Here is a 144,179-nt window from a genome sequence, read left to right on the forward strand (position 1 = left end):
TGAGGCTGCAGTGAACCATGATAGCACCACTGTACTAATGGTGCATTGTGCCTGAGTGACAGAACAAGAACCACCACCCCCCCCACCACACACAGAAAGTATCAATACATGTAGAGGCCAGTTCTGCTGGGACCACCTGTTAAGGCTACTCTGGGCCTCACGGTTTTAGAAGGGTCTGTTCCGTGGGCGAAAGGGAGTGGCTTGAGGGCCTAGAAGCCAGTTCTTGTGGTTCAGCGTGACTGCGGATGTGGAGATGGGGGCAGGGCTCTCTAGGGCATGAGTGGGCAAACGGATGGGCTTCCAGGATGAGTCCCTGTGCTTTTGCCTGGTTTACATCTGTCCAATAGAAATCCAGTTTCTTACTCTAGAAGCTTCTGCTGGGGCTGATGGACTGGCCTGGGGAGAGAGGGTACCCTCAGAGCCTCAGGGTGCCATCTGGTTTAGGCAGAGCACTTAGTCACCTAGATCTAGGATTTATGGCACTACAGGGGACTCATCACACTCGGAGCAGCAGCCATCTGCATTCTAGACTTGGTTCTAGGCGAAGTACTTTGGAGTCTGTTGGTATCCTGTGTTCTGTTTATCTGTAAAACAAGTTAGAGTTATAACTAGTTACAACCTATGATTAAAATTTTACTACAGAAAATGGCAGTTGTGGTTGAGCCTGGCCAGAGACCCCCACTCTCGTACGCTGCCGCGTGCTGGGGTTGCAGGCGTTGCCTTCATCAGCTGCCCCTCCTGGCGTGTCTGTGTTCTTGACACTGGTGCCCATCGAGGCTCGGCCTGTGGGACTCGTGCAGCCATTTGTCTCTGTGTTCCTCTGAGGTTTCGCAGACTTCACCGTCCCGTGGCAGAGAGTACAGTATCTGCTTGCATCCTGATCTCCCCAAACCCCAGGACAGGCCAAGAGTTCCTTACACACAATTGCAGAGGGCCCCGTGGTGTGGATTTGCGGGTGACACAACCTTTCCCCAGTTCGGCCTTCATCTCCAGAGTTGGCTTTAGGGTGATAGAAGCTTCCTTCAGACTGGGGGGCCCTGAAGCTTTGGTGCTAGGAATTAGGTGACCGGCACGGATGATACCTCGTTTCTCTGCATTTGTAGCAATAGTTATTAACATGACCACGAGATGTACAGAGGAAGGAAAAAGGAGGTTTTATTTTCAGAGTAACACTCTGTGCTTTGGGAAATGTGGTCTCGGGGGAGCTGTAAGCACGTTCCCCTCAGGAGGGGAGGAGGCCGCGGCGTTACACGTTCCGGGGTTTGTTGGCTGTGTGTGTTCATCGGGCTCATGGAATGTCGGAATGTTTACAGGGAAAGTGGGGTTTGTTCATCTGGTTCGTGCAATGTCTGAACACTTACAGGGAAAGTCTAGCACACATGCAGTGAGTTAACTTGTAACATCCCTGTTCACCTTGGGGCAAGCGTAACATTTGAAATGAGGTTGACTGGGCGTGTCATGTACACAGGTGAGCTGTTGGGCGCAGACGTTTATGCACAGCCTCAGTCACAGCCAGGACTGGCTCAGGGTCTGCAGGTTGTGGCAGGAAAGGACATTCACGAGGCCATTCTGTCCAGTTGGGGCTGCCGGCAGGGTCCCAGGGTGGGGCTTCTTATTGTGGAGGAGACTTCATGCTGGTTAACAGACTGTATAGGAGTAGCGCCGTGGAGCTTTGGGGTCCACCTTCCCTATGATGCCAGTTACATTTCTCTCCGGACCTCATCGTAGTCACAGAGAGTGCACCTCGTCTGACAGCAGGGGTTGCCATGTTGCTATAGTAATTTATTGTATTAACCTTTTTATTACTATTTTAATAACTTTTTTTCTTTTTAAAGAGATAGGATATTGCTGTGTTACTCAAGCCAGTCTTGAACTCGTGGCCTCAAGCAAACCTCCCACCTCAGCCTCCCAAAGTGCTGGGCTTATATACATGAGGCAGTGTACCCAGCCTACAGCCATGTTTTTAAAACTCAGCACTTTAAAAATCCTACTCCTTTCACCCCCTCAAGCACGCTGGTTAGCCTTGTGCAAACTGGGGTGTCAAGATCTTGGCCCCCCTTTTATTTTACCCTTTGACCTCAAGTTCTGATGAGAACAGCAGTTACAAAATGGGCATTAGGTGATTCTTCCGTTACTAAACCCAGAATTCTCACCAGTTAGAGATGTTTGTCCCCAGGATCCCAGAAAGCTGTTTTGAATCAAGCTCATAGCAAATAAGTAAGGAACTAAACTCTTGGTCCTCTGCTTAGTACCTGGGGATTGGGTTAGTTGCTGATACCCTTTGATCTGTACTCATATGCTGCATCTTGTCACAGGAAGCAGAGTTACCCTGTGGAATAAAGCCTAGCCCACGGTGGCACGTCAAGACGCTCTGGGCTGTCAGTCCCTTATACCTCACCTCCTCCACCACCTCGTCCTCCATGCAGAGCGGGGGGCAGCGGGGCTGCCCACAAGCTGGCGGAGGTCATGGTCCAGACCGACATAGGTGAGCACGCTTCACAATGTCTTTCTGTGCCTGTTGTCTAAATGCCTTTGTGGGTGCAGGTTTTCCTCTGTTTTATCATGGCTGTGGAATCCCTTGGTGGAAAGAGTGCAGAGCCCCTCTGGCCCCTGGGGTGCTTTGGTTGGATTGTTTCTGGAAGCTCCTTTACTGCTTCTCATGCCCAGGTCCCTCCCACAGCTGGAATTGCAGGGGCCTTGCTACTGGGGAATCCTGCAGCCATATCCGCTCCCATCTTTTCTTCTCACTTATGCTCCTTTGTGAAACCTTAACAGTCCCAGTCAACAGGACAGGGTTTTAAAGTGTGCTCCTCCTGACCACGGGAGTCATTTATGGAAACGAGGGCTTTAACCACGGCTGCTTTACGCTGCTGTCTGCCACAGGTGTTCAGATTTCTTGGGCGTGGCGCACTGTTTTGTGTAGGTTCTATGACAAGGGAGATCCTCTGTGTTAGGAAAAGAACGAAATTAGGATCACTGCCATACAACGTTTGAAGATGCCGTGGAAAAGGAGTGAAGTGAGAATTACTAGAGGTAGAGCCGGCACGTGGAGGAGCGGTGATGAGCCTTCTGTCGCTCTGCCTTTGAATGGTTCAGGACTACGTGTTTTCCATCAAGTATGGGACTTGGGTTGAAAAGGATTTGGTGTGTGTCTCTATTAAAGCAGTAATCGGAGATGACTGTGTACCATGTTGCCGATAATGGAGCACAAGACACAGGCTCAGACTCTCCCGGCATCAGCTACCACAGGAAAGCCTGATCTCTGCAAATCCCTCAGTGGGAAGCAGGTGGATGTCATGTGTGATCAGATAGCCCACAGACACCCCAGAACCCCAGAATGTTCACTTCTAGATCACTGACTCCTTGACACCCAGAGGCGTTTGGGATTGACTTGGGTCCCAGCTCCTTCGGTGCTCACTGACACTGAAAACGTCAGCTGTTTTCTGTCTGGAACAGGAGTTTGCTGTCAGGAGAGCTGGGTCTGTCTCACTTTTCCCAATAACTGCTGCTGGGATCTGGAAGTTCCTTCTCCTGCTTTAGGCTTTGAGTGAGGGAAAAAAAATTGAAAAAGATAATTTTTCTCTCTCAACTGTTGTCAGTATAAAGGAGAAAGCAGAAATACTCTTTACAAGTTTGCAAAGTAGTACTCAAATGCAAAGCAGTATTACACTTCAGTTTGACACAGTTTCAGGAACATGTACACTCATTTATGTGAATTAATAACCTATACTTGAAATCACAGTAGGTTAAACATTGAACAGAAATGTGTGACTGTTACATATTTTTCCATAATAAAATTCCATGTGTATATTGGATGCCAGGATAGTGGTCGAGGCTCTGCTAGACCTGACGGGGAGGCCAGACACCACCTCTGCCACTTGGTGGAAGCATTTGTATCCTCGGATTGTATTCAATTTTAAGGAAGTGCACAGAATCTTACCCGGAAAACACATATTTTGAACAAATGAAGCACTGCACTTGGGCCTCCCTTTGTGGGTTTACCCTTGCAATACTGGAGGAAGTTTTAGTACAAAGACTTAATTTATCCAAACTGTGAGGGGCTCCTAACTCATGTACATCAGGGCTCAGTGTGACCCAAATGTAACTCTCAGGTGATCACGTTCCAGTAATTTCTAATTGGGCACAAAGGTAATCCTCGTAGACTATCTGGACATTTTCTATAATTTTGGTATTTTTTGGAAAAGCCATGGCAAAATAATGAAACTTGAATAGGAGAAATATTTTCTGTAGCAAAACAAGAGAAGTAAAAAGTCAGATGTGCATGTGACCTTCTGAGATCATCAGAAGCCTGTGAACGAGAACTTAGCGTGTGTGATCGTGTGTGCGCATGCGTGTGAGAGTTCTAAGGAGTCCAGGCACAACATAGTCACACTGGCCAACCCCTCCAAGGGATGGAAGGGGAGGCCACAGAGGCTGCTTTCATCGAAGGGGAGAAAAGCCCAGGGCTGCAGACTCCAGGTCACCCAGTCTCACAGAGCTGGCCGCGCTTCTACTTGTTGTTGAAGCGAAATCTCAAGTCCTTTGTGGATTTTTTTTCCACCAATTTATGCCAGCAGTTAAGTAGGAACATCTCACATGTATCTTCGCAGTCAAGCCAGTTTGGCATAAGATAGGCAATCGCATTCTACTTTTCTTTTTCTACTGCTTTACCCGCTGTCCATCTAGAAGCTGTCTGCAGCGCTTTCACACCTCGGAGCTGAGAGGAGGCCTCCGAGACGCTACCATCCAAGTCCGCTGAGGATTGAGGGTTGGTTCTGCAGGAAGTCGGGCGGCCTGCCTGCCGGTGGAAAGTTGTGGCACTGACGGACGGTGTGGCGGACCCTCCCCTTAGTGAGAGCCGATCATTCTTCTCTTCTCAGTCACGGGTTCCAAGTGAGTGGCGTTGCCAAATCGACTTATGATGCCAGACTGACACCCTCAGGAGGGGCTGACGCGGTGCCCAGGCGGCTCAGCACCCCCACCCCGCCCGGTTCTCGGATCCTAAAGGAGCATCGTTTCACGGCCTGTTTTGTGCCTCGATTTTCTGTGTGCTGTTTTTGTGCGTTCAGTTGATTTCGCCATCTAAATGGCCTCCAGGTGCGGTGCTGACACGGGCAGTGTGCGGTGAAGAAAGGCTTTTGAGAATGAGCACCACTTTCAGCAGCACAGAACATCACGCTTCTGTGCCTTCTGTGGCTTCTGTTGCGTGGGACGGTGGTGGGTGATCCTGAAAAGCTTCTGTCAAAGGAGGATTCAGAATCCAGATCCGCACTGTGGCGCCCATCCTCAAGATTCTAGGTGTGACGGGCGTCGTCAGTGGGCTGCTTGGAGCATCTTCCTCAACGTTTTATTCATTAACTAGCAAAGCATGCTTTTCCCCATTTAGCCGCTTACGGCTTGACTTTCTCTCCACGGGGTGCTGTAAGAGAAAGAGCTCCATGCGCTCATTGGCCTTAGGCAGTCCTGAGTACACATTGGGGTGTAAAGGTGGTTTTTTGAATGACTAGTATTGTTTGTACTAAGACAAATAATAGTAGTTCTTGATGTCTCCCCCTTTTGTAAGGAAAATCCTATGAACTGTATATGTGCTAACTCATGTAATCCACCCAACTACCCTAAATGGTCATAGTCATTACTGTTCCCATTTGATGAAGAAACTGAGGCACGGAGAGCTTAAGGGACATCCCCAAATCTCCAGAAGTTTCCAGAGCCGGGTTTCCATTTCCAGGCCCTGGGCTCCAAAGCGCCAGTAAAGCCCCAGGCTGTGTCGACGGTGGCCGACAGGAAACGGGACCCTTTCATGAACACACACACGGTTCCTGGTGCCCGGCCATCGCCAGTCTAACGTTATTGTAGTTAAAACGCCACTGACGTGGCTCTTCTTAGGAAATTGAGGTTTCACCGAACTCTACTCCATTTTCGGCAACATGAGTTATGCTGGGGTCCCCCTTTGTGCCGGATGTGTGTGGCAGACATGGCTGAGATCGGCTTTGACTTCTCACAACACCCCCAGGGTGAGCGCCTGCGCTCGTCTCTTCCTAAGTTATGGCTTGCTCAACCTGCAGAGCAAACGCCACAACCACCAGAAACACTCATGATGTGCTTCTTTACAGAAAATCATTCTGCACCTCCTGACGTAACCACGTACACCTCAGAGCACTCCATACAGATGGAGCGACCACAGGGTTCCACGGGGTCCCGGACAGCGCCCAAGTATGGCAACACCGAGCTCATGGAGACCGGCGATGGTACTTTCCAAAGCAGAGATGCGTTTTTTTCTGGTAAGTGGTTTGTGCTGATATCCCATTCTGTGCACGTGACTGGGTGTGTTCCTGGGGTGCAATCTGCTGCCATTTTATCTGCTGAATAACTAACACTGGTTCAGTAACTGAGAAATTCTTGTACAGGTGTTAAGACCATGAACAGTCACTTAGAAGAGCAAGATGAAGTTAAATGTACAACAGAATTACTGTCAGATGGGCCGATATGTTGCTTTAGACTTAGGAGGAAAAAGGGTCTTTTTATCCATGTTGGACAGAGATGTCAGCGACTTGGTAAAAGGTTGTGGCAGAGGGCTTCTCCTTCCTTCCTTGTGGCCTGGTCTTGGTATGTTCTGATTACAGCGGCCGTTTGTATCACCTAGCCCCTATTCTATGTAAGTCTCAGTCCTTCCTGGGGTCATAAAAGTGAGTGTAGAGCCTAGCAGTGAATGAAATACAATGCCCCTGTGTGAAGCCTCATGGAGCAGTTTTGGCATAGCATCGTCTTGCAGTGCATGGGACTCATAGGTGGACAGGGAGGCCTATCCCAGCCCCAACAAGTAGACAGGGAGGACTATCGGAGTCCCGACACTCACAGTGGACAGGGAGGTCTATGCCCTGGGCTTAGATAATGGTGCGTCAGGGTAGCCTTCCACCCTTTAGCACAGAGCTTGGTGTTCCAAAGGCCACGAGGAGTTTCAGACCCTGGACCCCGGACATGTTCCAAGACTCTTACGTTATGTCAGATATGGAAGCCCTGCCTCAGCTTCTCCCAACACTCAGCTTCTCGGAACACTCAGCTTCTCCCAACACTCAACTTCTCTGCCAACATAGAAGAAGCATCTTGATTCTGCTTTTCTTTAAAAAAGCAATGTATTGCTGTACATACATATTTTACACTTAACTGCATATCTTAGAGTATAAACTTTGACATATAAAAATCTCCATAGTGGTTATCTGTGGGGCACAGGATTGGCGCAGAAACAGGCACTTTCCCTTTGAACTGTGATGTTTGCCTTGTTCATACTAAGAATGTGCTCGCGTTGGTTGTACTGTTTGCTTCTAAGTTTCTATAAAAAGAGAGCAGTAGACTGATGCACTCAGTGCCCTGGGAATAGAGACTGTGCTCTGGATCTGAGTGCTGCCAAGCCCCAGCACTCACTTGGGCGGTGAAGTCAACATTTCCGTGCCCGAGTCTTCTCATCTCAAATTGGGGAATAATAACCATAGGCTTGTGGTGAGTTTTGAGTCCCTATGCATGACTCAGAACCATCTGGCACATGGAGGGTACCACTAGGGCATTGGTTTGCCATCTGTAGGGGGAGGCATCAGCACCACCAGGTCAGAAGTTAAGGGGTGACCCTGGACACCACGTCTGTGGCAAGGTGGGGCTGTGAGGCTGCCTGTGTGTCAGGAGCAGCGCGCTTCTGTGCCCAGCTGTGTGTGCCGGGAGCACCACGCTTCTGTGCCGGCCTGTGTGTGTGTTGGGAGCACCGCGCTTCTGTGCCGGCCTGTGCGTGTGTTGGGAGCACCGCGCTTCTGTGCCGGCCTGTGTGTGTGTTGGGAGCACCATGCTTCTGTGCCGGCCTCTATGTTGGGAGCACCACGCTTCTGTGCCTGGCTGTGTGTCGGAAGCACGGCACTTCTGTGCCTGCCTGTGTGTGTGTGTGTGGGGGGGAACACCACGCTTCTGTGCCTGCCTGTGCCTGCGTTCTGTGCCTGTGTTGTGTGCCTGTGTTGTGTGCCTGTGTTGTGTGCCTGCGTTCTGTGCCTGTGTTGTGTGCCTGTGTTGTGTGCTTGTGTTGTGTGCCTGTGTTGTGTGCCTGTGTTCTGTGCCTGCCTGTGTTCTGTGCCTGCCCGAACACCACGCTTCTGTGTGCGCCCTTGCACTCCAGCCTGAGTGACAGAGTGAAACCGTGTCTCAGATAAAAAGGGGGGGATTTTGTAATGGAGATAACAAAACATACGTGATTTGGGCCCTAAGATGACTTTTCCTCCCAGCCTCTTGCCCGGCAGGCCAGTGTTCGGAATCTTGGCTAGCCCAGCGTTTTGCTTTCATGTGGCTTTTAAAAACAAAACTAAGTATACCTTAAATTTTTATCACTAAGATAGTGTATTCGGCCTCTTGTAACAAAGTACCACACAGTGGGTGATTTAAACAACAGACACTTGTCTCAGTTCTGGAGGGTGGAGTCGGAGACCCCGAGGTGTCATAGGGCAGGGCCTCTGGAGGTGCTGAGGGAACCCGCCCCAGGCCTCACCCCGGCCTTGGGTGCTCAGCGATCCTGGATGGGGTACCTGTCACTCCAGTCCCTGCCTCCATCATCATGTGAGCTTCTCCCTGTGTCTGGGCCTCTCTCTCCTCTTTCAAGGACAGAGTCATTGGATTTAGGGTCCATTCTAACGCAGTATGACCTCATCTTCACCTGGTCATAAGATGGCCCTGGCTTAAGGTGGTTCAACTTGCGATTTTCACCTTTACAATGGGTTTATCAGGTTGTAACCCCATTGTAAGTCCAGGGGTATCTGTCTCTGCACAGGCCCGGCTTCCAAATAAGGTCACAGATACGAGGGGTGATCTTTTGCACGGACACGATTCAACCCACGGCAGATACTGAAGCTCACAGTTCCTGACTCCCCACATCGATCTTTGTAGAGGACTGTTAGGGTGAGGGAATGGTGGCAGGACCACTGACAACACTGTGTTTTCATTTTGAAGTTTTAGTTTTTTTGAGGTCTCTGGGAAGTAAAGGCCAGGAGAATAATGTGTAAAGCCCAGTGATTTGAGCTTACGCCATCTAGGCGGTTCCTTGTGGGTTTTCTTATTTGGGCAGACTTTGCTTTTCTATCTGATTAGCTTTATCCTTTTTGATTCTTACATCTAGAATAGTTCTGTTTCAGGAGTCTTTCATGCTTTTTTCAGTACACCAGTTAATTCATTCCAATGAGATCTCCTCTTGCAAATTTTAACTTTTATGTTGCCTCATTTATGTCTTCAGCTTCATTATAAACCATAATATTTTAAAGTTAAACAGCAAGCTTAGGTCCAGCTTTTAAGTGTAAAGTGCATTAAAGGTTTACATATGGAAAATTACAGAAACAAATGTGATGTGTACCTAAATTGTGGTGACTCCCTTAGATAACCATTGAGGAATTGTTAGTTTTCAGGAATATAATCCATGATCTTAGATTTTAACTTATTTGTTCACAAATTCAGTCAGCAGATATCTATTGCTAGACATTTTCCAGGGCTGGGATGCAGCAGTGAGCAAAACAAACTGGAGAGTTGGGTCTGAGGGAGGAGGTCGCAGAGGTAGTCAGAGATGTGTGCTATGGGGTGGACACACTGGGTGGGGAGTGTTTTCTGAGGGGATGAGAAGTCTCAAATTTGAGCCAAACTCTGGAGACGCGGAGGGAGAGGGCCGTGCGGAGGTCTGCCGGAGGAACGTCCTGAGTAGCAGCGAGAACCAGCACAGAAGCCTCAAAGCGTGAGCAAGCTGGGGTGTCCGGCAGAGGAGGTGGGGCAGACCCCAGAGTGGTGCCACAGTTCATTCTACAGCTTGCCTGCCACCCAAATAATTTTCCTTAGAACTTGGCAGCCAGAATGGCACAGCATAAATCTTATTTTAGATTCTTATGTATAAAATTGGGCGTACGCCCAGACCGCCTGCGTCTGAATTGAGGCTGAACAGTCAGGATTTCCATCATTTCTGTTCAGTGGTTTTGTCTGCATTCTTGGAGTGGATGCACCCCCTTCCAGACGTTTGGAAACTGGAAGAGCAGACCATGCAGTGAGCAGGAGCTGGGAGGACAGAGAGAGCCGGTCTGTGCAGGACCTGCATAGAGAGGTCAGGAGAGGAGCTGCCTTCGTAGTTTTCAGGTATTCTTGAGATTTCCTGAGAACGTAGAGGCGGAAGCAGTAGACTCGCCAGCAGCCGTTCATAAACAGAAGGAGCACCCCCTAATGCGGCCACGTGGGTGGCCGGCACTGTTCCCAGGGGTGCCCAGCCTGCCGCGTGTGTGCTGACTGCACAGCTGTGGTTGTGATGGCTTGTCTGCCCCTGCATATTCAAGTTAAAAACTGTCGTTACAGGCCCACGGATGACAGTAACCAGCCCCCGGGCCGGGGCATCCTCTCCACGCATGGGCTGACCTATGGAGTCATTCGTTTGGACTCGGAAGAGAAGCTCTCCGTGCTCACCATGTAGGATGTCGGCCTCGTGATGCCTGGAGGTGAGTGTGCGTTGCAAGCCCCACAGATTAACCGGTTATTAAATGCTTTTCTAACACACATCACCAAAGCCAACATTCCCGTGTTCCCATGTTCCTGCGTTCCTGTGGACTACGCTCGCAGTCCTCTGGCTGCGAGCCTCACTCCCAGTCTTCTGAAACCCTTGTCAGGCTTCAGACATTTGAGGCAGCGTTCCCTCTCCTGGGAAGTGATCGAAAAGATGGGGAAGAGCAGCTTTGCACAGTGGGGCCTCAGGCTCCTCTTCCCTGAAGGCTTCTGAGCCAGTGCAGTGTCCACACTGGTGCTTGGGCAGCTTCCCTTCTCTGCCCCAGAGGACGTGCCCGTCCATCACCTTAAGGCACCAGTCAGAGTGGGAACAGCCAAGCTTGGCTGCCCCCATGGCAGATACGTGTGAAAACCAAGGAATGTGAGTCTGTGTGACCGTGAAGCCTGTTTTCAGCAGTAGAGCCCTTTTTCCAAGTCTCAGAAGCCTTTTCCACAGATGCGTGAGGAAGCACCCAGCTGCAGGGCCCACCGTGCCTCCCACCAGCCCCACAAGGAGTGCCCAGGCACCTCCCAGGAGCCACTTTACCATTCTCAGGGTGCACACACCTGGCGTTCAACTTAGGGGGTCACAGGCAGCATCAGCCCCTGGCTCTCTGGACCCTGAAAGGGAACCTGGCTCTTTTCTCAGTTGGGGACCCCAGAGCCTGTGTCTCCTGCTGAGCCCTCCAGGCATGGGGTGTGGGCTCAAGCCCAGCAGGGTAGCCATGCCCGTGCGAGCAGTGCTGCCACCATCAGCAGCGGGTGCAGGACGCCAGGTCAGGTGGGTCTCAGCAGGGACGCCCTCCCCGTGGAGTCTCACACAGGCAGACCCCTCATGCCCCTTCATGGTGAGCTGCACTGGGGCCAGGCACTCCAGAAACTCTTGCCTTTCTGTTCGCCCGGTTTGGCATAAAAGAAATGAAGGCAGTCCTGGGCTTCCCTCAGCCTCACTAACCCGATTCCCTGTGGACGCCCTCCAGCCCCTGTGTCCAGCCCACTCCCTGCCCCCCAGCTGTGGCCAGGCCCCCTGGGCTCCTTTTCTTTAATATTTAGTTTTCAAATAAATGGAGCTTCATGGTAAAATCTTCAAAAAGTTCTGAAGGACACAATGGAAACGCTCCTTTGTGACTGTGAGAGCAACCGCGAGCTTCCTATGCTCCCTGTCAGAGGCACCTGGGGCTGTGGGACAGAAGCGTGCGCCCTCCCCCCTGTGTGTATTCTCTGCCTGGGTTTGGGGGTTTTCTCACATCATGATAGATGTGAGAAACTGATAGAAACATGACAGATGTGATAGACTGCCTACACACGCATATTTTATATCTTGGTGTCCTTTGTCAGCACGTAACGAGCTCCGTGCTGTTCTCGAGGTGGCACAGTGCTACGTTGTGGGAGCACTAGGGTTATTTGAGCCTGCCCTGTTTGGTGATTTTCCCTCTTTTGCTGCTGCGGTGAGTGACCCCTTCGTGGCAAATGGAAACAGTTCTCGAAGTGGGAGTTCTGTTTCAAAGAGAACTACCGATGTGGCTTTTATGATGATTGTCTTTTTGAAGCCTGTGAGGCTATACACCCCGCTGAGCGGTAAACAGCAGCACTTCTTTTTCCACTCCCTTATCTGCCCTATTACCTGACTTTTATTTTTACCAATATGATGGGTGAAGAATCTTTCAGTGTAATTTTAATGTGAATTTTTCTTCCTGTGAGTTTAGCTTATGTTTCCGCTGTTGCACTATTTAGGCACCTGTACTCCAGCCCCGGGGGTGCCGGCTGTTTCAGGCTCTTTCTAAACAGTTCAACTGTCACTAATGCACACTCCACCCCTCTGAAGCGTGAGGCTCTTGGCTCGCTAATCAGATCTGTAGCTTGCAGTTGGAGGGGGATATAGGACGTTGTTGTTCAAAGCATCAAAGTGTTGGTGGCACAGATCATTGAGAACTGATCAGCACTGAACCATGTGCGAAGTGCTCCAGGGGTGTTCACGGAAGGACTCACCTTGCACGGGGCATGAAATCGAAGGTTCAGATTCCCCTAAGACATTAGCGGCTTGATTTGCAGAGTTCAAGTTGCACCACAGTGCTGATGTACATGTGGCAGGTGGCCCGGAAGTTGGTTCTGAGGGTCCTCCCCAAATCTAAATGGCAGATGTTACACCCCTAAGTACAACTTGCACATTAACGTTAAAGCAGTTGAAATATTGATGTTTCAGCTATGAAATTGGACATAGTGCTGCACCAGGAAAAATCACGGTCAAGGTCTCAGTCCCATGAGACTGCCCCCGCTTCGCCAATGACAACTTTCAGGTCTCCCTTGCTTCTGTCTGACCACCTAAAAATCGGAGTTGCCCTGTCCTTCTACTTAGTCAGTAACTTGCCAGACTGGCTCATGGCACCCAGGGCAACACCTTTACCTACTGTCACCAGTTCGTTATGAAGGAACTGTGAACAGCCAGATGAAGAGGTGCATTGCTCCAGGCCTGGTGGGCGGGGGCGGGTTCCAAGTGCAAGTGCTTCTGTCCCTGGGGAGTGGGAATGCTGCCCTCCCAGAATGTCAAGGTTTTCCCCAAGCTGCAAGCTCTCCAAGCCCCACGCTCTCCAACCCCACCATTTAGGGTTTTCTAGAGGTGTCACTGTAGACATGGTTGATGACATCTTTGGCTAGTGGGGATTGACTCATCTCCAGCCCTCTCCCTCCAGGTCAAAGGTTGGCTTGGAGACTGACAGCTCCAGCCCTCTAGTCCTGCCTTGGTCTTCCTGAACCCCAGACCCACCCTGAAACTGCCTAGGGGCCACCAGCTCCCAGGCCTGTCCCGACTACACAAAGGCACTCTGACCACTCGAAAGATTCCAAGGGTCTTAGACGCTCTGTGCCCAGAACCAGCTGAAGACCAAATAGCTACGTCTCCTTGGATGGCACAATCACAAGCTCTCATCAGCTGACGGTCCGGGGCAGGTGTGCTGAGAGAGCTTTGCTATGGCCCTGTTGCTGGCAATCTGTTTTCAATCCTTGCTGGGCCAACAGGCGCTCTCTGGTTATTCCCCAAGCTGATTGAATTTCCAGTCTTTTCCGTTTGATTCCACTGTTCTGGCCCAGTTCTTCTGAAGCCTCTTTCAACATCATTGCCTCACCTGGGCGCTGAGATCCTGTGACCCTCACCCAGCAGGAGATACGGATGCCAGGATCCGGCTACCCTACCTTCAGTTGGATTGTGAAGAAGCCGGCCCTAAGCCTTCCCTTCCTGGGTCTCTTTAATGCCAGAAATGGGATGTTTTAGAGTTTATTATTTTAATTTCATTTTAGGTCGATACGAGCGACATACAAATTGGAGTTGGGCAGTTCACTGGCCAGGCACCTGACTCTTCTGGATAAGAAGAGTCTGGGTAAGTCTGGATAAGAAACAGGCCCCAGGCCACACTGTCAGGACACAGAAGGGCAGCCCCTGAACCCACAAGGTCGTGACAGAAAACCCCAGCTCCCGCAACCGCAGGAATTCTACAGATTTTCACTTAGAAGAAAATGCCACCCAGGAGTACCCACCCCGATTTTCTCAAAAGTGGTTTTGCAGAGGCTCAGAAGAAAAGTCAGGACACAGGGCGCCACCCAGCCCCATCTTCCCAAAGTCACTTGCCCTGGGGCCACCCACCTGCAATCAAACTGTTAGAGATGGCTTTTTATTCTCAGCTATTACCAGAGCAAATATTCCTGGAGAAGCACGCATTCGAGTAGGGTGTCTCTTTCCAGAGGTCCTGGAGAGGGAGGCTTCAGCAAGTCACTGGCCAGGGACCCCGGGAACTTCACGGTTCAGGGGCTGGAGGGTAGAGGGGGCAGAACCCTAATGGTGGGTGAGTTGAGAATGGAAGAGCTTTCTTCACCTCAGTCTCCTGGGGTCTTTCCCTTCAGGAACTGAAGAGGTGAGGAGGGCTGTGCAGTCTGAGACAGGTGCTACCTGGCTTCGAAAGATGACGCATCTGTCCCCAGAGCTGGGGAGCCACCAGCCCAACCCACCCTGTAATAACTGAAGTCCTTTTTCCCCACCTAGAGCCAGTCCGGGGGTCGGGTGCACACTGTACTTGATCAACACATGCCATACAGGAAGTGCTGATGTCACTTTCCTACTTCAACTGCCCCCTCCCCAGAGTACTCCTTCGGGACATTGGAAAAAAGACACCCCTTAATGTACCCCCAAGCCCTCTGCTCTCCATGAACCTCCTGAGGGCGACTGCAGCATGGCGAGCAGGGAGCCACGGGCTTCTTGATAGAAGTGTAAAATGAAGCTCTGTCTGAAAGGACCCCCATCTGTTAGATTTGGAAAACATCTAAAGGCCGTTTGCTTTTCACAATGAGTAGACTCAGGAATGTATTCTAAGGAAAGGCAGAAGATATGGAGAAACAAATTCAACAAGAATATTCTTTGGAGCAATAGCAAGGGAGGGAGGGATGGAGAGAGAAGAGAGGAAAAGGCGAACAGATTAACAGGGAGATGGGCCAGACACAAACAAGAGAAAGAGAAACAGAGTGACAGAGGCAGAGAGAGCACCTAGCTCGTTTTCAACTTGACCTCCTGGAAAAATCTAGCAGGATCATAGAATCCTCAGCACATCCTTGTACTGGGGCAGCCAAGTTTCAAGCCAAAGTTTCCCAAACTACAAGGTAACAAATACTAAGACTGGAGAAGCTGTGCACGTTCTTTTCCAGATCCTTTTTGCAGCATCAGCAGAATGGGGCAGGTTGCTGCGTTCATTCTAAAAATCAAAAATGCAAGAGGACTCAGCTGCGGAGATGGGGGTGGGAGGGCAGATGTTCTCTTGCTCACTGAGCTCACACCCCGGAGCCGGCCAGCGCCTAACGCTGCCTCCACAGGTTCCATGGAGGACACGGGAGAGGCTACGGCCATGTGAAGAGCAGATTCACATTTCTGTGGCTCCCTCCCGGGGGAGCTAAAAGCTGTATCCCACGAGTCCTGCTCGCTCCCGTTGATCCCGATGCCCTAGCCGTCGGCATCTCTGCCAGTCGTCATGAAAGAGCCTGTTGCACCGCAGTCCAGCAGGGCCACAATATTCAAAATGAAAATTGTAATCACTTTTCTGACTGCAAAATCTCAAGTCAGAGAACTTCTCTCACTAAAGAAGCGGGGCGGGGGGAGCTGGACAGAGAAGCCCCCCTGGCTGTCGGGTGCTAAAAACTGTGACACCGCCTGGCACCAGCGATGAAGGACTCACGCTTGACCCCAGAGAGAACAAGAAGGGGCCACCGCGGGTCTCCCCCAAGCTTCCAGCTGTGGGGAAATCTTGTCCAATCACCCACCTCGCCATGCCACCTGCTTACCTGCATCCTGTAGAAGTACTAACGCATCATTCACGTCCCAGCAGGCCAAGTGGGCAGGAAAATGGGGCCAAAAAGTAGAAAACCATGACCGTAGAAGGCAACGGCCCGTGATTGAGCTTTCTGGGTTGTGCGCCCCTGTGGTGATAAACACAGTCCCGAGCTGAACACAGAATGAAAAGGAACCTTCCTCCGTGCTGAAGTCGGAAGAGATGTGCTTGGCTATCCGCAGTGCCTGCCTGTTTGGGCGGTGATTACTGCAGGTCACACGTGCTGTACAGGAGGAGGGTAGGGAACTCTGGAGCCAGGCTGGCCGGGTGTAAGTCCCAGCTCCGTGGCCAGCTCTGTGATCTGGGACAATTCGCCTATGTCCTCTGCCTCTCGATTTCCTTCTCTGTAAAATGGGGGTAATAGTCGCATCTATCTGAAAGGGCTATGTGAGAATTAAACGACCTTGTAAAGGTAAGGGGCTGAGAACAGTATCTGTTCTTGGTGAGCAGAAGGATGACCAGGAGGTGACCAGCAAAATACCCTTTTCGAAGCCTCAATACTATTCCGTAGTGAGCAAAGACACAGCTCCTCTACGGACGAAGCCATTAATAGTCGATCCTGGCAGGCAGAGTGCAGATTCCTTCGAATCAGAAATTTGAACTCTGGCCAACGACTCCTGTACTGATTGAGTAAATGTTAGGATTTGTTGTTAATGGTAAAGTAGTCTACAAAAACAAACAGTCTGAAGGAGTTTGAGAGGGTGTGGGCTCAGCTGCAACCTCTCCTCCCAAGGCCGTTGGTCAACATCTCCAGCCTTGTGGAAAGACAGAAGCAGTGAAGAAAATGTCAAACATTTGGTGTGTTTGTACACTTCTCCCAGAAATCCTAAATGCTTTGCATGTTTCAGCTAATAATTCATTAAAATGGATTATGCTGACCATTTTATAACCTACTTCACTGCTCGCTCTCCTGTCTAAATCCATCCCTTTGTGACAAATTTTTACACTTGGCTCATTTTTTCAATTGTGTTTGCTGTCTTACTCCCATGTAAAGGATAAATGTACATGTTAATGTTGATTTGACTGAGACAGCTAATGCTAAATCTGTCTCTGTTCCTTGAATGTTGACTTGTGATGGAGTATTTAAGTCTCTTCTTTTTCCCCTTGAGTCAGCAAAATATTCCATGTTACTTTGAGCAAAACTTGCTCGCTAGTGTTATGGAGGATATAAAAGCAAATGGAATAAGTTTCCTGCCTTCAGGAGGATTGAAATCTCAAAGTCGGTATGACAGCATGGATGGGAGTCAGCTCAGTTTGCAGCTTTTAAAACATATTGGAATCTTTCCTCTGCAACTTTTGATGGTGAGACCCTGAGCAAATCATTTCCACAAGCATCAGGCTCGCCATCTATGACATGGAAGTAAAAAGAGTAATCTTGACAAAATTGTGATGACTATAGACGTGTACCTATCCTCTTATTTACCTCCTCCCGATAGAAGATATTGTAACTCATCCCATTTGAGAGCTGGTGGTGATCACCCCCATCTTGTGCGATTCAAATATAATTATCTGGAATCCCCCATCTTCGGATGATGAAGACCCAGCAGCCCTCACAGTGTTTTCTAGAAACTGGATTTTGTTTGAAGGGTGAACTGACTCCAAGTTTCTTCTATTTTCACCTATTGTCCTTCCTACGTGTCTCCTGGGGTTTTTCCCTTCCTCCCAATCTACATTAACCTGATAACAGCCAGCTATGTTTTCTACAATTCCCCTAAATTGACTCATGCCAAATACTGAATACAGTAGATTGGGAGGGTTCATTAAATCACGATAGAGCAACCTACAGCAGGAAAGTAGACACCTTTTTTCTTAAAGGGCCTTCAGCCATCCCACCCTGGAGAAGGTTGCTGATTGCCTCTTCTCCTCACGCAGTCTTTTTACTATGATTTTTTTTTTTTTTTTTTTGAGATGAAGTCTCACTGTCACTCAGGCTGGAGTGCAGTGTCATGATCTTGGCTCACTGCAAGCTCCATCTCCCAGGTTCAAGTGATTCTCCTGCCTCAGCCTCCTGAGTAGCTGGACTACAGGTCCGTGCCACCACACACAGCTAATTTTCGTATTTTTGGTAGAGACAGAGTTTCACAATATTGGTCAGACTGGTCTTGAACCCTTGACCTCGTGATCCATCCACGTTGGCTTCCGAAAGTGCTGGGATTACAGGCGTGAATCACCGCATCCGGCCTGCATCACTTTTTATGCCTCGTCTTCATCCTTATAGCTTCTCCTTCCTAGTGGCCTCAACTCCCAACCCCGGAGTAAGGGTCACAACTGTCCGTCTTCATGCAACACAGCTTAGTTCCCCTTCTTCTCCTCCCCACCATGCCCTATGGGTTGCTTTTCTACAACCAGAATGGAGACCCAGAGAGATCTGCTAAACTAAGACAGTTCTCACCCCTGGGAGAAAAATGTACTTCCCAGTTCTCAGTCCCGCTAAACTATTGTTAAGATAAAGGACCATGATAAATCCTATTGGCTAAGAGAAGAACGTTCTCCAGGTTGCCGTAGGATAAGAGAGGAGGTGACAGAATCTGCAGCCATTTGGTAGAATATGTGATATGTGAATCATTCTGAGGAATATGTTAAAATTCTGTAGTCACATCTTGGAAAATGGTATTTGCAGCAGAGGGAATAATGTAACAAAAAACCCAGGCAGAAAACAAATGAGTGTGTGTGGAGAACAACAATAATGTGATGTGAATGAAGGATTCGGTGTCATGAGTGAGAAATGGCTGACCGAAAGTAGGGAGATGCAGATAGGAAAATACCACGGGAAGACTGAACATCACATTAAGTGATTTAGGTGATTCTGCCTGCAGTGCAAATATTTTGGGCTCTGAAGTGAAGTCATCAAAAGGTTTACGTCTGTAATGGAGGATTGGTCTAGATAGCCTTTCAGATCCCACTCGGCTTTGAGATCCTTGATTCCGGGTCACACCTGCGGGTCTGGAGGGCAGTTCTGCAGAGTCATGAAGGAAGGATTCCAGGAGGCTGGAACACGAAGGACATTCAGGTGACTGCATCAAGAGATCAAGTGGGGTAACAAGAACCTGAACTAAAAGGAATGCAGTGTAAATATGAAGGAGAAAGAGGAAATGGGAAACTGATTAGAAACGATAAGTAGAGAAAAAGGAGAATATGTGATTCCAAGGTTTAGAACAGTATTTCTAAGTTATAGTCCCATAACTTCTTGCATAAACAGTATCTAAGAGTCATTTTAAAAAGAAGAGCAAACCTCCAAGTTCCACTGAAAGACATCAGCATCTCTGTGGAGTGAATTGGGGAAAGAGAATGAAGAGGTCTGTTCAACTTTTAGACACGCAAAATGTGAATTGAATTGCGTGAGTGACACCAACAATGTGAAGATATTTAGCAGGAGCTCTTTTTTCTCTTTTTGGCCTATGGTATTTAATCCTTCTATCATCATTATCGTCCTTTCTCTAATTTAATGTCTTTGAACCTTTATTCAAAAATCCACTACGTATATGTAACATGTTTGTGAGATTATTACTAGACCCTCTAGGAGGTTTCATTAACCCAGTTTTCTCTTATTATACCAATACCACACTATCTTGATAGTTCAGGTAAGTCCTCCACCTTTTTTTCCAAGTTGTCTTAGCTCTTTGGGGTCCTTTAAATTTCCGGACACATTTTGGAATCCGCTAGTTCATTTCTACTGGAAAAAAAATAAAAATAAAATGATGCTGGGATTTTGATTGGAATTGCATTAAACCTCTGATCCACAAGAGCAGAACTCACATCTTAACAATATTGAGCCTGCTGATCCATGAACACAGTATATCACTTCATTTATTTCTTTATCTCAGCATCACTGCCTGCTTTTCAGTGTATAGATCTTACACATCTTTTGTCAGATTTAGTCTGAAGTATTTCATGTTTTGATGTGCTATAAATAATATTGCTTTGTAAATTTCCATTTCCAATTATTTCTTTGCCAGTGTATAAAGAGATAAATATTGCTTGTGTGTTTAGCTTGTATCTTGCAAACTTTCCAAACTCACTTATTAGGAAGTAATTTATTATTATCAGTTTTAGTGTCTTTTTGTGATTTCAGGACATTTTCCACACAGGTGATCACATCACCTGAAGGTACAGATAGTTTTAAATCTTATTTTCTAATAAGCGTGCATTTTATATATTTCAACTTGCCTTATTGCATTGACTAGACTCCAAAAAAATGCTGAAAAGCAGTGAGAAAAAAATCAGGTGGGATGGTGAATACAGCCCTTGTTCTTCCGTTTTGACCTGAAGCACCCAGTGTGATCATTTTCTCATTTGATTTTTGTGAGGACTTTTTGTTTCCTTTTTTTCCTTTGTTTTTTAAAAATACACTTTATCTTTTAGGCAGTTTCACGTTCACAGAAAAATTGAGGGAAAGGTGCAGAGAGGCCTTCTATATGCCTTCCCTTCCCCCACGTGCACAGCCTCCCCCACTAACAACACTCCTGCCCCGAAGGACCATTTGTAGTAATTGAAGAACCTACGTTGACATATTGTCACCCAGAGTCCACAGTTTACATGAGGGCTCCGTCTTGGTGCTGGTTCTATGGGTTTGAACAAATATGTCATGACATGTATCCACCATGATAGCATCGTACAGAGCAGTTGCACTAAAATCCTAAAAATCTCCGTGTTTCACCTCATCTCTCCCTCTTCCCAACACCTGGGAACCACGGATATTTTCACTCCATAGTCTGGCCTTTTTCGCAATGTCCTTTAGTTGGAAGCTGACAGTATTTAGTCTTTTCCGATGGGCCTCTTTTGTGTAGCCGTGCATGTTTAAAGTTCCTACGTGTCTTTTCAGGGCTTGACAGCTCACTTCCTTTCAGTGCTAAAGAATATTCCATTGTCTGGATATATCACAGGTTATTTATCCACTCACCTAGTGAAGAACATTTTGGTTTCTTCGTTGCCTCCAAGTTTGAGCAATTATGAATAAAGCTGGAATAAAATTAGCAATTATCATTAAAGCTTCTATAAATGTCCATGTGCAGGTTTTTCTGTGAACACAAGTTTTCAACTCTTTTGGATAAATACCGAAGAGTGCAATTGCTGGATCACATGTTAAGAGGATATCTCATGCCCATGATACAGTGGGTATACAAAATGTGGCACGTATATACCACGGAATACTATGCAACCATAAAAACGAATGGGTTCCTGTCCTTTGCAGGGACATGGATGAAGCTGGAAGCCATCATTCTCAGCAAACTAAAAGAGGAACAGAAAACCAAACACCGCATGTTCTCACTCATAAGTGGGAGCTGAACAATGAGATCACATGGACACAGGGAAGGGAACGAGACACACGGAGGCCTGTTGGGGGGTGGGGACAAGAGGAGGGAGAGCATTAGGACAAATACTTCATGCAAGCAGGGCTTAAACCGTAAATGATGGGTTGACAGGTGCAGCAAACCACCATGGCACATGTATCCAAGAACTTAAAATTTAAAAATAAAAAAGAGTAGAGTTGGGTAAGACAATGTGATAATTTTACAAACACTAAACACTTCATACCCACTTCCCCACCTCCCTCAAGTACTTTCAACAGCATGCCATTGCTGTTATTAAGGGAATAAAGCATCTACCATCATCTCCCAGCCCCTGCCTGCCTTCATTCTTGTCTTGTGCCACTTTCTCCCGTGCTTCCTTCCTTGCACGAGCCTGTTTCCTGCTGCAAGAGGCATTCTGCACGCACCCTCATCTCTGTTTAGACCGTGGTGTCCCTACACTCCACCCCCCTCAACAATCAACCTCTACTTCTCTCCAGACTGCAAGGGGATCATACCTTCCAGAATGCATCGGTTTTCTACCTCTTATCCCAAGATACACCAGGTTCTTTTACAGCATAAATTTAGAGAATCCCGCTTCCCTTTCTTTGGTGCACTTTCCTCAATTCTTCATCAGAAACCCATTAGAGTGATTGTCATATTAGTGTCCATTCTCCCCATCAGGCTGCAGGTTCGTGAGAGCAGGGGCCACGGTCATGTTGGTGAACCATGGTATTCTCAGTGACTATCCATGTGCTTACAAAGTATTTGCTGAAGGAGTCAATGGGTCTGCAGTTCCAACCAAAGCTAGAAGCTTGACTTTGGAAGAATGAAAGTAGGTAACATCTCCAAAGCAGACCCTATAGCATGAGAAAAGAAGGGAAGAACGGAGGCAGAGCTGAAGGATGAATATCGGCACAGGAGTAGGTGAGAGTTCCAGAAATGCTGGGTTTTCACGTGTTTTTATTTACTTCATATCTGTGTTTCCGTCCCTGTGTAGCGTGACTCTCATATCCCTCAATTACTACATTTCTTTACTGACAAGGACAGAGGTGGTGCATTAGACACACTACTAACCAGCATACTCTCTCGGACTTGCAAGAAAATGTAGGAAAACAATCTAGAAATGGTATCTCAGAAAAAAAAAAATATGAGAGTAAATGTGGGAAAAAAAAAATCAATGTTTAAAGACAACTTCCCAACATATTTAGGAATCTCTGGGACCTAAAATTTCATCAGGACTCCCCACACTTCTTTCTTTTTACATTGCTGTGTCTGCGTGTGTGTGTGTGTGTGTGTGTGTGTGTGTGTGTGTGTGTGTGTGTGTGTGTGTGTGTGTGTGTGTGTGTGTATTCAACAGAAATCTACAAAAAAAAATGCTATTGCTAGAATAATGCTACTACAGGGGAGAAAAATGTAATCTTTTCTTCCACCCATCTTAGCTTCATTGGCTGGGGTTCCTATAACAAAACCAGATGAACCCCAAAAAAAGCAAACGGAGGCTTATTAGCATGTATATTTCATATATACATGGGAGATACACAGGGAATGAGGGAATCTCAAAGAGACAGCTCAGAGTTTTCTTTTATATAACATCTTCAACAAGGATAATAAATGTTTATAGAAGAGCCAAGACAAAGTAAACGGACTTTGGGTCATTGGGGGCAACAAATTGTGGGAAGGCCAATAAATGATAGATTTTTGTGTAAATTCCTCTGGTGCTGTTTCCCGAACGATAAGGGTCTGAAGTTGTCTGCAGAGATTGACCTGCGTCCTTTCTGGCAGAGAGGGGAGAAAGGGCACTTTTGTCTTTGTATAATATTATGTTGTGTGCTTTTCAGAAACTAGAGGGAAGGCCAGAGCACTTCTTAATGGCCTTCAGCTCAAAATATTTTAGCATAGAGTGTTTTTTTCTCTGCACTATTTCTGCTGCAGATATCTTTAAAGGCATCAGTCGCATCCTAAACACTACTTGTGGGGAAATATTGAGCAGAACGAGATCAAATGTATAATTCAGCCCCACAGAGTGTCTGAGCCACAGGACAGAGAACGGCCTGGGAGTCAAAGCAGACACTGAGCAGCTGACATTCTAAGAGGCTCCTTCCAGTAGATCGGCGCATAAACTCAAGTTCTTTTTACAGATTTGTCTGTGTTTCTTTTGTGCAAAAAAAAAAAAAAAAAAAGAATATATACATGTATATATATCCATATATATATATATATATATATATATATATATATATATATATATATCCCTGTAGCTAAAATACCTACTTCATAGTGCAAGAAAAACAACATCTGGAGCCTTAGCCAGAAACAGCAAAGACCCAGGCAGCCTGGTGGTGTCCGGCGGGGACAGCCCACGAGATCCATCAGCATGTGGCCCTGCGAGCCACCACCAGTAACATATGTTTACATGCTCATGAATGTCAGGCTCATTTAGAACAAATTAGCATCCATCAAATTCAAACAGCGAGCAGAGCAGCACATTTTCCTGTGTGTCAGTGGCCCCTGAGATACCAGGGAGAACTTGAATTGCCTGACTCCTTCAACTTCCAAGCATCCCAGAGGGAAAAGGCAGACCCCAGGAAAGGACTGTGCTGGAAACTATTTGTTCTTACAGATGTCCGGAGTAGTCTTGTGACTGACCCAAAGACTCCCCTCTGAGGGTGGGGGATACCTAGGGTAGGGGAAGGTGAATGTGCTGCCTTCTAAGACCTTCCTTCTAAGGGAGGGTGGGGAAACCCAGAGTAGGTGGAGGTAAGCCATGCTGGCAGGAGCTTCCCTCTAAGGGAGGGTGGGGGAGACCTAGGGTAGGTGGAGGTGAGCCGTGCGGGCAGGATCTTTCTTCTAAGGGAGGACGAAGTGTGCTTTGCTAGACTCTACGCTTGAGTCTCAGCTTGGCCGACCCAGATGGGAGCAAGTCACTTCTATCCTGATTCTGGGTGTCCTCATCTGTCATGGAAGCTTTGGTTCGATGAGCTTAAAGTCACTCCAGTTGCAAAGCTGTGTGACTTGTAGATACATGCCAGTGTGAATGACTCACTTCACTTTAACAAGTTGCACAGATAGCCAGGCTTCTCCTTAGATCAGTCAGGAGGCCCCAGAAGACTTTGTCACAGGCAAAGGGGTGATTAAAAGGAGTCACTGACGGGATTCTTTGGAGTTCGGTGGGCAGGGCCCAAGGGAAGTGAGAATAGCACTCCCCGGATCATGGGCAAGGGATGCCTGGGGAGGGGCTGCTAACGTGGACAGGCATGAGTAAGAGAGGAGGGAGGACAGCTCCTCTCCCTCCTCCACCTTCTACCTGCTGCCAGCAATGAATCCAACCAGCAGCCCTAGGCCAGGCCTCCAGAGTCAGAGCCAAGAAGAAGCCAGGCACATGGTGAAGCCACTAGTCCCCATCAACACCAAGGGTGCAGTAAGAATTTTGATGGAAATATTTAAAAACTCATTCAACAACTTCCTATCTCCCCAACCAGCCTCTGCATATGATTCCACCTTTTCCAACTACTGAGCGGTCATCAGGGGTTTCACAGGGGTGGGGCTGCCTGCTCTGCCCAGGGGCCCGAGACCCTCCAAACTTCGAAGGCCTGGGGTCCCCTCTCCCCTCCCTGGCGGCAACTGTCTTCTCTGCTGTCAAATTATCACTTCCATCCTCCCACAACACATGAGAATTTAAGACGGGATTTTGGTGGGGACACAGCTAAACCATATCAAAGGGGGGACATGGGGCTCCCTCATGGGGCTCTGGCATGATCTTGGGTGACACAGGTTCATAAGACCCCATCTGCTTCAAGTTTAGTTGCATACCCCAAGATTCCCAGGTTGTAGTCCTAACCCAGGACCTCAGAATGCGTCTGTATGTGGAGATAGACCTTTTAAAGAGGTGATTAAGGTAACAAAGTCATTAGGATTGATGACCTTGTAAGAAGAGATCAGGACACAGACATCTATAGAGTGACAACCGCACGAGGACACAAGAGAAGATGCCATCTGAAAGTCAAGGAGAGAGGCCTTAGGAGGAGCCAGCCCTGAACTCACCTTGACCTTAGACCTCCAGACTCCAGAACTGTGGGAAATACATCTCTGTTTTTTCACAAAACTGCCTGTGGCAGCCCAACCAGAACCGTGCGCCATCTTTGGTTCTCAGAAATTCCACTTGTTTTTATGCTGCTGGATTTTAGGAGGCCCCTGGATGACCAGTATGTGACTACAGTTAGAGAAGGAATTACTGGTGTAAGAGAGCCCCACACATCTCTGAGCGGACACCGTACAGCCCATGAGATATTGGGTGTAGTATCACCCTCTCTTCCCTAGGATATTAAGAACAATATCACAGGAGGGGTGTACAGCCGCAGCCCCTGCGTTACTGGGAGCAATAGCATCTTCTCCCCCTCTCGATATAAGAAACAATATCCCAGGGTGGGTGTACATCCCCTGTGATATTGGGCGTAATGTCATCGTCTCCCAATGCGGATATTGAGCATAGTGTCACAGGGGGTTGTATACCTTCTTTGCTATCGGGAATAATATCCTCTCCCCTCAGGATTGTAGGCAAAATATCGAAGGGATTTTACAACTCGTGCGATATGGGCAGTAATATCATCCTCTCCCCACCTAGATGTTAGGAACTCTATCACAGGCAGCCGTACACTTCTTGTGATTTTGGGAGTCATATCATCCTCTCCCATCATGGATATTAAGAACAATATTACAAAGGAGGTGTACACCCCCTGCCATATTGAGAGTAATATGCTCTCCCCCTTCGGGATATTAGGAACAATGTCGCAGGAGGTGTGTACAACCCCTGCGATATTGGGAGTAATATCATCCTCTCCCCCTGCATATAGGAAACAATATCACAGGAGGATGTACACCCCCTGCTATATTGGGAGTTGTATCATCCTCTCCCACCCAGGATATAAGGAACAAGACGACCGAACGGATGTACACCCACTGCCATAGTTTCAATAATGACATCCTCTACCCCCTGGCTGTAAGGAATAACATCATACAGGGGTGTACACTTTCTTCGATATTGGGAGTAATATCCTCTCCCCGCCGGATATCAGGAACAAGTCTATTATTATTAATATGAGAAAAATTAAGAGTAATCATCGATATTAATAATTAGTAAAATACTAAAAATGTTAACATTAGCATTAATAATCAATAGTAATATCACTATTAATAAAATAATATCAGCAATTAATGTTACTTAAATCAATACTAAGTGATGCTGGTAATAAAATAACAATATTAACAATTAATTTTAAGCATGCATAATCATATATTTAAAATAATTATCCATAATAACAGTATCCTATTAAAAATATCATTGATAATTGTTAATATCGATCATGGATGTTTAATAATTGATCATATTATTACTCCTAATACCGCAGGGGGTGTACACCTACCTGTGATGATGTTCCTAATATCCAGGGATAGGGAGCATGGGATTTTGTTCCTAATTATCAAAGGGGGGAGAGCGTAATATTACTCCCATAATGGCAGGGTGTGTACATTCCCCCCAAGGGATTGTTCTTGCTATTCAAAATGAGAGAGGATGACATGACTCCAGATATCGAAGGAAGTGCAAACCCACGTGTGATATTCTTTCTAATATCCAGAAAGGAAGAAGAGCATAGTAATCCTCATATGGCAGGAGGGGTACACTCACTCTGATATTTTTCCAAACATGCAAGGGGGAATGAGGATAATTGCATTCCCAATATCGCACCAAGGGTTGCACACCCCATGTGAGATGGTCCTTCATCATGTTTCAAGGCGGGAGGGATGATATTACATATATGGCAGAACGTGTACACCCCCCAGGGATATTGTTCCCATGATCCTGGAGGGAAGCGGATGATATTACTTTAAATATTACAGAAGGTGTACACGCCCCCAGTGATATTGTTTCTAATTTCCATGTCGGAGAGGAGGATATGACACCCAATAATTCAGGGAGTAGAAGCAATCCCGGGATATTCTTAACATTCAGGGAGGAAGAGGATGATATTACTCCCAATACAGACGGGTGTACACCCTCTGATAGTGTACACACTGAGGGTATACAGCCATCTGTGAAAGAGTTCATAATTTCCAGAGGGGGAGATGATATTACTCACAATATCGTAAACTGGCTATGAGTCCACCATGGCCCCTAATAGCCAGCGGGAGGAGAAGGGGTGGCTATTAGTCCCCACCTTGTGGGGGGTGCCTCACTAGGCTCCTCAAATCTGCCAAGCCTCCACCTGTCGAGTCTGGCCTGGATTCTCACACGCCTGCACAGCCTTCATCTGGTTCATAACTCAGCTCACAAAGGCCCTAGTACCGCGGCAAGGATGGCGGTGGTCACACCTGTGGCCATTTATCCTCTCTGCATCTAGCTCCTCTCCCTGAGGCAACAGCACCTCTGAAGTCACAGTCTGGCCTCCCAACTCTCCCCTCCCGAGCTTCTTGGCGTGTTGCTCTGCTACACACACCTCAGCAAATACTGCTGATTAGCCAGAATCACCCAGAAATCTCTTAACCTTGATTCTGACTGCTTTTGTAATTTGTAATATTTGTACTTCTGGTGTGATTTGAGGAACAACACATTTTAAAATTAGAGAAGATGTGGTTTTTATTCTCTCCTTTCTACTTGCAACCTTGAAAATTCAAGTAGCAGCAAGGGTTTGTTGAAAGTAACTTCCACCAAATAGAACCTATTACAAAGGTACTACAGAGTGTCAAATAACCACATAGATGTAAAATAGAGATGCAGACACAGATATAGAATCCAATGGTTAAACCAAATTGAGAAATGCTTGCCAGTTTGATAGGACTTCTAAAACTTGACAAAAATGTTGGCTAAGGGATACAAGACGTTATGAGATGAGTGAGATGCTTGGCCTAGAACCACAGGCTCTCTCCTCTTTACAGCAGAAAATCCATAAGGAAGTCAAATCTGAAAGAATCAGGTACCATTGAACGGCATACTCAGCCATGCTTCCCCATCCCTGGGCCAGCTGCGGTGAGTGCAACCAGTCGTTCACCAACATCCATCATCCATCCTCCAGGCCATGGCTACACTTCACTCCCAGACTCCCTGTCATTATGCAGATTAGGTAAATCATGGCCACTCTCACCTTAAGCCTCCCCCACAGCCACCGTGGCAATCACCCAGTCCCAACCACAGGAAGGACGGCAGTGTCCTTGGGAACGCAGAGCAGGGGTCTGAAACGAACCTGGATCCCTGAATACCTCATGGAGCAGTCACCAGCCTGGAACATCCTCCCTCATGAGTTTACAAGAGAGAAAAACTCCTTGGTTCCTCAAACTACAATACTGCAGAGTCTCAGGTCACAGCATCCTTACCTATCCTTGTCAGGAACCGTTCATGCTCATCAAGACATGAGAACAAAACTGCAGTGGCACAGTCACACACACCCAGAACGCAGACCACCAGCTGCTCACATTCATCGTATTAACACCAAAAAGCCACCGTGGTGGATATCCTGGATGTGGACACTCGACGGCTTTTTGCTGGAGATGCACTTTGTGCATTTATCGCACGACCATCTTGGCGTCAGGAGGGGCTGTGCAGATGGCAGTTGTGCACGTCACAGGGAGTCTCACTCACTGGACTCTCAGCCAGCTCCCACTATCAGTGCCCGCAGAGTCCTCTCCTCCGGGAGCACATGCTCGGATGCCACAGTGGCCTGTGGATCCACACAACAGCACTGTGTGCCCCAGGAGCTTAGAAAGTACCACTGCATCAATGCCTCCACAGGTGAGGCTGGGCGCAGAAGCCACCCTCAAACAGTTATGGTCCTCGGTGGGGCTGGTGTCCAGGCAGGAAGGCGGCTCAGCGGCTCTCCTCTCACTGTGGAACTTCCTAGGTCCCCACATGGACAGAACCAAAATAACACGCAACAAACAACAGGAACGAGAACACGACCAGCAGCTTCTGAGATGAACAAGCTGGGCTGATCATGAGACACCTCATAGGGACGGTGCCAAAGCCCCTCCCAGTGACCTGTGAGGACAGCGCTACCAGCATCTCCCTAAAACCAGCCCAAGTCGAGTTAGACTCCAGGCTTCCCAGGAGTGGGCAGATCTATTCAATCCCACAGTCTGAACCTTCTAGGCCGTGTGTCATGGCCCCCATCTCACATATGGGAACGCGGACACTGCACCATAGACCCGGCCCCAAGCCCTGGTTTCTTCTTCGACGCCACACACCAGTACAGTGAGCACTTAGGATCTGGGCATTCACAGAAAATACTGCTTAACTAAAACTTCTGATTTAGAACATGTTGAATTCCTACTCACAAAGCTCAAAGTGTTCTGTCCTAGGAGGCGGCAGTTGTAACTAAGCATGAGAGAAGAAGAGGTCAGAGTGGTGCCAAGTATTAAATATTCCTCTAAATCTATTCACCAGGTCGCCATGCTATTGTCACCTGCTTCATTTTCTGTCCTTAAAAGACATAATAGTTACTTTTCAAAATAGACAACCTGTTTTACTGATGCTTAGCTATAAAGTAGCGAGCTACATATCCAAAAGGGAGATATGGGAAAACAGAAAAAGTCCACAAGCGATCGGGTGGGAGGGCAGCTGCAGCAGCATCTTGCTCTGTTGCGTTGTGAGCCAGCCACATGGGCTGGACAGCTCACTTAGCCACTGAAATTATATCATCTAAGATTTTGTTGCAGTTACTTTGATAAATTCTCCTTCCTGCTATGAAGAGTAAGGTTTGGGGTTTTTTTTTTTTGGTGTTTTTTTTTTTTTTTTTTTTTTTTTGCGTCAGAGTCTCCTGTGTCACCCAGGCCAGAGTGCAGTATTACAATCACAGCTCATTGCGGCCTTGACCTTCTGGCTCAAGCAATCCTCCCACCTCAGCCTTCCAAGCAGCTGGGACCCACAGGCGAGTTTGATTTCTTTGCTAACGAATTCCTAATTCACCTCACAGCGGGCCTGTCAGGGCCATATGCTTGGAGGTCCACCTTGCCGACAGTCCGTGTGGTCTCTAAGGTGGATGCACTCCGGTTGCCCGGGCTCTGCACGTGATGTTGAGTCTCCACGCCTGCCGTTGTATAAGGGACTGACAGCCCAGAGTGTCTCGACGTGCCATCGTGAGCTGGGCTTTATTCCACAGGGCAACTCTGCTTCCCATGACGAGATGTAGCATGTGAGCACAGATCAAAGGGTATCAGCAACTAACCCAATCCCCAGGTACTAAGCAGAGGACCGAGAGTTTAGTTCCTTACTTATTTGCTACGGGCTTGATTCAAAAGAGCTTTCTGGGATCCTAGGGACAAACATCTCTAACTGGTAAGAATTCTGGCTTTAGTAATGGAAGAATCACCTAAGGCCCATTTTGTAACTGCTGTTCTCATCAGAACTTGAGGCCAAAGGGAAAAATAAAAGGGGTGCCAAGATCGTGACACCCCAGTTTGCACAAGGCCAATCAGCCTGCTTGAGGGGGTGAAAGGAGTAGGATTTTTAAACTGCTGAGTTTTAAAAACATGGCTGTAGGCTCGGCACACTGGCTCATGTCTATAAGACGAGCACTTTGGGAAGCCGAGGTGGGAGGATTGCTTGAGGCCAGGAGTTCAAGACTGGCTTGAATAACACAGCAATACCCTATCTCTTTAAAAAGAGAAAAAAAAAGGTTATTAAAATAGTAACAAAAAGGTTAATACAATAAATTACTATATCAACATGGCACCCCCCTGCTGTCAGATGAGGTACAATCTCTGTGTCTACGATGAGGTCTGGAGAGAAATGTAACCAGCATCATAGGGAAGGTCGACCCCAAAGCCCCACAACACTACTCCTGTACAGTTTGTTAACCAGCATGAAGTCTCCTCCACAATCAGAAGCCTGGTTTAGAGGAAAGCTGCCCACGGGACCTGGGTGGACTCCAGACGCCGGCCGACCAGACAGCCCCACCCTGGGACCCTGCCGGCAGCCCCGACTGGACAGAATGGCCTCGTGAGTGTCCTTTCCCGCCACAAGCTGCAGACCCTGAGCCAGTCCTGGCTGTGACTGAGGCTGCGCATAAACGTCTGCGCCCAACAGCTCACCTTTGTACATGACACGCCCAGTCCACTTCATTTCAAATGTTACACTCGCCCCAAGGCGAACATGGATGTTACAGGTTAACTCACTGCATGTGTGCTAGACTTTCCCTGTAAGTGTTCAGACATTGCACGAACCGGATGAGCAAACCCCACTTTCCTTGTAAACTTTCAGACATTCCATGAGCCCGATGAACACACACAGCCAACAAACCCTGGAATGTGTAGCGCCGCGGCCTCCTCCCCTCCTGAGGGGCGTGTGTTTACAGCTCCCCCGAGACCACATTTCCCAAAGCACAGAGTGTTACTCTGAAAATAAAACCTCCTTTTTCCTTCCTCTGTACATCTCGTGGTCGTGTTAACAACTATTGCTACAAATGCAGAGAAACGGGGTATCATCCGTGCTGGTCACCGAATTCCTACCACCAAAGCTTCAGGGCCCCCCAGTCTGAAGGAAGCTTCTATCGACCTAAAGCCAACTCTGGAGACGAAGGCCGAGCTGGGGAAAGGCTGTGTCACCGCAAATCCACACCACGGGGCCCTCTGCAGTTGTGTGTAAGGAACTCTTGGCCTGTCCTGGGGTTTGGGGAGATCAGGATGCAAGCAGATACCTTACGCTCTGCCACAGGACTGAGAAGTCTGCGGAACCTCAGAGGAACACGGAGACAAATGGCTGCATGAATCCCACAGGCCGAGCCTTGATGGGCGCCCCTGTCAAGAACACAGACACGCCGGGAGGGGCAGCCGATACAGGCAACGCCTGCAACCCCAGCACGCGGCAGCGTCCAAGTGTGGGGGTCTCTGGCCAGGCTCCACCGCAACTGCCATATTCTGTGACAAAATTTTAAAAATAGGTTTTAACTAGTTATAACTCTAACTTGCTTTACATATAAACAGAACACAGGGTACCAACAGACTCCAAAATACTTCACCTAGAACCAAGTGTAGAATGCAGATGGCTGCTGCTCCGAGTGTGACGAGTCCCCCTGTAATGCCATAAGTCCTAGATCTAGGTGACTAAGTGCTCTTCCTAAACCAGATGGCACCTTGAGGCTCTGAGGGCACCCTCTGTCCCCAGGCCAGTCCATCAGCCCCGGCAGAAGCTTCTAGAATAACAGCCTCTGGATTTGTATTGGACGGATGTAAACCAGGCAAAGTCACAGGGGCTCATCCTAGAAGCCCATCCGTTTACCCACTCATGCCCTGGAGAGCCCTGCCCCCAGCTCCACACTTGCAGTCACACTGAACCACAGGAACTGGCTTCTAGGCCCTCAAGCCACTCCCTCTCGCCCCTGGACAGAACCTTCTCAAACCGTGAGACCCAGAGTAGCCTTAACAGGTGGTCCCAGCAGAACTGGCCACTGCGTGATTTGATATTTTGTGTGTGTGTGTGGGGGGGTGGTTCTTGTTCTGTTACTCAGGCACAGTGCACCATAAACACAGTGGTGCTATCATGGTTCACTGCAGCCTCAACCTGCCAGGCTTGGGTGATCCTCCAGCCTCAGCTTCCCGAGTAGCTGGGCCCATAGGTGCACATCACCACTCCTATTTAATTTTTTGTAGAGTCAGGATCTTGCTATGTTGCCCAGGCTGGTCTCGAATTCCTGGGCTCAAAAGTGAACTGCCCACCTCAGCTTCCCAAGGTGCTGGGATGACAGGTGTGAGCCACTATGCCCAGCCTAGAATTGGTTTTTCTTAAACCTGAGTTTGACACATGAACCCCACTTACATAGATATCAACACACTCACAGCTCAAGAGTTTTTCTGAATCTCGATTCTGTCTGTTCAAGGTCAATATCTAAGAAAGGGTCAGAACTGACCCTCCCCCCTCAATGAAGCCTAAGGGCAAATGCAGCAGCATCTCAGGATATGAGGAGACAAAGTAAGAAGGGTGGAAAATACACACTGAAATTCTAGTGCTAGAATCGTAATCACCAACACTTTAAGTGGCAATCTGCTTTCCAAAACATGCAGTAGCTGGATTAACTTCAAAGTCACCAGATTCCACAGGCAGGAGATCAGAGGGGCACAGCTTTCTAAGGCCGCACAGCCCGGGGCAGTGTAACAGCCTCGGGGCAAAGTAAACTAAACAAAGGCTTGCTTCTCTCAAGGATGAAGGTGCTCAAGTCCTTCCAAATAGATTCTTCTTCTAAGTAAGTTAGATGCCTCCTACAACACTGTTTAGAGTGCCAGTGTGTTCAGAAACATGCAGTGGAAAATACATCTCAGAACCCCAAAATCACTAAGCTAAAGGGATGTCAACGTGAGGAACAGCTTAGGGCAAACCTACCTCCCATGCTCTTCCGAACAGAAACAGCTACTGGGGTGGGGGGGGGGAAGCCATGTACCTCCCTCACAACCGATCCACAAGGAAATTCCTCATGACAGAGGAGAGAACTCAAAGTTACCATCTGCACACGGAGATAAATGCGGATCTGACTGCTTCCTCTGGAAAGGTTCACTAGAATTGCATTTGTCAGATCTACCTGTGACCTGGAAACCCCTCCCCACTTCGAGCCGTCCCTCCCTTCCTAGACCAAACCAATGTACATCTCACATATATTGTTGTCTCACATCTCTCTAAAATGTGTAAGACCAAGTTGTGCCCCAAACACCTTGGGCACATGTCCAGGACCTCCTGAGGCTGTCGCAGTGTGTCCTCAACCCCTCCTGAGGCTGTGTCTTTAACCTTGGGAAAAGGAACTCTCTATGGGCCGAGAACCGTCTCAGAGATCCTTCTGGTTTACAGGAAGCATTCTCTCCTGCGAGTATAACGATGAAATCATGTGGAATTACAAAGTGCCACTTTAGTAAAGGCCAAAGGAATTAGGGTTCGATGTGCTTAAAAAACAAACAAAATCAAGTAACGTTCTGTCAATGGACCATGAAGCCCACAACCCCTTTTGCAGTGAAGATGTCAACTGGGACGAGAGGCCCCTCCTGCGGATGCAGCAAAGGCTACCCTCTGACCCCACTTCCCAGAGTCCAGGTTCCCATTGCTCAGGGAAAAGCAATCCCAGCTTCACGGGGCTCAGGCCTCCAAACCCAACTCCCACCCATGCTGGAGAATCACCCCAGGGACTAGCGAAATGGCAGGTGCAACTCTCACCTCATCCCCTTAAAGGGGAAAAGGCACCTTCCCGCTCCTCTTCCTGCTGGTGGGAACAGGGGCAGGAGCTGGAGGCGCAGGAGCTAGAGGGGCAGGAGCTGGAGGGGCAGGAGGGAAGCAGCCTGGGTCCCTGCTAGTCACAGATGGCAAATGCCAACCATCCCCGACCTTCACTTTGAAAAGAAATCCTTCTCTTTTGTCAGGTCCCTGGTTAGAAGTTTGCACCCATTCCTTAAAAACAAAACAAAAACAAAAACAAACATGAAAAAAAACTCAGATACAAAATGGGTGTTTTGCTGACAATATTTCAATTACCTAGAGGCCTTGGGTCAAATGACGGCAAAACAGGAATCTGAACACTGTTATTCAGGAAACTATCTTCCACAGCCCCATCTACCCTCCCAGGCTCTCACCTTATGCTGTTTGTCTGCTAGATGATTAACAATAATTGGTTTTAAAAACTAGGTGTACAGAACAGACAAAAGTCAGCTCGGGTGGAGGGGAAGCAGGATAAGATCCCCTTCCCCGCAGGATGGTGGAGGAGGAACCTTCAGCACCTGGGTTTTCAGGATGCTGGATCTCTGAGAGCATCTCTCACAGCTCAAGTACGGCCAGACCCTCCTCTGACACAGCCTATTCAGGCGACGGTGGCACCTGCCCTAGAGATCCACAGCCCTGCGCGAGGCTCAATTGGAGCTGAACTTTCCTCCCTTGGTAAGAGTCAGGGCCAGGGGTGGGGAGAGGAGAGAAGCAGCAGGCCTGAGGGGCACTGTGGAAACTCCATGCCACGCTAACTCTCGTCTGACGTGCTCCGGCCAAAGCCACAGCTTCTCGGAGGGCATTTCCCTTCACACATCCGGAAATCATCAACGTCTAGTCTCCCCACAGAACAGATCGTTCCCCAGGAGGCAGACACTTGGCTGTAACACGGGGTAATGAGGGGCGCGCCTTCGTGCCCATTCTGTAATGTTTCCTGTTACCTATTTTACCTTAAGCTACAAATGATTCCCGTTTACACGGGACACAGTGACACAGACAGCAAAACACATGAGATTCAGTGTGATCCCACACCCGTCACTGCTGACCTCAAGTTCTTTGTTCGTTTTGCTTCTAGAGTTTGTACTCTCTCCCGGGGTTCCAGGCCTGTGGATTCAACCAATCATATATCAAGAATATTTTTTAATGTGTTTGTATTAAGAATTAGAATTTATTATTCATTAAACAACTACTCGCATGGCATGTCCATAGTATAGCTGTTACGAGCAACCCTGACATGACTGTCTGCAGGAGGATGTGCGTATGTCATATGCAAACACCATGCCATTTTAGGGCAGGGACCTCAACACCCACAGACCTCGGATTCCATAGGCAGTCCTGCAGCCCACCCCCAAGGGCACTGTGGAATGCCTATAATAGAAAATGTGGAGATTTTAAATAGTTATGTACTAAATCTAATCTTTTGTTAAGAAATTACTGTGTATCATGTGTATTATTTGGAAGTCCTTCATGGCCCAGAGACTTGACATGTTCTTATATTTTTGTCCACTGATCTAGTCATTTCAGTAAGCTTATTGAACACAAATCAATTTTACAATTAAATTCTTACAGGAATCACACTCAATCTGTAAGCTGCTTTGGTTTTTAAAGGGAAATAACCAATAGTTTTGCAAACCAGGTATATCATAGAATAACAGGACAAAGCAGCCCCATGACATGCAAAAACATGAGGTTTCAAAGCTAACCACTGTAAAACATGTTACAAACCCCTAAATATGAAAACGTTTTACACCACAACAGATATTCTAGAAAAAACAAGATATTCAAAAAAGGCCTTTACAGAAAAGCACTTTCCCCTTCATTTTTCACACGGTTTCCAGAAGCTTGTGTTTGGCAATGACTATGAAGCAGAAGTAGCGTCCGCTGCAACTACTGCTACCGCAACACAGAATATTAAGGCAAAAAAAAGAACACATTGATGAGAACAGGTAGAGTGTTATACAAATGAGTGTGTTCTAAAGTCAACAATGTTCAAATTCTAGGTCTCCCGCAGACACTAGACGGTAACCGCCAAAGCTTATGTACTTGACAACGTTCAAGGAGACCAAGTTCAGAGCTGTCACAAGGCAGCACCATCCTCATGCAATTATCTCAGGCAGGTTTGAGGACAAGTGCCCCCATCACAGCAGGAAAGCTGCCCAGTCCAGCACTTCCTGAGGTCACAGACTTTCGCCTTCCCATGTCTTCAATAGTTCCTTTACACTGGGAACCAGACAGCAAAACCTAAAGCACTTCCTCAAATCTCAAGACAGTCTTTAGAGCTCTTTTCGTTGCCCCTTCTCTTACGGAAAAAGCCTATTTTGTACGCAATCTGTAGTGCTTACCAGAGCTGCCGCGGAAAGAGAGCTAGTGTTTGGTAGATCGAGTTTCAAGCGTGGGGAGACCAGGAAGTTCTGGAGACGGATGGCGGTGATCGCGGCACAGCAGTGTGAACACACTTAATGCCACCAAACCACACACTTAAAAATACAGTGCTATGTAATTTTACCACAATCAAAAGACTAACTGAGAAAAGCCATCTATAATTAGTCACTTCTAATATCTTACATCCTGTAAGTTTCATTTGCTTTTGGAAATCCTCAGAGCAATCATGAAAAACTAATACCCTGTCTTCTCTGAAACGCAGGCAAAGTCGTTCAAGGGTTTTGATTATAGGAAAGTAGCTGGAAAGCAAAGCGTCCGTTAGACACGGCAGCCGTGGTAAGACAAACACATGGTAGGAAGGTGGTGGTCATGCTACACACAGATGGGAAGGGTTTGGGGAGCCACAGCACCCGAAGCTCGGGAGGCACCTGGGCAGGAGCTGAGAATGAACCAAACACGTTCGATCACGCAACATTCACGGACCCTGAATCCAGCCACCGCCGCTGACATCCACTGTGGCCGGGGTGTCCTCTGCCACAGAGATACACACCCTGCCGAGGATACTGTACAGATTAAATGTTGAAACACAGACACGCTCAGGTACAGCTGTTCAGATAGAAGCAAACACAACACATTTCCCAGACCCCAGCAGCAAGACTCTCCACCTGACTGCGTTCAGAATAACGGTCGCCTTGCCAGGGCTGAGTCATGCTTCCCTCTTGCCTGTCCTCTGCCTTCACCAGCTTCGTGCGCGTTTCCGGACAAGTGTTTGTGCAGGTGCTATCACTTTTTTCCACAGCAAGAATATACACAGACACCACACAGAAATGGGCAACCTCGTTAGGAGCTGTGCAGGGACATCTAACTCTTCAGATGTGCCAAATTCCTGTTGCCATGGCAATTAAACTAGCTAAACTAACGTTGCTATGACCTCATCTCTTACTGTGCCACTAAAGATCATCCGGGTAAGAGGAATGTGCCTCTGCATAGCATTCAGCTCACGTTTACATGTCGGTTTTCCCTGAATATGATTATGTGAGATAGAAATCAGTAAGATGGGGTGTAACATCTAATATAGGATCGTTGTGTCTCCTAGGCTCAAACACTTCCTTTAAGATCCTCAGAAAATGAAGTTTAACTCTGGGGACGTGAGTTACATAGTAACTTGTTTTGGATACTGTCTCTTTCACAATGCAAATATCAACACCAAAGTAGTTCTTGAGTTCCTTTTGAAATTGAAAGGAATTTACAAACCACAAAAGCACCCAATATTAAAGGATACAATTCAGTCTTTTTAGCATATTCTGAAAGCTGTACATCAACCACTAGTATGTAATTCCGGGACTTTTTCACCACGGGCCAAAGAAACCTTGAACCCATTAAGAGTCAGCACCTGCTCCTTCCTTCCACCAGCACCTGGCAATCGCCAGCCGACTTCCGTTTCTCTGGATTTGCCCATTCTGGACACCTGTTGTGAGGAGAATCGTACAGTGTGTGACTTTCGGTGCTGACATCTTTCACGTCCAAGGTGAGTGGAATCTCACAGTGAGTGACCTGTTGACAGATACCTGGACTGTTTCTACTACTACGAATAATGCTGCTATGAAGACTCTTGCATAAGATTTTTTTGGCAAAAATATTTTCAATTTACATGGGCGTATGCCTAGGAGTGAAATTGCTGGGTTGTACGGTGATTTCATGCTTAACTTTTCTGAGAAACTGCCAGACTTTTCCAAATCAACTGTACCATTTTACTTCCCCATACATCAAGATATCAGTTTTCCCAAATTCACCACCATGTTACTGTCCAATACTGGAGTTTTACCCATCCCGGTGGTTATGAAGTGGTATCTCACGGTAGTTTTGATTTCCATTTCTAAGATGATGAATTCTGCTAAACATCTCATGTGCTTTTTAAGGCATTTATATGTCTTTCTTTGGAGAATGTCTATTCAAATCCTTTGTCCATTTTTAAATTGGATTTTTACTAAGAGCTTTTAAATATATTCATGATATCAGGTCATTATCATGATAATGTATCCTGTTCTGTGGGTTGTCTTTTTACTTTAAGAGTGTCCTGGGAAATGAACATTTTTAATTTTGATACCGTCTTTTTCCCTTCAGTTGCTTGTTACAGCTTTAGACGTCTCAGCCAAGGAAACATTGCCTAATCCAACGTAGCAGTTTCACCAGGATTCTTCCGTAAAGGTGTCATGGGCTGAATGTCCCCCCTCTCAAGATTCCCATGTTAAAATCACAACCCCGGAAACTCAAAATGTCACTGTACTTAGATACAGGGCCTTTAACTTGGAAATTTAGGTCACATAAGATCTTAAGAGTAGGCCCTGATCCAGTATGACTGGTATTCTTCTGAGAGAATTTAGACACAGTCCTCAGTGCTGCACGCACATAAGAGAAACCTGTGAGGACACAGAGCGGACACCGTCTACACAGCACGGGGTGAGGTCCCAGAGAATCCAACACTGCACGTACCTTCATCCCAGGTTTCCAGTCTCCAGAAAAAAGGAAATAAGATGCTGTTGTTTAAGCCACACGGTCTGTGGTGTCCGTTATGGTACCCAGCAGACGGACAGAATGGGTCTCACAGTCGACTCCTTACGCTGGATCCATTTTGAGCTTTGCGTGTAGGGTGAGGAAGGGTCCGGTCCATCCTTTTCCATGTGGATACCCCAGTTGTCCCAGCACCATTGAGTTGTGAAAGGAAAAAAGTAAAGCAACCCTTACCGTCCTTTCTCCATCAACAGATTAGAAGATACACTGAAGAATCGTGGACAATTTTCTCAGTTTAAGCCAGTGGTTTTCAAATTTTGGGGTCTCAGGAACCCTTTGCACTTTATTCAAGATCACAAAAAAAGCTTTCTCATCAGGCCGGGAGTGGTGGCTGCTCATGCCTGTAATCCCAGCACTTTGGGAGGCAGAGGCAGGTGGATCACTTGAGGTCAGGAGTTCGAGACTGGGCTGGCCAACATGGCGAAACCCCATCTCTACTAAAATACAAAAATTAACCTGGCATGGTGGCGAACACCTGTAGTACCAGCTACTAGGGAGGCTGAGGCAGGAGAATCACTTGAACTCAGGAGGCAGAGGTTGAAGTGAGCTAAGGTCACACCACTACACTCCTGCCTGGGTAGCAGAGTAAGAATCCGTCTCAAAAAAAAAGAAAAAAAGATAACAATTTAGTTTATTTTACAACGATAAAGTCGTTACATCTTAATACAGTCTTCAAGAAGAAACCATTTTCCAAAATAAGTAGCAGCGTGGCAACAGTTTGTACTGCTGTGAAAAAACCTAACATCTCTGCACCTCAGACAGCAGGGTTCTCATGCCTACATCTGCATTCAGTGGGCTACAGAGCCGTGGCTGAAGTTTATGAAAGAAGTCCGACCCCACGCTGATATACAAGTAGGAAGCAGTATTTTCATTGTGTTTTCAGATCATTTTAGGTATTCTCTGCTGCCAAATGTAACAAGTGGCACTTCCGTACAGGCTGTCTGCAACGCAGAGTCTGCGCTCTGGTCGACGGGCCTTTCTGTCCCAATTCCTTCTGAGTCAATTGGTCCGTCCTGCACTTGAATGGCTTTTACCAGCACACGATTTTGTAATCATACATTGGTTAGAAAACACTGGTTCAGAACTATGAGCAAGTTCCTCATTTCATTCTATATCAAAAAACAAACAAACAAAAACACATCAATATCACCATTGATCACATGAGAAAGTGGTGGACACAAGATTTTTATATTTTAATACTCATTGGAAAGCTCAAATGTCTATCCTTGGGAATAATGTAAGGTACTTTCCTTGAGATGAAAGTCATTTTGTTCATTTTTCAGGCCACACCTGCAAATACCTCCATCTGAAGTGGCATCGTTTGTAAGTCATTCTTTCTATAAAGGCGGCCGTTAGTGGAAGAAGTGGTTCTGCAGGTTCATAGCTCAGAGGCACCCGTGCTCTCTCAAGATAACCATAAAATCCCCAGAAGACCCACCTGTGCACACTTCCTGCTTCCACTCAGAACATTCCAGAAGGAACCCTGAATCCCGATGCCACAGTAGGACTGAAGTTTGCTCTCACCCACACAATAAACCCAGGGAGCTCCCCCAGCCCCCACCCCGAGGCCACAGCCTTGGTCCTCTGTCTGGTCTAGGAGGGCTCCTGCAGCTCCAGCCTAACAGGGAAAAGCAGGCACCCACATGTCAGAAAGCCCTCCCAAAGCCCGGCAAGCACTTCTACTTATGTGCCAGCGAAGTGCGTTTGAGAAGGATACAGCCAGCTGTACGGCAGGCAGCGAGGTACCCAGCAAATACTCAGGGTTCATGTTACTGAGGAAGGAAGGTGAACAGCGAGATACCCAGCAAGTACTCAGGGCTCACGTTATGGATGAGGAAGCCAGGCAGATAATGAGGTACCCAGCAGGGTTCACGTTTCCCTGGAGGAAAGGAGGGTGAAGACAAGGGGGATGGAACAGCCTGTCATAAGCTTTAGCTTTTAAATGGCTCACTGAAGATTATCCGATTTGATCTTAACAGCTCACAAGATAGGCAGAGGCACGACTCTTTCACTTCATAAAGAGATCCCGAGAACTGATGATGACCACGTACTCTTCCCACAGGCTCCCAGAAATCATTCTCAAATCATCTCTCAGTTGTATACATGTGATAATATCTCAGTCATGTCCCCTCTCTGCCGCGAAATTTTAATGCCGCCCTGCTGTTCCTTCGCACCCCTGCCCTCTCCTGCATTTCAGGCATGCCCACCATTCATGGGGTATCCACACCACCCCACCCCCCGCTGCTGATGGCTTGGATCACCCTTATCTTTCATTTCCACCTACAGGGACCTGTTCTTCCTTCAAATGCAACTCAAACTCACTCATTGTGTGAAGCCTTTTCCAGCCATCACAACCGTCATGTGTAAAATCAGTCTGTGGAATGCTTCATTCAGGAGGTGCTTATGTTGACTCATCGGCTGTGATCAGGACCAAATACTGAGCAAACCAGGTGGTCCCCGCTCCCCATCTCTGCTCCAGTTCACTTAAAACAAGGATTCCTGGAAGCACCTTTTTAGCCCAATTCACGCATGAGTCTGCCCCACACCCTACAGAAAAGCCCTGGTGGTCGGCGGTCAGGGCTCGGGGCCCCCAGGTGGGTAAGGAGAGCTTAGTGCCCTCTCTGGACTTGTCGCTCAGAGACCTGTGGCTGGAAGGGAAGAAACTTGTATCCTGTGAAACATCCAGGCCCCGAGACCCACTCAGGAGCAGAAAATGGGGAAAGAGCCTCGAACACACCCACGGGAGGGCAGACAGCAGAAGCCACGGAGGCCACCAGGAGGGAGGGAGGCAGGCAGTGAGGCCAGAGGTGATGTGGCCAGGAGGGAGTTGATGTGGCCAGAGGTGACGTGCTGTGGGGATAACACGGTGTAGTGTGGGGAGGAGATGTGGCCAGAGGCAACGTGGCCAGGGAAGGAGACACGGCTGGAAGTGACAAGAGGGGTCTCCAGGCCTCAGATTGTGCCTGATTTTTAGATGACATTTTAATTAAGATGTTATATCTAACTTTAATGAAAAGTAGCAATTTAGAACCATTGTGTACATTTAAAGCACGATACAAATAGACCACATTTCCCAAACCAAAGAACAGTGCATTAAAGGGAAAAAATAGCAGCTCACCAAAAAAAAAAAAAAAAAAAAAAAAAAAAAAAAAAGGTGAGTAAAGAAAAAATTCATTTAAGATCAGATATAAAGAGATCCTACAGCTCTTCTAGTCCAATCCCCACCCTAACGTGAATGGGGGGAAAAAGAAAGTAGATCCTAGTCAGTCCGAATTAAAGACAAAACCGATCCAATTTACCTTCCACTTGACAGAAAACAAGAAGCTCATCAAGGAATCCCTACAAACAGTAGCTTTACTAGTTCCCAAAATACAAAATTCACCTACAAATTAAATCAACTGCTAAGTGTGTATAGAGTAATTTTTTTCATGATTGCCTTCCTCATCCCCCGGGGCTTTTTAAGACCTTTTTTTCCCAATTGCCTCCAACACCCAGGAAATTTAAACCCCACAAGTAAACCGTGTCTCGATTCATCCACAGTGTCCTTTAGAGCAGACAGTCCGTTGCTCTAAGACGTTCTTGTCACCTAAACACCGATTACAGCCTGAGAACGCACAACACGTACTCACACGAACTCTGACAGACAATAGGTGAGATACGGCACATGAGGAGGAAGACAAGATAAATGAGCTTCACCGACACCCCAGATCCGAGAAGTGAAACCGGCAGCCTGCTCGGGTGCAGGTGATTCCTGGAAAACAGCCAAGGGCAGCATTCGGAGAAGCAGCACCGCAGGCCAGGAGGGTCTGGGGGCTTTAGAAGGGAGGGGCGCCCCGACCAGCTACTGGGGGATTCAGAAGGGAGGGGCGCCCCGACCAGGTTCTGGGGCCTCAGAGGGGAGTGATGCCCCGATCACTTGCTGGGGGCTTCAGAGGGGAGGGCTACCCTGACCTCGTGCTGGGACTACAGACGAGAAGGCTCCCCGACCGGGTCCTGGGGGTGGCAAGACAAGCCCAGGGTTCCATCGTCACTTTTCACTCCCGAATCTCGCCCTGAAGTTGCAGCCAATCCAGGTATTCATTTACCCATAAAATTAAGTATCTGTGAGTAACACAAGTCACTAATCCACACAGATCTGAGTCCACAGACACCTCCCAGAGATGCCACCATCCCTTCTGGTAAAAGAGCAGCCCAGGGGCCCACGCTGCTAGGAAGGCAGACTGTCTCCAGCCTGACGCTGCAGAGTCCTCAACACAAAGTCTACCTTCGGGAACCATGCCGTCTCCTACAGAAGCAACTAGGGGCATGTAGGGTTTTTTAAAATCTTTTTTTTTCTTAACACAGAGTCTCCCTTTGTCACCCAGGCTGGAGTGCAGTGGCTCGATCTCGGCTTGCTGCAACCTCTGCCTCTCGAGTCCAAGTGATTCTTCTGCCTCGGCCTCCCGAGGAGCTGGGATTACATGTGCCTGTCACCACGCCCAATTAATTTTTTATATTTTTAAGTACAGATGGGATTTCACCTTGTTGGTCAGGCTAGTCTTGAACACCTCACCTGACCAGCAGTGAGAGTGGAAGGGGTGCCATGTGAGTGCCCCTAAAAACACACACAAGCCTGGCTGCTTAAAAGCAATGAATATAGCTCAACACTCCTATGTGAACATTGATGTGTCTACTGCCTTACAGAATCCTCCTAGCTGAGCTGCAGGAATCTTCCTTGGAGCCTTTTCTCACCTACACTGCCTACAGGTGCCCAATGGGCTCCCTGGGCGGTATCGTGTCCTTGTTTAGAATATCACAGTATTTGGAGGCCTGTTTAATCCCAAGTCAGAGCCTTATCATAACTCAGACACCATCCCTTAGGGCTTGTGGGCCAACTTCGGCTAATGCAGGCTGCTCCACAGTGTCCTGCACATGGGCTTGGTGCATCCACACGATTTTAAGATTTCGGGCTGCCGTTTTCTGCAGTCACAGATGCGGACTTACATATTCATCATGACTGAAGGCAGCACGTGTCTTTATGTTCCTTCTGTAATGGTAATAATCATGGCAACATTTCCTTGATCCTTAAAAAAGCCTCCTAACAGCAGTTGCATTCCACCCCCTTCCTTAAAATTAATAGAATTTACCAAACTAGGTGAAATCAGTCTTCATGAGAAAGTGACAAATCAGTGTTCACACAATGGCATAGTAGCTGGGCATAGAGGGTACGTCAACATCCCAAACTAAGCACCCATCACAATTATTCCCAACTCGCAGGAAAGCTAGAAAAATTAGAAGGCTTAAAACATACTTATAAATGAAAATAACAAGAAACCAACGTTTCTGAGGAGCATTTGTTAGCCCAGCAAGGAAAGCCATTAACCAGTGCTGATTATATTGCATTTGATTACAGCAGCCAAAGACGTGTCCAGAGGAAGAGAGTTTTAAAGATTAGTCTTTCGGTAAGAATGGTTGCTTAACAAGTTCACACTACTGGGCTACACCAATCGTCAATTAAAAAGCAAGGCAAACGAGTGTGAGTCATTTTCCTTAATCCTTAATGCGTCAAAAATTACCACATTGGCCAAGCTGGTGTCCAACTCCTGATCTCAGGTGATCCGCCCGCCCCGGCCTACAAAAGCGCTGGGATTACAGGCATGAGCCATCACGCCTGGCTGAGAAGTGTTTGACAAAGGCTGAGGGGAGCCTCCTGTCTCTTCCTGGGACATCCACATCCCACCCAGTTTCCCATATCGACTATGACACTCGAAGCATCACAGCAAGGGCAGCTGCATCCCCGCAGTTCTCTGCACTAATGCCACAGCTGCGTGAGCAGCCACAGCCCTGGAGCTGCCACTCAGCCTTATCGTGCTGGCACAAGCACAGCAGAAACTACCAAGCCCCCAAGGGGGAGGAGTGGGGACCCAGGGGAGTGAACCAGGAGGGAGGAATGCGGCCCAGGAGAGGAGGGAGGCGTGGGGGCCCAGGGCAGTGAACCAGGAGGGAGGTGTGGGGGCCCAGGGCAGTGAACCACGAGGGAGGCGTGGGGGCCCAGGGCAGTGAACCAGGAGGGAGGCGTGGGGGCCCAGGGCAGTGAACCAGGAGGGAGGAGGGTGGAGTTCGGCCCAGGGAGTGAACCAGGAGGGAGGAGTGTGGTCCAGGGAGTGAACCAGGAGGGAGGAGTGTGGTCCAGGGAGTGAACCAGGAGGGAGGAGTGTGGTCCAGGGGAGTGAGCCAGGAAGGAACAGGGAGGAATGCGGTCCGGGGAATGAACCAGGAGGGAGGAGTGCAGTCCATGGGAGTAGGGAGGAGTATGATCCAGGGGAGTGAGCAAGGAGCCTCTAGGGGTAGCAAGTTCACACACCACAAATACCTCCCAATCCATCCACGTGCAGGGAGGGGACGGAAACCATGCAGGACCTGCAGCGCTTTCTCCTCGCAGAAGAGGAGTGAGGATACCGACTCATGCATGAAATCAGAGCTAAAGTTCTACCACGGTGGGGGAGACGCTTCACAGCCCAAATGGGTGCAAAAAGAAACCAATCATACAAGAGAAGTGGATGGAAAGGGATCAGAAATTTAAGCCTGTAACAAGCTTTCAGAAAAAACTTCACTTGATCTGCAAGATGACTGCAGCTCTGCTTGATCATTTCTGCAAATGTCTAACTCGCGATGAGCCATCTCAGAGCCGTTCAAGAGTAACAAAATCAAAACGCCAAGGCATGCTCTGTATTTTAGATAGCCTGCAACCGTATGGAAATGAGCAGCGGTGCCAGAGCTTTCAAGTTTGTTTGAAGTAAATTCCAGCATGAGGGCAGCATCTTCCTGGCTGAAGCAATGAGGTGGGCTCCTGCTCACCGCATGGGAGACCAGCTTTCAGCTCAGCTGCTGTCAAGGGTCTGCAAACCATGATCCCTGACTGAGCCGCGGCCAGGGATCCAGAAGTGGTTTTTACACTTTGAAGTTTTCACAAAAGAAATATATGCAGAGACTTCTGTGACCCACAAAACATAACACGTTGCCTACCCTGCCCTTTACAGGAGCTTCTAGTTTTGGTGTCAGTTACAAAGTGTTTCTATAAAATAATGTCACTGATTCTCAAGCATGCCAGCAAAAGTCACACTTCTCAACAACCCTCAATGGACATGCACCATCCTGTGTGTTTCACACAGATTTTAGTTTTTTAAAAGGCAAACTAAGGGAGGTAATTCAGCTAAGTATTATAGTAACACAATTTGGGATACTTAATGATGTGTGACAACAGAATAATTGGCATTCCTGTGACGCAATAAACTAGCTCAAACACAAAATAACAAATCAAAGCATGTTTTGGCATCTCAAAGTGATCAGTGAAATTGGGAATAACATTCAGTTAAATAATACTTTAAAAAAAAAGCAAAAACAAAACAAATACCACTAAACCATCACTCTTTAAATTTATTTAACTACTGCTGCAAAATAAAGTGGAGAGACTTCTTAGTGCAGGGTAATAATCGGCCATCGTCACCATGAAATAGACCACTGTGCAGGCTCAGCCCCTCCAGCCCACAAAGGCAGGGGGAGGGAGCAGAAACGATGGCCAGAAAGAAAGGGACAGGGCAACCATGACCTACTCAGCAATTGTACCCTCCCACCTTTCTTCTGGACTTGAAATTTTGGAGCCATCTGGGTTTACCTTCCTATGTACATAAATCAGCAAGTTCTCGAAGCCAGAAATCTACAATGCTTCTGGCAGCCAAGTCCTCTCGGCCTTCCCCCATGTTTTAGGGCCCCATCAGCTCACCCCTGAATAGTATCAATGGCCTCGGGGATCCAGTCAACCTTGCAGTCCACAGACTGAAGTATGACAAGAGCCACTCAAGGCTGCCACTGCCATGATCAAAGGCTTTCAGAGACAGTCACCAGCACTGCACAAATCCATGTGGCTTCACCAGGCGCAAAGAGGCTCCAGCATTCCATCCAGTCTGTCGCTGCTACCATAGCTGTGAGTCTACGATGTATCAGGAAGGGAAGGAAGACACCATGTACATCATCTCATTTAAGCTTCAGTGTCACAAGGTGGATTTTGTCATGCCCGTTTTATAGATCGGGAAAGCTTTAAGGAGGGCAAGCACAAGGCCCTGCTGACACAGCAGCAAGCTCCGCAGAGGCCTGGGCATGACCCCCACCCCATGCTCCCTGGGTCCTGATGTCCACTCCTCCCCCGTGGGACCCTGATCCTGGGTCTGCCTGAATTGCTACCATTCCTAAGACACGACTCATGTGTGCCCACTTCCTCCTTTATCTGTTTCCTGTAGCCCAGAGGCGTGTGCTTTTCCATCCAGCCAGACATCACACTTCAGCACCTGCACCTGACACCACTTTAGCCAAAAGCTTCTCTCAAACCTCCCCCTACAACTGCCAGTCACACAGATCTGCACCCATCACTTTTCTCACACGAATTCTCACGTATTCCTATGTAGCACCATCCAATTGATTATAGTCTGAGACGAGGAAGCTTTGTAGAGAAGTCCACATTCTACTTTGCTCCCAGCATTCCGTCTTGCATGAGGCAACCGATTAACAGCAAATTCATTTCAACACAACATTTCCATTTGAAGAAATGCAGGGCATAGAGCTCTGGTCATAATTAAAAGCTTGTTTCATTCGTCATTTGAAATTCCATGTACTGCTGCAACAGCAGCACCCCCTCCTCACCAGGCTCTGCCTAAAGGACATCTTTCTTCCAGTGTACGACTCCCATCAGAACCCCGGCAGCAAGAGCCATGCAGGTTTCCCAGTGCCTCGGGCTGCGTCTTCCATGCTGGGCCAGCACCGACATGACGGCAGTGGTGCCCTCAACAACTACAGGATCGGAAGCTGGCCGACTGCTCTGTAGAATGGAGACATGTTAGTAATCCCCGACATTTCCACTGACAGGCTGCTCAGCTAAACTGGGAAAAATCCACAAAATAGAAAGAACCCATGGGGAGCACTTCTCTCTCCAACCTGGCAGCAAATGGTGGCAGTGCAGACGACCTCTTCGGGATAACCATCGACTGCATCTCTGGTCAGCAACAGCCCCGCTGAGGGCCAAAAAATCAGCTCCCCCCAGCCCTCACTTCCTAAAGGTCAGCCCTCCCAGGCCACCTCTCCTGGAAGATCAGCTCTGACGCACCCACGACGGTCAGGAACCGGCTCTGGGACTCATTTCCCAGGCTCCTGCCCACCGCCCTCTCTCTTCTTCCTCCTCTATCTCCCTCTTTATTCCCATCCTCCCTCCCCCTTTCACTTCCTTTCTCTCCTTTCCTCTCCCTCCCTCATTTCCTTTCAGTCCTCACCTTCCTCACTGCACTTTCCCATCCAACTCAGCGGACGCATTCTCAGGTCAGTAGAGGGTTTTCTTTCACTCTATGTTTTTATTGCAATGATCATTCTTAATGAACAGAAACCTGTTTCGGACCATGTGGATGCCACCTCATGACCAACTGCTGCCCCGCCGCTCCGTGTCCACTCAGTGTCCTCACGGCACAGGTGCCCAGTAGTATGGCTGTGACCAGGAGTAGCAACATGGGACATGGGAGAGGTATCCCAGCCAAGAGGCCCTGCAAAGCCTGCCCAGCAAATCGGAGCAAGGCCCAGGCGTTAGGGAGAGCGCTGTGCTCATGCTGTAGGCAGTTCAGCTTCCGCAAACTGTCCATCGACTGCAAATTACTTTGTTTCCATGGTTACAAAAGGACCATAAGCATTCTGAAATATGTTCTTGGTTTCATGTTTGCAAAATCTAAGCAACATTATAAGAAAAATCACTGAATTCTGCCCGAGGCTCTAGGGGTGTTTTCCTCTCTGAAAGGACTCCCTTCCGGGACTTGGGATTGAGTGACAGCCTTCAATCACGGTTCTCCTGGTGGTAACAGGGAACTCCTCAGCCTGCCGGGATCTGGGGCCCTCGACAGCTTCACGGCTCCACACGCCAGTGTTCTAAGGATCACACATGTGCAGATAGCAAAGCTTGCTGCACACACGCCAGGTGCTAACAAGCCCCAAACGTCTCACTCATACTTGCTAACCACATCGCTTCTCTCAGCCTCCACGGCGTTTCACACTCTGCCTTTATATAGAGATGAACCATGCGTCCTGAGCGCCACAAAGATTCAACTCCTTCCGGGCAGAGGGGTGCATCTTTCCATCACGGGGTCTTCACGCGAGCCAGCCCAGGATTTGCAGAGTGGGTGAGTCTAACGTTGATGATACTTTCTCAATATTCCCTTCACACCCCTCCAAAAACAAGAGTGCTGCCAGCTTCTTACCGACGTTGTAATGAGCAAAATATTTTTCTCTTATTTGTCACTTTTTAACGTAATACTAGTGAAGAATGTGACTCTACATGTACACTGTAAGCACCCACACCGTGAACATTCTGCTCTCCTGTGACTGTATTCACAGGTCACAAGGACAAAACTTCTCCAGAGTAGCCAAAATATATATGTATATATACATATTTTTTAACATGACTTCCACTCATCTGAAAGTCACAGATGTGGCTTTTCCTTCATAAAAAGATCCAAATGATCCACAAGCCAGGTTTAATAAACACGTTGGTCCAGGTAGGAAAATGACCCCTCAGTCTCCCTCCCCTCAAAGACCAGGGCAGCCAGGAAACTGCGCTCTCCCGTCAATGACAGCCAGCAGGATTCCCTAAGTAAGCAACCGGAAGATTCCCATCTCGCAGAGCGCGCCTTTCAAGACAAAGAACATACTACCCAACTGAGGACTGAGGCAGTAAAGAAACATGTTTTCGGCCGGGTGCGGCGGCTCACGCTTGTAATCACAGCACTTTGGGAGGAGGAGGTAGACGGATCACAAGGTCAGGCGATCGAGACCATCCCGGCTAACACGGTGAAAGCCCCATCTCTACCAAAAATACAAAAAATTAGCCAGGCGTGGTAGCGGGCACCTGTAGTCCCAGCTACTCAGGAGACTGAGGCAGAAGAAAGGAGTGAAGCTGGGAGGCAGAGTTTGCAGTGAGCCGAGATCACGCCACTGCACTCCAGCCTGGGCGACAGAGCGAGACTCCGTCTCAAAAAAAAATGAAAAAAAAAAATTAAAAATGTGTCCTCATGTTTTGGCCTTTGAGACAAAGCCTCTTATTTAATCGAGTTCTGACTGAATTTGACTCACAGTACTCTGGCAGATTCTTCATTTTCTGGTGAGATAGATGAATGTCGCAGGGTGAGGGCAATGCCAGCCCTTTCAAGGTCAGCTTTTTGAGGAGTGATGTCTGGCAGAACACAACCCAACACCATAGTAGGATCCCCCACCCATCCACTTAGACACTTTCTGGTACTTACTCTGTCTGCTTTTTTCCCTTTCTTGAATTCACCTTGGCGGGGGGGGGGGGGGGGGGGGACAAAAAATTCAAAACCAAAAACAAACAGCCCATGTGTTTTTGTGTCTGAAAAGTTAATACATCCACATCCAACTTTCTAAATGAGACACGGCAGGTATGATGGTCACCGAACAGTGGCCACTGTTGACAAAATGCAAAGTCTTCTGCAAACATGAACGAGTTTCTAGGAATACAAAGTCAAGGGAATTTACTTCACATACTAAAGCTGTCAAGGGTGCTCATCAAAAATGTACTTAGAGGTTTTCCTTTAAAGTTATTTTTGAAGATTTTTAAGTTGCAATACTTAAAAGCCTCTGGGAAAAGAAAGGATACAGGTATCTGGAAGATTTATACTAAATGATTTTCTTGTCTTTTTCATAAAGTTAAATAAGATCAGCCTTGAAGTAATGGGTTCCACTACTCTGAGGCTGTGGATGGAATCCACACCACCACCAGACAATTGAATAAACAGCAAGGCTGCACACACAGGACGCAGGCAGTGAGCCAGCCTGACTAGTTGTCAGCTTCTGGGTCAGTTCTGCCCAGTTCTGCCCAGGCCCCACTGGAGATGAAAACCTGCCCTTTAGAAGCCTTCAAACCCCACCTTTCAAAATCTAATCCTCTTCAACTGAGGCCCAAGTCCAAAAATCTACTGACATCTTAGCCCGCGTTAGACCAGCTGTCCCGCAGCCTTTTTGGCACCAGGAATGGGTTTCATGGAAGAAAATTTTTCTAGGGGCTGGTTTTGAATTGCAACTGTCCCACCTCAGGTCAGGTATGGGATCCTCATAAGGAGCACCTCCGAGATCCCTCACATACAGTTTACAATAGGGTCCCAGCGCCTAGGAGAACATGCGGCTTACAAGAGGGTCCCAGTGCCTAGGAGAACATGCGGCTTCTGATAGGGCCCCGGCACCTAGGAAAACATGCGGCTATGAACAGGTATTATATCTAGGAGAACAGGTATGAAATGAGTTGGTAAAGCCAAAATCCACCCGATCTACCACTCCAGAACAAACATACACCACTGTCCAATATTGATGTGAGCCAAAAACATGGAAGTCCTGAGGGCCCACACTGACCACAGCCAGACACCATTTCTGCAAGAAGCAAGCACGCGCCTAGAGATCACCCGTGATGACCCAGGAGAGCAGTTTGAGCAGAGACAAATGTGAAAGAAGGCACATGGGCCAGGGTGCTGGGTGTGCCCGTCTTTGTGACCTCACTGAGATTGCTGACCTCTAGCCCTTGGTGTCTGTCCTACGGAAGAGGTAGCCCCCAAATCCCTGCCACCCTTCAGCACTGACTGAGGCGGCTCTGAAGTCTCCCCAGGACTGAGACTGTTTCTAAATCCTGTTAACTGCACACCCACATAAAAAATAAAAACAAAAAAAAATATATCAAGTACACAGACGGGAAAAGAAAAATATGTGAATCCTCCCTTATTCAACAGGCATTTAAAAAGTAACAGGAAAATTGTGATAGTCTTTAAACAACCACCAGCTATCACATCCTGTTGAAATGTTTTAACTAACCAGGAACATCTTTACCAAGCACCTGTGTGTTCAGGAAATCAGTTGACAGATTCCAAATAACCTCGGAAACTGCGACCTGACCCCCACTCACACGCATCACCTCTCCAGAGGAACGAGCCCTGGACACCTTTCAAATGGTGAGGAACAGGAACGAGGGTAGCTTTCACTCAACACCACAAAACAAGCTCGACCCCGAGGAGCCCGCAGAACAGCGACGTTTGTTTAGATGCTTTCCCACTGACCTTGTCAGAGGGAACGTTCTCATCCCACAGGGCCCAGTGTTTAACTCTCCCTGGGATACCAGCAGCCGTCAACTCTCAACAAGCTGGAAACAAAGGCCAAGCTGACAGGAGGCCTCTCTCCATTCCCTACTGAATTCACTCAGGACACGGATGTTCCCAAACACACACGGCCCCGAGTATTCCACACCTGGAGAACATTCAAACAACAGACGCTGCAAAGACGTTCCCCTAAAGAGAAACTCAGTTTCTAACTTCCCTTAGGGAAAAATATGAGACCCAGAACTTTCCAAAAAATCAAGTGTGGGATGAAGCCACTCACCTCTGGCACTTCCTAAACCTGCCTTCCCGCAGGTGCTCAGGGATGACCCCGCGACAGCCCTGTCCACCCAGGATGGCAGCAGGCCTCAGGCAGCCAGCACCTGGGCAGCTGGTGAAGAAACCCCAGGGTGAAAACGCCATCCCAGGCACCACTTCCCGGAGCCCCTCAGCAAGAAAAACAGAGGTGGGACAGAACCGAGGGCTGACTTGAGGCTGGGGAGCCACAGACTCGCACAGCTCAATCATCGGACATGCTCTTCTGTGGACAGAGCCCAGGGTAAGGCCAGCACAGAGACCCTCGTGCCGGCTCCATGAACCAGCGTCCTCCAGGGCTGCAAGTTTGTCATCACAACTTCAGAATTTGGTTCCGGAATCTTCCGGAATCAAAGACACACAAAACTCTAAAGCTACCAGGACAGCAGGGCCCAGGAGCAGGCTAAGGGGAGGACCACGTAGAAACCCCACACACAGCATACACGTGTGCATGCTTACTCCACACACGCCACCCCTTCACCCAATACTATACACGCAAACGCATGTATGCACTCCATACACACCCTCAAATACACTCACCAAATATGATGCATGTACACACTCCACACACCCTCAAATACATACGACACACATGAACATGCTCACTCCACCCACACCTGCTAAATACACTCACCACACACGCAAAAAGATGACACACGTGCACACTCATTCCAGGCATCACACCCCTCACCAAGTACACAGGTGCACACACCCCCAAGTCCAGAACCTGCAGACGCTACAAGCTTTGGTTTCCCCCACTGTTTCTCTCATCACATGAGATCCACACACAGGTGTCATTTACTGACATCTAACACCCGGGGAAGCCCTTAGACAGAACTGCAGTCACAAGTCGGCTTCATTCAGGCATTCATCACCAGCCTCCTGAAGCCACCTCCTGTCCCCACGGGGAGCGGGGGCCGAGACCAGAGACGTCACTGGACTTACAGATCCCCAGGCTGGCAACCCAGCGAAATCAGTAGGGCTCGGCCACGGTCCTGGAGGGAGAAGGGTACTGGCTCAGGTATGCGGAACATGAGTCCACATTTCCATACAGTGTCACCTACGACAGCGTCAGGTGAAAGCCACTGGTTTGGCATTCCTGGGATAGACAGTCCTGGAATTACAAGGGAAGCTTTTTACTCCTCCCCTCTGAACACATGAGGTCCATGGTCCCCTCACGTCTAACACTGGGAATCCGAATCAGTGACTCGTTGTCCACCTGAGGACCACCCAAGAGGATCCACACACCTGCTACAACAGCAGCACCGCACCTGGTCTGCAGGGGAGCAAAGCAAATCCCACCTTTATGACTAAAACTGGATTACCCCGACACTGGCAGCCTGCAGTGTGTATATCGTCAAGCCCCCACATCTGCGCCACCTGCAAGAGGAACACAAGCCCTTAGTCGCGGGTTCTCAGGATGGCCTGTGAGGTGGATGCTGGCACCCTTCTCATCTCCCAGTGGAGAGGAGAGAAGGCCAGGGTCAGGACTGGTGTATCAGGAGGGGTCGGGGTTCAAACCCCATCTGCCTCACAAAGCAGCCCTTCACGTTCAAGTGACTTCTATCATCAGCCTTAAAAGGTACCACAGTTACCAGCAATTCTGAGTGTTGTTCCTTGGGACGTCATAAGCAAACATTTTGTTAGAAAGATTTTGCCAAATCTGCTTTCAAAGTCCTGTGTTATGTAATGACTAATGAAAATTTGAGCTATGAAATAAAGCACATAGTTAAATGAATCCCAAAATGACTATCGCGAAGGAAGTTTTAACTTGAAGTGAAAAATATCCTCTAAATGACATCAGCCAGAATTATCTTCAATCATTACTGATCCCATATGCTTCATGAATTATACAGCATCCTCTCAGATATGAACTTAAAACCATTAGCTGAATGCACATTTCAGCACAACCAAAGTTCTGCTGTAATAAACAGCACAGACGTCTCTGGAGAGGATTTTAATTGAGACTACAAACAATGGCACACGATCGTGGTAAGAGGTTTCATGCTGGCTGTTCTCCAAGGTGCGACACAGAGAAACACCACTAACCTCAAAGATACCTGCTGCTCTGTAATGAGATGAGAGATGATGTGGATGGACTACTGTAAATATTTGAAAAGGAGAAACAATCGTATCACTTTCCTTTTACATTCTTAGAAAAAACCGATTTTTCTTTTGGGATGATTTAAAAAGAAAATGACATTTCTGGATTTTTTTTTTTTTAACTTTTCTTTCTGAGACTGGGTCTTGGCTCTGCCGCCAAGATTACAGTGGAGCAATCACAGCTCACTGTAGCCTTAAGTGATCTTCCCATCTCAGCCTCGAGAGTAGCAGGGACCACAGGCACACACCACCACACTCAGCTAACTTTTCTGTTAATACAGATGGAGTCTTGCTATGTTGTCCAGGCTGGTCTTCAACCCCTTGGCCTCAAGTGATCCTCCTGCCTTGACCTCCCAAAGATTTAGCCTAAGCGACCATGTCTTATCGGAAAATAGACATTAGAACAAATGCATTTCTGTAAGATTTTCTACCTCTTTTCACTGGGGAAAAAGGTAACTTGCCTCCAAGGGTCGGAGACAAAGCCATTACTGCAGACAAGAGTGCTGTGCATCCCGGGAACCGCTACACCACGAGGCACGGCCGTACACCCTGGACGCAGGAGTAACACAGGAGGCTAGCAGAGGTCGATGCTGGCCCTCTCCAGAAGCAGGCCTATCCTTCCCTCCTCTCCTCAGCCCCCTCTCCCTTCAGGCCTCAGTGGCTGCTGACAGGGGAGAGGCCACAACTAGAGGAGGCTCTCAACTCCACCAGGGACAGGAGCCCCGGACACTGGGGACTCAACTGCTGCCCTCCGTGCCCACCTCCTTCTGGTTCAGACTTCTCAGGAGTCAGGCGTGGCCACTTTAACCCCCTTTCCCTTCTGTGGCTCCTACAAAAACCAGTCCAGCGAGCCCAGGCCGCCTCACACTCCAGGGACACCCGGCACAGGCCCCCTCCCATGTCCTTATTCAAGCTCCTGGGGCCAGAAGGGTCTTGCAATATTTCACTTTCCAGTTGAGCATCCCCCACCTCAAATCCAAAGTGCTCCAAAAAGCATTTCCTTCAAGTGTCATGAGGAAGCTCGGAATGTTTCAGGTTTCAGAGCATTTTGGAGTAGGGACTCTCAGCCTTAATTTGAACCTCTTCAAGGAAGCCACACACTGAAGCCCCCGATGTCCACCCTACACAATCCCAGCACACCCTCTGAAGTCCTCAGCAACAGATTTTCTTTCTTCAAAAATAACAAGTCAAAAACTCACACGCAACCACAGAAGGGGGTTGTGGACACCCGCAGAGACGATGAAATTTAACTGTCACATTTTTACCTGGGTAATTTAAAGTCATTCCTCAAAACACACCTGTTTTACTGAGTTGCATTTTAAGGTGAACACACACAAATCCTTTCAGGGAAACAAACGTCTCTTTGGGCTGCGTGTGGTTTCTTGACTCCCGTGAATAACTCAGCGTTCACCCTCACTTCTGGATAAGGGAGAAGATGCAAAGAAATCTGTTAAAACAAAGACATGAAAACAAGTTTAAGAAGGGTTTGAAAGATTCCTCCTGTCCCCCTGGAGGGGAGATGAGGAAGCCTGGAAAAATCACGGGGGACAGGAGCACAGCCTCCTCGGTGTGCCATGGACGCCACCTCACCAAGGGGAGAGGATGATGCCTGGAAGGCTCACAGGGGTGGGAGCACAGCCTCCTCAGTGCTTTCTACACTCAGCAGCTTCAGAAATTCCCGTAGAAGCAGAACACATGAGAACTGAGACTGGAACACCCCAAATAAAGGGGACGAGGGGTTAAAAAAAGCATTCGATCATTACCAAGGAGGGCGGGCATGAAGCCGCTGCAAAGACCGTGTGAGAAGTCACTCATAGGCGTTTCAGAAAATAAGGGTAGCGCGAGATTGCTCCATCAGCTCAAACAGGCTGCTGTCCCTCAGGCCATGAAGTCCCTGAGATGAGCCTCTCAGTGAGCAAAAGTCACTCGCATCTCTGCCAGAGAAAGTACTACAAGCCGACACATAACCTCATGAAACCTGGGCTTCAGCCCATCGACAAGAGTCAGTCTGACATGGTCAATCCCTCCAGATGGTTAAAAACCCCAGGGGTTCATCAGACAACCTCGAAGGGCTGTGTCTGTCCAGCCCCTTTTCCAAGTTCTGGATGATTTTTCCTAATGTACTATAAGCAGCATGTTCCAGTAGAGACGTCATTAACTGACTCTGGGTCCTCTTAACTTTGAAATTAGAAACACACTTGGCCAGGCACGGTGGCTCATGCCTGTGATCTCAGTACATTGGGAGGCTGAGGCAGCTGCACTGCTTAAGTCCAGGAGTTCGAGTCCAGCCTGGGCAACATTGCAAAACTCCATCTCTACAAAAAATACAAAATAAGTCAGGCATGGGGACACGTGGAACATGTGCCTGTGGGTCCTGGCTACTCAGGAGACTGAGGCAGGAGGATCGCTTGAGCCTGGGAGGTTGAGGCTGTAGTAAGCAGTGCTCACACCACTGCCTGGGCAACAAAAAGGGTTTTTTTTGCCTGTCTCAAAAAAACCAAACAGAAAAAGAATTATATACCTGACTAACCCAAAATAAAAGAAGACTTGTTGGATGACCTGAAACACACCTGCGAATTCTGGCAGGGCCTCCCCGACTTGATTTGTGGTGAGTGTAGGACCACTCTGAAGGATAGGACCTCAGGCATCTTCCGAGACTAGACCTTACAGTACAACTTCCCTTCGCTGGACCGAACACTGGCTTTGGAGCGTGGGACACCCTGGGGCAGTGCCACCATCCCGAGGCCGCCATGGCACAAGGAGGCCCTACCATCATGAACCCTGTGACGTCCATCAGAGCAGTGCAACGCACCTGAGGCCTCCATGCCAGGGGAGCCTGGACATCATGAAGCCTGGGACATCCTGGGGCAGTGCCAGCAACCCGAGGCCGCTGTGACACAAGGGGGCCCTGGTGCCACTGAGACTCTGCACAGCAGGTCCAAGCCCAGGCCAGGAGTGAAGAGGCTCCATATCCTTTCTATCCCTCCAGCTGCATCCACACACGTCTTGGAGCAGAAATGCATCACCCTCAATGTCCACGTGTAAGTTTTTGGCCACAGAATCTGGAAACATAAAAGATGGTTCTGGGCTGTTTGGTTGCCGGCTCAGACCTGTCCTCTTTCCACACAAAACCTGGCTCACACCAAGCAGCGTCTAAGTCCTGGAAGACCTGCTAAACACAAGTGCAATTACAAAGCAGAGAAACTGGAGGGGGCCGGGCCGTGTTCCAGGGGCACCAGCATTTCTCAGGAAGACCCCGGGCATTACAGGGTCCAGGGCAAGGACTTCCTGGCATCCAGGACATGGAACAAGAACCCATTCCCCGGTCCTGTTGAATATGAATCGGCTAAGGGCCGATTCCCCCCCTCGGAGGACTGAGCACCGCCCCACAACACCTTGGTATGTGTATGTTATTACATATGTTGGTATGGATATGTTATTACATACGTTGGTATGGGTATGTTATTACATACGTTGGTATAGGTATGTTATTACATACGTTGGTATGGTTTGTTATTACATACGTTGGTATGGGTATGTTATTACATACGTTGGTATGGGTATGTTATTACAAATATACCCATACCAAGGTAATAACAAGCCCGTTACGAGCAGGAGGCTGGTGATGAAGACATGAGGACCAGATGAGCACGAGGGATCCTGACGGATCATCCCTGGCACCGAGCAAGGGGCGGACAGTACCCCCTGTTCCTGACGCATCAGCCGTGGCACTGAGCGAGGGGTGCAGCACGGCCTGTGCCCCTGCAGATGCAGAGGCATGTGAGGGCGGTGCAGGCTGGGCTTGGAGGCTAACTCAACTACCTGCACTTGCACTTCCATTCCTCATGGCAGGGAGGTGAGGCACAGACAGCATTAGGGCTCACCTTGCCCCCGGGCTGCACTTTTTTCTGCTTATGAGTCGTGCTCGCTTTACATGGACAGGCATAGCTATAATAACGATTCCCTGATTATTTCGCTGCCTACATAAAGGGCTTTCAGAATTCACTTCCATCCTTAGGAAACAGGGCCAACACCAGGCTATCTCCCTTAAGATTCCATGTCTCATATGGGGAAAAAAAATCAAGAGAAATCAAATAAAGGCCATAAAATACATCAGTTTCAACTCTAAAATTTAATAGTATCCTTAAAATTGAAGATGAGTTAAGTCACATTTCCAAACCTCTGAAAGCACGGTTACTGGGAGGAAGTGGTTTGCAACACATAAAGGCAGCTCTGTAGAAGGGCCCAGGCTGGATGAAGGCTCAAACGTCAGTGCAAGGAGAAACTATGAACAAACTCTCTCCTGCCCTGCTACTGTCCTCTTCCAAAACACACTGGTTATCTGTCAGTTTAGAACAAGGCCTAGGGAGGTGGGAGGCAGGCCTGGGAGGGTCACCTAGCAACCAAGCTCCTCACCCACACAACCGCACCAGGCTGAGCTGAGCAGCACAAACACGACTGATTCTCCCCAAAAAGAAGACGGAAGGCAGCACACTGCCACGCCAGGCGCCCTGCAGGCGAGAAGATTGAGGGGAGCTAGAGGTACCTTTAGTCTTGCTTGCATGGTGGAGGGAGAGGAATAATGCCACTCACTTGAGTGTTGCACAATTCTTTCTAGCACTGAGTGGCACAAAACCAAAGTTATAGATGCTTCCTCAGATAAAAGTTTCTGAAGAACTGAACATAAGTTATGTTCAGGAAATAGCATTACGAATGCCTCAAGTGCTTCTGTTTTCAATCATCTCAGAGTAATTCTATAAACCCGGGAATCAGTCTCACCCAACTCCAGGATCACAGCCCAGGTGACGTGGGCACACACATCCTGAAGCTCCAATGCTCAACTAAAGTGGGACGAGTGAAAATGATCCTGGGTATAATTTACACGGACACAGGAAGGTGGCTGAGCCTAAACCCCTAAACCAGGAAGACCAGCGTCCTTCAGGGGCCTCACCTCTGTCCTTTCCCAGCCTCTGGGAACCACCACTCTTCTCTCTACTGACAAAAATGCCCCTCCAAGGTACAACCAGGAAGATCATCATTCAAAACTGAGGAACGTGGCAGAACAAAGCTGTCAGGAGATTTTAATCACCAACACCACTTGTTACATGATCCAAAGATGATTAAAATCCCAGGCCCTTGAAGACTGAATGTTATCTATACTTAAATGCATTTAATCACCATATTGGGGGGTTATTCCTCTGTTTTGCTGCAAATATATCCAACTGCTGTAAAAGGAAAAGGAAACTTGTTAGCGAAGCTTCTTGGAGTGTCTCAACAGGCCTCGAGGTAGGATAAAAGGCAGGACCTCCTGGCAGAAACACTCAGCTCTGAGGTCAGGTGGAGTTCTTGAGCACCAACAAAAGCAAAAGAAGGTCCAAGACCACACCACACTTTCCTCAATCACATCTTCATTCCATGTTTCCTTCTATTTCTCGCGACTTCACTGGGAGAGAGAAATTGTACTGAAAGAAAATGGAAACACACACATACATAGGAGACCCTACACATGCTGAGAGTGGGTGTAGCCGTCACAGTCCAAATGTCCTTTCAGGTCCATCTGACCTGGCTGGGATCCAAGTATCCAAGTGCAGGATTGTACGTCAGACCGGGATTACAGCCAGGATTACAGCCACTAAACGGCAGTTTTCCATCCCACGGCAATCGGCCTTGCTAGGGGCTTCCTCGGGGACCACTGACTTCATGCCAGCACCCCTCAACTACTTCAACTAACCTACATCATGGCATAGGCCTCTCCAGGCAGACCAGCCCTGCCCGAGTCCTACTTCATGGCAAACCCTCCAGGCAAACGTCCTTGGCCTCCTCTGGGAGGCTGTGCTCGGAAGGTGCCCTCATTTACTTCTGTGGCTCTGAGACATTTAACTAGAGCCCAACACACTTCTTCCTGTTCACATAATATTGAGTTAACAGATGTTTATGAGTCAATTTTCACGGGGAAAAACACCATTTCAGGAGCCCCAGTGACCACAATGAAAATGTTTTTACCTCCCTTTACCTGACATCGGCAACGCCAGGTCCAGGAAACGTTCTGGATCTCAGATAATGGCATATCCACTCATAGTAAGTCTTGCTCTTGTTTCACAAGCTATCAAATGCTGCCCAGAGACAGGAAAAACCCCATAACGTGGCAGGGAGGGGCAACCAGCATGAGTTCTAAGGCCAGACCACCCGGGTCTGCTGAGAGCGTGGCGAGGGGCAAACAGTGCAGGGTCTAAGGCCAGACCGCCCGGGTCCCACTGACAGTGTGGCTTCAGGAGTTTCCTAAACCCTCTGCTCTCCAAGTTTCATGTCAGAAAAATGCAGTGATAACTGTGTCCATCTCGTTTCAATACACACACACACACACACACACCCCAAACCTACAGCCCTATAAAGGTCATTAATCCTAGTTATCCTCAAGGCATGGAGCGACCAATAATGAGCCATCCGCCTGCTGCTGACCTGCCTTACCCCACCCTCCAGAAACCCCACATCCACACCAGCCACACAGGATGAGGCCCGGGAAGGAGCAGGACTGTGTCTTGGGAACTTAAACTCTGGAAGCTGAGTTAAATCAGTGCCGCTCAAATCTTGTCAACAACTATCTTATAAAATTGGGAGATTCCATCTCTGGGGATCTTGAGGGAACCTGAGGCTCTACATTGAGTGAGGTGAGCACTCGTGCTGGAATGAGATAGCAGGGAAAGCAACCGAATCTGGGGTCGCAGCTGCCTGAGGCTTGGGTCCCACCGGGAAAGTGGCACCAGGGCCCTCGGGACAGTGGCGGACGTCCCAGGAGGCAAGTCCCGGCGCAGAGACTCACGGACCCAAAGCTTGCTCCAGGGCCAGGAGGAGCTGCTGCGCTGACAGCCACGAGGCAGGCAGGCTTCGAGCTCCTCCAGCTGCCATCCTGCAGGCAGGGAGGACGGTGCCCAGACCACCCCAGGGCTCCCCCAGCCTGCCAGGCTGGTACTCTTACTCCAGCCACTGACAAGAGTCCCCATGTTCCAAGCTAGGGTGAAACAGTGCCTCAGGCCTCGGGGCACATGCACCCCCCTGCAGGGCCTCCTACCCAACACCTGGGGATGGCTATTCCCACACATCCCGAACTCATAGCATAACTCAAAAATGAAAGTCGGAAGATACAGCCAGGAAACCAATGCTCAAGAAGCAACTCCAGGGTGACTCTTCCTAGAGCTATTGCTGCTGAACATCTTTAAAAACATTTCCAGGGTGACTTCCTAGAGCTATTGCTGTTGAAAATCTTTCAAATTCTTCCTTTCAAAATTAGCTTTTATTACACTGTCTTCCCTATTCTACCAAGACTCTAGGAAACAAAATCGTCACAATTTCCAATTCTATCTTATAGCAAGTTAGAAATACACATGTTTCCTCAAAGGATTCTACGTGTTTCCTTGCTGATATCCTTTCCATGCCCCATGCTCCTTCCCGCAACAGGGAAGGCTTTTCCAACCCAACCCAACCCATCCCATCCCATCCCATCCCATCCCATCCCATCCCATCCCAACCCAACCCAACCCAAGGGCCCTGAGACAGGCCCCTAACGAATCATCTACCAACTCTTGAGACAGGTTTGCCCTAACAAATCATCTGCAAACTCCATCTTCCATTAAAAACAGTCCTGAAAATGAGCATATTACCACTTTTTAAAAATTACTGTAAAGTGGACACTGTTTAGTTCTGTGAATTTCGGCACAAATATTCCCATAATCATCACACAAGCAGAACATTCCAACAGCCCCAAACCCACTCATGGGGCCTCATAAGCATACCCTCCCATTCCCAGCAACCACCATCTCGGTGTTCTCCCATCCCCTGGGTCTGTCTTTTGCGAGTGTTGTGGCAAAACACTCGCAAAATCATGATTTCCTGGGCATCGTGCTTGGAGGTGCACCCAGGGTGTCCTGTGATCAACAGCCAGGCCTCGGGGCTGCTGGGTGTTTATTATTCCACGTATGGCTGTGGCACATTGTAACCCGTGTTGGGCAACTATAGACAGCGCTATTAACATCTGGGCACAGTTTTTCTTAAACATCAGCTTCTGTTTCTCTAGGGTAAATACCCAGGAGTGCGGTCACCGGGACCCACGTTTGTGTGAGTTCAGTTTTGTAAGAAACCACCAAGGTGTCTACACCATGCTGAACCCCAGCATCGCACAGGAGTCCCGACTGCCTGTTCTCACCAGCACCTGGGGCTGTCGGAAGACCTTAGTCAGGCGCTCCAGCAGGGGTGTGAACAAATTCACTGCGGCTTCGGTGCACATCTCGGTGCAACCAGTCACGCGGAAGGTCATTTCAGATGCTTTCGGGCCATCCTCCCGTCCTTCTCAGTGAAGCATCTGTTCAGGTCTCTTCCGCTTTTAAGTCAGGTGGTTTGTTCTCTGTCATGAGCCGTGGGAGTCCTGTGCATTCTGGATACGAGTCCTTTGCCGGCTGCACGGTTCATAGACATCTTCTCCCCATCTATCGAAAATGTGTCTCTTCAATTCCCTAGGGGTGTCTTTTATATTAGAAGTTTAATTTTGATGAGTCTTACCTACTTGTATTCTTCCTTGATTATGGATCATGGAATGGCTAAGAGCTCTCACCTTAGCTCTCGACAATTTCCGTTTCTTCTACAGCTTGTGTAGTTTGGTATTTTACATTCAGGGCTATGGTCCACCTTAATTTTCATACAGGAATTTCTCCCTGTTTTCACTCTTTTGCATACGGCTGTCCCATAATTCCAGCATCATTTGTGGAAAAGACTCAAATTCCACTGAACTGCTTTTGCCTCTTTGGATCTGTTCTGGACTCCACTCTGTCAGCTGACCCGTGTGTCCATCCTGAGCATAATTTATGACTTTAGTGGCCGTCTCTGTGAAAAAAGTAATTCTGTCTGGAAGCAAAAACCACATTAGAAATGTTCTAAAAAAGATTCTTTCTCTTGTCAGGAGAGCAAAGCCACTGCCCTAAGCAGAGGTGAGGCCTCAACAGCTCCCAGGCACAACCTTAACACACAATGGGGAAGGCAATTCATTTCAATGGCCACAACCTGAAACCAGCATAGCCGTGAAAACTGCGATAATTTCACAACAGAATGAAATTCATAAAGAACTGCTGAGAAGCGTGTAACAAGTTACATAAATTACTGTTCCTTAAATTCTGACGGTTGACTAGGACAGAAATAGCTTCACAGTACAGTTCAAATGGGAGAAAGGTAGGTAGGGGTGGTTTCCACACCACACAGGGCCTGCAGGAAAGGGACACTCTTCCTCTAAACGGGAGATCCTGGGAGTGATGTGATAAACCATGGTGAGAGGCACGGAACTGTGCAAGCCGGAGTCGCGGCCTTTGCCCCACCACGGAGCCTGTGTCCATGAGCGACGAGGCTCAAATGTCAGGCCGGGACAACCGAGGCAGGTATCAGGGGACAAGAAAACGAGTGCACGGTGGAGGCAAAGGTCTGAAACTGCGCGGCAACTTCGAGTCAAGTGGGACAATCTGACTCAAAATACAGGTTCCAGAAACCATCACAGAGAGCTGTTCCTCGGCTCTGGAAAGGCTAAGTGACTAATGCCCACACTGAGCATCTGCTCCCAGAGACGACCCCGGTGACCTAAGACTCAGCTCCTCCGAACCCGTGCCAAACCTCAGTGAGGGACTTTGTTGGTATCTTACGGCACATTGACATGTTCCCTTAAAATCTGGTATTTCATCAACAATGCAGGCGCCAGCTTTGACTCATACACATTTCGATTAAACAAGATAATTTACACCCTGACCATGCCAGGTAAGAGGTTTACTACAATCTTTAAACAGAGCCAGAGGCTACAGTCTGCTCCTACACAACACCATGTCTCTACAAGTTCGATGGGTTTTTACTTTCCATGTCTTCACTTGCCTAGTGCTAGAAAGCAGATTCAAAACAGAAGGAACCCTGAGGCACTATTGAATGAGACTCAAATATCTTGCAGTTATCATCCTGATGAGATGTTTATTAAACAGAAATGTTCTCCCCTGTAGAAAGCAGCACACATCAACACACACCGATAACTGTCTCCAACATTCCAGATCATCTTCCCTTCCATGGCCACAGTGCAGGGCAATGGATCACGCACACCTGCAGACCCACGGAAAGCGGGGTGACACGGCTGATTCTTGTAGCGAGCAGGCCAAGGGCACTCAAAGTGCATCTCTTTCCAGAGGGCCTCCACGGAAAGTTACACATTTATTCCACGAGTCAATGGCACTGCACCAAACATTTCTGTAAGATTCTCTAAGCAAGCTCTTCCTTCTGCCTAAAATGTCCTGACACAAACTGAAAAAGTTCTTGGAGCTGCCAAAGACTTCAGTATCCCTTTAACTATTGTCATGCACGCCCGTGTGAAGAGACCACCAAACAGGCTTTGTGAAAGCAACATGGCTGTTTATTTCACCTGGGTGCAGGCGGGCTGAGTCCAAAGAGAGTCAGGGAAGGGAGGTAAGTGTGGGGCCGTGTTATAGGATTTAGATAGGTAAAGGAAAATTACAGTCAAAGAGGGGTTGTTCTCTGGCGGGCAGGAGTGGGGGTCACAAGGTGCTCAGCGGGGGAGCTTTTTGAGCCAGGATGAGCCAGGAAAAGGAATTTCACCAAAAAAAAAAAAAAAAAAAAAAAAATCATCGCTTCAGGCAAGGACCGGCCATTTTCACTTATTTCTGGTAGAATGTTATCAGTTAAGTCCAGGCAGGGCATTTGCACTTTTGTGATTCTTCAGTTACTTCAGGCCATCTGGGCGTATATACGTGCAAGTGACAGGGGACGTGATGGCTTGGCTTGGGCTCAGAGGCCTGACAACTACAGTCTTTACTTTTAAGGTGTGGGGTAAGATCATATAATCCCCAACTAAGCTCCTGATGCTGTGTGTGGCATCCAGCAACAGCAAGTTTCATTCCTGAATTACATTTGACTCACGAGTCCACTGTGAGAACGATTTCTGGTGAATGAAACACCAGGCAGGAGAGTGATTCCGCTGGGCAGCTCTTCACACACGACCCAGGAGCTGAGGGGAGAGGAAGAGGCCCACGCGCGTCCACCGTGTTCACGCCCCCTTCGAATGTGCCCCACTCCTAGAGACCCGGACCCAAGGGAAATCTGACCTGAAAATGGGCAAACCCTCACTTTGGCAGAGGGACAGGGACTCGGGGCCACAACTTGACCTCAGAGCAACACAAGTGCAGACACAGCACCCCAGGACACCCTTCCCACCCAAATTCCAGGAGGAAAACCAACGCCCCGCCCCCTTGCGGACACCCCCGGCTGCTGGAGCAGACGTCTGCCGGCCTGTGCAGCCTCTCCCGTCCCACGTTCCCGGCTCAGCATCTGTGCCTCAGCCCTGGCACTGCTCGCCACACCCACAGGTGTGCCAGGAGGGGCAGGTCCTAAGGTCTCCACTGCACCAAAGCCTGCAAGGCAAAGGGGCCGCTCCCTCCAGCAGGAGTCCAGAAGCACACACTGCACCAGCGTCAAGGCGTGAGAATTCTCCCCTCGGTCTCCGAGTCTCCAGTCTGTTGCCCGCCAGGGTCTTCTGCCAACGGCGAGGCCCAAGCTGGGCGGCACATTTGGTTCTCACCATTTCCCTTGTCAAGATGAATACTGCAAACATATCCAATTCATCCTGTCACTAAAAATGAAATAATCTGCCATCTCCATCACAGATGACGCAATCAGGTTTCCATTACCGGGGTGCTTTTTTTTTCTTCCTATTTTGAGATGGAGTTTCTGCTCTGTCGCCCAGGGTGGAGTTCAGTGGTGCGATCTCGGCTCACTGCAACCTCTGCCTCCCGGGTACAGGTGATTCTCCTGCCTCAGCCTCCCAAGTAGCTGGGATTACAGGTGCCTGTCACCATGACTGGCTAATTTTCATATTTTCAATACAGACGGGGTTTCACCATGTTGACCAGGCTGGTCTGGAACTCCTAACCTCAGGGGATCCACCTGCCTCCTCCGCTCAAAGTGCTGGAATTACAGGCCTCAGCCACCACGCCCAACCATTACTGGTGTAATTTCTAAACCACTCTCTCATACCCACTCCTTTTTTTTTTTTTTTTTTTTTTAATTAAGGAACCAGCTTTATGGCTATATTTTTTCCAAGAGAACCAGTTACCCATTTGAAGTACAAATAAGACACCGTGTTTAAAAACCAAAAATGCCAATTTGCACAGAAGTCTCCAAATACCCACCCAGTCGATTTGAGCCTTGAGAATAACATCAAGCTGTTGGCTGAATACAACTTCCCTTTCCATCCCTCTGCCTATGAATTAGACACAAGGACGAAGCCATGAGCTAGGTACATAAAGGCGGGAACCACCAAGGCAGCCGAGACTCCAAATAAAAGCTGGAAGGACCAACACAAATGCATCACACCCTGCATGCCCTCCTCTCCTTCCTTTTCAGAATTTCCAGAGGATGAAACAGGGACCTCCTCAGACGTCCCATGGTGCAGGCGGCCAGAGGGGAAGGCGGCGGCAGCCTGAATGAAGTGACCGGGAAATCACATTCCACAAACAGAAATTCTCCATGTGCTTTACATCCTCTGTCTCTGAAGAACTATGCCAGTCTAACTGTCACTAGAAAACCGCCTTCAAGTGTCATTTCCCATTTCAAGCAAAGAAAACAGTGGTGTGGCATGAGGGAAAAACATAGCCATGTGCTCTGGGCTATTAAATAAGTTTTTTTCTGTTATAAACATATAATTTTACGTTCTCAGTTTTCTCTATAATTGATATGCTTCCTAATTAGCAGACATAGTAATAAAAAGTGAATTCCAAGTGTAAGATCGGAGGACCCGTTCACATGGCTTCAGGTTCTGCTACTGTGTTTCAACTTAAGAAAATGGTTCTGTGCGTTGGTAACAAGGCCTGAGAGTCTGTGTGAGAGTCTGTGTGGCTGTCATCAGGGTTCGTGTTGGCTCCGTAGCAGAGGATGTTACACTGTTACATTATCTTCTACAAACAATCCTGAAAAAATGAAGGCTGAATAGACATACACACCCTCCCAAAATAATCCCAATGTCCACCGATATGAAAAACAGATGAATTACAGTTTTCATCATGGAATATTCCTCAGCAGTGAAAACAAACTATAGCCACAGGTGCCAACTAGGATAAAGAAAACCTTTGAAACAAGTTTAAAGTGAACTGACTAGGCAGAATTCCTCGATTACAGGCATCTGCTCCAAAAGGGTACTGTTCTGAATCCTGTGATGTAGAATGATAGTTAGCAACCCTGTTTCAGGGCATATCTAGAAAAAAGCAAAATAATGACTACACAATTTTAAATTCTTTGTAAATTATGACTATTACTATGAAAATTCTGAAAATGTGAAAATCTTCCCAACTGTTATTGGACAAGCTTCAAAATAAATACCCTGGCCTTGCTTGCCACACCCACAGATGTGCCAAAATAAATGAAAATATAGCCCAAGTTAGTAGAATCGAAACCTGAAGATGTACGAACCCTCCCTGCCTCACTATCTATACATCATGTAGAAATTTAAGAGCAGGTAGTGACACTGCAATGCAAGCCTCAAACCAACTGGGTGAAAACTTCTATGCAAATTGGCATTTTCGGTTTTTAAACACAGTGTTATTTGTACTTCAAACAGGTAACTGTTTGGTTCCCTTGGAAAAAATATAGCCATAAACCTAGACTAAAAAAAAAAAATACGGGAGTGGGTATGAGAGAGAGTAGCTTAGAAATTTTAAAAGTATCGGCAGGGAGCGGTGCCTCATGCCTGTAATCCCTGTACTTTGATAGGCAGGCCCCATGGGGCCTTTGAGGACACCGGTCTCCTCTGCTGCCATCCTGCTGGACTGACCAAACAACATTCACTGGGTTTCCACCCCTGTCTCATTCAACATCCCAAGGGTGGTCTTCATCCTCATCTGGGGCTCAGCTCTGCCCCAATTTCCTAAATCTCTGCCTTCAGAGCCTGAAAATACCTATGCCCAGGGTCACCCTAAGTCCACGTTTACCCCAGAGAGTCCCGATTTTATGTTTTGCCAGCATCGCCTTAGTGATCATTTATCCTGTAAATTCCAACTGCCTTCACACCTCACCCCTGCTGTCTCCCAGCAGACCCCACTCAGATGCACATGCCTCAGACACCACAACCAGGTCTGTGCATGCTGCCCTGCTCTGCCCATGTGGGGACCACCTCTCTTTCTTGAGGAATCAGCTGACGATCATCTCCTTGTGGAGGGCTGCCCTGACTTCCAACTCTCTCCAGCCAAGTCAGAAGCCGTCCTCGGTACTTCCCCAAAACTCAGGCCAAGTATGAAGATGGCGCAGATGCTAGCTGTGCCTGGGATGCCATGGGCAGGGTCCCCAGATGCTCTGCACGTGGCCCGGGGCACCGCCTGAACACAGCAAGTGCTGAAGAAATCAAACTGACGTGCGCTGACCTCTGATAGGGTCCCCTTCGCCATCCACATCTGTCTCCCCTCTGGACAGTAAAATCCACAAGACACGGAGGGCTTGTCTCACTCATCTTCAAACTCCCAGGGTCACCCTGGTAGGTAAAGGGGACTCAAATGTCTTCTGAAGGAAGCGGCTGGTTAGCTGCCGAGTTAAAGGGCCTCTGAAATTCAGAGCTCTGCATAGGAGTCCAGCATACTTTATTATGAATGACCCCAACCACGGCAAAAGTGGCTGTGGAACCAGTGCTAACCAATTCAGGGTTTGTTCACTGTTTCTCAGTTCATTATCACAACGCATTCTCACAGAGCAGCTGCGCACAGATCCTCAGACATCTACACAGATTGGGACGATGGCGCCAAGTCACATCAACGTCCTGTTGCAGACTGGGAGACACCGGTCAGACACGGACCCAGGCAGAGCACAGACCTCGCGTTAAATTGGCTCCGTGTAAACAGCACTCCCTGCCAGGCCCTTTCCTATCCGCACAGCTTCTACAAATTCAACTCTCACACCTGACACCTAAGAATACTGCACACCCCCATGTGAACCCCCCATTTACCTCCCAAATGACCTGGCATGGCCGAGTACAAAAAATTTCAACGTAAGGGAACTGGAGGGCATGTGGGGCTTTCTCCAGTCCCTGCTGCCTCCTGGTGGGAAGGCCCAATGCTTCACACCCCGAGTGAAGGGCGGGTCTCTTCGGCCCCCAGGCTTTGACTTGGAGCTAATCAGCATTAACTAATTTCACTTTCCAGGACCAACTTCAAAGGCCTGCAAAGCCAGAGAAGGGAGAGGAGATGGAACACGCCCTCACCTCAGACCTGTTGCAAGCACGCACTTCTCAGATGCGTCCCAAGGTGCACAACGTGTCCGTTGCCTGTTTCACATCCACCGACCTGCAGGTCTTCTATGTGGCATCAGCCTCCTGGGCACTGGAAACAAAAGGAATAATGACAAGTCCCCACTGCAGCAAAGGTGAGGAAAAGGGACCAAACGCAATGGAACTTTCCTTTTTCTGACAGTCTCAAAACAGAGGGAAAATACTGTACAGCCAACTTCCCCTCACGCAGGTTTATTTACCTGTGACTCAGAGGCCATGACAGACAACTTCAGGTTCTCACCGATTCCTATTTTCCCCATCCAGGGGGCCTTTGTTTTTAATATCGTACGAACTTGCCATTTTGTAGGCCAAAAACAGCAAATATTGCCACTTTCCTACAGTTCAACCGAATAAAATATGATCATGGCCTTTTGTGAAACCATGAAGAAAAGGTGGATATCTCAATATGTGTTTCCAGACTGGCTTTATTCCTGAAGCACTAACTCTGTTCACTCAGGATTTTAGACACTAAAGAAAAAACATCAATATCCCACCAAGAAAACCAAAAGGATGAAATAATTTTGCATCCACCTTGGAGCCTTTTTAGGACAAGGCAGGACACAAACTTTTAAAAAGCTGCAGTTGTCCCTCTGTATACACAGGGACATGGATTTCAGAACACCCTCCGAGTTTACCCAAATCTACGTATCCACAGGACCCTGCGGCCACCCTATGGAACCGCATGTAGGAAACGTCAGCCCTCCACAAAGCCAGGTTTTTTCAGTAAGGGTTTGGTTGGAAAATAATTAACATAAGTGATCCTTCGAAGCTCAAAACCCATGTTGTTCAGAGTCAGCTGCATTTACTACTTGTGTCATATCTGAGGCCTGAAAGCCATCATTCTCGATACCTTAACGTGATGGTTAACAAACTAACTGTTCTGATTAGAAAGAGGAAAAAGCTTATTTTTAAGCTGACAATGAGAGTGGATGCGCTATGGTGAACGGAGAACAGACCTAAGCAAGCACCAAGGCTGGGGTGACTGCCTGTGCTCAGACCCACGAGGGCCTGTTCCTCCATCTCCCTCTGCAGAAAGGGATAACTCCTTCTTCCCCACGAGTAAAGGGCCTTTTTAAAATATTCACACGAGAAGTGCTATGAAAAGCTGAAAGGTCACAGATAACATTTTTAAAAATAAACATTAACGTAAGCATTTAGCAAGCCCATTATGATTTAAAAAAAAAAAATGGTATTAAGTTCTTGGGTGTGGTGGCTCATGGCCGTAATCCCAGAACTTTGGGTGGCCGAGGTGGGTGCATACCCTGAGGTCGAGAGTTTAAGACCAGCCTGGCCAACATGGTGAAACCCCGTCTCTAACGAAAATACGAAAATTAGCCAGGCATGGTGGCAGACGCCTGTAACCCCAGTTACTTGGGAGGCTGAGGGAGGAGAATCACGAACCCGGGAGGGAGAGTTTACAATGAGCCAAGATCGTGCCATTGCACTTCAGCCTGGGCATTGAGTGTGAAAATCCATCCCAAAAAGGAAAAAAAAATTATAAAGTTTTCCTTCTAATGAACCTATCATTCAGCCACCGAGGTATACTATAGCTACTTATTCAGCCATGAGATACACCACAGGAGATATAGGCGAACAGGACACAGTTCTTCCCTGAAAGAAGTCTACACCCTCAACAGAAGGGAAGCGCACACTCCGAATGGAATCGGCATAGGAAACAGATGCTGCTGCAGGTGGAACTGGCTGCACAGAGCACCCGCTCCAGTGTCTGAGAAACAAGGAGCCGTTGGTGCCATCACCTTCCATACCTGAGCTGGGGCAATGGGGAGCCTGTCATCACCACCACCACCACCCGGGACAAAGAGCCCCAGAACCACACAACGAGCTTACAAACTCACCGAGGCGATGAGCGAGCAATGTGCGTGGAGTGATGCGAACACGCAGACGTCAGGGCCACGCGTGGCTTTGGTTTTGTGCATCAACCTGAGCGTGCCCGGGGTCCCCAGATGGCTGGTTCTGTATTATTTCTGGGTGAGATGCATGTTTGCCTCTGGATTGAGTGGAGACCCATCCTCGCCGGTGTGGGGGACACCACCCTGTCCACCCAGGGCCCGAGTAAAACAGCAAGGTGGGGAAAACTGGGTTCACTCCTCCTGTCTGGCTGATAGGCCAGTGATATTTGTCTTCTGCAGCCCGTGCTACCGGGTCTCAGCTCCTCAGACCCGGGTGGGATCTGCACCCTCCGCTTCTCAAGTCTTCAAGCCACACCCTCCCAGGACTCTAGCTTGCAGGCTGTGGGTCCTGGGGCTTCTTGGACTCTGTAGCCCCTGCAGCAAGCCTCCCCCTGGAGACACACGCACACCCGGCTGGCTGTCTCTCTGGAGAGCCCTGACTAAACGCCGCCCCTAAAAGTGGTCTTCAGAGTTTCTTTCTAGCCCTAAGATCCCAGCGCCCCTCCTACAATTCTAGGCGGAAAGGTGAACGGAGACCAATGGACAGAGGTGTGTGCGAGGACACGCCAGGCAACCGCACTGGGCAGGAGGGCACTAACGCTCACTAACCAAAGAATCAATGTTGCTTGCCACAAAAATGAGAACCGTAAAGATTTCTTCAAACAGAAATGAGTTTGTTTCATGATTTGCTCTTAATACATAAGAAAGCATAAAAGTAGGCCTATTAACAATTACGGAAGTGTTTAGAGGCCCTTGAACTACTTCTGTCCCTTTGTGTTTTTATAGAAAATAAGCCTGAGGTTAAAGAGAACAACATCACTGGCCACAGCTGGGGCCACGCGAGGACACAGCTTATACCTCTGAGGTCCCTGGGTGCCCCAAGTCCTTCCCTTGCTATTTATGGCAATGTGGGAGAAACCAGGACGTCTGAGCATGGACCTGACCGTGCTCCCAGGGGCCAAGGAAAGCACCTATCTGTCCAGTCTTCTCTCCACCCCGCCGTTCCCTCCTACCCAGACTCTTGGGCTGACGCGGCTCATGCACTCAGCAGCGCCATCATTAAACGTTTAGCTTCGCATCACAAGGGCCTCCTCTGGCCTCCTCTGACCACTCCTGAACCTGCAGCCTAGAAGGTTGGGGTTGCAGTGATCTGTCATTGCACTACTGCACCCAGCCTGAGAAACAGAGTGAGACTCCCAAAAACAAACAAACTAAAACAAATTAAAGGAGTTCAAATGAACTCGCCCATACCCTTTAAATTTTCATTTGGGTACATGGGGTGATCGAGTTCCTTTTTCCCTTGCAATACATGAATAATCTAATAATTAAATATAATCTAACAATTAAATGGGAAAATTTAATTATTTTCCCATTTCATTATTCCCTATCTCAGGGAAAAAGTTAAAATTATTCCCTATTTCAGGGAAAAAGCTAAAAATCATTTTAAACCTTCCTTCCACAAAACAGTATACTCAGTCATCTCTATCTGCTGTATCATGTGGAATTCAGCTTCACATGTCTACAATACGGTTTTTGTTAAACAGCGTTTATGTAGACAGGCAAGAGAAAGAAACACTTGGTCTATGTAGAAGCAGCAGAAGACACGTTTTAACAGAAAAGGGAGAAGATACCACCGTGTGAATCTGGAAATTGTCCTCATCTTGTCCACATGCACAGAAAACACCCAAGCACGTGCCTAGTGTCCAACAGGAGCACAGAAAGGACAGGGATCCCTCCAGTTGTTTAATGACCAGCCCCACTTGTCACCGCCACATAACAAAATCCGCACGGCAACTTCAGCACGTTTCATTCACGATTCCACGGAAATCAGGCTGAAGAACATACAGATGTTTTGCCCACATTTAAAAATCCAAGTATGGGACTCATAGAAGTAAAACACACTATGGGTTCACTTAACTTTTCCAAATTTTTCCTTGGAGAAACCTATAAAGTTCTTGTCAGTTACATCCTTAAGTTTTTCAATAATTTTTCAATGCAAAGGTCGGGCAAGACTTGTAAATAGGTACACACATACGGCCCGGCGCGGTGGCTCACACCTATAATCCCAGCACTTTGGGAGGCCGAGGTGGGCAGATCACGAGGTCAGGAAACCGAGACCATCCTGGCTAACACGGTGAAACCCCATCTCTACTAAAAAGACAAACAATTAGCCAGGGGTGGTGGCGGGTGCCTGTAGTCCCAGCTACTCGGGAGGCTGAGGCTGGAGAATTGCATGAACCCGGGAGGCGGAGCTTGCAGTGAGATCGCACCACCGCACTCCAGCCTGGGTGACAGAGGGAAACTGTCTCAAAAACAACAAAGGAGGTACACACATACATGGCACGTTCTTCTCTCAAAGAGACGGGCCCTTTTTTAAGATTCCAGAAGTAAATGTGGTTGTCACCCTGCTTTTGAGAGGATGAGCTGTGTTTTAAGCATGAACACACTTTCCTCCATGCACCAAGGATGCACCATGGGGGCAGTGCTGCCGCCGCCTCCCCAGTCTCTGCTCAGGGTGGGGCAAGGGGAGCTCAGTTGTCTCCCGTATACACCCTCAACAGGTCAGGTGCTCAGAAAGAGGCTTCCAGGACTCGCTGTAGGCATTCGTTAGCAGGGTAGGCAGTGCCTCGTGCTGGTGGGCATCCAGCAGTAAGGGGGTCTTGCACTTCACTCCCTGGGCCCAGCCCCAGACAGAGGGGAAAGAGACACCTGTATCGTAACTCATGTGTATTTATAGATACACAGAGACTCTGCAGTGCAAGGTGCAGAACTAGAAGGAATCATGAAAATAAGAGGGAAGACATTTGGTTACGACTGGCAGAGTCACCTCAAGCCTCAGCACTTCCTGCCGGAGCCCTCACTGACCAGACTCCTCCAGGGTCACTGCCACTGCCTTGCCCAGCTCATGACAGGGCAGACAGTGACAGAGCCTCAGAACAACCTCCCACTCCTTCCTCACCAGCCCAGGGGATGAGCTGTCCCAAAGCCTGAATGCGGGAACACAGAGGTGATTGAGCAGAAAGGGGGACAGGAACAATGGCCGCGGGTGAGCAGATATTGCGGGGCACCCCAGCAGCCCTTTCCACGTTAAAGAGGACGGCCATGGGTGTGCGGATGCTCCCGCGTGACCCAGCCGTCCTTTCCACCTTATAGGGGAATGGCCACAGGTGTGCGGATATTCCCGGGTGCCCCAGAGCCCTTTTCACCTTAAGGAGATTTTCACACTCTCATATCAGTCTCCAAACTATTCAGTGAGGTTGGAGGAGTATCACTGTGGACCAACACCGATTGGCACCAAGTAAGGGCAATTTTATAACCATGTCTCAACCATGAAACAATCAGGTCTTTGGCCATCTGATCTAAGCTTTTTCTATAACAAAGTTGGATAATTAAGTTGAACTTTGGTTTTCCAAAGCTTGTTACAGAAACCACATCTTCCTAGGTGTGCCTCTGTGATGTCACGTCACACCTCAGTAGCCAGGCTTGCCAAGACTCACGGCACATTACACGTTCACCTGAGAAGGCTGCTCAATCACTGAGGGCTCTGGCGTGCTCTGAAATGAATTTGCCACTTCGGCCTACACTCTACTCCCTTGTTTGGTTAAAGAAACCCAAAAAGCAGAATTTGTTTTGGCCAATCGCCTGCTGACCCAACTGCAGAGGTTTTAATTAGAGTACTTTCATTGCATCATAGAGAGCAAAGTCATATAGATCAATTCATGATTACCACTCCAAAGGTTTAGTAAATCTCCAAATAATCAGGCAAACATTTTAAGAAGCTACATTAAGGTTTACAATACTCAAAATTTAAAACTACATCCATGCTTCAAAAAACCACCATTCCCATTTTAGATGGCCAAATGCATATGAGAAAGAAAGAAACGTGCTGAGCGCATTTTTTGGGTAATCTTATGGAGAAACTGCCACTTTAAAAATGGCTCTAGTTCCTGGCTCCAGATGGGTGTGGCGGGTTGTCTCACTCAATTTCAACTCCACCTGAAGCTGGGACACTAGAAATCCATTCCCAGACTCCAGGGCACAAGAATTCCCACTTCTGGAAACAGCCTGGAATGCAGACGTGTAGCAGAGAATTCTTTCCTGCCCACCCTAACCGTCCTCTGTGGAAGGCAACAGTCAAAGACAAGTCCACCCCCCTAGGCGCAACTGCACCACGAAGAACCATTTCAAGGTGGGAGGTGATTGATCAGTGGGAACAGACAGTTTAGCTAATCACTTATAAGGCAGAGATGGGGAGTTTGAAGGCCTGTGTCTGGCCTTCTCCTCGGTAAATGGTCATCCGCCAGTCAGCCTAAGCCACATGGGAAGGGGCTTCTTGCAGTAAAAGTGGGGGCCTAGTTGTGGGGAGGGGGAATGTCTTAACCACCACTGTTTTACAGGATCACAGGGCTCAGGAAATGTTCAGTATTATCACACACCACGGTTTTTACAGTCTGAAGAAAAGTACAGTCCTAAGGTGTCAGTTCTCAAAGCCTTAAGTTCCTCCTGCTAAGATTCCCAGAGGGTCTCAACTTCTTGCACTGAACCCCAACTTGCACAGGCACCTGCGTCTTCCTCCTGCAGCAAATGCACATGAGAAGGCTGTGGCTCTGCTGCAGTAATGATGCCATGCAGCCCTAACACCGTGGCAGAGCAATGGCTTTGGCCTGAATGTCCCCAAAACCTCATGCTGAAACCATCTCCGATGGGATACATTAAGAGGTGGGACCTTTGGGAGGTCCTGCTCTCAGGACTGGGGTTGGTGTCCTTGTTGGGAGATGGAGGAGCCCTCCTGCTCCTCCACCATATGAGTCCCGATGAGACGCCTGCTGCCACGCAAGACCCGGTGAGATGCTGCTGTCTGTAAGCCACAGGCCCTGGAACACCAGATGTGCAGGTGCCTTGACTTTGGACTGCCTTGACCTTGGACTTTTCAGCCTCCAGAGCTCTGAGCAATAAATGTCTCTTTACAAATCACACAATCGACAGCAGCCGGACAGAGAGACAGTAATGTTACAACATGAGTCACTTTCTCAGTGGGCCAGAGGCCTCCCCATGAGCCACCACCGTAAAGCAAGAACTCCCTGGAGGATGCAAAGGGGTTCACAAGGAATTCTACCCAGCACCAGGGTGTCTGTCCTTTCTCGTAGGAAGATAGCTGAGCCATGGCAGGAAACTACGGGGTGGGTGGGGCTGGACAGTAATGTGTCACCTGCTCACCTAAGCCTCAGTCTCCTGCCTCTCATCATGACAGCGGGGGTAACCCCCTCACCTGAGCTGTTGGGGGAGGTAAGAGTGTTGGGTGATTAACAATTGTTAGCTCCACAGAAATTAGGCAAAGAATCCGCCCCTACGTCTTATAAAACCAAACCAGCCCAGGAATTCCACATCACTACTAATTTGCATGGGAAAATGCTGGATTCTCATAAGTTCTGGCATGTCATTTGTATTGATAAAGTTTGCAGAGTTGTCATATACTAAGTATATAAAACAGAAAAAAAAAATCATGCAATTTGGAGGTTGAAGCAGGAGCATCACTTGAGTACAGGCGGCGGAGGTTGCAGTGAGCCGAGGCCGAGCCACTGTACTCCAGTCTGGGTGACAGAACGAGACTCCATCTCAAAAAAAAAAAAAAAATTTGCTGCTTCATGCTAGTAAAGTGGGCAGATTCTACATGCCAACTCTTATTCAAAGGTCGCCTAACACTGACTCAGGAACTCTGGCCCTGATGTGCTTGAAGTTTTAATGCTAACAGTGTTAAAGACAACTCCCCCAGGAGCTCTGAACAAGTACTCCAGGTATACACTGAACAAGACCACACACTCTCTGACCGAAATCTAACTTCACAGACCCAAACTACAGAACCACAGAAGACACTGCTTCTGTCCAACTTTGTGTTCTGCCGTCGTTTGTGTCCGTTATTTCCTACAAACCATCTCATTAGAATTTAGGGCACACAAAAGGCCGATACAACAGGGTTACTTTTCAAAGGTTTGGAGGTGAAGAACAGATACACTGCATTAACTTCCTATTGCTGCTGCAACAAATTACCACAAACGCAAACCTCCTCTCAGCCCTGGAAGTCAGGAGTCCCAGGGCTGAAGTCAAGGGGTCAGTAGGTTGTGCTCCTGCCTGGAGTCTCCCAATTCATAGAGGCCACCATGCAGCTTGGTTCACAGCCCCATACCCCTCTGACCACTGCCCCGGCCTCAGCCCTGCACCCCTCCAGCCCCTGCCCCACCCTTGGCCCATGCCCCTCCGGCCCCTACCCCACCCGCGCCCTCAGCCCCACAGCCCTCTGGCCTCTATCTCATCCTCAGGTCTCCTCCTCTGAGGCAGACTCTCGTACTCCCTCCCATCAATGCACATATGAGGACGCTAGACCCCACCTGGACAACCCAGGGTCCTCCCCCATCCCACTGTCCGTTACAGTCACATCTGCAAAGCCTCTTTTGCCATGGAAACTTCATTATACTAACAGTCATTTAACAAGTCCATTATAATGATGTAAAAGTTGGCATTGTTTTTCTCCTAATGAACAGATCAGTCACCCATGTAACCTATAAATATTTAACTATTAAATATACAATACTGTAGGGGACAAAGATGAGGAAGACGGTTCCTTCCTGAAAGATGACTGGACCCTAGATGGAGGGATGAACATTCTGAACAGAATCAACCTAACTCAACATTTGAGTCCGAGAGGCCAAGCAGTAAGGCTTTCAAAAAAGCAACCAGAAAGTCTGTACCGTGCCTGTAGTTCACAGCTGAGCCTGGCGTCATGAGCACGAGCGTGCGGACATGCATACCAGGCCCAAGTTTAAGATCAAATATAAAGAGCTTTCAACTGTAGTATTTAACTAGATCTTATTACACAATAGCTTCTTGATTACAGTTTTTGTCCAAAAAGTTCTCTGTAATTAAAGAAATTAATTTTCCCCTAAAAAACACTTCTCCATCTATCGTCCCATAAAAACTAAATGGGTATATTAAAGAAAAAAGACAAATGTTTGACTTCGGGGGTTTGCCTATGACTTGGATAAGCATGATTTTCTTCTGGCCAAGCAGGGAGCAGCTGGACCAGACTGGAGGGAAGGAAAAACAAATTTCCACTCTGACCTCGTTTGGGCACCAGAGTCTTCGCTGTCAGAATGTGGGTGTGGTGCTTCCCACACACCAGCCTCTGACAAAACTCAGCCCAAGGGTGTGGGAAAAGGCCTTCTACTTCTGAAAAATCTATAAAGTACAGACACATCAAAAGCTTCAGAAGACTGTACAGTGCCAAGAGGACCACTGCACCCTTGGAGTTTACAGAAAATGGTCAGCATCACACGTGCCTGAGGTCCAGGTTCAGCTCCCAGCTGCCGCGACACCGTGAGCGCAGTCCTGGCTTCCCCTCTGATGCAGAGAGCTGGAAACTCCGCTAGCAGCACTCAGAGCTCAGAACATTCTAGATGAAAGCAACGTGTTCCTTTTAAAATGGGGAACCGGGGCAGCACAACTGAAGCTCTACGACTGTCTCAACTACTGGGTTTCGGGGTAGCATTAGGAAATCGTGAGAATCTAAATCTCAATTTCATACAGATTCCAAACTCACTGCAGGTTCCAGAATTTCCTGAAGCATTCTTCCACTTTATCACTCAGGATTCCCTTGCCAAAGCTAATAAACTCTAAATTCCTTACGGAAAAGCCACCATAAGCACCAGCACAAATAAGATCAACTGACGCCCGCCCTTTGCACCAAACCTATAAACTCTTACTCACACAAGACTGTGCTGGAGGCAGCTCTCAGCTGAAGCCGAATCCGTGAGACTTCATTATCCCCATTTTGGATCGAGTGCAAAGACTGTCAGCAAACCAGGGCCCCAGTGTGAAGCAGAGAACAGATTCTCTGACACCTGCCTGAACATTTTCTTCCCACCTGTCTTGGATATTGAGCACCCTCAGAGCTACTGAGTCACCCACATTTGCAGGTCATTTATCCAGCCACCAGGATAACATAATTATGCGATAAAAATGCCTTCTCAGGGCTTTGTCATACTCAACAAGGCAGCTCAGAAGGCTAGGTAAGCTCAAGAAAGGGGGAAGCATCCTCCAAATAGACAAAGACCAAGGAAAACCGTGCAGAGACTCTCTCAAGACAGCAGAAACAGAGCCCGCTGTAGCCTTTCAGGTCCTGCCGGCCACAGCCCTGCTTTAGGTGGCACCATTTCCACAGATGCAGCCTGCTGGGCCCATTTGAAAGGTCCTGCTTGCCACACTCACCCCAACTTCCAGTTTCTGCAAGACCCGCTGCAGCCCCACTCCACCCCGGGGGCCAACTGTTCAAGTTTTCCCGGCGAGACCCCTCAGAGCCTGCACAGCATCTGAGACTGGGAAGCACCAAGGATCCAGAAACGCACAAACCCGTTCTCCTCATGTTGCTTTCTGGGTTCCAAGTTGTCTTAAGAACGAGTCTTGCATAAACCCCGGACTGGGGAGCCAGTCACAGCCCAGCAGCACCCAGCTCATGTGCTCCACCCACCCCACAGAGGACCACGGAGGCCCCAGCACACTCTGTCCAGGGCAAGACACCAGAAACAGCCACAGTTCAGGGTTCTGCCACCCACCCGGCTGCCGTAATTACCTGCTGTGATCTGAATTCTCATTGGTTGGGTAGGTGATCCCACAGCTCCGCTGCCCTAATTACCTGCTGTGATCTGAAATTGCATTGGTTGGGAAGGGGATCTCACTGCTCAAGCACTCCCTGCTGCCTCCTTGCAAACAACATAAAAAATCCAAAACCCCTCTTAAACAACGTTTACTATAACCTCAAAACAAGACACATCACGAGACCAGGGAAGATACATACGCACATCTGACAGCTGGTGGGCGTCAGTGACCGACGCCACGGCTTCCGTGTGGCGTGTGAAGCGGGAGGCCTGTCACGGTGACTCAGGCTGGGGTCTGAATAGGGGTTTTCCAAGCAACTAGGCAACCAGGACGCACACCCCAAAACGCAAGTCCCCGCAGTCATGTACCTGGCAGAAATGCTGCGTGGCCATTGACACCAGTTGTGAACCAAGACCGATCTGCGTCCTGTGGCCCTCACAACGTCCGTACACGTCTGGGCCCAGCACAGGCACGCATGGCACCCTGCTCACCTCCAGTGGAGCTCTCTCCTGCCAAGGGGGATGGCCCTGAAGTCCGTTGAGATTTCCAAAGCTCTACAAAGTCGTCCTTCCTCCTGCTTGTTCAGAAGCCCTAAAGCCCTGAAGACACCAGTGAGAATTGACCTAGCCTCTTAAGGCAGCTCAAACACCTAAACACAGGAACGCTGGACCTCTCTGCCCTCAGGAGCAGCCAATAACCCACTGGGCTAAGCAGAAGGCACAGATGTCACATCCAGAAGCCAGTGGCTCTCACGTTTGCATTCCAGGAGCCGCCCATGTGAGTCCCTCCAAGGCTTCCAAGTCCCACTTGATTGTTTTCATCGTATCTCTATAACATCAGAGACATTATATCTCATGGTATCTATGAGATTCTCTCTACTTTTATGAGCATATATGCTCCCTGACTTACCGTGGGATGAAACTGTTCCAATAAACCCAGCGTAAGCTGAAAATATCCTAAATAGAAAGTGCATTTGACATAATAGTTTCAACTTACAATGGGTTCATCCAGAGGCAGCCCATCTCGGGCCGAACAATGCACTGAGTGTGACTAGTTCACACCATCACAAGGTTGAAAAAAAAAATCACAAATGTAACCATTGTGAGCCAGGGACCATCTGTATTGTGGCTCCTGTCTTCAGAGACAACAGAAACCTCTTCTTAGACAAGAATCACAATTTATAATCCTCAAAATGTTAAACTTAGTTTAACAATCTACAGATTCAAACAAAGCCAAAGTAGGCCCACAAGACCGTTTGTGCCATTCGCTAAGACACACAACTCTGTAATAACCCTCATCACAGCCCCTCAGGGTGAGTCCCAGAGGCGGCTGTGGCTTGTAGCTACAGACACTAACAAAACCAAAATCAGAGTACGCAGGTGCAGTCAAGTCATCTGACTTCTCCACTAGCATATGCACAAATGTTTATCAGCAAATCTGATCTTTGCTTTACCTCCCTCCCATGACCTAAAAATGAGTCCACCACACACACACACCACACTTCAAAAACATAATTCGTACTTGCTTTCAATTCTGGGCATTTAGAATAAACCTAATGGGTGATTAAACCTCTCCTCCAACCCATTGCTTAGTCTTCTTAGAGGATGAAGGATTTTGCGTAACACAAGTCAGCTATAAAAGATCTTGTATAGAAACAAACTTTCAAGTTGTCCTCATTATAGTGATTCAACTAATATACAAAGGACCCAACACACAGCACAATGTCTATTAGAAGAATGATTACTTTGTTCCCCTCAAAATCCTAATATCTACACAGAAAAAATACCCGATACACATTTTATCATTCTTTACCAGTATAGTCATACAAAGGAGTATCACAAAAGCAAAAGAACACATTTGGTTTCACTCGCAGTTCTAAATTTAATATAAAATTGATAAAACCACCAAGACAAACATGACTATGAAATATTTAACGACCTTCACCTAAATTCAAGTCACTATTCAATCACCAATACCTCTGCTCTCCTTACAGGAACTTTTCAAAAGTAAATTCTGGAATTAACAGGACAAATTTTTCTAGTGATAGAAAGTAGGAAGAAATTGGTTGAAGGTGGTTCCTTGGCTGTCAAACTTTTTCTCCATAATAGTTTGTAAAATAAAAGCATCAAACAGATCTTTACATTAACTTACAATCTATCAAGCAACACTGGAGCAAGCTTTAAATATTAGCCACATTCTGTCAGGGCTGACTCACATTAAATCAGCATCAGTCTCATGTCTTGCAGCATCCACAGCTCATCTTCTCAAAACCACTTAAGATTTCATAATTAACTCAATTAAACAATCTAAGTCCTCTCCTTGATCATTAACATGAAGGGATAATTTTCCCCCAAAATAGTACCTCTTTCCTTGACATGATTTAATCTGTAGTTAGAGTATTTAACAGGATTTCTTTCCTTCTTAGAAAATAAAATATACACCTTTCCAATATGAAAAACACTAACTGATAATGCTATAGCTTAATCAGGTCAAAAGGGTTTGTTTGTTTGTTTTTTAAGTTAAAAAAAGAACCTAACTGCATCTTTGGACCTTATGTGAGGCAGTGTCCGGGGTCACTGGGACCCCCACTTGGTCAGTGCAGCTGGGTACCAATTAAAGACAGAAACCCAAGGGTTCACTCGAAGCCCCTTCCCAGCTCTTCGTCCTAGTGGAAACCTTGGGCACAAAGGAATGCAGCATTCCACGGAGGACTTTGGGGAATGGCTGCTTGAGAACATCAAAGTGGCTCACGTCCCCCGAGTATAAAGCCAGTGACTGCTCTCAGCTTCAATGCAGCACCATCCACAGCAGCCAAGATCTGGAATCACCTGAGTCCCCGTCAACAGGGGATGAAGGGAAAGTGGCCCGAACATTCACAGGAGCAATACTCCACCATACACCTGAGATCCCTGTCATCAGAGACAGGATGGATGGAGCTGGAGGACATTACGTTAAGCAAACGAGCCAAGCAAAGAAACGGAGCATGTTCTCACTCATAAGCAGGAGCTGAGAGCAGATCTCATGGAGGCCAAGAGGAGGTGGTCAACAGGGCCCAGCAGAGTCCACTCATAAGCAGGATAGGCAGAGGCTCGTAACGGGCACAAACACACAGCCTAATGGGAGCACAAGACCTACTATTGATAAATCAGCAGGGGGATGGCAGTGGGTCATCTACTGTGGATTTCAAAACAGCTAGGAGAGAATAACTTGAACATTACCAGCATAAGGAAAAGAAAATATTTAAAGTGAAAGACATCCCAAGTACACAGATTTCATCAATATAGGGATGAATCAAGATATCACATGCACTCTGAAAATATGTACACATATTATGTATCAACAAAAACAAAAACCAATGACAGAACCATTTGCGAAGCATGTGCAGGAGAAGAATGGGAAGCCTGACATGGTGTGGCTGTGTGTTCCCACCCAAATCTCATGAACTCTAACCCTTTGTTGGAAGTGAGCCCTGGTGGGAGGTGACTGACTCATGGGGGTGGTTTCTAATGGTTTAGCACAATCCCCCTAGTGCTGTCCTCATGATAGTTCTGAGATCTGGTTGTTTGGAGGTGCATGGCACCTTCCTCTTCACTCTCTCTCCCCTTCCAGCCATGTGAAGACATGCCTGTCTCCCCTTCACCTTCCACTCTAAGTTTCCCCAGATGTAGAAACCTGTACAGCCCACAGAACTGTATGCCGATTAAACCTTTTTTTCCTTATGACCCAGCCTCAGGTAGTTCTTTATAGCAGTGGAAGAACAGTACAGTCCTCAGGACCAGCAATGTTTTCCTTCTACCCAGCAGCCAACAACGTCCCACACCCTAGCTGGTTTTCCAAAGCCTTTGCCAGAATGCTGAGGCTGTTTTGGGGATACGGTCTTCCCCATCTCTGGCAAACCAGATGGGGCATCCTATTTGCCTCTTGCCACCTTTCTCAGACAAACCCCACCTCTGAAACATCCTCCGCCAGGGGCCTCCTTCAGCAGCAACAAAGCTGAGTATTCCTTGCACTTCCCTTCTTCTGAACAAGTAAACATCTTAAGCTTATTTTTCCATCTTCCCAGCTCATTGAAAAAAATATCTTATGCTTTCTATTTTCCTAACACACACACACAGAAGAGAAGTGCCGTGAGGGCAGGGGCTCTTGCTTTCCTGGATCTGAGCCTGGCCCTCAAACACTAGCCGAATTCATACTGACAGGATATCCAGAAGCAGAAATGCAAATATCCCCACGACTTCAAATACCCTAAGGATCTAACAGGGCGAGTGGCCCATGTAACTATGGTTTGTACTAGGCCATTCCACTGGTGTCCAAATCCTTGTCCAAGTGAGCTCTTTAATTTTGGGACTTTTCAGACAGCTGTTTGTTGTTGTTGTTGTTCTGTTTTGTTTTTATTAAAGGGATCTATTACAGTTACAATCAAGAATATCCCAGGCCAAGTGTGGTGGCTCATGCCTGTAATCCCAGCACTTTGGGAGGCCAAGGTGAGCAAATCAAATGAAGTCAGGAGTTCAAGACCAGCCTGGCAAACATGTTGAAACCCCATCTCTACTAATACAAAAATGAACCAGCCATGGCGTCAGGCACTTATAATCCCAGCTACTCCGGAGGCTGAGGTAGGAGAATGGCGTGAACCAGGAGGTGAGACTGCAGTGAGCCAAGATCGCGCCACTGCATTCCAGCCTGGGCAACACAGCAAGACTATCTCAAAAAAATAAAAACACACCAATACGCCCAGTTAGTTCTTCACCAATGTCAGATACATCAGTTTAAAGAAAAATAATATGAATGCATGTTTTTAAATTTCAGTGTTGAATTTAACCATATCTTTTAAGAAGATATGAAGATAGAAGTTCCCCAAGGATCGGGGGAGAAAAAAGCAGTTAAGAAAATGTTAAAACCTCAGGAGAAAAACAAGGATGGGGTAAGACCTCAAGGCAAAACTTTTTCTTTGCACTTTGATTTCAAAAGAACAGAGATACCCAAACTATGAACTCTCCCATCTGCATTTTATATTCCTCTATGTCCTTTGAAAGGCTGGAGATGGGATCCCAGGTTCCAAAGTGCCTGGTCATGGCTCTCATCAGGCGGCATCTTTCACAGCCGTTTACTCCCCTGACTGTACCTAGAGAGCTCTGTGGCCCAATTTACACAAAAAGGTCCTAATTTACATACGTTCATCACTTTGAGCAGAGTCTCAACAAATGAGACAAATATTGACACTCCACAGAAGCAAGTATTCTCTTCTGAAAAATTAAGTGTCAGGTTCCCATAAGCCAGGCAGCTTGGTTACAGAAAGCACTGGCTGACTTGCTGGTTTAATGTTAAATGCATTTAAAATGTTAAGTGATCTGGCCCCCCTCCCAGTGGGTGTGTACGTTGAGCTGGTTGCAGTAGTGATGCACAGACCACGTGGTTTTGCTTCAAGCAGAGCACCCCACACCCAGGAAGAGGCCAAAGGACGGCATCGAGGTCTAGGACAGTTCTAAGGAGAGCTGCAGTCTGAATGCCTCGTCTGCAAATAGTCTCTCATTTCAGAGGAAGTCACTGAACAGAGTTCGTAACACATGAATTTTAAAAATTCCTATTTCTAATTTCATCCCATTAGAACTTTTGAAGAACAGATGTGCATCTGCTCCAAGTCAATGAGAGGACACTCAAGACAGTCCCTCACAGGTCCTCGGCCTCCGCCTCTCACCTAGAGAACGTCAGCTCAAGCCAATCACAGCACAGTGCGATTTTCTATAATATGCACGCCTGCATCTGACCTGAGATGTCAATGTCTGGAATGTGCCTGCCAGGCCCAGGAAGAACTGCAGCAGCTGTGGGGACATAAGCCGCTAAGGAATCCGATTTGGAGGGAACTCGAGGCAACTAAAACTAGTTCCACTGGTTTTTCTTAGCAAGGTTTGACCTGGCAAACTGTTATCACTGTTGCTAATTCATGGTAATTGGGATGGGGACTTAACAGTAAGTAATTAGAGCAATTCTAGAATTTGCTACTCAGTTACAATGGCACAGATTCCTGAGAATGGAAGAACTGTTGCCCAGGAATAGAGTTCAACAGGTCCTCCCCATGCCCCAGGAAACATGACATTTCCATGCACCCCTGCTTTGTTCCCCGGCCACCTGATCTCAGCCGTCTGATGGCATCACTCCCCAGAGCTGGAAACACCTGACCTCTTGTCACCCTTCCATCTGCCCTGCTTTCCTCCAGCACGGGATATTCAGGGATGCCCACATACAGGACCAGGAAACCAGGGTTATCCTAAACCAGTGCCTGCATTTCAAAGTCTTCTATGGCAGGACAATCACCAAAGGCCAATACTCCCAGAACCTTCCACCTCAAAACGGGAGCACATCTGGATTCAAGCTGACAACGCTGCATTCTTTTTGCCATGTACACATGGAGGCATGTCAGGTTCCACCTAAAGGTATCAGGTTTCACGCTGGTCAGGAGCCCAAGCCTAGTCACTCTGCATGATCTCAATTCACCATCCACAGAGAAGCCTGCAGTTTTCCTCTGGTGCACAGTGTGGAGGGTGGATGCATTTCCCCTGAAGACTCGGAGACGGGCTCCTGGCCAAGGAGGCCAGTCACCCCAGCCCCTGCAAGACCCAGACATGACCCTCTGCTGTCTGCACACAGTACCCAAGTCTAGCAGTGCTGACTCTGTGGTGGGATAGCTCTGGGCCTGCAGAGGACACGGGGCACAGGAACCGTGCAGCCTGGCTGTAGCCAAAGGCCTAAGGGATCCCCACGAGGCTCTCCAGCCAAGGTGCCCTTACCACAGGCAGAGCCATTCAAGAGAACTGCCTGTTGAACCAGAAACGTCCCAATCTGCTGAGCCAACACAGAAAGACAACAGCCACCTACAGCTGCTGAGCCCCAAAACGTGGCCACTGGGCCTGAAGGGCTGAATCCGGAATTTAATCTGTGAAGTTCTTTTCAAATGTGTTTCGCTATGTTATCAAATCTTTATTCTAATTAAATTTAAAGGAGCCTCTGGCTATGGGCTCCCTTGTCGGGCATCACAGCTCCAGGGAGTAAGAATGGGAAGGAGTGGCCCAGAGCCTCTCTGCATTCTCCACCCTAATTCAACACGTCATCATAAGGAAGAGCACTCCAGCAGCAGAAGTGTGCACGGGAAGAACTGGGTTGGCCCTGATACAAGCATGACCCCCATGGCATCACAGCTGCCTCAGCCAACAGGCAAGACAATATGCCCACCTGGACAGGTCACCGGATGTGACGATGCACCCCAAGCCCTAGTCCCACAGCAGCCAGAGACCACCCGCTGCTCGTCCCGGGTGAAACAGGCAGAGCTGTCCGAGCCCTCAAAAGCAGAAAGAATTAAAGAGGCAATTCCCGCGATTCCCACAACACACATGACACTCCTCGGAGACAGATACAGGCTTCGCTGTGAAAGTGCAGAGGACGGTGCAGTCCCTAGGCAGGCTGCTTCTTCCAACGATCAGGGAAGAAACTAGATCCGTTTCCTTGTAGGAGAATCATTTGTACCGTGATTAGACAGAAGGTGGCTGATGTTATCAAATCATCAAGCACCGCACAGCTCTGTCTCCAAGGAGGGCCTGGAAACTTGCAGCCACCTGTGTAGGGGCCGCAGTGTTAACGGAGACATGGGTGACTGAGGTCCGGCTTCCTCAGGGAAGCTAAATTTGAACTTTCATCACTGAGGAATCAGTCATTTACAGTCACTCACCCTCAAGGCAGAAGAGGGCTCAAGACACTGCACCAGACTTCAACACTCAGGGTTAGGGTCAAATTCACAGGTTTTACAAAACGTATTTACTAGGGATGCCAGAAGACATGTAGCTTCACTCCCCTCCCCCCAGGGTTTGCTTAGCTCCTTCATCAGTGGATCTCACCAACGGATGACACATCCACGCCTCGTCCATGGCAGCACAGAAAACCACTCGGAAGACAGCCATTCCCACCAAGCTTCCTGGCTTTGGTGTTTAAAATCGCCATCGTTTAAAATCTGTATCTCATACGTGAGATTACACTCCTCTGAACAGACATTGCGACTGTCATTTCACCCAAAAGGGCTTCAGGAAATGACACGTGGCACAGACGCTAGAGGTCGCCGGCCACCTTACTCTAGCCTAATTCCTGTGTGCCTGTATGGAGGCTTCACAGATACAGCCCAGTCACATTAATGACCATATGAGAAGCTCAGGGCATAGATGAACTCAGTGCTGAATTTTTCTGTTTATCGCCCTTTTGTTTTATCCAGAAGACAGCTGAGAAAGGCGGGGGCAGATCATCTCCTCCAGTGTAATGACTCCAGCCACTTCTCTTCACCCCAGGTCACCCCTCAGTCACACGCTTTTGAGAAACCAAAGCAATTCTGTTCCCTTCACTCTGGGTTCCAAGCACTAAATTCCTCTCTTTTATCAATTAGATTATCAAGCAGCTGTTTGTAATCTGGACTGCAATCTGATACGAAATTTAAAGCTAATTTATGTTGCGGTAATAGCTCCTATTTACGTTATAGACAAGGCATGAATGAAAACGTTATTCTGTTCATAGGACCAATTTGGTAAACAAATCAATTATTCAAGCAATGATTGTCTACAGTTAGATGCAAATTACTTTGCTCATAAAAGATATTCCAGTAGGAATTTTTAAATCCATGGTCTGTATTTCCCGAGCGTGTCTCTGCACCTTCCCCGAGTGCACAGCAGGACTTCCCAGGGCATCCCATCAGCAGACCCACTGAAGAGAATAAGCCCACAGCCCCCAGCCCAGGAATCAAGTCCGAGCCCCAGCAGCCCCTCGTCCAGCCGGGGCTTCCTCACCAGCACAGCACCCAGAGGTTTTCCAGGTTTAATGCCATGTGTGTGTGGAAAGTAGAGTGCTAGAAAGACCACAGCTGACATTCTACAAATGCAAATTCCCTCTTGGAACAGCCCAGCAACCCTCTGTACCTTCCCCAAAGTACCCATGCCAGGCAGGCGTAGACAGTCTAATGGGGTGCCTAGGAATCAGCATTTAACACGATTCTGATGAATAAAAAAGTTGAGAGGCCGGTCAGCGAGAGGCTGCCGTGGCCTCCACTCATTTGCAGGCTCTGAAGAGACACAGACACAGGTAACAGTCCAGACAGGACAGGACAAGGATGGGGAAGTGGAGGGCAAATTCCATGGACCACCAACCACCCCGCCATCCCCACTGAGACTCCGTGATTTAAGGAGAGGCAAAGCCAGGGAGAAAAGATGCCCGCGTCACTCGAGGGACTGAGATTTCACCTAAAGTGCACAGCACATGGCTGAGGGCCAAGGTTGGGCAAGCCGAGAGCACAGAACGGGGTTCACAGGCCCAGAGGTGCCACCCACACCCCGTGCAGACCTCCCAAGCACTGCCTGTGTCTCCTGCCTGGTTTATTTCCTTCCCCCATTCTACTGTGTTGGTTTATCAACCACCCCCCACCACCACACACCCCTCTCTACAAGCTTGGTGAACTGAAAAGAGGAGGGGGTCTTAAGATCTGGGCTCTTGGGCCAACGTCCTGCCTGAGACATTAGTTCCAACCCAGCCAGCTGTGATGTAAGCCCCTGAGATTTCTCAAATGTGAGAAAGGAAGGTGACTGAACCCACTTCCCAGAATGGCTGTGGAGACTGAGATCACATATAGCCACACCTCAGCGTCCAGCACACGTGGGACCCCGGCCGTGTTGCCCCTCATGGGAATCCCTCTATGCCCCCTCTGCTACCAGAGCCAACTCCCAGCAGTAGCTGTGGAGGGTGCATCCTCTATTCCAACTCCACTCACCTCCCATCGCTCCCCGCAGTGACCTGCCGCACAGCGGCCAACAGCAAATCCGGCCCCATTGGATGAACGACCACACCCCCCACCCCCACTTTGGGGCGTCTTCCACTTGCAGTTCCGAAGCAGAGCGAGAAACCGCACTCAAGGGCGCTCACCTGTTCCTTATTGCACGTAATTACCTGCCACGCAGGGCCACCAGCAAACCCAGCTCCACCATCCAGGTTCTGGTGGGTAACTGCCTCCCTCTCCCGCTTCCTCCTGGGGTGTCTGGGAGGCTCAGAAACTGCCCTCCAAGGGCACTCATCTGTTCCTTATTGCACTGATACCTCCTTTACAGAAATCCACTTTGACTTCCAGCACTGCAGGTGTGACAATTTAGGAATCTTATTTGTAAGCTCCAAGAGCTTGAGGTCACGTACACCTCACCAGCATCGCAGAGACCCAGCACTGTCCCACTGTATTTACGATTCCAAAATACTCCTTCAAAATGCTACTGGCATTTGATTTGCGCATAAAATGCTAAAAATCTTCAAGTGAAACCAGTATCTTCAACAGTTTGATTCAATCATAACATGCGAGTTATACATCTGCCAAGTTATAAAGCCTCATGCATTTATAACATCTTATGTATCGTCAAATGGTTCATTAACATAACTTACAAGAATCTCTAAGAAATGGGTTTTTTCTGGCATTAGATGACCAAAGGAAAACTGGGTTCTGGCGGGCTTGCGGGCCTGTAAAGGCAGACGTATCTGCTGACACAACCAAGCTCCTTCCCACTGACGTGGCCTCATCCCAGGCCCCTCGCCCGGACGCCTGCAGGCCCCTGGAGGAGCAAGCTGACCTGCCCACATTTCTCAAATGCACAGCTGTTGTTCACACTGCAGATGGAGCTCAAGGCACGAGCAGGCCACCACACAAAATACCACGCAGCGTCCACGCCAGGTGACGGTGGTTTTCACTCCATCCCAATGCCCCATGTATGAGTTTACAGCCATGCTACTAAACGGATTTTTAGACTCTCAAGACATACTTTGTTTGCTTTTATGCACCAAAGTTAAAAGACTATCACTCAGATACAGGCTCTGAAACTGTGGCATAATCATTTGGGAACAGAGCCTCTGCCAGATCAGGAGAAGCACTTGGGACAACACCCCGTGACCTCGGTCCACACAAACCCATCCAGACCAGAGGCCTCCCGCACTGCTCTGTAATTTCTGTGGATTTCTGTAAATGAGGTATTAGTGCAATAAGGAACAGATGAGTGCTCTTGGAGGGCAGTTTCTGAGCCTCCCAGCCACACGGCCACATTCAGGCTGAAGCCACACCACCTCCAGAAACACTGTCCGTCGCCGAGGTGTGCCTGGCTTCTTTTTCCAGAACTTAACAAAACCTGAAAGGACAGGTCTGTGTAGAAGAACACAAACTACTTGCGATTCCTCTGCCCAGTTCAGGCTGTAGGAAGCTCGTTTCAGCCCTCACCGTGTTCTGACCTTGGTTCCCATAAGAAATCAAGTCAGAATTCTAGTTCCTGTCTCCTGGGCAGTGTGGCAGGCATACATACCTTCAGTTACATGAGGAAAGGCGTGGCGAGCCCCCTTCCTTCAGTAAAACTGCACAGTTCCCAGAAACCTGACGCCATCCCCCTCACGCCACTGTGAACACCTGGACACAGCACATTTCAATGCGTGCACCTTCGTGGGCTGGTTTTCTATTTCTCCACTAAATCACCCCAAATTTAGCGTCCTAAACACTGACTTATTTTCTCCCATTTCTGAAAGCTGGAGTCCAAAACAGGTCCCACCAGCTAACGTCGAGGTGTCGGCAGGGTTGGCTCTGGGGAAGCGACTGTCTCCTTGCCTCCCGCAGCCTCTAGAGGCTTCCACATTCCCTGGTCCATATGGCACCTACTGTCTTCAGGACCCACAGCGGCCCTGATGGCCCCTCAACAGGAAGACGCAGAACGTCAGGAGCCCGGGCTCCAGTGCTAGGGCCAAGCCTCACCACCCTCCCAGCTCCTCACACGCTCCCGTGCGAGCTAATATAGATTCCACTTTAACTAGTATCACGTGTGTAAGGGGTAAGTGCCCAGCTGTGAACTGGTTAACCTCGCTCACACAGACCCCGGGAATAAACTCACAGGCCATGGACCACTCCACAAGCAATGAGTGACCACCTGCTCGGGGACCTCCATGGCCCAGCAGAGCCCTCCTTTGCCTCCCCGTGCACTCAGGGTCTGCAGCGCCAGAGGGCCCTGGATAAAAAAGACAGCTCCCATGTCGGGAGGCACCCACCAGAGGTTGGGTTCCCGGTACTATAAGTAGCCCAGGTGGACAGGCCACGCCCCGTGCAACTCCATCACAAGAATAACGGCTGCACGTGGCTAATGCACAGGTGGCCACCCCTCGGCCCAGCTGGCCACGCCTACCACATCACCGCCGTGACATCCAATCAGACTCAGCTGCTGGCACAGTCCAGGTATCGGCCCCCAAGAACATTCTGGATCACAATTCACAGTACTGATTGCGATCAGGGCCACACGTGGCTGAATGTATTTACAGGAGGACGCCACAGCCGATCTGGCTGGACTGAGAACATTTCCCACTGTACATTCTTACAACACCATTTTATTTGCACTTTATTAAACTTTTATGGCTTTTTTCTGCCTATCTACTTTATGGGAGTGTTTCTTGTTCTTATGACTGCAATGATACTTTAAGCTACAACTATTAATGTGTAAAATCAGTTTGGAAGTCGCCTTACCATTAAACATTTCACAAGCAAGCAGTCAGAGGCACCTAACCCGGAGGCCTCTTTTCTTCTCTGAGCCAAACCCACATTGGACTCAAAGAAAATGGCACACGGAGAGGGGCTGGATCTCTAGCGCCCATTCCTAGGGGGCCTCCTGGGGAGCAGATATGGAGGGAGAAGCCCTGGGCTATGGCACCATCTTACTAAAGAAAAGTCCATTTGGGTAAATGTAAGTGCCAGACTTAAGAGATTAAGCAAACCATGAAAAGAAACCACTAACCACAGCTTCTCCAAAACAGAACTAAACTCCCTTTAGTTTGAATTGGAAAAGCAGAAGTGATGATCAGGATACAAAAAAAGTGACAAAGTATCTGAAACAGGAGAATAATCAAGGGTCTCTCTCTCTTCCTGTGTGAGTGGGAGCCTCGCATCTAAGCTGGATTTAGAAGGTTACTACTTTGGACTGAAAGTTATCCCCAACCCCAGTTTGTAAGCAAGTGGAGCAGAACTCTTCAATAATTTCAAGGTTTAGCGGTAAAGCTCTGTAACTCTCACAACCATTTTAATTGGTGTGAATTTTAAAGTGACTCAATCTGTTAGCTGGAGTATCTAACGGCTTAACCACGGGGTCATGTTGGAAAATTATTCCAATTGCTTTTGTTTTCTCTACTGAAGATGCATTTGAATGTTCTTGTAGTTTGCAGTTGGCTGGTTCTGATGTTTGGTCTGAGGAGGCCCAAGTAACCGGAGAGGAAGAATCTGAAACCTCAAGACACTCTAGTGCTGTCTGGGGAGATGGAGACCCCAACCCGAGAGCCACTGACGGACTCAGCACGGGCGCAGGGCCGCCAGAAGCATCGGGCCACGTATTTGCTGCTTACAAAACAACATAAGCACACACCCCCATGTGTGTACACATGCCCTGTACAAGCTAATGTCTGTCTATGCTAACACCAGCACACACCCCCAGGTGTGTACACTTGCTCTGTACACGCTCACGTCTGTCCATGCCAACAGCACACACCCCCGAGGTGTGCACACACACTCTGTACACATCTGTCCCTGCCAATGCCAGCACACATCCCCAGCTGTGCACACACGCTCTGTACACACTCACATCCCTCCCTGCCAATATGAGCACACACCCCCAGGGGTGCACACACACTCTGCACATACGTCTGTCCCTGCAGCCTGAGTCAGTCACAGAGAGGCAGAGGAGGAGTACGAAGGACGTAATGGGCACTGAGATTCTGGGCCGGTTCCCCTCTCTACCTCGGGAGAGACCCCTCATGTGATCCTGCTGTCACTCACCGTTCCGCCTCCATCCTCCATCCTCCCACCGGGATCAGGAGGACGCCCACTGCACAGAGCTGTGATGAGGATGAACAGAAGATTGCAAGAGCTCACGCCAAGGTGCTGAGCACAGGGCCTATGGAGTGCTTCTTTCTGCTGTGGCTGACATCATCAAACAAGAGGCTGACACGGCTTCCGCAGAGAATGTCACTCGCTGAGAAACTGAAACGTGTGACCTAGGAGCCTGTGAAGGTCTAAGAACAAACCAACAAACCAAACGGTTTCGTTTGTTTTTCAAACACCATAGCCTGTTTTTTCGTTTTTCTCATGCTGTACTTTGAGTATCATTTAGTTTAATTTCAAAGTAAGTCCAATAAATACACAAAATCACAGGACTGAGCATGGAGCATTGTTTCACTTCATGTTCTCCAGCCTTTAGGGCACATTAAGGAAAGACATGATTCCAGGACTCCCATTAGAAAGGCTGCCCTGAGGCACCTGCTGGGGCAGCCAAATTGCAGCTGTTGATGCTGCCCCCAAGCTGCTTGGATGAAGCACAAGATTCCAGAGGTCTCCTCTCTTCTGCCCCTCCTCCAGGAGAGAAGGTGGAGGGAGAATGGTGAGAGAAAACAGGAAGAAGGAGGGGGGAAGGAGGGAGAGAGGAGGGGGGAGAGACGGAGAGAGGAGGGCCAGGGAGGGAGAGAGGAGGCAGGAGGGAGGGAGAGGAGAGGAGAGAGGGAGAGGAGAGGGGGGAGGGAGGGAGAGGAGAGGGCGGAGGGAGGGAGAGAGGAGGAGGGAGAGAAGGAGAGAGGAGGGTGGAGGGAGGGAGGAGGGGCATGTTCCATCCACCAAGGCAGCTACACTGCAGAGAGAATGGAGGGTGTGTTGCCTCTCAGGACAGCAAGTTCACGCTGTTTATAACTGTTAGCATAAACAATGACCCGCTGAGGACAGGGCTGCAATTGGAGTTGACAACGTTTTATTTTCATACTTGATATTGGGGACCTGGACCTAAAGCACCGTGCCTTGCCCTTTCGCCAGAGGGGCCAATGCCTCTCTATACTTGACTCTATTTTAACTAAATACCCGATATTGACTAGGAATTATGACGTGTAGGATACCCCTTACCACAGTAACGTCAAACTCACGTTCTAAACGCAGGCACTAGTGTGAACTCAGACTCCACGGCCAGCATCGTAACTGGAGACCACATGGGCAATGCTGTGAACTCAGACCCCACAGCCCACACCATAACTGGAGACCACACGGGCACCAGTGTGAACTCAGACCCAACGGCACCTGCCTGGGCTGCTCCAGCCACCAGCAGAACCTGTTGTGCAGCTGAACTGGAAGCTGATTCTGGAAAGAACTGAGAAGCATGAGGACGAGATCCTTCTACCTCAACAGGGATCAATTTTTTAACGATTTCTTTCTTTTAGAAAACTGTTAATAAAATACTTTGTTCTAAAATGACCAGGATTTCAGCAGCCTCTACATTCCTTCATGTCAATCAAAGCTTAGGCACGTGGGTTACTTCACTGTTCATGACACCTTTTTCAAATAAACCCCGGGGCCGCCTGTGTACCCAAGAGCCTGGGCACTGAGGATTCAGAGAAAACGTTCAGGGCGAGAGTGTTCACGTCCCAGCGGTGCAGTAGAGTGCATCGGGGGGTTTAAGCCACAAGTGGCCACACCTCCCCTGCCTCTGGCCAGTGCCCACTGCTCACACACACACTCCTTCCTCGGCCCATCCTGAGCCACGGGGCCCACGCGTAACCAAGGTCACTGCAGCACCTCCAGGAACAAACTGGTTACAGGTGGACTGCTCTCTACGCAAGGTACGCTAGATTAAGAAAACTGACTAAAAACAGTAGGAAGAAAAACTCACTCCACCCATTGAGGCAAGAGAAATGCACACAGCCTCTGAAATCACTGCAGAGGAGTTTTCCCGGGTTAGGTACGCGGTGGGGTGACCCTACCCCATAGTGGGGCAATAGCACATGGTGGGAACCAAGGAACATCTTCGAATAAATGTAGGAAAATGCACTCAACTCCCAAACAGAGAGAGAAACTGCTTTTTTCCTTAAAAGCTTCTGTCTTTTATTCTCAGAAAGACTCTCTTTGGTGTCTTGACTGCTGACAGGACAAGCCTGTCATCCCCAGAAAGCCGCCCTGGACAGTCTCCAGATCCTACAGCCCTCAGGTTCACCTTGCCTACTGATGATCCCACATTACAAAACCTAATCATCAGAAAAAGCTTCCCAGTCCGCAGCTCACAAGTGACATTTTATTCAGGGAAACGCTAATAAAAACCTGGGGCTCTGCGTAAACGCTGTCCCCTAGGTACTGAGGCTCCACACAGATGGCACACAGGGAGACAGGCCTCACCCCTTCCTGGCGCCCCATGTCTCTCCTCAGATTTTATTAGCTGAGTTTTGTGGCGGTTTGTTACTTTTAACCTGCCTGTCCAAGGCAGCTGCACTAAACTACTTGTCCAGGGCAGATCCACTCATAATGACCATCAGCTCAGAGTTGGAAGTAGCACTGGAGAATGAGGTGGTTTCAGGGCACTATGCTTCCCTGCCCTCTTTTCCAGGGGTGCCAAGTAAGTTTCTGCTGTAGCTGATGATGTCAATACTACACTAACATTAGTTCAACGGCAGGCCACCAATTAATACTTAATGAACAATCTCCTTAAAAGCGAAACCCCATCTCTACCAAAAACACAAAAAAGTAGCTGGGCATAGTGGTGAGCACCTATAATCTCAGCTACTGGGGGACTGAGGCAGGAGAATTGTTTGAACCCAGGAGGCAGAGATTGCAGTGAGCTGAGATTGCACCATTGCACTCCAGCCTGGGCAACAAGAGTGAGACTCCATCAAAAAAAAAAAAAAAAAAAAAAGAAAAGAAAGAAAGAAAGAGAGGGAGGGAGGGAGGGAGGAAGGAAGGAAGGAAGGAAGGAAGGAAGGAAGGAAGGAAGGAAGGAAGGAAGGAAGGAAGGAAGGAAGGGAGAAGAGAAGAGAAAAGAGAAAAGAAAAGAAAGAAAGAAAGAAAGAAAGAAAGAAAGAAAGAAAGAAAGAAAGAAAGAAAGAAAGAAAGAAAAGAAAGAAAGAAAGAAAAGAAAGAAAGAAAGAAAGAAAGAAAGAAAGAAAGAAAGAAAGAAAGAAAGAAAGAAAGAAAGAAAGGAAGGAAGGATGGATTCTCACGACACTGTCAACATCTTCAGTTCTTCCCGAAGGTAGCATAAAATTATCACACACAACGTAAACTCAATCAGATCAACGTTCTTTCCTCACCGATCCATACCTAAATCCTTATTTCAAACTGGCCCCAATTTTTCAGAATTTAAGAAGACTGAGAGGAATAACCACGAACAAGCAAGGTTTACGCAGATGTCAGTCTTCCCAACTCTCGCTCAGGATCTCACCCCAAACTCCTCCTGTGGAATCAGCCTGGATAAGAGTCCCTGGTGGCCTCACGAGAACAGAGGCTCCCACGAACCCACGACAGACCCCACCATTCAGCCCCAGGCAGAGGAGGGAGGCGGACGGTCACGAAAGCCGGAAAAGCAGGGAACTGTGACTTGTCTGACTTAATGTAGGCGATTGGGCTAAAAAACAAGGCACATCCACCAGTGAATGGGGTGAGCTCCCAGCTGTCTGTGCAGAGGCTGTAGATATGAAGGAACTCACTTCCCTGCACACTGAAGTCCATCAGCGTCTCCACATCGACCGCACCTGGGCTCTGCTCACCCCTCACAGACTAGGATGACAGTGGCCGCGTCTGGATAGAATGTCAAGGACGGATGGACAGACATCCTGGACAGACACTGCACAGAGACCAGGGGCTGGGCTGGGGGGAGCGGCACAGCCTTGGGGCCAGCAGGGGCGAGGCCGGGAAGCCTCGGTGAAGGCCTGCATCTCCTCATCCAACAGAAGCAGGAGCGGCCACCCAGTGTGGGCTGCAGCTGTCGTGAAGTGGCCAGTGGGACATAGCAGGAGGCCGTGCCCAGCCTTACCCCCAGCCCAGGAGGAGGGGCCCAGCTGGGGACACTGCCCCGGGAGCTGGCATCCTGAGCCCCCAGAGAAGGCGGGAAATTGCCCCTGGGCACTGGGCGCTCAGGCTGCAGGTGGTGAGACCTCGAGGCCCTGCAGTCAGGGAGGCGAGGGCAGAGGTGGCCAAACTGCAGCTCAGTGAAGGGCTTTGTCAGGAAAGCCCCCCGAGGCTGCCTCACCAGCCCGGGGGAGGTTACTTCCGGCCCAGAGGCTCAACAGGGCCCTTGGTGGTGACGCTTAACCTTGTCCTCTGACAGAGGACCATCGAGACAGAGTCACTCAAACCTCTGCCAAGCTCTGCACCCAAATGAAGCTGTTACCACAGACGCCGAGGCAGGCAGTGCTCATCTCAACTCTGTACAAGTGGTTTCTTTAGCCAGTTCTCCAAATTCTTAATGACAAACCACACTAAACGTGTGTTTTCAGCATCACCTATGCTCATAGCTATGTATAAAATAACTATCACAAGGAAAACTAGGTGGTGAACCCAGGAGGAGGAAATCCCCACGACGAGTCGAGAGAACACCAACGGACCATTGGCTCTTCCCAGCTGAACCCAAGAGCGCTTGGCTGGGCTCACTTCCGTTCTAATTTCCAGATTTATTTTTACTTTCTCACATTTTCATTATGAAAATGTTCAAACATATTTAAAAAGTGGAAGAACAGTACAACGAGTGGTCAAGTTTTCTCCACGTGGAGCTCCAACAACTGCTAGCATTTCATTAGATTTGCTTTCTCACTATCTCTGTAGATCAGACAGAGAGACAGATTTGTTTCTCCTCTAGAGCCACTTGAAGGTGAGAGGCTCCTGCTGCCTCACCGAGTCCTCGGGTACACATTCCCTAGGAATAAGGGCCCCTCTGCAGCCGCAGTACCATCATCGGCAGACAAGAATTATTTCCGAGCATCGTTGTCCAGGTTATGTTCAGGTAGCACAATCGTCCCGAAAACGTCTTTTCTATCTGAGCCACACACTGCGCCGAGTGATTCTCCTTCCCCGTCTTCCTCAGGGACAGCCTAGCACCCCTTTTATGTGTGATCTTCAATTTTCGAGAGTCCGGGGGCATTGTCCTGCAGAATATCCCCTACCCCAGAGGCATCTGTTTCTAGGGCCATCATTAAATTCCCTACTATGCATCTCCATTCCCTGTAAACAGGAAGTTTCAGTCTCGAGGCACGATCACCTTCTGTCAAACGCTTCTCAGCAGCTTCCGAGTGAGGCTGCTGGTTCACGAGGGGTGCGAGCTCCTACTCCTGGTCACTGATGGCGTGGCCGCGACCAGTACCACATCCCGAATCAGAAACGTCTGGAGGGGCCGCGGGCAGCCGAGACACCTGGAGGTGTGAACGGCACAGGCGTGGGGCAAGAACAAGGTCAAATCATAACGGAACGTCTGATTCCAGACAGTCCCACCTGGGTAAGATGGTGACATCTCCCTAGCAAGTATCTGAAGCCAGAAAGTACGACAGAAAATTCACGACCTGCCTTCGTTCACCCAGGCCGCTCTAACAACACACCACAGGCTGAGCAGGGGCTGGCGAACGACACAAGTTCATTTCTCACAGCTCTCAGTCTCAGTCTCAGGCTGGGAAGTCCATAGTCAAGGCCTGACAGGTTTGCCTGGTGAGGGCTTCCTGGTTCATAGACGGCGCCTTCTCACTGGGTCCGCACACCGTGGAAGGAGCGAGGGAGCTCTCTGTAGTCCCTTTTTTGAGGGCACAAATCCCATTTATGAGACCCTTACAACATCCTCACCGCCCAAAGCTCCCCCTCCTAGCACTATCTCCTCGCGGGTGAGGATTCCAACTTGTGAATCTTGGGGAGATACAAACATTACAAAAGCCCATCATTTAATTTTTTTAAAGGCATTTTTGCTTCTACAAAGTCTCAAGATAAAATCAAAAGAAAGAGGTCTGAGTCAATCCACACAGGTCTCCCAAAAAGGGAAGTGATCAATTGCCACCACTTTTTATCGGAGACCCGCTGGGTGCCCCGGTCTGCACGACTGATTCTAAATCGCCGTCCTCTCCTCTGCCACTCAGAGGTCAGTGTCAGTCCAGAGCTTAACACCAAGGCAGAGCTGACTAAATGACACCAGCTAATCCAGTAAGACAAGCCAAGACTCCTGCCCAAGGCCTAATTCCTACCCCAGGGAAACATGGAAGGGCCAGACACCTGGCAGCCCTTCCTTCCTGCTCTAAAGCCCCAGAGACACATCACCGGGCAGGTGTGTGCCTCGGGCAACGCACGGTAATGTCAGCTGGGCACCGAGTCTGAGAACATGTTCTCAAGTAAAAATGAAAACAAGACTGCTGAGAAAAGTTCATGCTTAATCACCTCTGTGCTAAATTCTAAATGCAATGTTATTTCAGAGCTAGGTGGAAGTAATTCCTTAAAAATATATATGAACAGTGACTAGCAACCAGGATAATAAGTACTCAATATGTGTTTGATGAATAAATGAATTTTTAAAATTTATGAAAAGAGCACACTTTATTTAGGGTAATTCTATTAAATTGGATGTCCTAACTATACAGTGGTTCCTTCGTGCTGAAAGCAGAGTGAGTTTGCTTCACTTAACTCAAAAAATGGTAAGTCACTCTAACAGGAAACCAAAAGGCTTTACAGAGAGTCTAATTATGGTGCCAATTCAACTGTGCATGGCAATTTCACCTTAATATTTAAATTCTCGAAGCACCATAGTCAGAAAACAAGACATAACATACACAAGTGCATCGCCTGAAGCACCATCACCTAGAATTTGACAAAGTTTGACTGTGAGTTTCAAGAAAAGGGCTGACGAGGCCAAGAAGTTCCTTCCCCTCTCCCCTTACCTCCCATTTTGGTGACCAACTTCATGCAGAGAAATTCCTGTTTGAGGTTTGCAGGCATTGGAGCAATCCTGGTATCTATTCCCCCAAGACACTAGCAGGCTGAAGTCTGCAGGGTGCACATGTTGAAAATCACAGGAGCACTGGAGTGGCGGAAAAAGCTGCCCGTGAAGGTGTCATCCTTTCCAAGACAGGCTCTGATTCCGCCTCCGGGCCCTTTGGCAAAAAGCCATTGCTACAAATTCACAGCCACCAGGAGGAAACACACAGAAGTCCCCACTGCCCTCCTGGCTTCCCAGAAGGCCTCAGAAGGACGAGACACGGAGCCCGCACGCAATCCTGGACCCTCCTCCCTGCATTCAGTTTGACGCGTGTCACTTGCTTGAGTGACGGAGGTCCCACAATGGGCACAAGGGGACCCGTCAGGTCAGGAGGGTGCTGCCCGGCTCACGGTCCACATATGGGGACCCGTCAAGTCAGGATGCCCGGCTCACGGTTCACACATGGGCACCCGTCAGGTCAGGAGGGTGTTGCCCAGCTCTCAGTATAAGCCGCATATGCACATTCTCCACTGAAGCCACTGCATGAAACCACTGCATGAAGCTATGCTGGAAGCACTTTCTGGCAGGTTTAGGAAGCTCGTATCCAAGGTCATTAAATGCATGGCAAGCTCGTCTTGGAGACATTTTACTTTGCTTATGACAATGAAGCATTCTCATTGTACTGAGTAGAGCACGCTTTCTTGTCTAGTGCCTCTTTGAAATAGGCATGTTGTGCCTGCCTTACAGATTATATCAAGGCCCTAATACATTTAGACCCTTGTCTCAAGTACACACAAAGCAGCGGCATCTCTAGAACGCGTTTTGGACCACGGGAGGAAACCAAATCGCAGCATTATCCATTGATGTTGCATCTGGCACATTGAGACTTTTTATTCTCTCTTCCTATACAAAGAAGTGGAAAATAGGTCCAAGATCATTCACAACAAATTATTGCTAATTGAAAAAAAAAAATCCTACCCTCACCTTGGAGGATCTCAAGGCAACACCTCGTTCTTTGAGGTCATGGTTGGGATGCTCTCTGAACTCCTAGGTGGGTCTGCAACTGCAAGGAATCCCCAAATGGGCAGTTGTGGGGCCAGCATGGCAGCTAGCCATACATCCAGGCAGGTCTTGGCAGGTTGCTCCGTGACCTCGGCTGGTTCACTAACCTTTTCCTGCACTCAAAACCCACCAGGAACGAGGGCACCGGCCCACACGTCTCTGGTCCCAAGTCTACATCCCCTATATTCCGCTGCACTGCTGGGTTTCATGCCTTAGATCCCAGGCACCTTCAAGTTGACGTTTCCCCACCAGCCCTCATGAAGATGATACTCAGATAACGTCCCTCCTCTCCCACCTGGTCAGTACCCAGGGAGAAAGGAACCCGGGTCTCAGTTTCATTTTCTGCCAGTCCATCGAAAAAACAGCTGGCCAGCAGCACTGGTGCACAGCACTGCCAGGTTACCCGTGAGGAAAACAAAGCAAAACGGGATATACTCAAGTCAGCTGCAGCAAGTGCTTCTCCATTCCGGCTCCAACAAGGAAAGACAGGAGGCCAGGAGTGTGGCTCACATCTCTTGTTCTTCCTTGTTGGGACAGGGGCACAGAAGCATTTTGGAAGACTGAGACAGGACAAATGCTTGAATTTGAGAACCGCCTGGGCAACATAGCAAGACCCCGTCTCTACAAAAAAAAAAAAAATACAAAAATTAGCCAGGTGTGGTATCGTGCCTGTATTCCCAGATAGATACTCAGGGGCCTGAGGTGAGAGGATCACCTGAGTCCAGGAGGCGGAGGTTGCAGGGAGCCAAGATTGCACCACTGCACTCCAGCCTGGGCAACAGGGTGAGACCCTGTATCAAAAAAAAAAAAAAAAAAAAAAAAAAAAAAAAAAAGATAAGAAATACAAGAGACCACTAATAATTAAAAATAGTGCCTGCTAATTTGAAATCTTCTCCAGATACGGTGAAGGAAATCATTTTTCTTCCTACACCCATTCTAAGGAAACATTTCTATTTTTCTGCTATACAATTTGGTAACCTGCCATTTCAGATCCTAGTCTCTTTAAGCAGGACTTGCTGGTGTGCCAGCAAAGCACTGCTCTGAAACCTCAGCATCCTCAGGCCCAACTGGAGGGCAGGTGAAGGATGCTGGGCTTCCACCTCCAAAAGTCACACTGGGGTGGGGCAGGTCTGGGGTGAGGCAGGGTTTGCACTTCTAATGCATTCCAGTCGAGGGCCACACCACCCTAAACACGCCCATCTCATCTAATGCATAGCAGAGGGAGAAGCCACGTGGGGTAGGTCACAGAGCAAGTGTCCAGGCACCAGGTCACCAGGTGTCTATTTAAATGCAAACCAGTCAAGCAACTTAAATCAAACAGGTTCACCCTCCTAACACATTGACCAACACAGCTAGTGATAAATATCACTGCTGTTAGACCTTCTGCTCACTGATGACCAGAGCAATGGCCTGAAACATCAAAGCTGAAGGGTGTGTGCCACGGTCAGGGCTCTGCACACCCCCGTCTCTCATCTCACACGGGTGCCTTCACCCGCACCGGCGTCTCACAGACCAGCTCCACGCTCACACTTACTGGGACGCAACCACCCTTTCAGCCCTTCATGCGTCTGTACCCTATAGCGGTGTTCAAGGGAGGCTAATTTAAGAAACAAATGTAATACGGACATCTGTGAACTCTTCCTCCATATCCACTGAGTGGCCCTCCAGAAACAGAAATATTAAAAAGAAAAAGAAGACTTAAGAGTCAAACACAGGGCCGGGTGCAGTGGCCCATGCCTGTAATCTCAGCACTCTGGGAGGCCAAGGAGGGCGGATTACCTGGGACCAACAGGTTAAGACAAGCCGACCAACATGGCAAAATCCTGTCTCTACTAAAAATACAAAAATCAGCCAAGCATGGTGGCATACGCCTGTAATCCCAGCTACTTGGGGGGCTGAGACAAGAGAATTGCTCGAACTGGAAGGCAGAGGTTGCAGTGAGTGGAGGTTGCAGTGAGCCAAGATCGTGCCACTGCACTCCAATCTGGATGACAGAGCAAGACTCTGTCTCAAAAAAAAAACCAAAAACAGGCCAGGCACGGTGGCTCACGCCTGCAATCCCAGCACTTCGGGAGGCCAAGGCGGGTGGATCACAATGTCAGGAGATCGAGACCATCCCGGTTAACACTGTGAAACCCCGTCTCTACCAAAAATACAAAAAAATTAGCAGGGCGTGGTGCAGGCACCTGTAGTCCCAGCTACTCGGGAGGCTGAGGCAGGAGAATGGTGTGAACCCGGGAGGCGGAGCTTTCAGTGAGCCTGGATCGCACCACTGCATTCCAGCCTGGGCGACACAGAGAGATTCCATGTCAAAAAAAAAATAACAAAAACAACAACAACAACAAAAACACAGAAGCTCGTGAAACAAGCCCTTGCCCCACGCCATGTCAGCTGTGCTGTGCCACCCAGGAGCATGCCAAGCTCAAACAGTCGTCCACCTGCCTTGCGTAAACGATGTCACTACTCGAATCACAGAGACTGAGATTCCCTAGCCCTCGCCATGTGCATGTCACTCACAAGCAGGCACGTTGGCGTAGGAACAATGCACAGGGAATCCCTCAGGCCATCCGATGACCATCTATTGATAAATAAGAAGCATTAATTCCAGCTGGATTGCAGAGGTGTACACATCAATACTTGTTACTGTTCACAAATGTTCCACTTGAGGATGGGGCGACGTTACAGAATTGGGAAGAACTTCACAGACGTACGAGGGGTGCATTTAAGGAAATAGTGTAAGGAAAAGGTGAGAAAATGGAATACCCTAACCTCTGTCTTTTCATCACCCTCTAAATACTACGATTCAGTTCTCTTCATTCTGCAGTGAAAAATAAGTGATTCACACTCAGACACAAGGTGGCTTAGGAAGCTGTGGCTGTTTTAAAAAGATGAAACAATTTAGAAGATCAGGATTCCATGAACGTACTTACTTAAAGAGAGAAGAGACTGGGAGTTACACATCAGCTTACCAAGGCTGTCCCGAAGTCCAGGAGCCCCTCAGGAGAACAGAGAATGTGCAGCCTCCACAGACCAACGCAGGTGGCTGGGCCCAAGAGTGGGGACGGGGAGGCTGCAGGAGGCTTGCAGAGGGAGCTGTCCCGCCAGCCTCTCGCAGAAATTCCTGATTAAACCCTGACCACAACTCTGTTTAGTGAATTGTCTCCTGGTCACTAAGAAGAGTGAAGCTGTTGAAAGCCTACAGCCAACCCTCTGGATAACAGTTGAGATGTATTTTAGAGAAGGAAATGATCCTGTCCCAATCCCAGACCTGCCCACAGCTGCGAGCGCGTCCGGGGAGTGTGGCTTCTTGCTCTGTCAGCACCAGAGCCCACCGTAGAGCCACACGGGTGCTGCCCGACATTCCCACTTCAGGGAGTCTGGGCAGGTGCAGCTGAAACACCCAGGGGGCAACCCCCGCCCACACTTCTCAAAAGTACATGCAGAGGCAGACAGAATGAAACACGGTCCCCAAACATCAGACGTACGGTTCAGCAACACGGCCCACCACAGAGCCACATGGGCGCTGCCCGACGCCCCCACTTCAGAGAGTCTGGGCAGGTCCAGCTGAAACAGCACCTGGGGGCAACCTCCACGCCCACTTCTCAAAAGTGTATGCAGAGGCAGACAGGATAAAACACGGCCCCCGAGCCTCAGACATAAAGTTTGGCACGTGAAACAAGAACAAAAGTCGCATGGGAAAGTGAGCACAAAAATGAAAAAAATAACAGAATTACAGTGAAGATGGATGATATGGGGAGGATTGCGAGGAAGTTGAGAAAGGGACTGAGGACCCGAAGAGGCATATAAGGGCTGGACATTCCCCACAAGATAACAAAGACACCTCTGGATGAGGTGGGACATCATCTTCATTATGGAAATAAAGGGGAAAAGCCTGAAAACGTCAGTTTCCTACCACGAAGCAAAAATCAAACTGGCTTCAGGCTTCTCTCTAACACTGGATTCCAAAAGACGAGGGTGTGGCATCTGTGGGGTCTTGAGGGAGATCTGGCAAAAACGTCCCAGAGCTGCCGTCTTCAGAAGCAGCTGAAACAGCCTCAGATCCAGCAAACTGTTGTCTCGAAAAATCTATCAGGGTACACCCCTTTATCAAAGGGGCTCATGGCTGCAGGGGGTGTGGTGTAAGGCGATTTAGAAATCTTACTCCGTGCAGACTCTAAACTTGGGAGGCCGCTGGTCACACCCTGGGAGGACCTCAGTCAACGGGAAGCCTTGTGCCTCCTCTCTGCTCCATCTCTAATGCCAAGAAACATTTTATACATAAAATTACGTTATTTCAAATTTGTTAAATTGTATATATTAAGTCCATAAAGAGACCAAGAAAATGTATAAAAATATTGATGACTTCATGGTGGTATTATAATTAATTTTTAAACAAAACATGTTGTCTAAATTTTCCAGACTGAAAAAATACTCTTTTTAGCAAGAAAGGTGCTTTTAAAGTCATCATAAACAATTATATATCCATCCTACGAACGTGGTCTTAAAATTAAAAGTGAACAGTAAAAACAGCAGAAGGAAGGGCATGAATATGTTGATAACGTTTATCTCTGAATGGGGGGGCTGTTTTGCCTTCCATTTCCCTATGTTTGAAGTGTCACCTCTGTAATGTAATAATAGAGCAAACACAATAGTTGAGGAAACACTGCTGCCCACTAGGACATAAACCAAGTCTCCTCCAAAATCCTGCGACCCCAACCTCTGATTTTATCTTTTAAATCAGCTAGGTTTTCTCCCCTAAAAAGAAGCATATTGTATCATTACTCTTTAAAGTTAGGTGACTTAACAGGCATACAGACTTCAACACCTTCTGGAAAGGTGATGTGTCAAGTTTAACTAAGATTTGTTTTGTTCTGAAAAGAGCAGGGGCACGTCCCCAGGTGAGGGGACTCCAGGAAACACTAGCTGTGTCTGATGGGCCCTCACCTGGAGAAACAAGCGCTCGACGCCTCCACCCTCCACCCGGACTCAGCAGGAAAGGGGTGCAGAGCTGAAGACAGACTCGTCTATAAAAACCTCAAGGGCTGTTTCCAGGAGCTACTCACTGCCCGGTGCCGCCTCACCCTGCCCCCCTGTGCAGGTACCGGAACTGCTGTCCAGCCTTCCCCAGGCTCTCCACGCCTCCTTCCACCCCACGCCAACCTGCACCACCCAACTCCCCACCGTCACTTACTGACCACCCGCCTCAACTCCCGCATAGCCTGGAAACTACAAAGCTGCCTGGCAGCAAGAGGGGACGGGCAGCGACTGCACCAGCCAGGTGGCACCTGCTCCCACCAGACTGCAGGGTCACAGCGCCTGCCTCATGGAGCCGTTGTTATGCACAAGTACAGTGGGAAATCAATGCAGCTTTAGCTTTACTTTGGTGCTAAATTAACTTTATAACACTTGGTTATAACAAACATTAATTTTTACAGCAATTACTAAAATAACAACTCATAATGTATTCATTTACCATATTCAGAAAACAACTGAAAAACCAAACACACAGCAGAATTTTATAGGACTGTAGTAGTTTTTGTTAGGCTGTCAAATTATTTTAAGCTCAAAATTAAAGTAATTAAATCTGTGACTCTCAACTGGGGAAGGTGGGCACACACAGAGGGGGGAAGGTAAAATCCTTTTTTTCTTCCAAACCTCACACAGACCCACTCAGCTGGTCATTTCCATTGCTGGAATTATGTCCTGCTCCTTAGGTTAAAAACAACTGCCTTCATGCCTATTAAAAATAATGTTTCTTCCTTTCCTGAGTGATTGTGAAATGAGCCATGGTGGCAAGGTAGGCACGAACAGAGGGAAACTGAGTCCATGTCCACATTTGATGGTGGGCGAGAACAGAAGGAAATTGGGTCCACATCCACATTTGATGGTGGGTGAGAACAGAAGGTAACTAGGTCCACATCTATATTTGACGGTGGGCAAGAACAGAGGGAAACTGAATCCGTGTCCACATTTGATGGTGGGCAAGAACAGAGGGAAAGTGTGTCCAAGTCCACATTTGATGGTTAGCCAGAACAGGGGGAAGCTGGATCCACGTCCACATTTGATGATGGGCGAGAACACGGGGAAACTGGGTCAACGTCCACATTTGATGATGGGCGAGACCAGGGGGAAACTGAGTCCACATCCACATTTGATGGTGGGAGAGAACAGGGGAAAACTCGGTCCACGTCCACGTTTGATGGTGGCTTTTAATGCACTGCAGCCTGTGTCCCCTTGACCTTCACGAATTGTCAGGTAGTAAGAAAGCAATTTTTCTTATTGGAAAGGAGAAAACTAAGTGGCTGCAAAATAATATCATTTCCTTAAAGCAAAACTACAGAGAACCAACTTTGACTTTTTCCACATTACCCAGTAACTCTAAGACTCAGGGTTTTGTCATGTTACAGCAAATGCTGTTCATTAGGGGGAAATTGGAAGTCAGAACAGTATGTGCTATTCAAATTCTCAATGAATAATTAACTCAAATGGGTTCAGAGTGCTATAAAATGAAATTAATTTGTTTTTAGTTTAACCCCAAATCCCCAATCCTTTGCCAAATGATCCTCTATGTATCCTGCATAAAGGACAGGGTCTTTCTGGCAGAAAAACCATTAAAAGTTTTATTTGCAGTAAGAGAAGCATGCCTTCTTATTATCAAACAGGTGCACGGCCCCCTTGCGGTGGGGGGTCACCTATCACCCGCATCCCCGTGTGTCACGGTGTTGCCACACACCATTAACGCATCAAAACGGAAAAGGAAATGTAAGCAGTGTTTGCCGTCCAAAGTTCACGTCAACAACTCCTTATTATGAAGGCACTTCTGAGCCTTTCCTCCTGCATCTGGGAGCTACCAGCAACCCAGTTCCAGGAGAGAAAATAGCTCGACACCTCCTGCAGCCCGTGGAGTCCTCTTGTTGGGACAAGGTCCCCCCAGGAGAGAGGAACCCCCAGCAGGTTCAACACTGGAGGTCCTGGGAGTGGGTGGTGCTGGGGAGGCCATTCGGGGAGGGCTGTTCCCTGTTCCCTTCCCCTCAGGAGACAGTTTGCCCGAGATGACACAGCACCGGATGGGATTTCAGGGTCAGGGACCACGGACCCCGGAGCTGTGGACCACACCAGCCCAAAGCCACTGCATGCCCCACACCGGGGCTGTGGATCACACCAGCCCACAGCCACTGCATGCCCCAGACCAACACGAGAAGAGTGCAGACCAACAACATCTTCGTCTACGGTAGGTGCCATCGTTATCGTTCCTAAGAGAGCCCATGGCCACTTCTACCAGGTGCCCTCCACTCTTCCCCTGCCCCAGCTCGTCCCCCTGTGACAGCCGTGTCTCTGAGAACGGGGTGTGGAGCCAGGGGGAAAACACAAAATAAACCACCTGCTACTAGAAACAGCCTCGCTGTCCTCAGGGAGCCGGTCCCGGGGCCAGCCTCGCTGTCCTCAAGGAGTCGATCCCGGGGCCAACATCGCTGGACTCAGAAAGTCGGTTCCAGGACCCCATGGACACCAAATCCAGGCACATTCAAACCGCACAGGTGGACCTGCTGAACCTGCGTGTACAAAGACTCGGCCCTCCGACAAGCGTTTCACATGGCAGGAACACTGTATTTTCTGTGTGTACAAAGAATCAGCCCTCCGACATGAGTTTCACGTAGCAGAACACTGTATTTTCTCCCTGAGTTTGGTTGAAAAAATCAACCTATAAGTTGACCCGCAAAGCTCAAGCTTGTGTTGGACAAGAGTCAACTGTATGCAATTGACACTGATTCCTACCAACAATATCCAGATCTTACCATGACCAGCACGATAAACAGAATGAGCAAAATTTAAAAACTAAAGCAGAGTTTTTTCCTGCGAGTTGGTGCACTGCGTATCCCCTGTGGGAAAGACCACACTGGCTGCTGACCAAACTCCACCGGCCTCTTCCTCCGTCCTGAGGGCATCTTCCTCCATCCTGACAGCAGCCTGGGCTCACCTCAGTCCCAGGGCAGGGGAGGGGGACGCACTGTGCACCCTCCCAGCTCTCCTCCGCCCCTTCCCTCACGCTGGCCCAAGAGCAGCCTGGACACTCACTTGCTGGGGGCACCAAGTTGCCCCTCCTCCGCCCACAGCCTCAGGCCACCTGTCTCATCTGTGACTGAGAAATAGAGCTGCAGCTGGAGGCGGGAGGCGGGACACACTGGGATCTACCCATGGCCAGGCCGAGCTGCTCGGATCACTCAAACTTCACTTTCCTCACTCGCTCTACCAAATAGACTAGAATAAAATATGTCGCATCCTCCTTTCTACACACTCCCAAGCCTCCCATCCCACTTCCCGGCGCTGACCCCTTAAGAACACTTTGTGCATCTTTCCAGGTATTTTCTATCCTCCTCAAGCACAGAACCACATTCAGAGTGAATTTTTCTCTTCTTTTTTTTAACAGAAATGGCACCAGGGCAGATGATGATTTTTTTGTACCATTTCTTTACTTTCTTGGGCATTTTCCGCACCAGGACAGATGGGCTCTGCTCTCCTTCCTCCCCGCCCAAAGCTGCCTCACAGCAGCCACACACGGAGCCGTAAACCCTAGCAAGACTGTGGGTGTCTTGTGGTGCCCCACGTCCCCAAAGACCAAGGGTCACAGATCCACATTGTCCAACAATACTTCAGACATGGCCTCGAGCCTGGGAACCCTGCTGGCCAGCCCAGGCCAGCCCCAGAATAGAGGTGTGAGGGGTGACATCTGCACCTCTTAAAAAAAAAAAAAAAAGGGCAGATATTCAGTGCCACATTTAAAATGGTCATGGCGGCCAGGCACAGTGGCTCATGTGTGCAATGCCAGCACTTTGGGAGGCCAAGGTTGGCAGATCACTTGAGGTCAGGAGTTCAAGACCAGCCTGGCCAACACGGTGAGACCCCTGTCTCTACTAAAAATACAAAAATTAGCTGGGCATGGTGGCAGGCACTTGTAATCCCAGCTACTCGGGAGGCTGAGACACAAGATTCTCTTGAACCCTGGAAGCAGAGGTTACAGTGAGCTGAGATTATGCCACTGCAATCCAGCCTGGGTGACAGAGCAAGACTCTGTCTCAAAAATAAAAATAATAAATAATAACAAAAGAAATATATATATATGCATTCCTAGTCCCTTGGAGCTGCAACAACAAAGCTGGTGATATATTTTGGGTGTTTCTAATCAATGTTTTCCATGAGCTACACTGCAAGTCTCAACCTTGACCCTGCTACAGTAATCATCTATTACAAATTAAAACAAGAGCCATTACTCTGTCTCCTACGAAAATATTCTAATTGAGGCATGTTAACAGAATACATTTCTTTGGGTGAGAAAGTATCCACCAGGGTGGGGAACAGACGGCCCACCGATTGTGCTGAGGCCCTGACCACCAAGGACTCACGAATCGTCCACAGCAAGGGTGGCGACTCAAAAAGAACACTAAATTGCTCTTTGACATTAATTCTTAAACCTTGAGAAACCAAAGTTCTCTTTGTAACAGACTTGACAAAGGATGAAGTCAGAAGTAGCTCAGCAGAGATGCACCAACTCTTACTTGGGAGAGACACCCCTTGCTAATCACGTCTGGATTAACGGATGTGCTAAGAGCATCTCTTCCAACAGGGACACAGACTGCAAACAGGAATGCTGTGAACACCTTCCCCAGATAACCCAGTCCTGACCCATCCACCCCTCAGGAGGTCCCCAGACAAGTCCAATAAGGAAATGACCCCACAGCAGATTCAGGTGCAGGCAGTGAGGATAGTGGCATCAGGGAATTCCACCGTAAACCTTGGCAGCACGCAGGGAGGTGTACCCAGCTGGACAGGTGAAGTCAAAAGTGCAGGATGATCTGGCCATTCCAAATATGCAGGGCATTCCAATTTTGTTAAAATGAAACCAAGCCTTTGAAAAGGCCTGGACTTCCCACAATGTATGGTATTCATAGTGTGGAGGGCACTGTAGAGAAGTTATCAGAGGGTTCATGACGGCAAGATCCAAGGAGGCTCTGCCATGTGCCACGTATGAGACAACTATTTACATAAAACACCTCATTTCACCCTACACAGAGTCCACAGACTGCTCCACAGTCTCCCAGTTAAGAGTTGGTGCATCTCTGCTGAGCTACTTCTAACTTCATCGTTTCTCAACTGCTTCATGTTTCACCCTACACAGAGTCCACAGACTGCCCCACATTTCACCCACAGAGTCCACAGACTGCCCCACATTTCACCCCACACAGAGTACAGAGACTGCTTCACAGAATACTACCAAAGGGGAGCATCAAATGATCCCCAAGAAGTAATGAGCGCCTTAAAAGTAAGAAAGCCAACCTCCTCCCCCTCTCTTAATTCCCTCTCCTCATTTCCGCAGAACCAAGGAAATATGAAGGGCCAGTGACGCCCCACTGAAGAACGCTCTCCTGGTGGTTACACTCTGTACATAGGGAGCACAACCCTGCTCCGTGCTGCCTGAGGCTACTATTCTATACTACACTAGTACGATCTGTTTGTTCTATTCTATACTATTCCATTCTCTACGATAGAATACTACAGCTTCATTCTATACTATAAAATACTGTACTATCTGTTCTATTCTATTCTATTTTCTTCTATACAGAAAGCAGTTAGCCAGCTTGCTTTAGGCAGATAGTAACGGAAGGGTCCCAGAGAGCCTCCAGCCCATGTTTTGTGCAGATAGGGGGACTTGCACGGGGGTCTCGCCTAAACATGCTCACAGCAGACTAAGGGTCCCCATGCACACGGGGGAATGGGGTGGAGCCACCAGAAATTTGCTCCTTAGACAAGGAGCCCAGCCCCATCAGCTTCTATGTAAAAGCCCTTGTAGTCAACTGGGAAGGGGGCGACCAGCAACCTGCTCTCAGGACCCCTCTTTTCGCGGAGAGCTTAACTTTTAGCTTAATAAGTTCCATTGCACTCACTCTTCAATGCCCCCATGCCTGTTTCTTCCCGGTCATGAGACAAGAACCTGGACCCAGCTGAGCTAAAGAGCAAAACTCCTGCATCAGTGCTACAGAGCACTATCCTCTCTGTTCTGTGCCATGCGACTCTACTATTCCACACCATACTACTTAATAGTAATACAATGCTGTGTGTTCTAATCTAGACTGTATTATGCTATGCAATACTACGTCATTAGTTCAACTGTATACTCTACAATACTATCCCACTTGTTCTATTCTAGACCATGTAATACTATTTGTCCTATTGTATACTATACTACATAATGTTACACTGTTTCTTCTATTCTATGCTACCCTATATAACATTATACTATTTGTTCTATTCTGCACTACTCTATATAATTCTATTCTGTTTGTTCCATTCTATACAATACAATATCTTGCATCATTTTACCATGTTCCACGATACAAGAGTAGAGTCAGTATTACTTTCATAATCTCTTTTCCAAGCTCTTACCCAGTAAGAAATGTGATGTTTTACTATGCCTCACATAAATGCACATTTCATGATAATCAATGCCATTTCCTATGGTTATAGAATTCTGTCTCTATGATTCTATTGATACGGCTTCTTTGGGCTTTTCTGTAAGTCTTTTGCAGTGTCTGGTTTCCTAGTGAAAAGATGACTAAGATCCCGATAAGATCCTATAAAACCAGCATTCACACACGCTCACCTGTGTGCACACTGCTGGACTCCGTGTTGAAGGAGTGACAGGAAGACAGACGGCTATTGGTGGATGGAAGGTAACAAGCACAGAGTAGAGTCCAGAACTGAGACAGGTACCAAGGCTCTGGCACAGTTGAGGGTCGATCCCAATTCTAGCCTCTCACAGAAAGGCAGAGGAGACTTAGCACAAAGAGCATGGAACTTCGCTTTAATAAAGCAAATGCTTACCATCCACTATGAGGACGTCAAGGAGAAATGGCAGTAGGCTCTACTAATAACTACTGCTTTAAAAAATGGAAGGGAGAGGGTACATTTTCACATGGGCCATGTGGAAAGTTGGCTGGACCTGCCGCTGGACCTGACACTGGACCTGACACTGGACCTGCCGCTGGACCTGCCCCTGGACCTGACGCTGGACCTAACGCTGGACCTGTCCCTGGACCTGATGCTGGACCTGCCGCTGGACCTGATGCTGGACCTGACGCTGGACCTGCCCCTGGACCTGCCACTCGGTCTGCTACTGGACTGCTAACAAATGCTGCAGATTTTTTTTTTTTTTTTTTTTTGAGACTGAGTCTGGCTCTGTCGCCCAGGCTGGAGTGCAGTGGCCGGATCTCAGCTCACTGCAAGCTCCGCCTCCCGGGTTTACGCCATTCTCCTGCCTCAGCCTCTGGAGTAGCTGGGACCACAGGCGCCCGCCACCTCGCCCGGCTAGTTTTTTGTATTTTTTAGTAGAGACGGGGTTTCACCGTGTTAGCCAGGATGGTCTCGATCTCCTGACCTTGTGATCCGCCCGTCTCAGCCTCCCAAAGTGCTGGGATTACAGGCTTGAGCCACCGCGCCCGGCTAATGCTGCAGATTTTTATGGAGAGAAAAGTACAATGCGTCTGAGAGCAGCTGTCCCAGCTCTGGATAAAGCCCACAGAACAAGGAAGAACAAGGATACCAGAGGCTGGTATCATTCAGTGGGCAGAGCCAATGACCCTCCTCTAAGTCCAGCAAAGCTCAGCCTGCATGTCTACAACTAGAAATACCAATCATAAGCCAGACCTCCTGGAAAATACCATTGACCCGCTGTAATTCTGTGTGGTGTATTATGTCCCATGTACAGGAAATCATTCACAAACCCTTTAACCAGGAAGTACTAACATGACTTTTAATGCAGTATAACACCTTTGCACCCATTTAACATATATTTAACCCCAGGGGTATAAATATATATTTTATAGAACATCAGACATGTTTACCTAATGGCTCGAACTTTCACAATGTCTCTCTCCCTGAGAGGACAGCGGAGGATCCCATGCACTGTCTCCAGGAACATGCCCCTCCCAGAGAGGACTCACAAATCAAATGTGCACATGCACGCATGCACAGACACATATCTCACACACACATACACATGCACCGCACACCTACATGCAATACATACATTCACACATGCACACACATTCACATAATCACATAATACCAACACATAACACATGCATACACATACACACAACACTCAAACACACACAAGCATACGCACAACACTCAAACACATATGCATATACATACAAATTCTGACACACATACATATGTAAATACGTAGGCATAACATGCACAAATATACATGTATAACTATACACACACGAGCATCCATGCATGCCTACTTGCACATATGGGCAGTCGTGCCTAAACATGTAACACATGCACACACATACATGCAACACATACACATGCACACATATACACATGCATGCACAGGTACATTACACACAAAGGCACACATACATGCACAACACATATACATGCAATACACACTTTCATACACATAAATGCAAACACACATACATATATATATACCCCTCAAAGACCCCATTATTCAATTCTAAACAAAGTGGTTTATCCCCCAAATGTACCTTCTCGAAATATATAAGCTCTACTGCACATTTCTTGTTTCAAATAATGAGGTCTCACACGCAGCACACACACATTTATACTCCAATACACGTGAACATATAAATAGAAATAGGCACACGTGCACGAAGACCCTCTTCTGTAAAGGTATTCTCAAACTGGAACTGAACGAATTCTGCTAATTATAGTCAGAGTCAGTAAAGATATATATTTGACTCGGAATGAATATACTCGTTCTTTACGTTACCCCTGGCAACAGCAAGAATGTAAAACAGAGTTGTGCGATACCATGTCACTTATTCAATCCCACTTCCTGGGATCTGACCCACTTGTAATAGCGTTTCTGTCTGAGTGATTTCCTTCTGACTAAAATCATGAGATAATTCCTTCTCTTCCTGCTTTCTCTTTCCCAGGCCTTTTCACTGCCCTTTCATCATCTCGGAAACTAAATCATATTTGTCAAAATGGAAGGCAAAGAAACAGTCTTAGGAGAGAATCCCACAATGGAATGGACTCAAGAGAGGAAAAAATATTCTTTTTGAAAATGTACAAAAGGAAAAGTCAAGAGGCCTGGGTTCCCTCTCACGACAGAAACAGACGTCAGCATAGCAGGTCACTCAACACAGTTCAGCTCTGTGGATGAAACAGAGATTCTAGCCTTGTCCCTGTTTCATGATGTTGCAGTGAAGGAAACAAAACAGACAAAGGGCACAGGCTGCAGAAACGGATTTTAAAAGGATGACTTTTAAAATGTGCACCTGCTTTTCAAGGGCACAATGAGGATATTTTCAAGTATATTAAAGCTGATTTATAAGAGATGGGTATAAAGACTCTACAAGGTCATTAGACTTTAGACTTAGAAAGAAAACAAATCACATTCTCCTAGCATCACGAGTCAGGTGTTCCATAAATACTAAGAAGAGCCACCGCAACGGGATCCACTATGAGGGGTCAAAACATAACCCACGAAGCGTGGCCGAGAGCTCCTATAACCTGATTTCTAGGAATCTAATTTTCAACATCCTCACAGCTAGCACATCACAAAAATACAGAACTCCAAATGCTGTAACACAAGGGCTAAGAACACCTAGCCGAAAATATACGAGGCATTTCAGGCAAAAATACCAGAATTAGAACACAAGTTTTATAAGTTCTTCAAAAGCTGATGCTAGTTGTGACTCTTCTGCAGACTTCAACAAAAGACACGCTAGAATTAGCCATTGACGGTAACCCTGAGTCAACACGCACCGTGTTCGGAAAAGCACAAGGCCTGCTCCGGCCTTGAGACTCCTGGGAACTTTCTCTGGACCGCACCGAGTGGATGACTTTGAGAACTCAAAATAACCAACAACCAGTCCATGAACAGAGAAAGAAGACTGCAGCCTCCCTGGGGACCTGGCTCCATGCCTGCCCGCTTTCTTCCGGATACCTTTGCCCTTCCCGGCTCCCTGCTTCACCTGGAGACGCTCTGGGTTCAGGTCCCTCTCCAGCTGTGTCTTGGTCCACGGCTGGCTGCCCGTGTGAAGCACCAGGCCTTGAAGGACCATCTCCACCTGCTCCCTGCACTTCCCACCCACTTCCGCGAGACCCCCAGGCTCTGGCTGCTCTCAGGGATCAGGGCTCCCAGGCTCCCCTCGCAGGCTCCAACTGGAGTCCTGCCCCCTGGTTTTCAGCAACGCTTGAGACTTTCTCCTGGAAACTCTCGGCTCTGGGCTTTAGTGAACTGCGCCATCCAGCTCTTCTCTGGACTCAGCAGGACCTTTTCTGGGTCTCCCAACCCTTCCTCCATTTCCAAATGTGGGCTTTCCTTTGGCCTCCTCTCTCAAGACATGCACGCCTCACACTCTGGCTACTTGACCTGCACTTCTACGTAAGAGGCTCCCAAATGCACCCTGCTCCAGATTTTCCCCAAGCCTCCTCCTGTATTTCCAAACTCGCAGCTTGCACTGGTGTCTGTAAGTATCTCCGAGTCAGGTCCACATTTGCTTCTCCTGATTTCTGGCAAAGCGCAACGCCGACCTCGGGGTGCAGACTCGCAGCTTCTTCCGCCTTCCTGCACTCCCTCTTCCCCTCCTGACCCAGGCACCGAATCGCTCAGCTCACTGGCTGCCTTCTCTCCTCCTCTCCCCACGGCAAGTGCCCTGCATGAGTCTGCTCTGTCCCCCCGGCTCCACGGCGTGCCGCACATCAGAGGCGATTCTCTCCGAAACCCTCAGTGGCTCCCTAGCATCCCACAGGTAAGGACTTCCACATTCTGGCCCCAATCTAACTTTCTGGTCTCAGATATGCACACGCATATTTTATCTATGCAAAGAGAGTACAGGCCTCACACCTGCTCTCATTCCTGGGCTCCTAGCTCCTCCTGAAGGTGCTGTATGAGCTACCTATGCTCTTTCCAAACACTAACTGAACATGCGCTTGGAGAACACTTACTTGATAATTTTGTGGTATTGCGGGATAACGTGGACAAAGTGAGAACTACGCAGGTGTGTGGATCTGCCTTGCCCAGACCTCACTTACCCAGACACTTCCAGATGCTCAAAGTGACCAGCCCTATTGGAGCACAGGCAGGCACAGGCTGCATCCCCACAACTGCGCCCCGCGAGCTGAACTATAATTATGAAGCAGCTGTTTGCTCCTAAATCTGTTTATGCCGGTGCACTTGTTACACATCACTGAAACCAATAAAGTATGACTCCAAAGAGACAATAATTGTATGAAAACTAAGTTGGATGCCTTTCAAAGATTTAATAGAGGAGAAAATTTTTTTTCATTTTAATCTTTTCTAAATTGCTATCAAATTAGGTATGGGCAAAAAATACACGCAATGTTTGAGGAAATCATTTTTAAAGGTTTCAAATCTAACATATCTTGTTTCTCTTGTGTTGCCTATTCTCTTCTAGAAGAATCAAAACTGTGGCAGGCCTGCGATGGCTGTGGTGGAGGAAAGAGGCCACACCCACAGCCAGTAGAACCACGCTCAGCAGCAGCCTAGCCCCGCGTGGAAGAGGCGTGAACATTCTCGGGAGAGGTGGATGTGCACTAACCGTTCCCAGCTCTGACCTCTTTGATTAACTGAATATGGTGATTGGTTTTATCTGAACGTCAGACAAAAGGGTGTCTATGCCCAGGAAAGACTCTAAACACTCTGGACCCTGCTGGGGCAGACGGTGACCGTGACCCAGTGATGCCACTCTCCAGTGGGCAGCCAGCCCAGTCCCCTAATCGTAAAGGACATTCATAGCAACACTACGAAAAAGAAACACTATTCTTTTTCGTTCTTACCCGGAAAAGTGAAATTTAAAACATTAAATATACAGGTTCTAACTAAGAGGCAGACGGACCAGGCGCGGTGGCTCACGCCTGTAATCCCAACCCCTTGGAAGGCTGAGGTGGGTGGACAACTTGATGTCAGGAGTTCGAGACCAGCCTGGCCAACATGGTGAAACCCCATCTCTACTAAAAATGCAAAAGTTACCCGGATGTGGTGGCGGGCACCTGTAATCCCAGCTACTTAGGAGGCTGAGGCAGGAGAATCGCTTGAACCCGGGAGGTGGAGATTGCAGTGAGCCGAGATCACGCCACCGCACTGCAGCCTGGGCAACATCTTCTCAAAAAAAGTAAAATAAAACAAAATAAAATAAAATAAAAAGCAGTCAAACAAAAGGAGATTTCCTCTGATCTTAAAAACAGAAGTATTTGATTCACAGCCTGGATAATTGAAGATCTGCATAGAAATCACCTAGGGCCTCGCCCTCCCTCACAACAGATTGGGATAGAGGGAAGGAGGGCCGGAGGTGGGCCCCTTGTCCATGAGAGGCTCCTCCCGCCCCATCCCCTTCCTCAGGAGGGCGGCCTGCCCAGCACAGGTCCGTTCTCCCCAGGTAAGACCCCGACGTCTCTACAGGAACACCCACCTCCCTTCCCTGCAATCCACTCCAGCTGCTCACGGCCAGTCAAGGGGGGCGCTCTTCAGAAAGGGGCAAACGGCTTCGGGGAGAGCCTGAACTCCCACGTCCCAGGTGTGGCTTGCCAGGGAGCACAGAGGAAGGATGCAGGTCCCGAGAAGGAGGAGGCGCAAGAGGACGATGAGAGAGACAAGAGAGACAAGAGAGGCCACCCAGTGGCGGGCTGAGCGCAGGACCTGGCTGAGGCCTCCTGGGGAGGGGCAGAGACAAACATGCTGCTGCTTCTAGGCTGCTCCAGAGGATACAAGCTCGGAAGGTGCTGCAAGGCAGGACTCTCTGAGGAGCAGTCATGTGGATGCCCCGCCTCTCACACGGCACACACTGACAACATGCAACTCACAAACAACACAACACACATGTACAATGCGTTTATACAACACTGACAACACACGATGCACACAAACACACACAACCTATACAACACATACCCAATACATGCAACTCACAACACAATATGCATTTATAACACTCAGGCAACACATAACCAATACATGCAACTCACAACACAACATGTACGTACAACACACTCATACACACATACAGCACACGTAACTCACATACAACACAACACGCACGTACAATGCACTCATACAGCACACACAACACACAACTCATATACAACATGCACATACAACACACTCATACGACACACAACACTCATATAGCACACAACACACGCAACTCACAACACAACATGCAGACACAACACTCACACAACATACACACAATACATGCAACTCACCACATACACATACAACCGACTCATACAGCTCACGTACAACACATGCAACTCACGTTCAACACAACATTCTCCTACAGCACACACAACACACGCAACTCAACGCAACATTCACGTACCCACAACACAACATACACATACAATACACTCATACAACACATACAAGAAATGCAACTCACGCACAACAAAACATGCACTCACAAAACACAACACTTATACAACACACAACACGTGCAACTCACAAACACACGTACAACACACTCATACAACACACAACACTCACACAACATACACACAATACATGCAACTCATATACAACATACACATACACACAACACATAACATTCATACAACATACAAAACATACAACTCACAAATACATGTACAACACACTCATACAACACACAACACTCAAATATACAATAAATGCAATTCAACACAATATGCACATACAACACACATACAACCCATGCAACTCACATACAACACAACACACTCACACAACACATTCATACAACACACACTGTATAGATTCTAAGTATGAAATAGAAAACAGTACACGCGCGGTTTCTAAAGTATGATGAGTTTTTTCAAGAAGGTCGTCTAACATCCAAACTGGTACCATGTCCTCATTTTCAGCTGCTGTTCAGATTCAAGCATTTTTATCATCTGCTCTATGAATTATAATAATACAGCATAAACCCAGTTTTCATTTTACACCCACTTTGGTGTGGGGTGCTCCAAAACAGGGGCCAGGAGCCTCAGAGTCGTTCCTCGGAACAAAACACAACCCACACTCAGAGGCCAGGAAGGGAACTCGGGGGGCGACACACACTCTCTCATCTACAGAGCTCTGCTTCAATTACTTCACACGGAACCAGGGCTGGAACGGGGTTGCTGAGGGTACAGACATGGCAAACTGAAAAGAAACTGGCAGGTGGAGAAAGATCGGCCAAAATCCAAGGAAAAATGCTGAACACTTTCCACAAATAGTTCACACGACAGATGATACTCGGGCTACTGAAAGTTTATTGAGAGGGGTATTGCTCCAAAGAAAAAGTTCTCTCCCAAGGTTATGGAAGATTCACAGCAGACACCTGCCCCCAACACACCATCTGCCGAGGGCCTATGAGTCAAAAAGAAGGTAAGACGGAAGTAAGGGTGCAGGGGGAGGAGAGCGGGAGGGGACTGAGAACTCGGAACCAAGTGAAGTGATGGGCGGACACTGAATGCCTGACTCCAGGGTTATCACCTCAGAAAACAAGTCTGTTGAAGTCCGTAGTAACAGTGTTAGTGCTTTCACTGAACCTGCACTCAACACTGGAGAACCTCCCTGTGTTATGAAGACGATCTGAAAAATAACATTAATTCACAATGTAGAGTGACGATTCAGCCACAGAAAATAAAACTGATATAATCCACTGCAAGTCACACTGTGTCTGTCTTGAAGGCTGGTTTGTGATCAGAAAAGAGGCAGCTTGAGATCTAAAATACTGAAACTGGCAGACACCTCGTTTCCCTGAATTCTCACAACGTGGCACCAGCTAGGGTAAGTCAGAGTGGCTTTCAGAGCTTCCAGAACAGCAGAACAGATCAATCATAAATACGCAAAAGTGATCTGAAGACAGAATTAATATTCCACGTTTTGGCTTAAACTAGTCATGTGATTTCCAATAAGTGGGAAACATTCACACCAATTTTTATAAGAAAATTCAATGTGAACACATAGTACAGAACACTATCTTTGTTTTGGAATTTATTTATTTAATATGACAATTTCAGTTGTCTTTAGGGATTCCTGATATTGAATGCTCATCTTTATTAATGATGAGCTACCCATTTTCTGACTGAGGAAACGGAAAGTTATCACTGCCTAACAGCAATACTCAAAACAGCCTGTATGAAAGGGAAAGGCATGTCTGTGCGCCCACACATGCATACACATGCATACACATACCTACACATGTACACACACGTGTACATATATGCACACACATACACGTGTATGCACGTGCACACGTGCATGCACATGTACACATGTGTGCATAGGTACACATACATGCACACATATGCACATACATCACATACACGTACACATGCATACACACAGACATATACACACGTACACATGCGCACACACATGCATATACACGTGCACATGGACACACGTACACACACATACACACGCATACACATATGCACACACATGCATGTGCACATGCATACGTAAGTATCATCTCAGGTATGTGGATTCAAAATTCTGATGCAAACAAGAATAATCATAAAACAGGGTAGGGTGTCACAAGTGAGAATTGAGATGGAAGTTCTGGAATGTTCCAGAGACGATATGGGGGAGGTCCACACATCACATAAACATCTTACCATTTTAAACGTGACCATTCCTGCCAACATCGGCCTGGATTAAGATGATTTCATTTACATAAGGAACAGAAAATGTAATACTTGTTCTAATGAGATTGTCTAATCATTAGATTATTTTCACAATTATAAGTAATCACTAAATAACTTCCTCTCAAGGGTCTAAAAATAAAAATAAGATAACAAAAGAAAGTCACAGTCCTGACAGTTTTATCATGGAAATCACAGCTCTGAAAATAAAACACGGTTTTGAGACTATGCCCTCCTCAAAAATCCTTCATGGAATTTTGTACCAGTAATGGTTGGTAATTAATTGTTACACCAGGTGGAAAAGTATATCATTTGGGGTATATGAAGTAAGCATGTAAAGAGAAATGACCACACACCAGGTCTCATTTCACAACTGTTTCCTACTTTAGATTTGCTTAATTTACTCCATGAGGTGCCTCCAGGAGAGAAAGCAGAGCTGGGATCTGCCCTGAGGCTGCTTCGGGAAGAGCTGGGTGGGCACCAAGCCCCTCAGACCGAGGGCTGAGCTGCGTGGCTATGACCTCATCACTGCGGCTCCCCAAGCGTGTGTCCCTGTGTGTCACGCAAACCCCTGCCACACAGGGACACACGTCACACACCTGACACAGGCTCAGCACACAGGGAGCGATCAGTAAGTGGTGACTAGAGAGAAGCGACGGCCTTCAGCGTGGACGGAGAAAACAGGCCACAGACTCACAGAGGAAACGCCGCAGATCCACAGACGGAGAAAACACCACAGACGCATGGACAGAGGAAACAGACCACAGACGCACGGAGCGAAGAAAAGCACCACAGACGCACGGAGGGAGGAAAAGCGCCACAGACGCACACATGGAGAAAACGCCACAGATGCACGGACGAAAGAAAAGCCACTGACACACGGACGGAGGAAATGCCACAGACGCATGGACGGAGGAAACGCGCCAGAGAGGAACGCACGGAGAAAACAGGCCATTGACGCACGGACGGAGGAAACAAGGCAGAGACGAGCACACACCAGTGTGGAACATGGGACAGGAACGTCCCGGCCATGCACCGTCCACTCCCACTAGGGACTTCCCACCCCAGAGCACTCAGGATGGCTGCGGAGCTCCTGCCATCCACCCTAGAGGTGAAGCTGGGGAGCCAGAGATGAGCAGGTTCACGTCCATCAAATGCGGCTGCAATCCCTGTAGTAACTGGAGGTCACCATTAAACAGAAGGGTACTTCACTTGGAATAAAAGCACTCTGCACAAAAGAACTAAAGATTATCTGGAGACCGCTTAGAAACCATCACAATCATTCTTGCTAGTGACAGCGAAGCTTTAAGAGTGGTCACTTTTCCTGTAGAAACGCCACAGAGGTGATTCCTGGAACTCAGTTAGAATATTTCTTTCCCAGAAACCACACAACCAAGAATTTAATAATGCCGTCTCTTGACCAGAAAGATTCAGATTTCTGATGAAACTAAACCCTGGCCAGCCTCCTGATTCTGGAAGATGCTATACAGAAAAGCTGTAAAGCGGTTGCATTTCTTTTGTCGTCCATGACACACATAAAAAAAAAAATTTAAATATACAAAAAATGTAGGATTGTACAGTGAGTATCCATGTATCTACCCCCGGATCACGGATTAGATTTTAAATGTAAAGTTCTAAAGGTTCCTAGCTAAGGAAATGTGCAGTGTAAGCCTCTACCTGGTTAGAACCAAGGGGAATGGAATGAGCTTTCCCCGGCCTTGCCTCTCAGCTGGGAGGGGCTGCCACAGCTCGGCCACCCCACCCCAGAGCACCCAGGATGGCTGTGGAGTTCCTGCCACACACCTCAGAGGTGAGGCTGGATCGATCCCCAATCGTGGTGTTAAGAGTGAGCCAGCCAGGCGCGGTGTCTCAAGCCTGTAATCCCAGCACTTTGGGAGGCCGAGACGGGCGGATCACGAAGTCAAGAAATTGATATCATCCTGGCTAACACGGTGAAACTCGGTCTCTACTAAAAAAAATACAAAAAACTAGCCGGGCAAGGTGATAGGCGCCTGTAGTCCCAGCTACTCCAGAGGCTGAGGCAGGAGAATGGCATAAACCCGGGAGACGGAGCTTGCAGTGAGCTGAGATCTGGCCACCGCACTCTAGCCTGCGCGACAGAGCGAGACTCCATCTCAAAAAACAAAAAACAAACAAACAAACAAGAAAAGAGTGAACCAGCCTTTAGAGGCCATGTGGTCTATACTTGAATAAAAAATGTTCCAGGAAACCAAAGATTCCAATGCCTGCGATGAATTCCTAACCATCTGAAACCCAGGCTCTTCATCTATATAAAGAGAACAATGCTCTCTCCTGGGAAAGCATTTCAGAAGGACGAAAAAGGATCCACATGAGAGCAGCTGAAAACTACAAGGCACCCTGCAATTATAAGATTTTTTCCATATCTTTGTCTCAAGGAATGTCAGCATTCTAAATATTGCACTTCATCCCACATCACATTTCAGGAGCAAATCATAACGATCAAAACTATCAGCAGAATCCCTACCAGCTCAGTCGCCGTGTGCTTCTTCTCCCTGCATGAGAATTCCTGCAGAACGATGGGACCATCCAACAATGGCTTCCTGCCAACATGTGCCCATACTTCTTCCCCAGAGAGCTATTCCTGTACTCATGGGGCATGGGAAACCTGTATAACGCCACCAGAATGTCCTTGTTTGACTTACACACTTCCCAGAAGGGCTGATTTTATCCAGAATCCGAACTGTTTCAAACACTAAATCTAAGAAATCATCAAGAAACCAAGGAAATGTAAGGCCATCTCCTGCCCCGGGTGCATGGCTACTAGGGGAGAAATAGAAAATGAGACATGAAAGAAAACTTTTAAGATATTCAGACCATCACTGGATGATTCCAGGAACCCATTACAGATTATTGCTCTTCCTAATAACAGGAAAGAAATTCTAAAATTCCAACAGGCATGGTGAGTCCCTCACTTGCATGAAATCAAAAAAATAATCCATCACTATCTTCAAAAGGACAAAAGAAAATCTCTACTTCCTCTTCATATTAATTTGTGTACAAATAACTTAAGTGAGAAAATCTTAATGTCTGGACTGTGATATCAATAGCAAAATAACCCCAAGTTTCCCAATTAAAAGATATAGACGGGCTGAGTGGATTTAAAAGAAGAAAAACCAACTATATACTGTCTACAAAAAACTCACTTCAGCTGTAAAGACACACATAGACTAAATGTGAAGGGATGGAAAAACATGTTCCACATTAATGGAACTCAAAAGTGAGCAAGAGTAGCTATATTTATTTCAGACCAATGACAATTTAAGTCAAAAACTGTAAAAAGGAGACAAAAAGGTAATTATGTAATAGAGAGATCAACATAGCAAGAGGATGTAACAATTACGAGTATATGTGTACCCAACAACAAAGCACCCAGATATATAAAGCAAATATTAGTAGATCTAAATAGAGAGAGAGGTAGGGCGCGGTGACTCATGCCAGTAATACTAGCACTTTGGGGGGTGGAGGCAGGTGGATCACCTGAGGTCAGGAGTTCAAGACTAGCCTGGCCAACATAGTGAAACCCTTTCTCTACTAACAAAAAAAATTAGCCCAGCATGGTGGCACATGCCTGTAATCCCAGCTACTTGGGAGGCTGAGGCAGGAGAATCACTTGAACTCAGGAGGTAGAGGTTGCAATGAGTTGAGATTGCACCTCTGCACTCCAGCCTAGGCAACAAGAGCAAAACTCCATCTCAAATATATATATATATATATATATACACACACACACACACACTCATATATATATATATATATATGTATAGAGAGAGAGAAAGAGAGAGAGAGAGACACCAACACAACAATAAAGGTAGGGGCTTCAAAATCCCACTGTCAGCATTGAAGATCATCTAGACAGAAAAAAACAACAAAATATCAAGTTGAAAGTACAGTGTAGACCAAATGGACCTAACAGACATTTACAGAACATTTCATCCAACAGATACAAAATGCACATTCTTCTCCTCAGCACATAGAACATTCTCTAGAATCAACCACATGCTAGGCTACAAAAGAAGTCTCAATACATTTTTTTAAAATTGAGATAACATCTAGGATATTCTCAGACTGTAACAGAATAAAGCTACAAATCAGCAACAAGGAACAGACACTTCTCAAAAGAAGACATTTATGCAGCTAATAGACACATGAAAAAATGCTCATAATCACTCGCCATCGGAGAAATGCAAATCAAAACCACAATGAGATACCATCTCACACCAGTTAGAATGGTGATCATTAAAAAGTCAGGAAACAACAGGTGCTGGAGAGGATATGGAGAAATAGGAACACTTTTACACTGTTGGTGGGACTGTCAACTAGTACAACCATTGTGGAACAGTGTGGCCATTCCTCAAGGATCTAGAACTAGAAATACCATTTGACCCAGCAATCCCATTACTGGGTATATACCCAAAGGATTATAAATCATGCTGCTATAAAGACACATGCACACGTATGTTTATTGTGGCACTATTCACAATAGCAAAGACTTGGAACCAACCCAAATGTCCATCAATGACAGACTGGATTAAGAAAATGTGGCACATATACACCATGGCATACTATGCAGCCATAAAAAACGATGAGTTCATGTCCTTTGTAGGGACATGGATGCAGCTTGAAACCATCATTCTCAGCAAACTATCACAAGGACAGAAAACTAAACACCACATGTTCTCACTCATAGGTAGGAAATGAACAGTGAGATCACTTGGACACAGGAAGGGGAACATCACACACCGGGGACTGTTGTGGGGTAAGGGGAGGGGGAAGGATAGCATTAGGAGATATACCTAATGTAAATGACGAGTTAATGGGTGCAGCACACCAACTTGGCACATGTATACATATGTAACAAACCTGCACATTGTGCACATGTACCCTAGAACGTAAAGTTTAATAAACAAACAAAAAACAAATCAACAACAAGGAGAACTTTCAAAACTGTATAAATACATAGAAATTAAACAATATGCCCTTGAATAGCCAATGGGTCAATGAAGATATTAAGAAGGAAATTTAAAAATTTCTTGAAATAATTGAAAACAGAAACACAACATATCAAAGCCTATGGTATACAGCAAAAGCAGTATTAAGAGGAAAGTTTATAACAATAAACTCCTACATTTAAAAAACAGATTTAAAATAAACAACCTAACAAGGAACTGCAATGAGCTAGAAGAGCAAGAACAAATCAAATCCAAAAGTGGTAGAAGAAATAACAAAGATCAAAGAGGAAGCAAATAATATGGAAACTAACAAATACAAAAGATGAAGAAAAAAATGTTGGTTTTTTGAAAAGATAACTAAAGTAGACAAACCATTAGCTACACTAAGAAAAAAAAAAAAGAAATCCCAAATAAATAAAATTAGAAACAGAAAAGGAGAATTACATTTGATACCACAGAAATACAAGGGATCATTAGAGACTATTTTTAACAACTGTATGTCAACACACTGGAAAACCTAGAGGAAACGGATAAATTCCTGGACGTGTACAACCTACCAAGATAGAATCAAGAAGAAACGCAAATCCTAAACGGACCAATAATGAGTAACATGTATGACTATATAATAATAAAATGTCTCCCAACAAAGAAAACCCCAGAACTAGGTGGCTTCACAGCTAAATTCTACACATTTTTATTTCAATTCTTCTCAAACTATTCCAAAAATATTGAAGAGGAGGGAATTCTGCCAAGTTCGTTCTTCCTGGCCAACATTACCCTGATACCAAAATAAGACAAGGACACAATAAAAAGAGAAAACTATAGATCAATACCCCTGATGAACACAGATGCAAAAATCCTCAGCAAAATACTAACAAACTGAATCCAACAGGAAATCAAAAAGATTATACACCATGATCAAGTGGGATTTATCCCAGGATGCAAGGATTGCTCAACAAACACAAATCAACAAACACGCTACATCACATCAACAGAATTAAGGACAAAAACCATATCATTTCGACAGATACAGAAAAAGCATTTGATAAAATTCAACGCTGCTTCATGATAAAAAGTCTCAACAAACGAGGCACTGAAGGAAACATACCTCAACACAATAAAGGCCATATGTGACAAACCCACAGCTAACATAATGGTGAATGGGGAAATACTAAGAGCTTTTTCTCTGACACCTGTAACAAAACAACGACGCCCACTTGTGCCACTATCCAACACAGCACTGAACGTCCTAGTCAAGAGCAGTTAGGCAAGAGAAAGAAATCAAGGGCACCCAAAGTGGAAAGGAGGAACTCTAATTATCTGTTTGCAGACAATATGCTCTTATATTTTAAAAAAAAAAAAGGCTCCAGCAAAAATCTCTTTGAACCGATAAACAAATTCAGTAAAGTTACAGAATACAAAATAAACATATAAAAGTCAGTAACATTACTATAGACTAACAATGAGCCAGTGGAAAAAGAAATCAAGAAAGCAATCCAATTTAGCTACAAAAATATAAAATAAAAATAAAAATACCTCAGAAGAAGTCTAACCAAGAGGGTTAAAGATCTCTATGAGGAAAATGATATTCTACCCTCTGAAGGTAGAACAGTGGAACCTAGAGACAGGAAAGGGCGGCGGGAAGGCAGAAAGGGAGAGGTTGGCTAATGGATACAAAATTACATCTAGATAGTAAAAATGAGGGTTAGTGTGCTATAGCCTTGTAGGGTGACTATAGTTTATAATTTATTGTATATTTTCAAGCAGCTAGAAGAGAGGATTTTAAATATTCCCAGCATTAAGAAATGACAAATGTTTGAGAAGACGGACATGCTAATTATCCTGACTTGCTAATTACACATGATAAACATGTATTGAAATATCACACTGTATCCCATGGATATGTACCATAATGTGTCCATTAAAAATAATAATTGTTAAAAACCCAAGGGCCATTTCTCATTTGTCCTATGTCAATGTCGTGGTCCATTGGTGGAGACCTAGCCATTTGCAAGTAAGACTATAGTCACTTGAGCTGAAAACAAATGAATCGTCACAAAAACTACCACTGGCACCAAGTCTTCTTTCCAGAATTTCCTGGCCACAGCACTGTCACAGTCACTGTGGGCAGGAAAGACACACTAGCAACCAAGTTTCAACCCCAGTACAGTTGATGCTTTTATTTCTCTGGTTTGGAAGAAGTGTGTGTTCATAACTTACATTTACTCCTACTGTCCCCTTGCTTAAATAGCTCCTTAAGGATGATTTCCTGTTACTAAATTCCAACAGCTTCTGAGCACCCATTATATTCTCCAAAGTAAATAAAAAGAGAAAATGTGTTGAAAGCCTGATAATGTTCACTGAAGAATCCAGCATGATGTACTGTTTGAAATGGCCACTCCACCTTGTTCCTTTACATGCCTTTTAAAGTAGCTCCAGTTATTACACATAATTGAAGCCACAATTTCTGCAATACCATTAGGTCCACAAAGGGTGGGGCCAGGGGACTTCAAAGTCTGTCTCTGAATTTTTTTTTTAAAAAGGAAAGCTTATGAGAGTAGGTAATGAAAATAAATATTCACACAACTCAGAACAGGGGATGGTGACACATAAAGCTCCAGCCTGGCACAGGTGTCCAGCCAGTGAGAGTGGGGACACAGACTCATATGGTCCCCACAATCCCCCAGAAGTGCCACAGACAGGTGGATGGCCTGAGGTAGAATCAGGCTCAGAATTCCAGGAGCTGTCTGGCTCATGTGCACCGCTTGTGGTCCACAGTGCACGAGGATGCCCCACGTCAAGAGTCCCGGTGCAGAGCACAAGAATGCCCCATGTCACGAGCCCCCGCTGCAGAGCATAGCCTGAAGGTGCCAGCCCAGCCTCCTACACACACTGGCCACCAAGGCACTGCCCTCCAGGAAGGAGGACCCCAGAGGTCGTGGCAGGATGAGGTTCTGCTCTTCATCATCCCCGAGCAGAGGGGAAAGTCCCAGCAGACATTTGGGGAGCCTCTACAGGTGGCTCTGGGACTCTGAATGGAGGTTCAAAGTTGTCCCCAGATACGCTAGACTCAAACCTAAAACAGGTCATTCTTCCAGATATGCCCAGACTGGGACCTATATAGGCCATCCTTCCTAGCTTTCCTCTGGAAAAGCAGGCTTAAAAGAGTATCGACTAAAAGGGGCCACCAGGAAGAGGGAAGTCCTATCTTTAAAAAAAGAAATAATTTTTCTAAAAAAGAGGCACTGAGGCTCTGACCCATCTGATCACTGAGTACGTGCTCAGCAGCATCTGTCAAAGCAGAGCAAGTACACACATGCTCTCCATACCCTGTGCTCCGGGTCCTCGTGCTCCCCGCTCCCATGCCCCCCGCACCCGTGCTCCCCACACCTGTGCTCCGGGCACCCGTGCTCCCCGCACCCGTCCTCACCACGCCCATGCTCCCCACACCTATCTGTGCTCCCCATGCCTATGTTCCCTGCACCCGTGCTCCCCGCACTGTGTTCCCTGCACCCATGTCTGCTCCTCGAGCTCTCTTCCACTGATTTCCTCTGTACGTCCCTCTTGATAGTCACTGTCACCTCGAATCACCTGGCTAAATGGAGGTAAAGAAAAAGTCTAGAGTAGCACATTGGAGGACAGAGTGGAAGTGGCTGTTTACCAAGCAGGGCTATGAGATGAGCGCATCTGATCCCCATTAATCCTGACGGTCAGTTGATTAGCCCTGTTCAACAGCTGGGGACACTGAGGTGTGGAGGGACGGGCTTGCTTACCCTGGACGATGCTGACAGTGTGGGCCCAGCCCGGTCCCACAGTCACCAGGAGGAAGCTCCTGAGTGGGCAGGTACCGAGGTGCAGCGCAGAGAACACCTGGGACCCTGGCATAGACTCCTCAGGAAGGAAACAGAGAAAGGTCCATAGGGACTCAAGCAGCACAGAAGAAGATCACCCACAAGTTAAAAATACATGTTTCTACTCTATCGTCCCAGCGTGCTAAACATCCAGCTCGCTCACACACACGGCCTGACGTGAGCCCGGCCTCCTTCAGCACTTGGCTAAGGGAGAGAGGCACCTGCCCCTCTCCTGACAATAGCAGGCTCGGCAGCTATTCTTCAATGTACTTGACACCCCTCCGTGAGGATTAGGCTACACTGTCGACACTGGGTAAGTTTAATCCCGACACAGCTAACCGTGTCGATCTGCGGTGAACAAATAACTTACTTTGGATGACTCTGTCACTGACAAAGACCCTGAATCTCCCAGCAAAGCTTAGTGACACGACTTACCTTTCTGTTTTCATTTCAGGTACACTGGCCCATACGGTCTAGTTTACCTGCTGATAATGCCTTGGAAAGACCACCAGGGGGCCCCACACCATTTTCGGCTTTATAGGGATGTGAATTTCCCTTTGATGACAAAGGTAATGGGGAAATAAAACAAGGATCCAAAACAGATGCCTGTGTGTTTCCTGGGAGTGATAAGGTCAGGAACTGCCGCTCTGTGTCAGGTGAGGGAGTAACAGAGAGAATGACACCAACTCCTGAGACAGGACCTGATGCATGGTGCAGCCACCGCCTGTGGCCATGGAAATTCCAGGGAATGCAGGCCCCAGTTGCATGGTACAGCCACCATCTGCGACCACAGAAATTCCAGGGAATGCAGACCCTCAGTCACATGGTACAGTTACCATCTGTGGCCACAAAAATTCCAGGGAAGGCAGACCCTCAGACACATGGTACAGCCACCATCTATAGCCATGGAAATTCCAGGGAACACAGACCCTCATTCACATGGTACAGTCACCACCTTTGGCCACGGAAATTCCAGGGAACATACACACCAGTTGCATGGTGCAGACACCACCTGCAGCCACAGAAATTCTGGGGAACGCAGACTCCAGTCGCACGGTGCAGCCACCACCTGTGGCCATAGAAATTCCGGGGAATGCAGGCCCCAGTCTCTAAAGTGTTATTTGTTTTATGAACTTCACCGCAGTGAATGTGGAAGAGTTTCTCTCTGTGCAGAGCTCAGTATCCAGAAGGGAAGTCGGCCCCAGGAATGCCTTCCTCCTCTTCAGAGCTCAGGGCCCAGAGCTGACGCCCTTGGGAGGGGTCCTTGTTCGGCAACTGTGCCTGTGGAGGGTTCCCCAACACTCACCGTGCACCTCCTAGGAGCGGAGGCTACAACAGGGAGCCAGAGACCAAGCTCTGCTCAGACAACAGTGAGCTGATGGCCCTCCACTCTAAGTTCCAACTGCACGGAGTGTGTATTCCATGAATGCTTGCTAAATGAATGATTCATAGAAGGTCGTCTGTGCTGACCTTTGCTGGTCTGCTGACTGTGGGTTTCAGAGCATAGACCTCATTCCTGGAGTAGCCAGTCCTTCCCAGAGTGATGGCTGCTGGAGGACAAAGCCCAGGGCTTCTGTCCTGCAGCAACACGCTCAGGACCCTGCGCTGGGCACGCTGTGGGCCTCTCCAGCAGGAGATCCCCAGTCCTGACCTTGCAATATCAGTGAACCCCAGGGGAGTCCCAAGTGCTGAAAATCAAGTAAATGTCCATTGTGATTCAACATATCAATTATAGAAGAAAGGGCAGATTGCCACCTCCCTCCTCAAACTAGGGACCATAAATCGATCCGCGGCCCTAACTGAGGTTCTGCCTTAAATCCTGCTAAAACTACCAGCCAAATACTCAAATTTACATTAGAGTTAAAGGGGAAAAAAAAAAAAAAACTAAACCAAACACCTGTAAGAAATGATCAAGCAACCTGTGATACATCAACCTAAAGACTAAACATTAAAACAATGAAGTAGCAAGATATTAAAAGAATATAAACTCTGTGTACATCGTGGTTCACGGTTCTAAAATTACACAGAGACAAAGACTGGAATGGAAGGGGGATAGGTTTACAGATACATTTTTTATTTTTAGTTTTTTAATTTTAAATATTACTTCTCTAATGTATGATTTGACTAACCAGATAATTCGAGCAAAAAAAAAATCAATTATGCCTATAGATAAATATGCACATAATCCTTCTCTCTGATGCCAATGGAATTAGTTTGGATCTGGCCCACAGTCTTCAATCTTTTAATTAAGACACAAAAACCAGGGCCGGGCGCGGTGGCTCAAGCCTGTAATCCCAGCACTTTGGGAGGCCGAGACGGGCGGATCACGAGGTCAGGAGATCGAGACCATCCTGGCTAACACAGTGAAACCCCGTCTCTACTAAAAAATACAAAAAAAATAGCCGGGCGAGGTGGCGGGCGCCTGTAGTCCCAGCTACTCGGGAGACTGAGGCAGGAGAATGGCGTAAACCCGGGAGGCGGAGCTTGCAGTGAGCTGAGATCTGGCCACTGCATTCCAGCCCGGGAGGCAGAGCCAGACTCCGTCTCAAAAAAAAAAAAAAAAAAAAAAAAGACACAAAAACCATCTGTCAGGCTAATAGAAAAAAAAAAAAGATTTATAACCAGGAGCCCAGAAGAAAAGGACCTGCTATGTATCACAGCGTCTCTCCACGCCTCTCCACCCCGGACAGTGCTCCCTCTTTCCCCATTTTCATACCTACAGCACAAAGCACTTAGTAAAGAACTATCTCAATTCACGAGTCGCACAGCACAAAGGTCCGATGTCGCTGTCAAACATACCCTGCAGCCCCAAAACGAAGCGGCAACCCCCAGTGAAGGAAGAATGAGAGGCTGCTGGTTGTAATTTTAAATCTCGCAACTCAATGTCTGTGCACTTTCCTGCTTTGTTGGTTTCAAGGACTTATTAAAATTAACCCCCCTACTGGATATTGAAGAAAGAAAGCAGGATGGTTGTGCAGGCTCTGAAGGGGCAGAGACCTCGCTCCGCGGCCACCACTGTCTTTCTACCCACAGCAGACGGGTTGACCAATTAGTCTCCCTTAGAGGGCGCTGTTTATGATCATCGCGAACAAATGGATGCAATTGCTTCTTTTGAGATGTAGCAAGTTCTGGGACCTCCGCAGAAAAAAATAAAAAATAAAAGGCACTGGCGCGATAGTCGTAACCTCTGCGTGACACACACACAGAAGGAAAATTAAAGCCCTTGAGGCGGAGGCGTTCGGAAAGGGAAGGTGGAAGCAGGAAGGACGCCCACAGAATAGAGTGGTCAGAAACCGACCACGTCACTAAAGGGCGCCTTAGACGGTCCAGAGGACAAAATGTCCCTCTTTCCAGGGTAAACACCCATTTGCCAAACAGCCAGTGCCGGCAAGCAGGAGTTTGCTTTTTTTTTTAAGGCGTCGAAGAGCAAGAAATGAGCTTAATAATGGGACTGACAGGGCCCTGGACTGGTGACTCAGCTGATGTGCACAGCATCAAAACCCAGGTTCCTCAGTGCGCTCCCTCTGCAGTTCAGGACAGCACTACAACTCACCCCAAAAACCACTGCTTAAAAAAGCAGTTCTAAAAAAAGAGACGACCCATTTGAAAGCAGCTGGAGGAGGAAGACAGAGAGCGACTCGCAGAATCCAACCGCTTGTAGCTTCGGAACCATAACAAGAATATGAAACTAGCCGGTCCAGTGTGAGGCAGAACAGAGACGCCCTCACGGCTCTCAAGTGGCTGAACGGGAAGCCCATGGCTCAGGCCCCGCAACGCCCTAATGGTGCCTGGAGCAGCCCACAAGTCTGTGTCCTTCCTGTGGGTTCACCTTCCTAGTTTCCTGGGTAAATTCAATGTACAGCATTTATTCGCCAAGAAAAGAACATTCAAATCAAACTACTGTCATAACTCTGAAGGACTCTTAACACTCCAGTCCACACGTTCAAAAGCCCACAAATATCAGTGCTGCCACTGTGCAGGTAACAATGTTTTGGATGCATCATGCACGTAACCAGTAACGATGTTTTCATGTTTTCCGTAGCCATCTCATTCAGGATACATAAATATCTGTGACGACTTGACACTTAGTTATCTGTGACTTTCAGATAGATTTAACAAGGCTACCTGACGGAGAAGGCCTCACCCTCCTGATCCCGGGCACAGGCGCCCCTACGTGCCCCCTGTGCCTGGGGCGCGCACTCTCCATCACCTCCCGCTCTTCAATGTTAAATGCCCTCCCGGCGCGCCCGCGTCGTGGCCCCAGGCTCGGGCCCCTCCTGGAGAGCCGCTTCCACATTGCAGGGCAGGGGAAGCCCAGAGCCCGCGCCGCGGCGCCGCTGACGTCCCGGAGTCCCCGCTTCCTGGTCCTTCCGGTCCGCGGAGGCTGGCGGGGGGGGGGCCTGGGACCCACTTTCGTTTTCAGTTTTGTCACGAGCCGGAAGGCGACAGCACATGCGAGCACAAGAAACCCTTTTTGTAAATCTTCCAGCGGGAACGCGAGGGGCTGCCGGACCGCCTCCGAGACGACAGGCGGGAACCCAGAGCACCCCTGCCGCGTCCTGCATTGCAGCAGCCGGGACCCCGCCCACACCGCGCGGGGCACGAGGCTACAGGAGGCGTGCGGGGACCCGGCCTTTTCTTCCTCGACATGCTGGGTGGTGGCGTGGGGCGGAGTTGGGGGGCGGGGGACCACTTAGGAAGTGATCGCGCTGTACCCTCGCTTCGAAGGGGAAGCCCGGCCCAGTCCTACAGCTCAGAGGCAGAACCACCCCCGAGGGCGCTCCAGGCGACCCCTCTGCCAGGTTCAATTTAAAACATAAACCGGACGGGATGGAAAGCTCACTATCTTTCGGATGGAGGTTCCTACCGCCATGTCCCTTCCTCCTCCGCCCCACCCGGCAAGGACCCCGGGGCTGCCTTGACGGTTCACGCTGCCCCGCAGGTACCCCTGCCCTGCCGCTCCCGGGCACCGGCTTCGACCCAGTTCTCCCGATCGCTTCCCCGCTCTTCTCCCCGGTTCTTCCCATCGCTTCCCCATCTTTCGCCGGGTCCTCCCATCGCTCCCCCCCTCTTCTGCCCTATCCCCCCATCCCCTTCGCCCTGTTCTCCCTCTCTCCGTCCGTCCCGACCTCGCCGCCTGGAGGAGGGCGCGCACCTTGAGCATCCCCGCCACTGGTCAGCACGCCGATGGCCTTGCCGGCCCCGGAGAGGTGCTCCAGGAACTTCCGCAAAGAGCCCTTGGGGGCCCGGGAGTCGTCCGCGTCCATGGCGAGGAGTCCGAGGGTAGTCGCTAGTCCGGGTGCGCGGCAGGCAATGGGGACCCTACCAGCGCGCGCCGGACTCGGAACTGCTGCCCCGCCCGCGCCCCCGCCTGGCGCCAGCGCCAATGGGCAGTGACGGGCGGGGCCCGATCGCACCGGAGGGCCTGCGGGGGCGGGGTCGCGGCTAGGGGCAGGAGCAGGGAAAGGGGCAGGGAAAGGGCAGGGGCTGGCGGGGAGGGGGCGTGTGTAGGCAGGAGCACCTAGGCGGGGGTCGTCGTAGGTAGGGGCCGCGCTAGCGATGGGGGAGGTCGCAGATGCGGGGGTACCGCCACAGGTGGGCGGGGTCCCTGTGGGTGGGGTCGCGTTGCTGGTGCGCGAGCCTCGCGGGTGGGTTGGAGGACTCTGGTTGGGGGCTTTAGAGATGCCCGGAGCGCCACAGGTGGGGGCAGGGGCAGCGTCCGGGGAGGGGGAGACCGCAGGGGGGCGAGGTCATAACGTTTGCTGGGCGCCCCAAGGCCGGGCGGAATAGAACGCGGGGAGCATCTCCCAGGGGGGCAAGGGAGACCGTGAGTGGGCGCGAACGCCGGGGCGGGTGGAAACCCCGCACTTGCTGGGAGCGCCGATGGCGGGGCGGGATAGAATAGGGGCGCGGAGACCGTACCTGGACGCGGAGGCTCGCAGCAGGCCCGGCCGCTCCTGCTGTTGTCGGCGCCTAGCCCGGCCGCTCGCACAGCTTCTTGTTGCCCGCAGGATTCCTCTGGGGGCTGCGCTGGGAGCCCCGGGACGCGGCTTCCTCGACCCCCGCCCCCAAGTTTTCTCTGCAGCCTGAGGTCGGGAAGGACGCACGGAGAGTGGATCATTCAGGTGGCGAGAAAAGCTGAGCGCGGCGGGCTTAGCTATGACGAAGCTGCGATTTCCCGGGCCCACGGGGGCTGTGGCGCTCCTGAGCCACCAGTCCGGCCCTTTGGGAGAAGAAGCCTTAGGGTGGAGGAAGGTATCGGGGCGCTACCCTCAGAGACGCCTGGGCGCGCGGATGTCAGAGTGTGGCAGGAGGAGGCGCAACAGGACTGGCCTGAAGGGGAGGCGGGACGACCCTTCCTCCCCACGGACACGCGCGCTGCTGTACGCTGTGCTGACCTCGGCTGACTTCACTGGCCAACTCCACGTACTGAAATACGCACACCCGATGGGATGTGCGGTTGTCCATGCACAGCTTAACAGCCTGGTGCCGGTTACCCTGCGACGGGAGAGGGGGCAGCCCCCACAAAAGCACGGGCTTATGGGGCCCCGGTTCCTTCAGTGCTCACCCCACGAAGTAGGGCTGCCAAACGGCCCCACTCGAGGGCTTACCGAAGGATGGTCCTGCTCAGTGGGTGTTTGTTGAACAGATAAGAGACAACAAAAGAGACTAAGAAGAGGTTTGTTCTATGAACCGGGGAATACGAAGCAATCGCAAAGGAGAGTCTCGCCAAAGGGCAATCCTGGGGAACAGATGGAGAGGCATGGATTTTTCTTGGATGTGTGTCTCATCCTGGGGCTCATCCCGCTGAGCATCAAATATTCATTGCAAAAGAGGAAAAAAAAAATATGCTGCGGACAATGCTGGATGGTCTGATCTCTCCCTTGGCCAGAATGAACGGGGAAATTCCTAACCCCTCGTGGTCCTCAGAATCACCTGTCCTATGCACACCCCCACTAAACCACTGAAATCCAGTTTCTGCCAGCGCAGCCAGGGAATGTATATTTTTAAACAAACCACCTAGGTTACTCTGATGAATGCAAAGTCAGAGAGCGCTGCTCTCATGCACTGAGCCTGAGCATTATTCTATTAATAAAAAACGAAAGGAGAATCCAGGCTGTCTTCAGGTGGCAGTTGAGTGGCCTTTGCCTTCTGGCGGGCAGAAGAGCAGACCGAGGCTCTGAGCACCTGCACCCACCGCTGGACTCAGGATCTGTGCTGGAGAATAGAAGGGCTAATTTAATTATTCATGCCTTTTTAGAGCATATTACATGTGGAGAAGGTGGGGCACACTGAATTTTATTTCAGCCAAATACCCCTTATCTCCTTATACAATTGATATTTTTATATTGAACATTAGGGGATGGGTCATTTGTCATCAAATTGTCTATAACACAGAAAACCATAGACACAACCTAACAGTTCAAACATGGTGAGTTAAATAAATGATGGTAAAAATAGACGCTGCAATAATATTTAGTTGCTGTTACCGCTACGAAGATAAGTGTCTACTGACACGGAAATATGTTCAGGACATACAAATAAGTGAAAAGGCAGGCCTAGACACAGTGCGAGCCTGTGCGTGCGAGTGTGCGAGTGTGTGTGTGTGTGTCTGCATATATATGTAAATGTTTCTGAGCATTTTATTTCCTTTCTTTTGCTTAGTATAGGTAATGCCATTTTTTCTCTCCGATGAACAGGTATTGCTTAGGGAATAGAAATAGTTAATTAAACATAATAAAATTTAGAGTGTCAAGACCCCCAAGGCTACAGATTATGTTCAAAAGTTTGTCTGTGTATAAGGGCTGGGGTCAGGGTGGTCACTGACGGTCCTCACACATCTGTTCTTATGAGTTTGGCCCATTGCTCAGTCAGTCAGGGAATTAACATATATTAATATATACCTGTAGGTAAGATGGAAAAGAATGGCTATGGCTCTTTTTTTTCTTTTTTTTTTTTTTTTTTTTTTTTTTGCAAGTCATGTATTTTAATGGTGCTACAATTAGAGGTTCTCTTTTTTTAAAAAATCTTTGGCCTTAACAATGAATCTTCTAATTCAACTGGAAGATATTGTCATGCTCGTCCCTGCGAAGAGACCACCAAAGAGGTTTTGTGTGAGCAACATGGCTGTTTATTTCACCAGGGCGCAGGTGGGCTGAGTCCGAAAAGAGAGTCAGCAAAGGGAGATAAGGGTGGGACCGTTTTATAGGATTTGGGTAAGTAAAGGAAAATTACAGTCAAAGGGGGGTTGTTCTCTGGCTGGCAGGAGTGGGGGTCACAAGGTGCTCAGTGGGGAAGCTTTTTGAACCAGGATGAGCCAGGAAAAGGAATTTCACAAGATAATATCATGGCTTAAGGCAAGGACCAGCCATTTTCACTTCTTTTGTGGTGGAATGTCATCGGTTAAGGCGAGGCAGGCCATTTGCACTTCTTTTGTGATTCTTCAGTTACTTCAGGCCATCTGGGCCTATACCTGCAAGTCACAGGGGATGCGATGGCTTGGCTTGGGCTCAGAGGCCTGACAGATATTACATGCCGTGCTGACCGTACAGCTTCCACCCAGTAGGACCTGAGGTGTGTGTTTGTTCTTCATTGTCCCTTGACAGGTTACTCCAAACTGTGGCCCACACCAGCACACAGTTATACCCCAGGAATGATTACTCCTTGGGCAGGGAGTTCAGGCTTCACTGGGCCCTCTGCCCCAGGGGCTCTCCGCGGCTGCAGCAGATGTCTGCCCAGGGCTGCTGTGTCTTCTGAAGGCTCAGGCTCATCAGGGGAAGAGCTGCTTCCACGATCGCTTCTGTGTTGCTGGCAGGATTCTATTGCTTGCAGGCTGTTGGACTGAAGGCCCCAGTCTCTCCGTGGCATCAGCTTAAGGCCTCCCTCTGCCCTGGGCAGGTGACTGGCTATGCCAGAACTAGCACCTATGAAGACCCAGGGGGAGAGTACCAGTGGATGGAACCTGCAGCCCTCCCAATCCAGTCTCAGGAGAGATGGCCATCTCTTTTGCCTGGTTCTATTCATTAGAAGTGAGCCGCTGAGTCCAGCCCTCTTCAAGGGTCTGGCTGTGAACACTAGAGGCAGGGGCCAAGGTGAGCCACTTGGGAGGGGAGGTGCTGCCTGGGACCTGCCTAGGACCAGGTGAAGGAGAACATGCATAGGGACAGATGTCCTTCCCGCTTCCCCTCTGTGGTGAGCGCAGGAGATGCCGATGTGCTCTAAAGGAGTTGTGGCATCCCAGGAGGGAAGCAGCTCCCAGCCATGAGGGCACCATGACCCAGTGCCCCAGGATGTCGGGCTGCACGTTCCAGGGCTACCTGAGCTGCAGCCTCTTCCCCTTCCCTGCCGTCTCCGCCTGTGCATGGAGTGGGCATCTCAAATCTGCAGGGGCCAAACTGAGCTCAGGCCTCCGCACCCCCGCACAACCCCCCACCACTCAGTCTTCCTCACCTCAGCTCCTGGTGACTCCATCCTCCCAGGGACTCAGGCTGAAGCCTTGCAGTGCTCCTCCGCCCCGGCATCTAAGTCCCTCAGGAAAGTCCCTCTTGGCTCTTCATTGAATCTGGAGCCACTGGGGCCAAGTCACTTCCTCTGACCTGGACCGGAACAGGCTCCCTCCCCATCCCCTGCTCTGCCCCCACATCCACCCCACCTCCATGCCTCGGGTATGCTCAACTTCAAAGTCAGGGTGCACCTATCAGGAGGTAATTCAGGCATCTTCTCTGCTGACTTGGAGTCACAGGCCCTACACATAGTACACTGGCCTGTCCTCTGGTCCCTTCAGATCCTGGTGTTGCGCAGAGGCCGATGCAGGCACCCGACAACCTCAGGCCCAGCCTGCTCTTTCCTCAGCCCAGGCCCTCCTCTCCCTACCCACTCTGCCCACCTTCCTCAAGTCTGTCCTGCAAGGTCTCCTGCATGGTGAGGCCTCCCCAGATCACCCTCTTTGAAATTCTGGGCTCCATGCACACTCCTGTTCCCTCCCTGCTTCTCTTAAAACATCCGCCTCATTGTCACACATGGGGCATTTCACCTATCTACTGGGCTTTTCCAGAGGTCCCCCTGCTGAACTCTGAATGCTGTGGATTCGGAGATCTTTGACTATTCCCTGCTGCAGGCCCAGGGCAACAGCAGAGCCCACGACAGAGTGAACCTGTCATGGATGCTGCTGAATGAATGAATGAAGGAGTGAGTGAGTGAGTGAAGGAGTAAATGAGAGAGTAAATGAGTGGATGGGTGAGTGAGTCAGTCAGTCAGTGAATGAGTGAGTGAGTGGATGAGGGAAGGAGTAAATGAGTGAGTGAGTGGGTACATGAGTGAATGAGTGAACGTGAGTGAGTGAGTGAATTGCTAAGTGAGTGAATGAGTGAAAGAGTGAGTGAGTGAATGGGTGAGTGAATAAGTAAGTGAATGAATGAGCGACTTAGTGAATGAGTGAGTGAATGAGTGAGTGACTGAGGGAATGAGTGATGAGCGAGTGAGTGAGTGAATGAATGAGTGAGTGAATGAATGAGTGAGTGAATGGGTGAGTGGGTGAATGAGTGAGTGAACAAACGAGTGGGTGAGTGAGTGAATGGGTGAGGGAAAGAGTGAGTGAATGAGTCAGTGAGTGAACAAGTGAATGAGTGAGTGAAGAAGTGAGTGAGTGAATGAACGAATGAGTGAGTGAATGAGTCAGTAAATGAGTGAGTGTGTGAGTAAAGGGTGAGTGAATGAGTGAGTGAGTGAATGAATGAAGAGGTGAATGAGTGAGTGAATGATTGAGTGAGTGAATGATTGAGTGAATGAATGAGGAAATGAGTGAGTAAATGAATGAGTGAGCGAATGAGTGAATGGCTGAGTGAGTGAATGAGGGTATGAATGAGTGAGTGAATGGGTGAGTGAATGAGTGAGTGATTGGCTTAGTGAATGAGTGAATGAGTGAGTGAATGGGTTAGTGAATAAGTGAATGAGTGAGTGAATGGGTTAGTTAATGAGCGAGTGAATGGGTGAGTGAGTGAATGGGTGAGTGAGTGAATGGGTGAGTGAGTGAATGGGTGAGTGAGTAAGTGAATGGGTTAGTGAATGGGTGATTGAATGAGTAAATGAATGAGCGAGTGAGTAAAACGGTGAGTGAATGAATAAAGGACTGAGTGAGTGAATGAGTGAGTGAGCGAGTGAAGCAGTGAATGAGTGAGTGAGTGAATGAGTTAACGAGTGAGTGAATGAGTGAGTGGGTCGCTCAGCGGAGATGAGGACCGGAGCTGCCTTCTGACTGCTACAGTAGACAGGAGCTGAGGGAGGAGTCTGAATGGTGGGATGTGCCCACTCAGTACATATACCCTACTCCACACATCCCCAAGAAACCCAATCTCACCAGAGTGGTGTCTTGAGAATTATTAGTAATAACCTTTTTTCCCAATGTTTCATATATGCAGGATGATTTCTTACTTTCCTTAAAATGCCAATCGTTTTTTGGACTTGGAATTCTCCACTGCTGGTCCATGCCACTGTATTCTCCCAGAGGGGCATCCCCCGAGTTGGAGAAAGAGTCATTCCCAGGAATGGATAAAAGCCAGAAGGGCATCATCAGATGGGGCACCTTCTCCTATCATCCTCTCCTTCCTGCTTGGGTAACCCTGAGTGACTTGGTTTGGAGGTCTACAAAATGCGGACATACCAAATTTGGATAAAAGCCTAAGCAGTTTAAGAGGTTGCAATGCTAGCAGGAAGGTCTTTGGCTCCCGGCACCCTCCTCCCCTCCAGTCTCTGCTGGACCCAGGACCCTGTCTCTACCTTCGGGCTTGGGAATTTCCTTCCTTCCTTCCCAGCCACTGAGCCGCCTTGGGCTAATCTGCAACCTCAGAGGCGCAGCCCTCCTCCTTTCCTCCCGCCTCTTCCTCCCTTCTCACTTGCCTTCTGCTTCTTTCGGGACTTTGGAAAGTCCAAGAATAAGCAAAACCGTAGACCAAAAAACGCTGCCTTCAGCCCATTCCCCTCCCACAAGCTTCCCTTCAGATTCCTT

At 48.3% G+C, this 144,179-nt stretch overlaps 1 long non-coding RNA gene and 1 pseudogene across 2 annotated transcripts; one reads left to right on the forward strand and one right to left on the reverse strand.

The window, feature by feature from the left end:
• Nucleotides 1-17,776: 17,776 nt before the first annotated feature.
• On the reverse strand, nt 17,777-56,390 carry LOC144334836 (uncharacterized). 2 transcript variants are annotated; one of them, XR_013405078.1, is made up of 3 exons: nt 56,242-56,390; nt 20,803-20,861; nt 17,777-19,572 (listed from the first exon to the last, which is right to left on the reverse strand). It is a non-coding gene; the product is annotated as an uncharacterized LOC144334836 (long non-coding RNA). The 2 variants fall into 2 exon arrangements; XR_013405077.1 differs by having other exon boundaries at nt 17,788-19,575.
• A 2,197-nt stretch (nt 56,391-58,587) lies between these two features.
• Nucleotides 58,588-119,292, forward strand: LOC144334770 (uncharacterized; annotated as a pseudogene).
• Nucleotides 119,293-144,179: the final 24,887 nt, after the last annotated feature.

This window comes from Macaca mulatta, chromosome 15 (assembly GCF_049350105.2).
Source record: "Macaca mulatta isolate MMU2019108-1 chromosome 15, T2T-MMU8v2.0, whole genome shotgun sequence".
Lineage (NCBI taxonomy): Eukaryota > Metazoa > Chordata > Mammalia > Primates > Cercopithecidae > Macaca > Macaca mulatta.